Source organism: Arvicola amphibius, chromosome 2 (assembly GCF_903992535.2).
Source record: "Arvicola amphibius chromosome 2, mArvAmp1.2, whole genome shotgun sequence".
Taxonomy (NCBI): Eukaryota; Metazoa; Chordata; class Mammalia; order Rodentia; family Cricetidae; genus Arvicola; species Arvicola amphibius.
The window spans coordinates 44,269,588-44,413,766 of record NC_052048.2 but is presented as its reverse complement, the minus strand read 5'-3'; the positions used below and the strand labels follow the sequence as shown (position 1 = coordinate 44,413,766).

Below are 144,179 nucleotides of genomic sequence, written 5' to 3'. Positions count from 1 at the left end.
GGAGAAGCCCTTCTACCATTTCTCAGAAAATACTATTGGCATTTAAAAGTAGGATCACCAGGAAGAAGCCAATGTATATTTTTAGACTGCAAATGAATGAGTACAAAATCCAGTTCAATGAATTCAAGAGGTGATCAAAGGGATAAAGGAGGCTAGAGTAGGTAATAGCTTCTGTTTTTTCTTTAATAATGTCCTATAGGAATTTTAAAAGTGAAGATTCACAAGTCTCAATGTATTCTAGGGGGAAAAATAGATGGCTTGGTAGCTGTGTACTTCACATAAATGATTTGCATACTACCTCTGCTTACTCATCTAGAAAATGGGGATAATAATATGTTTTAAAACATGAGCTTGGTAAGGCCAGTACTCAATTAATAACATCTTTATCCAAGAACTACTACTTACCCCAGAAGTGATTAAGCATAACAAACCCAGGATTTTCTTGTTTGTTTTGTCACTGCTACTTCTGGAACTCATGGGTATGTATGTAGATGCTTGAAATAGAAAAAGAGAAAAAGAAAAAGAAAAAGAGGGCTATTTCTAGCCTTATGCTGATTTCTTTGCTTTTTGGCATTTTGTTTCTCTCTGGCCAACATCTCTCACTATTAGAAATTATATTAACAAAGAATAAAGTGCTGTCATCAATAATAAAAATAATCTGTTGTTAATAAAAATTAATGTCCATAATCCTGACAAAGCACATATCTTCTGCTCCTTACGCATCTCTGGTGGGTCCCCTGGCTGTGATGAACCTGTGAACTCTGCTCTGGACAATAGGATACAATTTGTCTTCTGCTTGGCATTTTTCACAACCATTGTTTGTTTGTTTTCTGTTTTGTTTTTACATATTTTCTTACCATCAGCACAATGGAAAATTCTGGTGGGTCAGTGCTGGTGTCTGTCTAGTTCATCACCCTGTATACAGACACCAGCCCAGGTAGGTCCCAGCCTCATCTTGTGATGGCCTTCTTGTCAGTACTCCTCTGACAAAAGGTAGAAAATTTGTGCCTGTTTATGTGTCTTCCAGTATCATTCATCTCATAAAGCACCAGTGTTCATCAATGGGGCTTTAACCCAAAGGATATTTTCTAATCCTTATCATTCCTCTAACATATCGCTTCTAAAATCGACAGTGGGGCTAAATATCCATTTGCTATTTTTATTAAATTTTTTATTTGTGTGACTTAATTATGCAAAATTATGCATGTGTTAAGGAATATTTATGAATGTATATAACAAATTGATGACATGCCATTTTCCTTCTTGCTGCTCTTTCCTCCTCTTCTTGGTCCACTTTTTCCTAAAGATCTTCCTTCCACCTTTCTATTTTCAAACCTATATTCTACATGTGAGAGAAAACACGAGGTGTTCCTTTCTGAGCTCTTTCCTTGATGCTTGGGCATGAGTTTTCCCAGCGACAGATGACACTGGAGTCAGAGCACCACTAAAGAACTTCACTATTCCAAACCACACCTACCTTGGGCTACGTTAAAAGATCCAATTGTTTTCCCACCTTCTTATATGTGCCAGCATCCAAGGGACATAAGATTATGTGGTCATTTTCCTAGCATGGTGCTTTGGGAAAGAGATTGAGGTACCTCCATGTAAATGGAAAATGTAAAATGAAATTTATCCTACATAGAATAGAAACGCAGATCTTCAGTTTGGGGTACATAATTATTCATTTACTAGATTTTAAAAGAAAGTACTTAGTTAATTGCATCCTCCTTACCAATATGTATTTCAGGTTCTCTTTAAAGAGGAAGGTTATGCTTTGTCTAGTAGTGCTGGGATGCAACATTGAACTTACACTACTCAACAATCTATGTTTTATGTGGATCCTGATTTTAATAACTCTGAATGCATGGCACAAAATGATAAAGGCCAGTTGAAGGGTATGCTGTGGATAGTGTACTTTAGGATTTTTGTCTTTATTTTCTATTAGAGTTATTGGTTGTGCATTCTAAATTCTACCTTTCAGTACTCTCATTATTGTATTCAGTCTTTGCAAATTTCAGGTGGCAGATACCTAAGGAAATTGCAGGCACACATGCACAATTTACATACGCACATGCAATTTACAATGTTGCCATAAGGTAATTAGCAATTGGTTACAGTTTGCTGCTAATGAGGTCAAAGTTACAGATTTACTGTTCCACTGAGTCTGTCTTTTGGCTCAGATCCATTGCTTCTGTTTCTCCCTGGACCCTGAACTGCTATTTCGCGAATGTTGTTTGCCACAGAAATGGGCTGTATCGGAGGACACAAGTGCTTTGTTGCCAACCTTCAGTCTACTAGTCAAGGCTCAGCATTTTCCTGACAAGTGGCACATGTGGCGTGCCCAATTTTGTCCACACAGGTTCATAGTAAAGGATGTAAGCCTACAGAACCATAGCACCTATCGTTCCCTAGAGGAGCAGCGCTCTGTTACAGTTGGCAACAAAACTGATGTGAAACCGAAAGAGACAAACCATATAAAAGAACGCGAATCTGTTTAATTTAGCCTTCTTCAACAGATACTGTCTCATTTGAAGGAAAACCAAATACTGACTTTGTAAATTAATTTTTCTAGCCATTTAACTAGTTCATTCTTTCATATAGCCTTAATTGTTATCTCTTGCATTAGAAAATAAGTCAATAGTGGAATTGCTGGGTCCTGGGGTAGGTTGATCCCGAATTTCCTGAGAAACCGCCACACTGCTTTCCAAAGTGGTTTCACAAGTTTGCATTCCCACCAGCAATGGATGAGTGTGCCCCTTACCCCACAACCTCTCCAGCAAAGGTTATTATTGGTGTTTTGGATTTTAGCCAATCTGACAGGTGTAAGATGATATCTCAAAGTTGTTTTGATTTGCATTTCCCTGATAGCTAGGGAGGTTGAGCATGACCTTAAGTGTCTTTTGGCCATTCGAACTTCTTCTGTTGAGAATTCTCTGTTCAGTTCAGCGCCCCATTTTTTAATTGGGTTAATTGGCATTTTACCGTCTAGTCTCTTGAGTTCCTTATATATTTTAGAGATCAGACCTTTGTCAGTTGCAGGGTTGGTGAAGATCTTTTCCCAGTCAGTAGGCTGCCTTTGTGTCTTTGTGACAATGTCCTTTGCTTTACAGAAGCTGCTCAACTTCAGGAGGTCCCATTTATTCAATGTTGCCCTTAATGTCTGTGCAGCTGGGGTTATGCGCAGGAAACGGTTCCCTGTGCCCATTTGTTGTAGAGTACTTCCCACTTTCTCCTCTATCAAGCTCAATGTGTTCAAATTAATATTGAGGTCTTTAATCCATTTGGACTTGAGTTTTGTGCATGGTGATAGATATGGATCTACTTTCATTCTTCTACAGGTTGACATCCAGTTATGCCAGCACCATTTGTTGAAGATGCCCTCTTTCTTCCATTGTGTACTTTTGGCTCCTTTATCAAAAATCAGGTGTTCATAGGTTTGTGGTTTAAGATCCGGGTCTTCTATACGATTCCATTGGTCAACTTCTCTGTTTTTATGCCTGTCTCTCTGAGTGTGGCCAACAGCGGGGGCTGACTGAGAAGCAAAGGACAATGGCTCTGGGCTCTGATTGTTCTTCATGGACGGGCTCTGTGGGAGCCTTCTCAGCTTGGTCGATCACCTTCCTGGACCTCGGGGGAGTTGGGAGGACCTTGGTCTTAGCATAGAGTGGGGAACCCTGATGGCTCCTTGGCCTTGAGAGAGAGGGAGGGGAGGTATGGAGGTATGGGTGGAGGGGAGGGGAGGGAAGGGGGAGAAGGAGGGGAGGGAAGGGGGAGGAGGAGGGGAGGGAGGGGGGAGGAGGAGGGAAGGAGATGGAAATTTTTAAATATAAAAAAAATAAACCATGAAAAAAAAAAAGAAAATAAGTCAAATGGCAAATGCAATGTGTTTTGGATATATGGAAAATGGATGCCCAGAATCCCTACAAAAAAACTATATATTCTCTTCTTTCATTTGCTTCAGTTCCTTGGATTTTTTTTTCTTTTTAAACAAACTTGTTAAGTTAGGACAGACTTTTGAAGCAAATGTTTATATAACACTTTAGGGACAAAGATACGCCTACTAGGGCTGCGGTTAGTTCTGAGTGCAGTAACGCTTGTGTCTCCCAGAAGTCCATAGGCTCCATCCCCAGTACGGATAGTGACAACAATGGAAACAATAATAATCAAGTACTAACTACAACTCAGGCATATTTTCATTTATTTCATAGACAGAAACTTAACATCTTTCATTTTGTAATTACTTTGAAATAGCTTGCTTCAAATACTCATTCCTCATTATTTTTTGCAGATTATGATAAATGATTTTATTCTAAAACTAATTCTCTAGTAAGGAGAAATATGCAATATTAATTAAAACAAAAGCATAGAAGTTTCATCATGTTTCATTGCCTACACTAGCCATGTTCCCTAGCGTCAGCAGCAAACACTGAATTAGTGAACACAGAAGTTGCTCCTAGGTGACTCACAGAGGCTGTTTCCTGCTGACCCCAGGTCTCAGTTTTATCATGTGATCAGGACATACAATAGTTATTTTTATGTGTTTCTATTAATGATACATTTTTAAAAGTAGATTTCTTTTCAGCAGCACAGTATTCATATGCACAGTACTTTAACTATCTGGGTCAGCTTGTCTAAAGCACAGCGCACATCGTGACCTTCTTGCTCTCAGGAGTACTAGTTAACACTCATTAGATTTCAGGTATTTTAAATAGTGCAGTCACCACGAAAAAGCATAAAAATTAGAAAAACTAAACAGCCTGCTCCAGGGCAAGTGTTTACAAAACAGAGCTGGAATGGGAGGCTGTCATAGCTCCCTTCATCTTCTGGAAATGTTTGTTACACCAGGTAAAGGTTTTGGTTCTGTGTTCTGGAATTGATTGTAAAATTTTTGTTTTAGAAAACCTGTTAATAATGAAGAGCAGCTCTCTCTGCATCTTAGGTTAGGAAAGGAAATTTTTTTCTGATGTCACTTAGGAAGCCAATGGATGACCTTGGTTTTGAATTTCCTTTCATATCTTGGCTTTCTCTTGCTTAATTGAGTGACAAATTCTAATTAGTCATGCCTGACTAGTATAATTTAAGAAAGTCATATCTTCATCTTTCTCTGCTTCTTACCTTTTGACCTACATTAGGCATTAGGTTAAAGACTGTCTCAAGGAAATAAGAGAACTTTTGTCTCATTTGGTGATTTAGGAAATTATAATGAACATGTGATGCCATGAAATTGATAATGGCTGTAAAAACATGTAAAATATTCTGATGATGCTTTCAATTATTGTCAGTAATATAATTGACATTATGAATGACACTATATAGACTAATGTATTAGTATAGAGTTTATTGTTACTAAATAAGTGTGTGTACTCATATGTGTGTATCTATGGAGGTATGTATATGAAAATATATGTATATATGTATTCATGTGTCTGTGTAGTTAAATATAAATAGTAAATAAGTAATTCTTTTAATTCAAGAAGAACACGAGGAAGACTTTGGTGAACACAAGAAGTTATTAATTTTATAATTATTAAATTAAAAGAATTTTGTGGGAACCTGGTCTGTTTGGATCCTCACCTTCCTAGACCTGGATGGATGGGGGAGGAACTTGGACTTCCTACAGGGCAGAGACCCCTGACTGCTCCTTGGACTGGAGAGGGAGAGGGAGGGCAGGTGGGGGGAGGGGAAGGGAAGTGGGAGGAGGGGAGGAGGTGAAAATTTGTAAAATTATATAATTTAATAAAAAAGAAAAATAAATAAAAGAATTTTGTATTTATCCCCAGGGAATAAATCTTGCATACACAAGATGATGTGACACACATCAGATATGTGTACTTTTATTACTATTACAAATATATTTTACCTATGTCCTATCCAATAACAAAAAATTGCGTAAATAAATTGCAAACATTCCATATGTGGATTTTAAATTTAATTTTATCATTTTTCCTCAGAGTAGATCAAGTATTTAGCAGTAGAAATAAAATTAATCCCCATAATTTTTTTCCTTTTTTTACTTGTTTTTTTTTTTTTTAAAGAAAACAAGCTTTTTTCATTATACATACCAATCCAAGTTCCCACTCCCTCCCCTACTCCCATTCTCTCCACATACCCTCCCACCCCATCCCCATCCACACCTCAGAGAGGGTAAGACACATTGCTTTGGAAAGGTTCAAGGCCCTCCCTACTATATATAGGCTGAGCAAGACATCATCCAAAGAGAACAGATTCCCAAAAAGCCAGTACAAGCAGTACCCCAGCTATGCAACTGTCAACCACATTCAGGGGGAGTAGTTTGGTCCTATGCTTGTTCCTTCCCAGTCCAGCTAGAGTTGGTGAGCTCCCATTAGCTCAGGTAGACTGTTTCAGTGTGTGTACCCATCATGGTCTTGAGCCCTTTGCTCACACTCTCATTCCTCCCACTCCTCAACTGGAATTTGGAAGCTCAGTTCAGTGCTCCAATGATGGTCTCTGCCTCTGTTTCCATCAGTTGCTAGATGAAGGTTCTATGGTGATATTTAAGATATTCATCAGTCTGACTAAAGGGCAAGTTAAGATCGGGAGCCCCTCTCCTAGATTGCTCCATCCCTGTAAATTTATACTTAGCTTCATGCTGAAAATATTGATGGGACCATTGACTTAAGCTTAAAATCAAATAATTAGTTTACTATGGGCAAACAAGTAATAAAATTCCTGAGTATTATTATTTACAGTTAGAGCCGCAGTGTTAACTCTACAAATACAATGCCATAAAGGTCACATTTTTCTCTCCCTCTTTAAATACAAATCTTAGCTGACCAGTACTTATATTGCCCCATGGAGAAGTGTTTGGGCTGTAGCTTTTCAAACCAATTGTTATAGATGTAATGAGGCTGAGGCTTGCACGAGTCTGACATTTTTGGAGCATTTTTTTTCTGCATTAGTTTTTTTTTTTTTTTTTTTCTTTTTCTTTTCATCTTGCTGACTTGGCTGATCCAGCAGTGTCACAGCTGGGAAACTGTCTCTTGCAGCTCATCCTATAAATGTAACCTTTGCCACTTTGGAAATGGCCTTTCCGAGACAGGACTTAAGTTCATCCTTGAATCCAAATGATCATTTTGGCCCCAGTGCTGAGCAAGAAGAAAGATAAGACAGAAATGATTCATCTAGCACTTTTCTAAGAGTTAGAAAATGTCTATTATTTCTGGCTCATGCTTTATTACATTTTCTGCCTGTGCACATGCTCTGGATATCTTAAAAGTGCACCTGACAAATCGACACTCCAGAAATGCTGACTCTGAGCTTTAAATCCTTTAAAAATATCCAAGTGGCAGATACATTGTTTCCATTAAAGACACTTCTGAGTCAGGACTGGCCTCCCTTATGTTGTTACTGCAAAGGAGGGACTGTTGCTTGAATGCCACTAGATTTTTGTAGGCACTTTGGGGGGGGGGGGGCAGTCTGGGTTGTCTGATTGTATTTAATCAAAAAGTTTTGCTTGGCTTTGCCATATATTTTTTGATGCTTTTTATTTGTGAAAATTGAGGGTTAGTTGCTGCAGGCATTCTTTAAATCTCTTTAAAAATAAATAATTCTCTTTTGACAAAGATTATTTTATCAGAAATCGTGATTATAAGGCGACAGTGGAAATTAGCATGTGACACGTTGTTGGAAAATGTGACTCACTACACTTACCCTGGGAGGGAAATGCTATTTGGAGGGAGAATTGTTGTTTTCCACGAGTTAAGTTTCAATAGTTATTGTCAATAATTTTTAATCAGCTTGACTCATTGGTTTGCAGTAAAATCCAATAAAAGTCTATTGATTTGTTGTTTGCTATATGCATAGATGTATTGGTATTTATGGTTAGTTAATGCCATAAATATTGTTTTATAAAATAATGAATGGTTTTATGCACATGTATAAAGTTTCAAGATGTTGTTACTAATAAAGAAAATAGACTTAGTGGGAAGATGAATAGCTTAATTCAAGGCTGTATAAATCTTTTCTGTTTTTCTGATTAAAAAAAACTAGTAAGCAGAAAAGAAACAAAAGTATACTGGAGTTTTTTCTCATTTTTTTTATTAAAAATTTCCATCTCCTCCCCTCCTCCTCCCCCTTCCCTCCCCTCCCTTCCACCCATACCCCCACTCCACCCCTCTCCAGGACAAAGAGCCATCAGGGTTCCCTTCACTATGTTAAGTCCAAGGTCCTCCCAGCTCCCCCTAAGTCCAGGAAAGTGAGCAACCAAACCGACAAGGCTCACAGTGAGCCCGTCCATGCTGTAGAGTTCATGTTCATTGCCGTTGTCCTTTACTCAGAAATCAAAGAGCCAGCTGTATAAATGCTAGTTTGTTTATATTCTGTCCAATCCCTCTTATATATCCGTCTCTTTCCCTGTTAGACAATCCACATTCAGATTCTGAGCCACTAGGACTTAAAGATACACATGTGTCCTTAATGGTGCTCCCTGTTGAAAGTAATTCCTTGTGATAGTGTTTCTACATTGGTTTGCTTGCACAGTGTCTAAGAGATAGGAGATTTTGTACAGTCTGTGAAAATGTTTCCAAAGAGGATGTGGTTTTCACTATACCATAGGGAAGAGGGAGGAAGTGTAATAAAATATGAAAAGGGAGAAATCCAGATGGTATAAGCATTCTCTTTTTCTCTTGTCTTGCTTCCATTGTGTCCTCTTTGCGATGGTGAATTGAGACTGCTGATATTCTGAATTAAAATAACTACACCCTACTTCAAGCTGGTTTCTAAGGTATTATTCCATGGATGTGAAAAATCTGGTATAAAACTATTTTACATTATTTCTTAGAAAGAATTGAGTACAATGAGTAACTGTATAGTATTTACATTGTGTTGGGGAGTATAACTAATATAGAGAGAGCTTGAGATAGAGGAAATAGAGTAGTTATATGCATATATTATTAAGACAGAGGAAACACAAATGTTATATGAATACATTATGTAAATTTAGATAAATGTCCTAGAACCAATTACAATAGATATATGAGGGATGGCTGTGTTTAATTATATGTGCTTTAAAAACTATTCTAATTACATTGTGACTACAATTCTAAAGTTACTCACAATAAGATTTCTCAGTTGTCTTTCTTTTTTGTAATTCACTTTTTTTACTGGTCGTGGAAGGTAGACATACACTAAATCATCTTTAAAATATAGTCATTCTTTCACTATCCATACAAGATTCATTTCAGGAATCCTTGGATACACAAAACTCTTATAAAATGGCAAAGCATTTACATGTAATCTATGCACATCATCTATAATTTTGGCAATCTCTAAGTTCCTTATAATATCTAAAACAATGAAAATTCTATGCAAGTAATGGATATTCTGTACTCAAAGAATAATCCAGATGCAAACTTTATATTGTTATTACATGGGCAATTTTCTTTTCCCTCCAATATGTTTTATCTTAGTTGAATTTTACACTAGCTTGGTTCTTATCGCTGTGCTAAGCAATAAGACCAAAAACAACCTAAAGAGGAAAGGGTTTGTTTTACTTTACATTTTACAGCCTTTCAAGAAGGAAAATCAGGACAGGACCTCAAAGTAGGAAATTGGACATAGAAATAGAAGCAAAGAGCATGGAAGAGTGCTGCCTCCTGGCTTGATTCACAGTTTGTTTTTTTAAAAAATACAATATAGCACCATCTTGCCAGAAGTAGCACTACTAATAGTGGCCTGTTCCCTTCTACATCAACAATTAATCAAACAATAGAGGAATTTCCACAATGGACTTTTCCTCTTCTTAGATGATCCGAATTTGTATCAAGTGTCATTTTTAGTTTCTTTTCTTATGTGTGGTGTTTTCCTGTGCGCATATTCTTGTATATGAATATGTGTGTGTGCATAGATGTTGTCATAAAGTGTTTTCTTTTGTTGTTCTCTACATTGTTTTCTTGAGATAGGATCCCTTACTGAATCTGTAACACCAGTTAAGCTAGACTGGCTGTCCCACAAGCCCAGGGATTCTCCTTATGTCTGTCTCCCCAGAGCTGGGCTATCAATATGCATCTTTGCATCTGGCATTTGCATGGTGCTGAGGATCAGAACTGAAGGCTCATGCTTGCATGGTAAGCAGTTTATCCTCCCCAGTCATAGCTTTCTCTGTCTAAATAACAAAAAAAATCAACGTGTTGGCAATAGTATCGTGTGGACAAAAATGAAACCGAAGTAGACAACATAACTAGTGACTTTGATGCCTTTTAAACCCAGGATGGTGCATGATTTTGACATGCAGACCTGGTCTACCATAATACAGCTTCCATGTCATTCATCAGGCAAACAACTTTATGCCTACATAGCATAGAATTACATGCCACTTTTTATTCTATCTTATTGATAAATGAATATTTATTTAATACATAAATTTTCAATATCCTGATTTCTTAGGTTCATTTAGATTATTCTTTAAAAATGTTTACTAAAATGAGGATATTTTGTAGAGATTAACCATTGATTATTACCCCCTTTTTCCCCACTCCCCATCCCTCTTCTTCCCTTTCCCCTTTCTTGTTGTGGCTATAAATATGTTTCTACCACTCGTGTCTGTTTAATAGGCATGCTTTGTCTTCTAATCCTTTAATTCCCTGTCTCCCTCACCCCATTTCAACACACTCCTCAAATCTGGCAAGGTTTAGGAAGGGAACTGATCTGGCAATTCTTGAAAAAGAAATGATGAAAGGGTGAAGGTCTATACAGAACTGTATTTCTTACATGAAAAATCACCATGCCACAAAAGCTAAGCATGGAGTTGGAGACAACACAGTATTTAACTATGAGAGTTTCTAGTGTTCCAAAAGGCATAGAAGGAGCAGCTGCTTAAACATTGCTTGCCCTTTGACTAATGGGTTTGACTAGGAAGACAAACAAGGATTAAAGTGTAATACTTAAACAAAAGCAAAATAACTACCACACAAAGCACATTAGAAAGTTACAAGTTGTGTTGAGAAAGAGGTGGTGGAGTCAAAAAAGATAAGGTTTTATTCTTTGCAAGTAATTCAAACAAATGTTTTTAACTGAGTTCCCCTAATGAATATATATACACACACACACGGGTGTGTGTGTGTGTGTGTGTGTGTGTGTGTGTGTGTGTATAATTGATATTTCCTCTGATCTTAGAGCTGAAGAGGTTTATGTGTACTTCAGTAAAATATAGTCAGGATAATATATTTTATAAATTTAGGTCGATGATTGTAAGTAAAGAAAAAACTTGGTCAATTTACTTAATAAAACTGGGACTTATCATTTCATATATTACAGTCGTGCCAACTGTGGGTGTTCCTAGCTTTAGAGATGCAGTTAGAATATGATGCTTCTCTCTCCTTCCCTTCCTCCCCCTTTCCCTCCCTCCCCCGCCCCATGCTTCTTTGCTTCTCTCTGTGTGTGCAGCAGCTGACTTTTCACTGGCTGCTCCATGGGGTTAGAGTCATGTTACTGGGAATTTCTGACTCAGGATTTCCTAATTCCCTGACCACAGAGGAAAACAGGCTTTGGAAATTCTCAAAGATCAACTGTGATTACCCGCGCGGTTAACAGGCTTGTCCACTGAACCCACACCATTTTCTGAAAGAGGTTAGACACAATGAATGCTCAACTTGGCTTATAAGCCCACATCTGGAATAAAGTAGGTGGAAAAAAGAAGGGGGAAGTCAGAGAGAGAAGGGAGAAAGGGAATGAAAGGAAAAGTACATAAAAGTAGCTATGTATGTACCTATGTATACAAATGAAACAACAAAGGGGAAGTATATATTCAAATTGGGGAATAGATAACTTGTAATCATGTTTTTAATGTTTAAATATATGACCATGTAATCATGTCAACAAGGTACATAGGGAAATAGGATGATATGTACAGGATGCCATGTGTAGAGGATATGTATAAGAATAGTGAGCAAGAAACGTGAGGGGCAGAGATGATATGGTGGATTCCTGTTATCCTGTGAGAATAACACAGATAAAAATCTAGCATGGATCCCTAGTCAAGGAGAGTGGGTCATGTATGAAAGGGAGAGGAGTGGACTGGCAATGCAGCTCAGAGGAGAGTGACGGTCTAGCATGCCCACATCCCCGTGTTTTATCTCCAACTGCGTGAGCACGTTCACACACACACACACACACACACACACACACACACGCATGCGCGCGCACGCACACACACACACATGCATGCACACACACACGCACGCACACGGAGAGACAAAAGCAGTAAGAGAAAAGATGATAGGAAATACAGATAAAATATAGGGGAAACCAAGGGGTTAGAAAGTGTTTCATTTAGCATGAGAGAAAATGGAAGTGCCACTATTGTTATCTTTGCATTCTCTCTTTCCAGGCAGTTAAAATAGATTAGAATTATTAGGAACCATCAGGTAAAATGAGAATCATGGGTAAAATGGTTGCTTGGCTTAAAATGGCTTCCAGTACAATCTGAGCAAACAGAATAACAATTCTCAAAGAACAGTGCTATTTTAATCAATGGGAGAAAGAACATATTATGTTTTCTAATCATACAGTGCTTCAAACACAGTGGACAGAACAAAGCCCTGTCGAATAATGAATGAACACTATGTACTACAGAAGTGATTCTCGCTCAAGCACTTCAAATACTATTTAGCTGCTACTTCTGCCTGGGTTTGCTTTGTATCCCATGGAGATGATCTGACCTTAAGCTTTTGTTAACTTCAAAGTGAGCTCAGTTTTTTTGCCTCATCTCTGCGGGACTGAAGAAACAGACTCTTGGTTAACAACAGGAAGCCAAATTGATTTTAATATTGTGAATTCTTTACTCTGATACAGGAATGCTATCTGGGCCATCTCAGTGGGCTAGTGATTACAGAACTGGATTAGACTGCAAAATGCTGACCAATTGCACAGGTCTGGTGTAGCTGTCAGGTCCAGGGCTAGAGTGAACAGACCATGTTTGGTGTCAGTTCTGACTATACTGATGTACTCCCAAGTGGAGCCCTGTTTCCAACTGAACTTCACAGTTAATATTCACTGTTCTCAGTGCTGTTCTCAGTAAAATGATAGTATGTCAGCATATGGATGCTTGTGTGTTAGTTTTCCATTACTATAACAGAATGCCTGAGATGATTAATGGATAAAATAACAGGCTTATGGTGGCTTGTGGTTTGGGGGATTCCAGCACAATACTGTAGGGAGCATACCTTCTGCTTTGCTCCTTTAATGGGCACTGGAACTTTGCTCTGAGGTCACTAAGGTTGATAATGAATGAGGCTATGGACTTGGAAGTCAACACAGGAGGATAAATTAACATAGCTTTGGTTCTTCTGAGTTGAAAGGACTTGACTGTTGAAGTTTTGTGGTTTTGTTTTTGTTTTTTTTTCTGATTAGTGTACCAGGTAGGATGACAGGAATTCATTTGATTTACTAGAAGGATTGAACAAAAGACATGGATTTGGGATTAGTTAGTTTAGTTTTTAAGTCTGGGTAGGAAGCTGTATTAAATAGCAAGGACTTTACAAGGACACAGGGCATGATGCTGTTCAAGATTCATTGTTACTCTGTTTAATATTTTTTCGCATGGATACTGTGTTTGTGCAGGGAAGCTAGCCCCTTCCATATTCTGTTTCATCTCAGAAGCATTCCAGACTTTAAATCTTCTTGATTTTGAAATATCATGTACACAGTGACATATACTCATTCTCAATACAAAATTCATGTGACTATCTTCTACTCATAGTTTGTAGGTAATTGTCTGGCTATTTTAATGTACTTACAGTTTATAAAACTTCACTTGAGGTCAGGTATGGAATTTTCCACTTGTGACATTATGTCAGTGTTGAAAGTCATTGAATTCTACAATATTTATGATTTTTCTGTAAGGGATACTCACCCTCTGTTTAGTTCATCCATTCATTAGGTGGTAAGTACATTGTGATGGGCAGACAAGTAACAAGTTCTTGCTCTCATAAGTGTGTGATGCAAGATGAAAGATGGGTTGTTATTAAGGCACTTACAATGTCAATTACCGGCAATTGCTCTCACAAGGCAAGTCCTTTTTTGTATACAGAAAGTGTCATGAAGTTAACGGACGGTCTAAGAGACCTGAAAAATAAGGACTTGTTATCCAGGCAAAAGGTCACAGATGTGGTGGGACAAAGCATATGGCAATACATTGCTTGGAATAGTTGGGAAATAAATGATGAGCAATTGGAGCTCCAAAGTATGGAATAGGGGAGTTGTAGATATGTCCTCTAACCTTCGCTAACACAGTAAATATACTGATCCATCTTCTTATGAAAAATGAGATGCTGTTGTACGTTCTTATTTTAAAACGATTATTTAACCAGATCTTTATCTAGATGGTAACAGCCGAGAAATGGAATGCTAAAGAATCAGTGAAAAATAGGATCCACCCCCTCCATGGAGGTCTGCATTGCAATAGACTTGACCTTCACCAAGCCCTCTCCTTAACAGTTTTGTCAGGCATTGCTGTAGATTGCAGATCCCATGTTGGGTACACTTAATGCTGCAATGGGTAGATAACACATCTGTGGAAAAAGAAGTAGATAGCTCTGGGCCCAATGAATAAAAAAAAATGAATGAAATGGAATAGAACAAAAACAAAAGCCTACCATTCTTTGCTGCTTAATGCAATTCACTGCCAAAGCCCGGCCCCCCAAGTGCAATACGGATTTGACTGAGTCAGCAGTTCCCATTTGAACAACATTAGGCCTTGTTGAATAAATGAACCTTCAGTGAAAGTGATTCTTGGTTGTTGAGGAAATGAAGTCTTCTTTACAACTATGTACATCTTTGCTGAAATTCAACATAGTCTGGTTGGAAGTAAGGAGAAATACAGAATTCTTGTTGTGAGAATCAGTCTTCTTCAACAGAAGGTGTTCTATTGTGGTACAGTTGCTGCTGTTGTGCAATATCTGTATGGAAATCACCTTCTAGTCTATAACTCTCCATTCACACAGAAGTTGCTCTTTAAGTGACTGAGAGTCTTTCTCTTGTCAATTACATCTTAATAAATTATACTGTCGTCTAACCTGGCCATGTATAAAGTTATTGCCTTTTTTTGGCTGTGTTAGCTTCATTGACTTTAAATTACATGACACACCATAATAATCAGGGAAACATCAGTTCTCTAGTACTATAATTTATTAGTGCTAATGGCATGTTAGTAGTAAAGAATGATAACTTGAATCTTCCATTCAAGGGGAAGATCCCAATTCCAGGGCTGAAATTATCTGGGTAAATATTATTTTAATTCACTGCAGGCCTCATCAAGAGGTTTCTGGAACACTGTCTAATCTCTGAGGACGTTCAGTGGCACTGGTATTCTGTTCCTAATCACAAACATAAAAGGGACATCCTCCAACAGTAAGGTTGAACAGCTGGATTTTTTTCACTTAATAAAAGACCACAGACATATGTCATTTACTATAAGACACACTATACATTACATATAGTATGTATACCATTTAAACAAATATTAATTTTTTTTTACTTCTTACACATGTCCTGTTAGAAATGAGGACAAATATGTGTAATCTTTCACATTCTTGTTTCATAACTTTCTATGACATTATTTTCTTTTATGATATTGTTTTTAATGTGAAATAAAACCAGATTAAAATGACATATGATAAAAAGCAATACTGTTACTATTAGAATCAAAGGCCAGTGATTATTGGACATACAGAATTATGTAAACTATATAGTTCTAGCCCAGAATGTTGTATGTGTTATCACTAAAATAAAAGGAGGGGTGAGTTTAAAATGGCACATGAGCTGATATTGCTTTCCTGTTCTTATTTCTTATTCATGGGAAGAGAACAGAAGATATAGAGTATTTGGGGATGTAGGTCATTCGCCCAGGATTCTGTATTAAATCTCTGAAAAAAGCTCAGGATCATCGATCAGGTTTTGCAGCTTTAATGTCATCAACTGAACAGAAGAAGAGCCAACAGAAATGATAAGATCTTTATAAATTTCTCATAACTCCCTTAAAATCATACTCTGTCCCACATGACTTAAATGGGACAGACTGCCTCTTACTATTTATAGAATGACACACCCAAAATTACTAAAAACCATATCTTAGCATTTGAACACAAAGTAGAGTATTTGAAACAAAAATTTACACCTTCTCTATGGATTTACATAAATAAATCTGATTTAAACACTTCTGACATGTAGTTATGCATGGCTATTATTTATTTAATGTGCCTTAAATCGATTTGATCAGAGTTGATTTACTTACCACGATTCTCCTGAAGGTTTTGAATTGACAAGAGGGATATAGTTATAGATTATGACTTTTAAATTTTAATTAACTTATGCTTATGGAGTATTTTGTGATAGATAGGTTGGTAAATGATTATGTGGCACAATCATCAACTGATTTAAGTCAGCCATCATCTCGAACATGTCTCATTTATTATCTCATTGCAAAGCAAACATTCATAATCTTCCTCTCTGGTTATTTTTATGGGTATAATACAAGACTGTTAATTGTGATCCCCCTTTGATATAACACTACACTAGGATTCACTGCACTCGAGCTGTCTCATTGTCCTACACAGAACAGCACCCATCCATACCCTCTCACTTCTCTTCTCTTTGATTAGCACCAGCTCGGTTTTACTTCAACAAGAGTACAATTGTGACAGGTCTGACAAAGTTGAAGATATTCTGAAGAAGCACTTGTCTCTCTCAGTCTGGCTATTAGATGAATGAAACAACTGAACCCAGAGAAACGGGAATTTCCCCAGGAAACTCATTCTGGAAGAAGGAAAAAACACCAGCCAGAGGGGGAACTTACCTCTTCTGGAAAGAGACTTGACACAGTTTTACCAATTTATCAGGTCACCTTAAAGGATGAGATGAAAGCTCAGAAAATGAGGGTTAAACAGCGAGCAAGATATTCTGGGATTGCTTAGATGTACATGTCCTTGGTCCTCTACTTAAACTTTGATTTCCCTTCAGGCACCCGAGTTGGGGGATTTACTGGACCTTTGTCCGGCTTTCCAATGCAACCACACTGAATAAACCTCCTTGGTCTGCTTTCCACATTTACTTTGAATCTTTTAATTGGCTTTATGAGGATGGGTGGCCAGATATAACTTGGGGAACAGATTTTGATCCATAAGTTTTATAATAAAACCATGCAAATTTTTTTCTGTGCCTGCTTTGTGATGGCATTTATAAAATTGTTTGCTGCTGAGTAGTGCCCCATTGTGAAAGCATACCACATTTTCTTTACCCATTTATCTGATGGTGATTTTAAGTTGGTTCCACATCTTGTCTCTTGTGAATAATACTATAGTGAGATTGACAGTACAAATGTATTTTCTTTTTCTTTATTTCTTTTTTTGGTCTCATGCAACTCAAGCTGACCTTTACCTTGTAGTCAGTACCTCTGGGTGGTCTTGAATTTCTGATCCTCCTGTGTCTACATTTTGAACACTTGTATGTGACACACACCTGGTTTGTGAGGTTCTGGTATCCAAAACCTAAGCTTTGTCCATGTTAGGCAAGAGCTCTACCAACTGAGCTGCATTCTGCTTCTGCAGGCATCATTTCCACCTATTGATTTCATAGCCTTTGAAAATTACTGGGGAGGCGAATTTCTTCGTTACTGGTTATAGCTGTATTTTTAATTTCTTGATACAAGTCCATACTGTTTCCTTTAGCAATTGTACTTATTTATGTTCCTAAAACAACATCTAAAAGTTTCTTTTCTCTCAATCCTTAACACATTTTTTTTTGTTTGCGTAACAGCTATTCTTGCTGGTATGAGAAAATATTTCATACATACTTCATGTGGCTCTGATTTCATCTTGCTGGTTTCAACATATAATTTTTTTCTCCATATACTTGGTAGCCATTTAACAAGTGACTTCTTGGTTATCTTTGCTACTTTTTAAATTCAATTTTGATTGTTGAATTGTTAAGCTAAAATTTATAGTGTAAGATAAGTTTAAAAGCTTTCCTTTTGGCTTGTGGCCTTCAGAGTTTTAAAACAGTAGATTGCTCTGGATAATTTTCCTTTGAAAAGGGTAAAAGTGTGAATTCAAAACAAAGATGACAGCAACAACATACTGGTTATAAAACAGCGTACATCTGGAAAAACAGAAGTTTGAAATGTCCAGCCACGTAATATTATTATAATGCTGATCCAAATCAACTAATATTGCATTGTGTTAATTAATGTTCTCTGGAAATTGATAATTGTTGTGACCCTCTTGGGTCATGCTCAATTACCTAGTTTGGAATTCTTGTGTTACAAATCTGTGAATGGACTTAGGTTAAGATTAATGACTGTGATGATTTGAATAAATATGATTCCCATAGGCTCATATATTTGAATGTTTGGTCTGCAGTTGGTGAAATTATTTGGGAAGGTTTGAGAGGGATTAGTAAATATGGGCCGTGTTGGGGGAGGTGCATCTTTTTGATGTTTCAAAAGTCCATATCATTTTCCATTCCCAATTAAAGATCTCTTTCTTTCTCTCTCCACCCCCACACACATGCACATGTACACGCACGCACACACACTTATATCTGATATTGTAGATCAGACTAAGTTCTCTGCTACTGCTCTCACTCTCTGAAATTCTAAACCCTAATAAATTCTTTTATCTCTAAGTTGCATTTCTCGTGGTGACACTTCACTGCAATAGAGAAGTAACTAGGGCAAGGGAATATAGCTTATACAGATTTGTAAGTTTTGTTTTTGATGCTGCTTCTTTCACAGAGATAGTTCAAAACCCATCATAATTTTTTCATGTGTGCATACTGACTTACCATGACATTTATTTTTCAAATTAAGTTCTTTTTTTCAGGAATTATCCTTTTCTATATCTTAGAGGAACACTGGTAATCTATCTTATCAACTGTCCACCCAATTTTGTGTGTGACGTCTTAAAGTTTTCCATGCAATGAAACTTGTATTAAATATCATATATGCATATGTGCCTATATGCCTGTATGCACATGTGCCTATATGCCTGTATGCACATCTGTATTTTGGGAGACACATGCCTATCCCACTACATCCTGTAGTGCAATGACCACCATCTGTTAAATATTGGGGGCATTGAGACAGAGCCTTGCAAACCACTTCCTTAGAGGTAGACCAGATGGCTGGAATCAAATACTTTCCAATAAGAATCAGAAGGCAAAAATTCACTGAAGGACTAAATACCACTAGAAGTAGAAATAAATTGTCTTCAGTCTGTATAGTCTCTTTCATGGTACTACATATATTAAACAATTTATTCCACTTTGAAACCCACTTCTACACTCATGATAACTAACATGCCTCCCAATACTTTTGAAAATAAATTAACTATCTAAACGAAATATGATCGCTGATTGTTCCACATTGATGAGAGATTCATAAAAGTTTTAACTTCTTTCACATTTCCTACCATCCCACTTATGAAGTAGATTAAAATGCATTACCAACCATCTAAGTATGACAACTATGTTCCAGTATTCAGAAGCAAATCTAAGAAAACTTAATACTCGAATTTCTTGGCACTTGTCAAAACCACTAAATTCTATGAATATAGTTGACCTTAACTAGATACTGATAAAATTAATGAGATTTATTGAAAGTTCTATTTCTGCCAGTCTTTATAAAACTATTTCTTTAAACCCAGCAGTATGCAGCTCAATGTTTTAAACATTTAAAACCGTATTTACTTTTACAGGTATTTTAGAATTTAATTTTGTTATCTTTGTGTGAATGCCAAAAAATGTTTAAAATTTAATTGATGTTCTATATGTGGATTGTATTTTTGTGTGATATGTATTAAATTTATTAATTTTTTCCTGAAAGATCTATAGAATGTCACACTATAGCAGTCACAATAATGATGGGTAGAATATGGCACCAGCCTCAGACAATGTTTGTTTTTTGTTATCTTTTATAAATGTGTGAAATAATTATATGTAAATATATCATTAATATCTTATTTAGTTAAATCATTTTTATCATTTTGTAGTGTTAAGAATTGATTCAGGAGCTTACATATAGGCCAGAATTCTCTGAGTTACATTTTCATCTAAATTTTAACTTTATGAATACAATGTAAACACTACAAATATTTGATTAACACAGAAAAAATGGAAAAACATTAAAACTGTTCATCACGTGAGTGTATTTTTCTAATCACTTTGCTATTACTATATTTAGTTACACAAATCATTGTACATAATTTATCATCTTTTTTTCAATTTTCAAATTTCTTGTTTGTGGTTGGCTTTCTATCATTTTTCAGACACAATAAAATATTATAGTATTCATCAATAATCAGAACACCTTTCATTTCATGTTACTCTATTATTTTTAATTCCTTTGCAAGATACTGAGCAAAGTTAAAAATAAGGGGAGAAGGAAAAATAAAATAGGGAAGAAGTAGAGAGGACTAGATAATGAGAAGATTAAAAAGTTCTAAGAGATGAAATTTTTGAATTGCCAGATGGGAATCAAGAGCTATGTGTTAAAAGGTGATGTGGTCTTCTGTGGGTTTTGTTTTTCAATTTTGGTATGATCCTGGATATAGAAGCCTGCGGGGGAGGTTATAAGGATCCTTTCTTTAATTTAAGAATCTCCTGAAGTTGACTTACATGGGATGTGTTAGAAATCTGGTGTAAATGTTGTGATTACTTTTTCCTATACATGGAGGAGGTTTTTTTGTTGTTGTTTCCAGTTTATTTATTTTTTATTAAAAATTGCCATCTCCTCCCCTCCTCCTCCCCCTTCCCTCCCCTCCCCTCCACCCTTACCCCCACTCCCTCCCTCTCCAGGCCAAAGAGCCATCAGGGTTCTCTACATTATGTTGAGTCCAAGATCCTCCCAACTCCCTCCAGGTCCAGGAAGGTGAGCAACCAAACTGACAAGGCTCACACAGAGCCCATCCATGTCGTAGAAACCAAGCCCATCGCCATTGTCCTTGGCTCCTCGGTCAGCCTCCACCATCAGCCACTTTCAGAGAGTCCGATTTGGTCGCATGTTCCATCAGTCCCATTCCAAATGGACTTGGTGGTCTCCCATTAGCATGGACGGGCTCACTGTGAGCCTTAACCTTCACCTGGCGATGGATGGAGATAGAGACAGAGCCCCACATTGGAGCACCGGACTGAGCTCCCAAAGTTCTGATGAGGAGCAGAAGGAGAGCGATCATGAGAAAGAAAGTCAGAACCATGAGGGATGCGTTCACCCACTGAGACGGCAGGACAGAACTAATGGAGGAGGTTTTAAAATAAATTTCACTTTAGAAAGTCTTAAATTCACAACAAAATTGAGCAAGATGTGTAAGGATTTCTTGGGCCCCACAAGCATCCCCTCTATTAATAGCCCTGCCAGTGATGCACGTGCTACAGATGAAGAACCCACACCACATCATAGTTCCCCAAATACAGACACATGGGGATGCGCGCTTGGTGACCCTGACTAATATACAATAGCTTGTGTGTACTTCACACAGAGTATTTCCTCTGCCCCTTATCTTTTTTCCTTTTTAGTTCCTAGTCTCTAGGAGTCAGTGATGTCTTGACTGTCTTCCAGGGTACCACAACCACACAATTTTAAGTGTGTAGTGCATTGACATCCCCCACTGGCGTTTTTCACTTAACAAAATGCACTCTAGGTTTTTCCATATTTTGATTTTTTTCATAGCTTGATCACTTATTTCTTTGTAGCACTGGTATTCTAAACACTGGGTTACCACAGTGTGTTTGTGTTTACCTGTTGCACTGGTTATTTTTTATCAATGTCACAGAAGCTGGAGTCGTCTAAGAAGAGGAAACTTAAACTGGGAAAAACACTGCTTCAATCAGATTGGTCTGTAGGCAGTTCTGTGGACATTTTCTCGGTTGATTATTGATGTGGGACATTCTACGGTGGATGATGCCATGTTTGGGCTGGTAGTCTGGGGTGATATGGAAAAGTGGCTTTTGTCTAGTTTCTGCCTTTTTTCCTGCCCTGATTTGCCTTAGTGAACAACTGTGATTAGGACTTGCAAGCTAAATAATCACTTTCCTCCACAAGTTCTTCTTGTTGTGGTATTTGTGACAGTAACATAAAAGAACCTAGAGCACCTACTGACTGACTGTCACGCCAGTTGCTTTCAAGCCTTGACAGGTTTTATGCATAGAGCTGCTGTAAACATGTGCATACAGGGCTTTGTGTGGGTTTGATGTTTGCAAACTCCTTTTGTGAATCTAAGTCTAGATTGTGTAGTCAGATTTGAGTTTTATAGGAATCCCCAAAGTCTTCCAAAATGCTGACTTCCTCAGTAGTGTAACACAGCACCATTATTTACTACATAGCTCTTTAACTGAGAAAATTAGAGCACCAGGGGGGACTCACTCTCACACGATCACATTGCAGGTGCTACACACTATAAACTTTTCAAAATCCTTGCTGCTTGCCAGGTAGATAATAGTAGGACTCTGTAGTCATAATGGACAGTAAAATGGTCCATACATAAAGCAAATATCACCTGGAGGAGAGATGCTGACTTGATTGTGATGCAGTAGGACAGGACAGAACTGGAGATCACCAAGAAAGTTTTGTAAAATGTACTCTGCTATGGGATGAAATCCATCCAGAATCTAATAGAGGTGAATCTAACAGAATTTTTTAGCTAGGACATATGAGAGTTACCTAAATTTATATGTATGAAAACATTTGCTACATATACACTGAAGTTCTATTCACTTTGTATACCTATTAAAATACTCTGTAGATGATTATTAATGCTGCATGAAATATTTTCTGAAAAACACTCAGGATAAAACTTTCACATTGGAAAGTAAAATAATTTTCCCCATCACTGTATGACTTTGGTTTTGGGTATTTTGTTTCTGAAACCCCATCAAATATAATGCAATTAGGCAGATTTACAGGATATTATTTGTTGAATGTATAGACTAACAAGGAGGGAAACTAGTATTTATTTTTATATTATATTCAGAGGTATGCCTATCACTGCCCAACCACAGTATTTTGCTACTTAAAGAAAAGATATTAATAAACCTCACATAATTATTAACTAAAACTGATATTTTTTTTCAATAAGATCAATTGGTGTGTTGTAGAACCTACATTTCTTTGATCCACTGTGTGAAAATATGCCACCTCTGGAGGAAGGATGGATTAACACTTCAAGCAATTCCTTTTTCTTGTCACTTTAGTGACATGAAACACAGTCTAAATGGAGATGGCTGTAATGTACAGTATTTCCTTTGTTTTCAGAGTGAAAAACCATTAGCAGTTATTTCAGGATTACTCTGTTTATGGCATGTGTAAATTGATTCATGATATGAGCCAAGTAGGTGATTGAACGAAAGGCTTTTAATTTTCCGTGTGTTTATCCTTCCTCACTTTCAAGGTGTTGAACAATTCCAGTCACACGCCAGGCTTATGGAAATTGCTGAACCTCCTACCCCAACTATGACCTGATTTCAAATCAGGGGAATCTTTTACTGCAGACTGACAATTGCATAAAAAAGGAATTTCATAAAGGCGCATTTGAGGTCAGAGGGGAGTGAAGGTGACTTCCCCTCCATCATGGAAGTGTCAAATGGTTTTGTCTAAAGCACCTTGCTGGATTTCAGCTCAGTGATTTTTAAGCCTTCTTCATGTGCAGGCAGTATTAGAATTCCAAGTTATAACAGTGGCTCATTCTAGTATACAAACCCATTGTGTTCTTTATTTGGACACCGATGTCACATTATGCCTGTTCCTGCTGGCTTTCTTAAAAATATGCTGTCGCATTTCAAGCATCCTGAATAGAAAAATATTTAATGATTTAGAGTATACAAAGTTATTTTCAGTCTCTGGAATTCATGGTGGCTGTGACAGCTTTGTGCTGTTCTTGGTGGAAAGGAATGTCACATTTTTTTTGGTTGTGTATATTCCACATCTGTGAAAGGACAAATAGAGTGTCACTGACATTTATTCTTTTTTCTCTAGCCCTTTTAGCAGTAGCTGCATATCTCCTTTTCAAAGGGTGATCATAATAGTTGCTTTTCTCCCTCCCGCTTTGGATATGCCTTATTCCTTTTTCTCTTTAGATATGTGACCTGAATAGGTCTGTGAATAATTGCAAGGTTGCAAATAAAGGATCACTGAGGAAAATGTGATGAGCTGCCTTTCTAAGGTTGCTGCTTATTCTTCTCCATGTTCAGATTCCTCTCCTCTTCACGATGAAGAAGAACTTCTTGTCCGTTAAATCCAGCATACAAATTTCAATAGGTTTTATTGTCTAAGTGGAAAATGAGTGTATTTACAATTCATGAGGAACATTAGAGAACCCTCAGGTCAAGGGTTCTTAGTAAGCAAGACACCATTATTGTAAAGTGAAGAAAAACAATGATTATTAGGGAATGGCGGTTATGCAGAATATATCAACTGCAGTCAGAGACTTTGAGCTAATTAAGAAATACTTTTCAATGTCCATTTTATAAGGATAAAATGCTTGCACATTTATGCTAAGTGAGAATTCTTTACTCTTTTATTCATCTTTGCCTGTTTATATTTTGTTATATTATTTAAAACAGTATCCAATAAAATAATTGGTGAATTAAAGAGCAAAATACAGAATGAAGATGAAAATGTATCCTGAGTGCATTCATAAAACTGTCAGGATTTAACTAATTAATATGAATTGGACTTAGATTTTCATTTACTCTGTGGCTTTCTGACATCTTAAACAAATGAAAAGTGCATTGACTTCGAGTATTTACTAGTTGCACAGAAGACACTGAATGTGTACCTTGATGTCCAAACAGATAAAAAAAAAGAAGATGGATTACATTCCAGTCACAGAAAGACTGTCTTTCTGGTTTGGGCATTTGTGGTTTTGTTTTGTTTTAAATAAATGTCCCTGGGCCTTCAGAATTACACACTTGTCTGCCTTCTATCTAAGAGTATTGATTTACTATTTACTATTACATTTTACTACTCCAATTACAGCTGAAATATTTTATGCTGATTTTGAATATGTGAGGAATGAATGAATCTTGGGAAATGACTATTATTATCTAAACTCAGAAGCAGTAAAAATGACTTTGTTACAGAAACATTAATACATACCTTAAGAGAAACAAAGTAATATATCCTTCATGGCTTTAGCACTTATCAATATTGTACCAATTCTTTTGTCCTTTCTGGATAACATATAATAGCTATTGCTATATGGCAACTCAGCCTAAAACCAATTGGTCTGTCTTCAAGAATAGTATGCTATTATTCCACAGCTTATTGATTTTGTGTGTGTGTGGGGGGGGGAGAATCTACTGCCCTCTGCTAGCCATAACTGATCATGTCAGGGCTGTTTCTCAACTATCTGTTCAGTTGCCCTGTGATTTTGACCTGGCGTTTCACGGATGGCTTTCCTTTTTCCTTTTCCTTTTTTTTTTTTTTGGCTAGGATTACAACAGGGATATGGAGTATCTGCATATCTGCAGTCTTTAAGCTGGGTAGCCCAGCCTTGTCCCCATGATACATACAGAAGGTTGTCAGAGGGAAGCTCTGCAAGGCTTCTTGAGGCCTAAACTCAGATATCATCCAGTGAGCCAGAGACCTGAAATGTCCCTACAGTAAGAAAGGGACACACCAGGATACCAAGATATACTGAGGGTGTATGAGCACAACAATACATAATGGAGGTGTTTGCAATCTATCACTTCCTTTACTTTTTTCTAGAATATTTTAATTCCTTGATGTCAGTATGCCACTAACATTTTGGAAAATATATTTTCATGTTTGAAGGTGGGAAATAAATGACTCTGTAAATCTAAGAAAAGCCTATAAACTAGTCATAATCTTAAATCAAGAGTAGTATTAATAGAAATTTATAGAAACTAATCCTATCCCCCACCAGGAGCACAGTGGCCACCACTACGAGCACTGTTAGGGTTGATTCTGTACTAATTATACATTGTCCCACCTGACCCTTCAGAACCTCCTTTATATTGTCTAGAAACTATTAAACTTACTGGCATGAAATGTATGAGAGAGGCCAAATGTGTTTTCCTGAGCAGCATACTAAAAGATAGCATATGCACAGTGATCACTTTATTTATTTATTTATTTATTTACTTACTTACTTATTTAGTAAAAATTTCCACCTCGTCCCCTCCTCCCATTTCCCTTGCACTTCCACCACCCCCTCCCCATCCCTCTCCAGTCCTAAGAGAAGTCAGGGTACCCTGCCCTGTGGGAAGTCCAAGGCCCTCCCCACTTCATCCAGGTCTAGGAAGGTATGCATCCAAACAGACTAGTACATGCAGTAGAATCAAAACCCAAGGCCATTATCATTGGCTTCTCAGTCAGCCCCCATTGTCAGCCACATTCAGAGAGTCCGATTTGATCACATGCTAGTTCAGTTGCAGGCCAGCTGGCCTTGGAGAATGCCCATTAATTAGATCAGTCCCACTGTCTTCATGGGTGGACGCACCCCTCACAGTCCTGACTTCCTTGCTCATCTTCTCCCTCCTTCTGTTCTTCATCTGGACCTTTGGAGGTCAGTCCAGTGCTCCAATGTGGGTCTCTGTCTCTATCTCCATCCATCGCCAGATGAAGGTTGTATGGTGGTATGCAAGATATTCATCAATGTGGCTATGGGACAAGGCCAGTTCAGGCTCCCTCTCCTCTGCTGCCCAAGGACCTAGCTGGGGACATCCCCTTGGACACCTTGGAACCCCTCTAGAGCCAAGTCTCTTGCCAACTCTAAAATGGCTCCCTTAATTATCTTCTTCTCTGCCCCCATATCTGCCTTTCCTCCATCTAAATCATCCCACTCCCCCAAGCTCTCCCCAATCCTCCCCTTCTCCCTTCTCTCTCCCCATCTCCCCTTCCCCCCACGCCACCCTCAACCCCATGTTCCAAACTTTTCCCTGGCAATCTAAGAATGGATAAAGAAGGTGTGGCACATATACACATTAGAGTTCTACTCAGCAGTAAAAAACAATGACATCTTAAATTTTGCATGCAAATGGATGGAAATATAAAACACTTTACTGAGTGAGATAACCCAGACCTAAAAAGATGAATATGGTATGTACTCACTCATTAGTGGATTCTAGCCATAAACAAAGGACATTGAGCCTATAGTTTGTAATCCTAGAGAAGCTAAATAATAAGGTGACCCCAAAAGAAAAGCATATATTTATCCTCCTGGAAATTGAAAGTAGAAAAGATTACCAGTGATCACTTTTCTATGATCTGGTTTGTTATCCAGGCTCTCACTAGCTCTCATTAGTCTGGCATTTTCTTAGGAGACAAAACAGAATCAGCAAAGGCTTAGCCTCTCCTCTTTTCTTTTCTAACGGCATAAGATCAATTCAAGTTAAGAGAGCAAATTGTTGCTAGATGTGTTGCCTTGGAATTACTGAATGTGTCAAAGGGAACTGTGGGTATAGCTCAGATGTAGCACACTAGTCTGGTATGTAAGAGACACTAGGTTTGGTCTGTAGCACTACACACAAACAAAAATGACCAGATGCATCTATGACATCTCCTTGTCATTGATACATTGAAAGTAACACTTTGGCAAGTCTGCTTGTCATTCTCTAAAATAATCCCTTTATACTAACCTGTGCTTAATTCCTACACAACTAGTTGTTCCAGACAAGCTTAGTCAATTGGAAGGATCAAATGTTTGATGTGACATATATGTGTCTGCTTTCTTATATTCTGTCATGTAACAGAAATGAATTTTTCTATTTCCAGTAATGTGCTAAACTAATACCAGAGCTTTATGAAATTTTGAGATTCATGAAAGTGAGTTGATTTGTCTTGCATTATATTCAATGTCATAAAACTAAGCTATTAAAAAATTGTCTCTTTGTAACTGTATCTCAGAATACCTCTGTATATCTTACATTTATCTTATGTGTCAGTTTTACCCTGTGCTCCAATAATTGGTTTTTATCTTTGAGCTCCGGCATGAGTCATTAAATTCAAATATTTTTTAAAAAGATAAATAGGATTATAATTTTATTGCTATTTTCTGTTTCAAAATAGAATTACTTAATGACATGCCCTTTATGTTTCTGACAATGAAATAAGGCTGACTTTCTTCCTCAGTCTGGGAGCTATTTGGGGCTTCTGACTTTAGAATTCAAATCTTGCTTAAAATGTTCTCAGATTCTCTAGTCATTGTTGGACAACCCAGTGTGTAGTGTGTAAGTCAGTCTAATAAATTGCCTCTGTAATTGTAAAAAAAAGGGGGGTCTCCCTGTAGCGAGGAGCTGCATTCCGGTGCCATTCTGTAGTGTGGAGCTGCGGGCCGGCCTGCTTTTCATCCTGCCCAGCTCCCGGCCACGGGCTAGCTTATGCCCCGAAATAACAACACACAAACTGTATTCTTTTAAATACTACCTGGCCCATTATTTTCAGCCTCTTACTCACATCTTGATTAACCCATATCTAATAATCTGTGTAGCAGCACAAAGTGGTGCCTTACCAGGTAGATTCTAGCGTACGTCCATCTTGGGCTGCAGCTTCATCGCATCTGGCATCTCTCTCTGAGGAGAGGCACGGCAGTCTGCCTAACTTAGGAGAGGTGTGGCATCTTACTGATCCTTCTACCTCACTTCCTCTTCCTGTTCTGTCTACTCCACCCACCTAAGGGGCGGTCTATCAAATGGGCCAGGCAGTTTCTTTATTAATTATCCAATGAAATCATCAGATAGATAGAAGACACACCTACATCATCTCCCATTTTACCTTTTAAGATTTTGTCATACCTGATGAGCATGTGAATTGCAGATAACTGGACGACAATTCCTATAGAAGATGAGAACAACCTATATCCTGGAATTTGATTTATATCTAAGCATGTAGTTTTATTGTGTCTCATTTCTGTTTGTTTTGTGATAGAGTCTATATAGCCTTGACTTGCCTGGTCCTTACTATGTATATCAAGTTGACCTATGATTCTCCATCCTCTGCCTTCAAAGTACAGGGATTGCTACTGTAACTCTCCCATGCCCTTTTATGGGATTGAACGTCTTGGTTGATCTTGAAGGCACATACCATTAAACTTCCACATCCGATGGATACTCCTGAGAAACAAGCTTTTATGAGCTACTCTACTGCAGCAATTAGAGACCATTTAATTCATTAGTCTAGGTCAGGAGAATCAATAAATGAGCCGGTTCTGATTTACTTGGCTGTCCTTAATTCTGGTTATGATGATATATTAGATACTAACCTGGAAATGTGGCCTCTTATCATCATGGTTTTAAAAGCTTTACTCCTTACAAACAGATGTCAATTTATTAAACACACATGTGAGATGCCATTGAAGCTATGAGTATTAAACATTAATGTAATAAAATGTTAAATAATATAAGAGTCCCTATAGGTAGTAATTCAAATGATTATTATCTATTGTTTAGGAGGGAGGGAAAAGGAAAATTCAAAGGGAAGATGTTAATATTTTATTTGCACATTCAGTTTTTGAAGTAGATGGAATGTCTTGCAGCCTTATGCTAATGTGTAGAACTCAGATGTTTTTCTGATTAAAGGCAATGGTTTTATTCATTTTTCTTTGTTGATTAGAATAAGTTATTTCAGAAAGTAAATGAGCTGTCAATCATCACAGTGATAGGTCTGAAAATAGATTCAATTATTTATATAAGTTGTCATAATTGTAAATATTTTTAAGCAAGCAAAGATAACTTTGGCTTTTAAATTCCCATTTTGCTGACAGACAATTAAGATCAGATAAAGTAAAATAATGCAAAAAATAAAATGTTTTCCCAATTAGTATATTCTGAGGGGTCTGTAGAAGGGCAACTTATCCTTCATGATCATTGTAGAATTTCTCAAAGTCAAAATACAAAAGGAATTGTTTTTTTTTTCAGTTTATTTATTTTTTATTAAAAATTGCCATCTCCTCCCCTCCTCCTCCCCCTTCCCTCCCCTCCCCTCCACCCACACCCCCACTCCCTCCCTCTTGAGGCCAAACAGCCATCAGGGTTCTCTACACTATGTTGAGTCCAAGGTCCTCCCAACTCCCCCCAGGTCCAGGAAGGTGAGCAACCGAACTGACAAGGCTCACACAGAGCCCGTCCATGTCGTAGAGACCAAGCCCATCGCCATTGTCCTTGGCTCCTCGGTCAGCCTCCACCATCAGCCACCCTCAGAGAGTCCGATTTGGTCGCATGTTCCATCAGTCCCATTCCAAGTGGACTTGGTGGTCTCCCATTAGTTCTGTCCTGCCGTCTCAGTGGGTGAACGCGTCCCTCATGGTTCTGACTTTCTTTCTCATGATCTCTCTCCATCCGCTCCTCATCAGAACTTTGGGAGCTCAGTCCGGTGCTCCAATGTGGGGCTCTGTCTCTATCTCCATCCATCGCCAGGTGAAGGTTAAGGCTCACAGTGAGCCCGTCCATGCTGTAGAGTTCACATTCATTGCCGTTGTCCTTGGTTTCTCAGTCCTCCTCCACCGTCAGCCACATTCAGAGAGCCCGGTTTGGTCCCCTGTTCCATCAGTTCCATTCCAACTGGACTTGGTGGTCTCCCATTAGATCTGTCCCACTGTCTCAATGGGTAAACGCACTCCTCACGGTCCTGACTTCCTTGCTCATGATCTCCCTCCTTTTGCTCCTCATTGGGACCTTGGGAGCTCAGTCCGGTGCTCCTATGTGGGGCTCTGTCATTTTCTCCATCCAATGCCAGGTGAAGGTTCTATGGTGATATGCAAGATATTCATGAGTATGGCAATAGGATCTGGACATTTCTGGCACCCTCTCCTCGGCTGGGCTGCCCAAGGACCTAGCTGGGGGCGTCTTCCTGGACACCTGGGAACCCCTCTAGAGTCAAGCCTCTGCCAACCCTAGAAGAGCTTGGGGGAATAGGATGGTTGGGATATAGGAAGGGTGGATATGGGAACAAGGAATTATATATCTTACTTAAAGGAATTGTTGTTAATAAATATTCCCCAAATCATAAAAAATAGCATTTGTTTTTTGTTTGTTTTGTACTTTAAGTGTGACCCACTCATATATGTATAGGGAAGACACATGTGACGCCTGGTGTTGTCAGTTTGACAGACTCTAGAATGCTCTAGGAGATAGGCCTATAGTTACACTTCTTGGGCACTATTTTGATTGTGTTAAAGTGAGGTGAGAAATCCCATCTATTGTGAGTGGCACCAACCCTTGGCTAGGATCTTAAACTACATATGTAGCAAAAGGGGAAAGAACAGTGACAAGCATTCATGTCATGTTCTGGGTTTAACAGCCATGTGACCAGGCTCTTCATTTGCTTGCTGCCTTGATTTCTCTATTTTGCTAGACTCTGCCATGAAATCTGAGCTAAAAAAAACCTTGCATCCCTTAGGTTGTCAGAGTACTTTTCTCTTATCAGTCGACAAAGAAACTGAGACCACAGTCTTTACTGCTCTCTTTCTTTCTTTTGGTTTTGCAGAGCTGGCGATTGAGTTCCAGGATCTATCTCTGAGCTAACTGGCTGCTAAGCTCCTAGAATCTCTTGAATTGCAATTAGAAGTGAAACTTAAAAGCTAACCAATTTGGAAGTAATTTAAATGTAGTGATTTATCTGATTCTGTAATGAACAAGTAAAGTAATTGATTTTTTTTAGGAATAAGAAAATTGTTTTTATGAAAAAAATCACATTCTGGAGTAAAATATTGTGTTACTGTCAGAGAAATATATTATGAATAATATAAAGATGCTACCCTAATATTTCAGGGAGAGAAATGAAGCAATAGTAGGATGGAGCATCAAAATTTTAATCATTATTTTATTTTCAAATGGGAATCCACTGATGACTTTTCTTCTGCCTGAAACAATGGCACATTTGTAAATTTTACTTAAAATATATTGTCTTTCTCTCTCTCTGTGTGCGTGTGTATGTGTGCAAGTGGATGTGCATAAGTGGATGTGCATATTTGTGTATGTCCATGAGTGACTGTGTATGTGTTCATACAGAGATACCCTGTCTCAAAAAGCAAAAGTAAGAAAAAGAAAAGAAAAGCAAAAAGAAAATGTACTTTACCAGGAGAGACCAAGATTTTTCTTTATGATCTTTAATATTGATATAAAGAATTGAGTGTGAATTTACTACTCTTTGAATAAGATTAATGAAATTATTATCATAGCTACCAATCATTGCAGCATGGGAAACAACTTTCATTATAAATCTTATTCTGATTTACAAACAGTACTCACTGGGATGGTTCATGGTTTACAACATATCATACATTACATAAATAGCTCTTGTTTCAAATATAAAGAAGAAGAGCTCGTGTTTTGCAGTATTGTTAGATAATAAGTTCATTGGCTTGTTAATTTGTTAATTAGGTAATACATTTGATTTTGCTGTCTTCACATTTTAAAGTAGATTAACTGATATCCCGACTTTTCCAGATTTTGAACGTTTTCCTTGGTTGGGATCGGGAAGTACTAGATCATTGAGTTTTTCAGTCGTTGTGTGTTGCCTCTTTTCTGAAGAGTGATGGAGATGCTGTTACACGGAAGAGGACTGATCCTGAGTCTATTTTTCCTCCTGTTAAAGTTGTCAAGAGCTGAAATACCACTCTCAGGTAAAAGCACTGTGTTCAATCCCTGCTATGGAATTTTTTTAATTGAATAGATGTTCAATTTAAAAAAAATTAAATTCTATTTTATTTTTTAACTGTTATTAATAGTCATGGCTATAAGTTTCAGGTTTGGGTTATGATATTTAGTTGCTCTCATAACTTTTCACCTTAGTTGTTTTGCTTTTTGTGTAACCTTGGTCTGTTATAAAAAATACAACTGACAGAAAAGTTATGGTTTGTCCTATGTGTGGGATAACCTGGAATATTATGAAAAACCTTTTCTTTTACATATTTAGTTTATATCTTATTTTAAGGAGAATTTTGATTTAGAAATTACTAACATCAAAGCTATAACAAAAAGAACTGAATAAGCCTCATTTTTTTAAAAAAAAACATTTTATTTGTTTTCAATTATTTATTTGTGTGTTCAGGTGTGGGTATGTGCAAGTGTGTGAGTGTGTCTTTGGAGGCCAGAGGAGGGCATCAGATCCTCCTAGAGCTGGGGAACTGGTCTGATACTGGACCTAGGAAATGAACTTGGGTCCTTTGCAAGAGCAGTGCAGCCTCTTAACTGCTAAGCCATTTCTCCAGCTCAGAAGCCTCATAATCTTCCCCCAAACTATTTGTACTTAAAAATGGAAATAATGATTTATGAAAATAACAAAAGGTCATATTAGAGTTCAAAATTGTATTACCTAATACTGCCTTCCAATTTAGTGTATTCTAGAGTGTGAATTATTTTAAGTCATCTATCAGTGAGCTTATGAATATATATTTATAATATCTTGGTAATTGCATGCAAGAGGTTGGTAGTCATCATCCATCATTTTCCACAAATTATATTATTAATAGTTTGAAAGTAATGCAACTGTAAGCACACTTTATGTAATGGTTTATAAAGGATGAGATGTGAACAATCGAGACTGTTTTTAGCTGTGAAAAGGCCTTGAAATGTGATTCAGATATGTTTATCATGCATTTCTCCCAGAGTCCCTTCCGTGTCTGCTGTATATACTGTAGAAGAGTACGAGTCCTTTGTTTATTAGAATCTCAACATTGAAAAATAGCGTTATGGGTCATGCGAATTCTAAAGAAATCATCTTTTCCTCAGATAATTTAATGAATATTTTTTAATGAATATTTTAAGAGTACTAGTAGTGAGGTAAAATTTCCTTTTGAAGTACTTAGACTCAGTGTGACTAAAAAGCAAGAAAACATTTGGGATGTATTGTAAAATCACCTCTGATGGCCACTCTGAATTGCTTTAAAGAAGCTGTTATACACCACACAATGTACTGGTAGTCCAATGATGTCTTGATTCCGCGGGTGAGAATCTACTCTCTTCTATTCTTAACAGGTGGTTGAGCCTCTGTTTCTGTATTCTCAACTGTTAAGGAAGTTTAATTCCCTGTTCTGCATGAATGTTTATATACATGTGTACATTTCTTCTAATAAGCTAAAATCTTGCAGCTTGTACAAGTTCATCAAAATTCATCAGTGACCAACTGAGAATTTAAACACCATCATAATTAGTAGATTCTCTCATTAAAAGAAATTATGTGGGTTTTCTGTTTTATTTTGTTGTTTTTGTTTTGGCCTGCAGGTGCATGCCAGGTGTCAAAACAGGTCTGAAGACAGCAATAAATACCGTGGGGCTAGAATTAGATGATGGTACAACACCTTATGTGTTCTTTGTACCAAACCTAGGTCCCTTGGACAGGTAGCAAGTGCTCTTAATGCTGAGCCATCTCTACAGCCTCATTAAATTTTCAGTTGAAAACAGCAAGGGTGCATGTGGTATTCTAGATTCAAATGTCTGACCTTATTCTCTAACAAACATATACATGCTCCCTGTTTTGTGCTTGTTGTTCCATGATGAAGAATGCAAAATTTTGTATTAGCTCACGTCACTTGTTATTAGTCTGGTAGTCTCTGTTACTTATTGTTCATGCTGTAATGTCCTCAGACAATTGTTATAAAATATTAATAGCATGTTTTCAGAGCAACTGAATATTGCCCATTTATTTTGGCACTCTAGAGTACTCACTAGCAAATGCAACCAAGGCAGGTATCCAATTTGAATGTCAACGAGTCTGGTGTCTCTGTAATTGGTCTAATTATAGAGGAAAGGATTTGTAATGTGGAATATATATTCATACAAACACCCAAAGGTTATTAGCTCCATTCCCTGAATAATTAGTTATTGCAAAGCCTTTACAACGTTAGCAAATTTAAGAAAGAATAATGTTGTAATAAACAAGTTGTTCTCAAGTTCTTAGGGGGTATCTTTGGGACTGCTGCTGTGCCTCCCTCTACCATTAGTAACTGCAATAGAATTTACACAGGATGAACTTACAAGGAGCTCAATATCCACTCTGCCTAAAGGGCATTAATCAGAAATGAGACAACTGTCAATGTAGAAGCGTTTAGCAAACACTAAAGTGGTGATCAGTATCCACTGGATGAAGCCTGAATTTGAGCTGGCGACAGTGTAGTTTACCACTTTTGTTAGGCAAAAAGAAAATAAGTGCAATCTTAAAATCGAGAAGAGCTTTCGGTTTTTAAGTCTAAACTGGCTGGTGATGCTTAAATGATGGTTTGTGAATGCTTCCGGATCTCGGAGATACATTTAGATGACTGTGAGATCCAAGTGTTTGGAAAATAATATCCCAGTGCGAGTTCCCACCCCCTTTCACCTTCATTGTCATCTGTACTGATTCTTTGAAATCTATAGTGGAAAAACTTCCCTTTCCCTATCACCAATAATGGCATGAGTTCTGAGCTGTCCAACATGCAAGGTGTATCTCATGGTTATACACTCATATTCATATACCCCCAAACCAGAAACATTTGTCTTAAGATTAAAAGTGTTAATTCCATAAAACAATATTAACTTTGTTAATTCTCTACCTCTAAAGAATACTGGGACACACTGTAAAATAGATATAAAATAATTCTGCTGCATTAAAGTGAAAGGATTTCCTGGTTTTTTAAAAAATTATATCATTGCTTCAATACACACTATTTTTACTTGAAAGTATGACTGACAGACTAATTATGGCTGGTCAGATGTTTGCAGGCAGATATTTTTCCCTCAAAGGAAGGAAATCATCCTGACACTTCAAGATAAACTGGTAATATAAATATGATAACTGTCAATGACCAACTATGAGTGTTCAATTAAAAATTAGACTTGTAGAAGCCTGAGGTCAAAAGCTTCCAAACATCAGTGACATTCCTGATTAGATCAGTGGCAATGCTGAGTTTAGTGACATTATTTGATTGCCTGTTAGAAAAAACACAAATATTCGTCAGATCTACATCACTCAGCAAACCCGTACTTTTTTTTTAAAGACTACTGTGTGCTGGTCCAAAAATCATACATAGGTCAAAAAGTCACTAAAATTGTACAACATAATAGAGTAAGAAGAAGCATATTGGTTAAGTTTTAGATTCACATTATAATAGATGTTTAAGAAGAAAACAATAACCAAAATCGTTTGACTGGAATTTATAATTTCCCATTCCTTTTATTTGAATGTTCATAGGAAGGTTGAATTTTTATGTTTTTAATCACATTGGCCTATTGCAACATAAAGAATGCAGAAGTAAACATGAGAGTCCTGCCATATCTTTAGAAATGACAGAAGTGCAGTCCTGTAAAATAATGAAACCCTTTTCCTGGTATCTAGTGATTTCCATATGATATTATTTATTGTAACCTATTATGCGATTAATTTTAAAATTTAAGTAAACACATGCAGTTTTAACTTTCTATGTAGTTAAAATTGTTACTCATAATCTGGTTAAACAGAGACCATTTGGGTACCTTGTAATTTTAAAGAGGGTGAAAAAGTAAAGGCCTGGCCCAGTGTCCTGGGGTTGAAGGTCCTATCTGTACCTTTCCTTTTGAATTGCTTGTCTGCAAATTACCTTTCTCAAAAACACACATGCCAGAGTCAGTTTTTGCTACCTATTGCTTTGTAATTCCTTATAAATTAAGAATATAAATTAACAATTGTCAGAATTAAACTAAAGAATGTCTCAATTTGAAAATGACTGAGTGTTTACTTAAAGTATAACATTATGTACATAATTATCTCTGGTTTATTTCAAAACTTAATCCAAGTGCTTGTCTTCAGCATCCATGAATTTTGTGTACTCTTATTTTGAATTGATTTTAGAATGGGGAATGACAATTCAAGTGAGGAAGAGAAATAAAGATAAATTCATGGATGGGTAATGTCAAATCCCAAGGAAGATTGTAGAAAAGTATTTATCAACAAAAATAGAAATCAAAGAAAGAAAAAAATCCTTTTGCAATAAGTATGGACTTTTGGCAGATCTTAATTAGCTATTAATCAATGATTTCAGACCATCAGTACCACACTAATCACACATTGCTTGTAAAATGATTTTGGCATTTATCCCCAGAGTCAGTTCCATTATATTTATATCTGAAAATTTATCATCTATTGATACTTCAATAATGGAAAACCCTATAATGCCCTGTACATCTATTGAAATACATATTAACTGGAAAGAGAGATGGAAAATAAACATGCCCTATATATACTAGAAGAAATATGAAAAAAGACACAAGATGACAATAGGGTGAAAGATGCTAAATTAGTTAATTATAATATCTATATAGAAGCAGTGAACATTACAGAAAAACTTTCCAAATGATAGCAATTTATAAAATCCAGTGCACATGCCTACATAAGTGGGATGCCAATAATTTTAAAAAAAGATATTAAAGTTATAACATGATGTTTTTCTTGTGTTTTAAAAATTGTCCCGTATTTCTGGCATTAATTGAAAGTTATATATGATGCAATATAAAATGATGGCAGGGGAATATTTTTCTTAGACATAAATATATGTTAAAAAGAAGTAAAATTCTTGGGATAGCCTTTTGCTTGGCATATTAATTACTGTTCTTATTACTGTGGTAAAGTATTTGTGAAAGTAAATTTAAAAGTACCTATGAGAGGACAGATTTGTTCTGGTTCATGGTTTGATGGGATGGACTCCATTGTGTCAGGGAAGGTGGTGAGAGGCAGATGTAGCTGGTCAATTTATACTCATAGTCAAGAAGAAAAAAAGGGGTGAATGGTGTTCAGGTGAATACCCCATTTTCTAATATCCCTATCTCCAGGCAATTGGATGGTGCTGTTCACATTTCATGATCAGGATGGCTCTCCCCTTCTCCTTTAAACCTTTTTGGAAACACCCAGATAGATGCAGTCCATCATGTGTTTCCTGAGCAGTTCTAAATACAGCCAAGTTGACACTGAAGATCATCCATCACACTGCTCATGTAGAAAGCACATGTTGTTCTGCTACTTAATCTTGTCCTGTTTTCCAAAACTTCATTCTTCAAGTATATTGTTTTGATATTCAGTTCAACAGGTACCAACAATCATAAAGCAGTCGCATGTACAAGTTGCCTTTCCTTTTGATGAGTATTTTCAAATTGAATGTGAAGCTAAAGGAAACCCAGAACCAAAGTAAGTGTATTAGAAAATAATTTAACAAAATGTTATATAAATATAACAATATAATAAAATTAAAATAAAGCGCTTTCACATATCTATGGTGTCATGGATCTCATAGATACGTGAAAACATTTTATTTTACCATACTATTTTATTTATAGAATGTCATATATGTGAAAGTATTTTATTTTATGTTGGTTTAATGTGACTATCAAAGTTAGAATACAAATCTACATATGGCTGAAACACCAGATTTCTAAGTAAATGGTAGTTAAGTCAACTGTTGTGAGATATTTTGATTGTATTTGACAATAAAGTTTGTTTTTGAATCAGAGGGCAGAGCTAGCCACTAGCCTATTAACCACTGATGTTTTGGAGGACTGAAGAAGTAGTAAGGCAGGGCTTAGAGAGATCATATTCCTTTTGGATGGAGGAAAGGAGAGGTAGGAAGGAAGTCACTTATGACTGCTCGTTGGCTTCGCTGATCTTTCAGGTTCTTACCCTGGTATTTGACTCCTTATTTTTTATCATTATGAATAATTAGATAAATGCATCAGTTATAAATTCAAATATGTTTATGTATGTCTCACAGGCATGTTTACTTAATATTCATACAACTATTCATGTGTGATTAGAACATAACTATTTTTTCCTCAAATTCAATTCTGGAATATTTTTCTAAAACTATAATGACTTTTCCCCTATAAATCTATTGTCATTATTTATAAAGAATTTCCCTATAGAAATAACGGGAAATAAATTTATCAAAGGATCGATCTATAGAGTTTCTTACGACTGTAGTACTTATAAGAAGAAAAGCATTGAAATGTGTTAAAAATTAAATAACCCGTGACAAAAATATGATATATCATCATAAAATCACTTTTAATATTATTTTAAAACTGACAGTTTTTAAGTGGAAAAATTATATATTTAAGACAGATTCAAATGTGTCAAACACTTAAAAATGCCAGATAAAGGGTATTAATGGAATTTGTATGTGAGTTTGTGTGTTTCTTCACATAAACATATATTCAGAGAAGCACATTCTATACTTGTCTTTACTTCATGTGCTATAATATATATATATAGAGAGAGAAATATTTTTAAATGCCTTCAATTTAAAAGAGAATAAAACTACCTTCACTCTCCTTTCTTGCTTTTCACTGTATTTTCCTTACTTATAAGATTTATTGGATTTGTCTTTATATACTGTTAAGATTTATTATATATATTTAAAACTCATAAATTCTCTTGGTTTTATCACTTGTACATTATTTATTAAAACTTTTTAGAAATAAGAAATGTCACCAATACTTAGGGTAAATTTTCATTATCTTCTAGATTTTCATGGACTAAGGATGACAAGCATTTTGATCTTTCTGATCCTCGGATAATTGTATCTAACAATTCAGGCACATTCAAGATCCCAAATGAGGGACACATCTCTCACTTTCAAGGGAAATACCGCTGTTTTGCATCTAATAGACTAGGAACTGCAGTATCAGAAGAAATAGAATTCATAGTTCCAGGTAAGTGTTTATGTAGAGATTTCATTGACTAGTCTAGTAAATTATTAATGGAAGTCATGCCATCTACAGAAATAAATCAGTATATATTAAACCAGCATATTTTTCATTTACTAGTAAAAATATCTTCACAGTATAATATTTAAAGTCAGATAGTGTCATAATTGTATGGCATTTCAGTAACCGTCTATCTATCCTGGGGAAAAAAAGGAGTTATTTTCTGTATATGATGATGATGATGATTAGCTAATATATGTTTGCTCAGTATTCAGTATCAGACAATCTCAAAGCTTCTATATCAACACAAAGGCACTCTGATATCAGTTTAGTGCAGTTCTGCCAGATTTCAGGACCCATATTCTTCATGCAGCCTTCTTGTGAATCTAGGATGATATATCTCATAAAACATGCAACCTCACATCTTCAATCAAAGAGTCTAAAACAAGAGCACAAAATGTTTACAGATCCTTAAATGCTTCTAGAATGTCTAGGAAATTCTTTCACCTACTACCAGATCACGAAAAGCTAGCTGCATAATCCCAGATAAACAAAATCATTTCCCTGTAATAGTGTAGAACCAGCCATAGGCGGTGTATACAAAAAGTAGAAATCATGACAAACTGTAAAGCTTTTCCAGTTAAGACTATCATTGTCTAAAATCATCACCAGTTTCTGGTGTCTGATTCATTGACATAACTCACCTATGTGCATGAAATGTCCGCATTTCCCCCCAATCTATGGTTTCTAACTTTATACAGCTCTAACCAAAATTTTAAATGGTTTCTAGGGTAAATTCTTACATGTAACAATATCAGTTAGCCTCTTTGACAATTTTTGTTGTAAAATTTTATAAAAATAAAGAACTCTGAGTCCAAGGTCCTCCCAACTCCCTCCAGGACCAGGAAGGTGAGCAACCAAACTGACAAGGCTCACACAGAGCCTGTCCATGTCGTAGAGACCAAGCCCATCGCCATTGTCCTTGGCTTCTCGGTCAGCCTCCACCATCAGCCACTTTCAGAGAGTCCGCAACATAGTGTAGAGAACCCTGATGGCTCTTTGGCCTGGAGAGGGAGGGAGTGGGGATATGGGTGGAGGGGAGGGGAGGGAAGGGGAAGGAGGGGGGGAGGAGATGGCAATTTTTAATAAAAAATAAATAAACTGGAAACAAAAAAAACCAATAAAGTATACAGACTGTTAAAAAAAATAAAGAACTCTGGAATGTTGTACACCTTTTTTAGAATGTGGAGCCATGCTAAAAAAATATACACAAATGTTAATGATGAATTATTTTCTTGAAAGTCAAGTAAGAGTGCTGTATATAAATTGTTGTTAACAACTTATAAAATTCTAAAGCACTATATAGTGAGCAGATTTAGACCCTTATATTATACACCTTCAAATTTATAATGAGACTGAAAATACAGATCAAATGAATGATTATCAGACCATGTGGTATGAAGAAAAAGTGAGAAAGAAAAGATATGGAAAAGAAGTAAAATAATACAGGAAAAAAATGCCAAAAGGTAATCTAAAAATACATCACAAACTGAAGATAAAAGTAAATTGAGTAGCCATGCAGAATAAATTATCTAGACCACAAAGATTCTGAATTTTTAAAACAATAAAAATGGAGGAATTATCATAGTTAAGATATTCAAATTAGCATAGATTAATGATAGTCAAAACTCACCTTACTTTCAAAAGTCTTTCTAGAAATTAAGTACTTAAGCATATATGGTATTAAAACAAGAGAGGAAATAATAATAGGCCTACAAAAAGTAACAGATAAATATGTCTTAATAACATCATTGAGTGGTAATTCAAGCAAAAAAGAGCATTACTAACGACATACAAGATTTAAGTTATAAGTATTAGCCAGAACTAATAAATGTGTATGGAGTATCATACCTAAACTGTGGAATGAATTATTTCATGAGTTTGGAGAAAATGGTACAATTGGTGGTCTGTTGAGCTGTAAAAAGAATATCATCATAATATAATTGAACTAGAAATCAATGACAAAGTTCAATAAAAGTCTTCTATTATGAAAAGTAATATATTCCTAACTCACAGGTCAAATAAGTAATATTAGGGAAAACAGTGAAAATTATGGTTTGAAAAAGTCTACATGAAAAGATATATTGCTACCGTGAAAACATTCTTTTTCTTTCTTTTTTAAAAAAAATTTATTTATTTATTAAAAATTGCCACCTCCTCACCTCCTCTCATTTCCCTCTCCCTCCCCCTCCCCCTCCCTGTCTGGTCCTAAAAGAAGTTAGGTTATCCTGCTCTGTGGGAAGACCAAGGCCCTCCCCCCTCCATCCAGGTCTAGGAAGGTATGCATCCAAACAGACTAGGTTCCCCAAAAACTAGTACAAAAACAGGATCAAAACTGAGTGCCATTATCATTGACTTCTCAGTCAGCCCCCATTGTCAGCCACATTCAGAGAGTCCGGTTTGATCACATGCTCATCCAGTTCCAGTCCAGATGGCCTTGGTGAGCTCCCATTAGATCAGTCACACCATCTCAATGGGTGGACGCACCCCTGGCGGTCCTGCCTTCCTTGCTCATGTTCTCTTTCCTTCTGCTCCTCATTTGGACCTTGGGAGCTCAGTCCAGTGCTCCAATGTGGGTCTCTGTCTCTATCTCCATCCCCAGATGGAGGTTCTATGGTGATATGCAAGATATTTATCAGTGTGGCCCTAGAGGGGTTCCCAGGTGTCCAAAGGATGTCCTCAGCGAGGTCCTAGGGCAGCAGTGGAGAGGGTGCCTGAACTGGCCTTCTCCCATAGCTGTGAAAACATTCTTTAGAGGAATATTCAATGTCTTTCAAACTTATATGAGAAGGAACAATCATGGACAATAATTATAGAGATTTATTATGTAACATAGGTTTAGAATGAAAATTAATGAGCTAACTTAGGGTAAATGAAGGTTGTAGTGTGAGTGTGTGTGTGTGTGTGTGTGTGTGTGTGTGTGTGAAACTAATTCCAATGGTGTACAATATTTACTAGGAGACACATATATCTTCAGTAAAGAGGAAAATGAGATACGAAGAAATGACTCAGTCAGTAAAGTGCTTTCCATGTAAGCATGAAAATCTCTGAGCCCAGAATGTTGCTCCTTGTATTTTGTATATTTTTCATTCATCTGGTCACATTCCATAAACAAATGGAAAATAAACAAGAATTCTGAGTAAAATTACTCTGTCAATTAAGGATGGATGGACAGCCATCCTGCTGCCATCCATCACAGTGGCTTGTGACTGTAATGTCAGTGTTATAGCAAGGACGGAACAGCAGACGGATCCCTGGAGCTCATGGGCCAGCCAGTCTAGTTCAGTGAGAGAGCCTCTCTCAAAATGGATGGTGGAGTTATATCAAGGAAGACACTAAATTATCTTTGGTACACACACACACACACACACACACACACACACACAGTACAAACATAAAATTTTTTACATGATATAGATAAACAGAGACTGAATAAACAATTTTTGTGGATCAGAAGACTCAATAGAAAATGTCCATCTATCTTTAATTGACACAGAGTAATTTTACTTAGAATTCTTGCTTATTTGCCATATGTTTAAGGAATGTGACCAGATGAATGAAAAATATACAGACTACAAGGAACAATTTGGAAAATTCTTAAGGTTTAAATGTAGTAAAGACTTTGCTTATCATGTATCAGGCCTAGAATAATCATAAATAATCAGGCTGGTGTGGTTTTGTGTGGGATTAAAAAAGCTGAATTGACCATATGCAGTTTGATAAACCCATAGACAAACCCCACTTACTAGACGAAAACAGAAGTTGAATTTCTCCTTCAATCGTCCCCTCACTCTTCTGTCATTCCTCATTCTCTTGTCCTTCTTTCTCATTCCTTTCCCCTCCCTCCCTTCTTCCTTTTTTCCATCCTTTCATCTTTCCCTCTCTCCCTTCTTACGGCCCTCCTTCTTCCCTCCCTCTGTTTTCCCCTCACCTTCCCTCCTTCTTACCCTCCTTCCTTCTTCCCTTTTTCCCTCTCTTCCACACTCCAGCATTAGCTGGTATGTAACACTTTCAAATGGACCGACAGGGCCCTACATCTGGCATTTTATCTCATTGTGTACCCCTACATTAGCATTGTATCTCATGAATCTTGCATTATTCTAAGTGTTCTGGGTGTGTTCATGGCTTATCCACTATCAGGAAAATCATCTTAATTTTTTTTTATAAAATGAAAAACAAACTTTAGAAATTTGGAGATGACATATATTATTATTTTAGAGAAGATCTTGTAACAGTCTACCCAGAGATCAATAGCTTTTGTTCAGTCTTGGATAATTGAAACTAGGGTTTCAAAGTTCCTGCATTTTTAAACAGAAAATGAAATGACCTGGTTTTGTGAAGGTAAGAATTCATTATTCTGGTCTTGACTGAGATCTCTGTCTCCAGCTCCATTCCTTTGATAAATTAATAGAGTGGGGTTTTCTCCTTCCCTCCTTTTCTTTTATTCATTTCTTTTCATCAATTTTAGCTTCAGCTCATAGTTCTGCATTATTGTTAAACACAGTAAATTTGCAAATAGAAAAGAGACAACAGTGTAACAGCCAAAGGGAAGGGCCACAAGTGACTCTCTTTAGTGTCCTCTCTCCTATTAGAGTTTTGTCTTAAGATATAAGTACAATGAAGGCATATATCAATCCTTTATCATAGGATGTAGTGTCGCAACCTCCTAAAAGATGAATTCACGTAGGTTACCCCACTTTTCTTACCCAGGTATCTGTGATTTTCCCCATACAACAAGAATTTGGAGGGTACCAGCATTTGTGTTTGATCTATACATTTATTTATTTGTACAAGCATAGCATGCACAGACAGAATCTAATTTCATTTGTAGTGGAATGTACTGTTGCAACAATTTGGGCCTCACATCACAGGGAAAGCTTATTCTAGAGTCAGTTCTGACTAACGACAGCCTGACTACAGAGATTCAGGATGCCCCAAATTCCACATTCCAGTCTGGCAAAAGTTGCTAACATATTTATAGTAATGAAACAAAGAAGGAATTTTAAGGCTATGTTGGTGGGCATATCAGGCATGTAGGTTACAGTGCAGTGTGAAAATCTCTGCTACAGGCAACAGATGCTGTCTGATGTCACTCATTGGCGATGGTCGGAAGAGTGCTGAGATCTTTTTGCATGTCACATAAGAATATTTATAATAATCACAAGGGGGTTAGAGGTAATAGAGGTGATCAGAATACCAAGGACACTAAAGATCATTTAGCTCTGGACTTGCAATATTCCCTTTCTCCAAAGTCACTGAAGTTCTATCAGGTAGCCTCACAGAATGTTCAGCATAAGTTTAAGTTTGTGGGGGGCATTCACTCTCTAATCTTGGTTTATGTCCCAATGGATGCAAAGAGCCTTAGAAAGAATATATTTAAAATTAAAATTTGCATATTCCCAAACACACACTAATTTTTTTTCTTGGCCCGGAGACTGCTCTGTCTGTGTTTTCATAAATCTATGTCTCTATTATAAATATTTTAGCTTAAATTAGGTTAGAAATATAGGTTGAAAGAGATTAAATGTATATAGTAAAAGACAAGATGTTAGGGTGGTCCTTAGCCTGAATTCAAGTGGTTGCTATGGAGACAAACAAAGCAATAGCTAGACCTACTGCAAGAGAGAAGTGGGACAGCTGCCTATAAGATACAACAATTAACAGGCTTTAAAAATATTTTCTCTTATTACCTAAGCCTTATCAGAGAAATTATGGTGATATGGGGATAATTCTTGTCAGAATATGACAGTGTTGCAGTTAAGAGTCTATGGATCAAAGATCAGGGCTTTAATGTCGGTAATTGCTCTCTTTCTTTGCTGCTGCAGAAGCAAGTAAAAAGGATGAGATTTCTTACAAATCGTTTCCACGCTGTCTTGAAAATATTTCATCATGTGACCTCCACTCCAGTGCTTCAGAGTTCATGAATAATACTTTTCCAAGCTTCCTCATTTAACAATGGATTTTCTCTTATGCTTTAAGGAATTATTTTATTTTCACAGTGCTGGAAACGTAGTGGTTCTAGTTTTAGTCTGTTTTTGTTATCAGGCTGTTATTTAATATAAAGAAAATTTTTATTCACGATGTTTAGTTTGCTATTTTTATATCATAGTTGAGCTTCGTAGGGAGAGGATGAGAGAAAGAGCCCAACAAACAGATTACATTAGTTATGCTTATCCTTTCACTAAATGGGATGGATATCTATGGCATAGACCTCAGTGACGTCAGCACATCATTATTAGGTTCCCTTCCTGTTCTAGCCATTTTCCTAGTTGTATTCATCAGATTTCTGCCACCACAGCACAATCTCTGAGAAAATCAGTTTACAATGAGACAAAAGTTAGTTTAGTTCACAATTATGCATTGTCCAGTCCATGATGGGATGACCTTATTGCTTTGGGCCAGATGACAGAAGCACAATGGGACAGGAGAATGTAAGGAAGCAAAGAGAAAGAGAAAGGACTGCAGTTCCATAATTCCCTTCAAGATCACCCTCCCTATAACATGATAACTTAAAATTAGGTCTCACATCTCTAAAGCTCTAGCATCTGCCAGTAGAAACCATGGAGACTTAGTTTGGAACACATGGGCAATTGGGGTTTTTACATGAGCCTTAACATTAGTGACTTTAGAGAGCACAGCAAACCAAATATGAATGGTCACATCCTGTGGCTGTGACTGGTGTGTGTGTGTGTGTGTGTGTGTGTGTGTGTGTGTGTGTGTGTAGAGAGAGAGAGATGGAAGCTCTTTTCTCTTCTTATGTGTGTTTTGCTTCCCAAGTTGTCCTTTGATTCTGAGTATAAACAGATTCATCGAAACCCAAACATATGGCTAACTTACATACCAGTGTACACTGGGCCTCAGTGTTGCAAATGACGCTAAATAAATGGTTAGAACTTCAAGTCTGAGTAGGGAACAGATTTATTAAATTTGAATATGGGTAAGATGTACGTCCTGTCAATCAGTGCCAGGGCTTTAGCTGGCATGTTATTTTATCATTGGTGTGCTAACAGTGAAGTACTAAACATGTGCCTTTAGTAGGAAATTTATGATACCAATAACAAAAGGATAGTTCAAGGATAGCTGTAATTCACATACCCTGCCAATGTCTCAAAAAAATCTGGCATAAGTCTGATTACTAAGAGGGAACCGCAATATGGTTGAATGTGTAGATTTTAAAGCTTCCCTGCCCAACTTACTATGGCACTATAATAGCCCACTGCCTCTGACAATACTCAGTTTGGAAAAGTTCTTGATTTTAGATATAAAGCAATTGCTTTTAAATATCTGGTACCTGGATACAACAAAATGTCAGACAATTTCCCCAAAGACTGAGAATGGGTTAGGGGAAAAAGAACTATATGATAAATATAGAAGAAATGAACAACAGTTTTCAAAATAAATTTTGTAGAGACTGGCAACACATGTGAAAACTGAGATTTAAAAAGCCTTGGATTTCCAGAAAATATGGTAATATGTTGTAAATCTTTGCTTAAGTTAAAAAAAAATTAGGACACATATTTTAAAAAAAAATCTCATCAGGCCAGGACTGCTGGTAGAAGTCATCCTCTAGCCATTGTCCCGCATCAGGAGCTGTGTGAATCCACAATGCCAAGTTCCTCGCTAAGGTGGACGAAAGCTCTATAATGTTCAGACAGAATACACTTTGAATATTCATATAGGTGTAAATATTCTATATGAACTTGGAGCATTGATGTTGACTGCCAGTCCTCTGATGTTCTGACTTCATTCTTCTCATACTTGGGAAACTGATTCCAGCATTAGGATGACATGATATTGAAACCCTCCTTTCCAATATCAGATGCATTATTTGAAATTGCATTTATTAGAGTGATCCCAAGGTGGGTAGCTCTCTTTGCAAATTAGAGTGGTCAAACTTGCTCTCTCCCATTTCCTTGTGTGAGTTATGATTTGTTTGTTTGTTTAGTATAGCTAAGGATCTGAATAGGGTATTTGCCAGTCATGTTCACTGCCTTTGCAATAAAGCCAGAGATAGGCAACATAAACCCAAGAGAAGAAATCGCAGTGTTTGGAAAAAGATGATATCATGCCTGTGAGAACTAAAATCTAAAATGAACAAATCTTGTGGTTTCCATTGTACCTCAGGGAAGAAAACATGCATGAGTGTTTATATGCCTTATTCAGAGCACAAGAAAAATTATTTTGGTTAATGATTTCACCATGCAGAAACATCTTTTAATGTTTTTTAATTTATTTTCCTCTCTCTCTCTTTCTCTGTGTCTCTCTATGTCTCTCTCTTTGTGTGTGTGTGTGTGTGTGTGTGTGTGTGTGTGTGTGTGTGTGTGTATGTGTGTGTGCATGTGTGTATCATGTAATGGTTGTATCAGAGCACATGCATGGGGGCCAGAGGACAACTTTAGAAATCAGTTTTCTCCTACCATATGGATTCCAGGGAATGAACTCAGATTTTCAGTCTTACCCAATGTGCCACTTTGTGTGTCCAGGAAGTATCTTAAAACGGTACAAAAGCTCATGCCAGGTTTTCCCCCTTTTGTTGAAAATAGATCTTTTTACCATGCAATATAGCCTGGATGAAGTTTCTCCAGGTCCTCCTCTACCTTCCGTCCATTGTGGATCTACTCCCTTTCTGCCTTTCGTTAGAAAAGAACAGACTTCTAAGAAATAACAACTAAACATTGCACAATAAAATATAATAAGATGAAGCAGAAACTATTATATTGAAATTTGACACAGGAACCCATCAGGAGGAAAGGGCTCCCTAGAGCAGGCACAAGAGTCAGAGATCTCCCCGTTCATAGTCCAGAGTCCCATAAAAATCCTAAACCTATGGCTAGAATATACATACAGAGTACTTGGTGCAGGCCCATGTAGGCCCTGTACTTCTTCTTCAGTCTCTATGAACTTATTTAGTTGATTCAGAGGACCTTCTTCTCCTGGTGTGTTCCATGCCCTCTGTCTTGTACACTCTTTACACCTCCACTTTCAAGGGATTCGGTGAGCTCTGAGAGGAGGGATTTGGAGGAAACCTCCAATTTAGACTCTCTCTGCGTAATGTCTGGCTGCTGGTCTCTGCGTCTGTTCCCATCTTCTGCCTAAGAGAAGCTCTCCAATGGTGGTAGGAAAAGGCCCTGTTCTATGAGTATAGCACAATATCATTAGGAATCATTTTATTGATTTTTTTGAAGATTGATAGTGTTTGATGTTACTGTAGAAGTCTAGGCTATCTAACCTCTGTTTCTTGGTTGCCCAAGCAGAATTGGATGTGAGTTCCTTCTCATGGAGTGGGCCTTAGGTCAAATCAGACATTGCTTGACTATTTCCACAGCTTCTGTACTACATTGGCCTAGCATATTTTGTAGGCAGGACAGATTGTACATCAAAGGTTTTGTGACTGGCTTGGTGTCCACATTTCTGGTAGCCTTCGGAGTACTTTCCCATACCAAAGAGACTAAAATATAGGGGTGAGGGCTTTATTTTGGGACCAGCTTGACTTTTCCACATTTAATGAACTGTGTGGGCGTTATCCTTGGCAATGGGGCAACATTGTCGGTTGGAAGAGAAAAGCCCTTTGTTTGAACAGCAGCCTGTGTTGTTTGGGGGTTTCCATGGAATTCCAGTGGTCAACAACTCAATTGAATGTACCTGGGCGCACCAATGGAAGCCTCGTCTAGAAATGGCCAATCGAGACTCTGTAACCTCCATTATTGGAAGTTCTCATTAGGCTCACCTACATAGATGCCAGGAAGTTTGCACTGCTCCAGATTTCCACACCACCTCCCTAATGCCCTACCCCCAATCCCTGTAGTCTCTCCCTGAACTCTCTCCTTCTACCCCACTTCCCCCTCAACCCGATTCCCCTCTCCAGTCTCCATCCACCCCCAGTCCACCTCTAAAATCCATTTTCTTTCCCCCTCCCTGGGAGATCCCTGCACTGCCCCCAGAGAACCTCCTCTTTGCTTAACCTCTCTTTGTCGATGGATTGAACCTCAGTTATCATTTGCTTAATGGCTAATAATCTTTTATAAATGATTACACACCACATTTTTTTCTGGGTTCCCTCATTAAGATGATTCTTTCTAGTTCTATCCATCTATCTGCAAATTTCATAATGTCATTTTTTAACAGCTGAGTAATACTCCATTGTGTAAGTGTATCACAGTTTCTTTATTCATTCGTCTGTTAAGGGACATCTCGGTTACTTCCCATTTCAGGCTATTATCATTGAAGCCATAATGAACATGGTTAAGCAAGTGTTCTTGTGGCAAAATGGAGTGTCCTTTGGGTATATTTCCAGGAGATGTATAACTGGATATTGAGGTAGATCGTATCCCAGTTTTCTGAAGATCTGCTATAATGATTTCCATAGTGTCTATTAAAAGTTGCACTTCCACCAACAATAGAGGAGTGCTCCTCTGGTTCCACATCCTTGTCACCATGAGCTGTTATGTATGTTATTGATCTTGGGCATTCTGTCAGGTATGAGATGGAATTTTTTCTTTTTTTATTGATTTTTTATTGAGCTCTATATTATTCTCTGCTCCCCTCCCTGCCTTTCCCCCTTCCTCCCTTCAACCCTCTCCCAAAGTCCCCATGCTCCCAATTTACTCAGGAGATCTTGTCTTTTTCTACTTCCCATGTAGATTAGATCTATGTAAGTCTCTCTTAGTGTTCTTATTGTTGTCTAAGTTCTCTGGGATTGTGGTTTGTAGGCTGGTTTTCTTTGCTTTATGTTTAAAAACCACCAATGAGTGAGTTTTTGTTTGCATTTCCTTGATGACTGAGAATGTTGAACAATTCTTTAAGAGTTTCTCAGCCATTTGAGATTCCTCTGTTGTAAATTCTCTATTTATATCTGTACTCCCATTTTAAAATTGGATTATTTGATTTCTGATATCCAGTTTTTTCAGTTCTTTATATATTTTTGATGTTACTCCTCTACTGGATGTGGAGTTGGTCAACATCTTTTCTTATTCTGTAGGCTGCTGTTTTGTCAGATTGACAATGTCATTTGCCTTGCAGAAGCTTTTCAGTTCAACGAGATCCCCTTTATTGTTTATGTGAGTGCCTGTGCTATCCATGTTCTACTGAGAAAGTTTTCTCCTGCTCCAATGAGTTCAAAATTCTTCCCCATTTTCTCTTCTCCTTGATTAGGTTCAGTGTATCTGATTTTATGTTGGTGTCTTTGATCTACTTGGACTTGAGTTTTGTAGAGGGTGATAAGTATGAAGCTATTAGCATTCTTCTACATGCAGATATTCAGCTTGACCAGCTCCATTTGCTGAAGATGTTTTCTTTTTTCCATTGTGTCTTTCTGACTTCTTTATAAAAATCTGTATGTCTATAGGTGTGTGAATTTATGTCGGCGGCATCAATCCAATTCCATTGTATGTATTTATGCCAACGCTAGTTGTCTTTTGTTTGATTTGATTTTTTAATTAACATAGTCATTTAATGCTGTGACTTTTCTTCTTAACTCACTTTCATTGCAACCCACAAGTTTGGGTGTGCAGTGTAATCATTTTCATTGAATTCTAGAAGTCTTTAATTTCTTTCTTTATTTCTGCCTTGACCCACTTTTCATTCCATAGAGATTTGTTCATTTTCAGTGAGTTTGTAAGGTTTCTGTTGCTTCTGCTGTTGATGATATCCAGCTTTAATCCAATGTGGTCTGATAGGATACAGGGACTTATTTTAGTTTTCTTGTATCTGTTCAGACTTGCTTTGAATCTAAGTATGTGGTCAACTTTGTACTAAGTTCCATGAGATGCAGAGGAAAAATATATTCTTTAATATTTGGGCAAAATATTTTGTAAATGTTACAATTTTTATAACACATTAGGTTTATTTCTCTGTTTAATTTTTTCTGGAGGACCTGACCATTGGTGAGTTTGGGGTATTGATGTCTCCCACTGTGAGTGTATGAGGGTGAATAAGTGATTTAAACTATAGTGGTATTTCTTTTACAAATTTGGGTGTTTTTGTATTTAGGACATAGATGTTAAGAATTGAAAGATCATTCTGGTGGATTTTTCTTTTGATGAGAATGTAATGTCTTCTCCTATCTCTTTCAATTCATTTTGTTTTAATGTTTATAATGTTAGACTTTGAAATGACTACACCAACTTGATTTTTAGTCCATTCACTAAGAATATTTTTCCAACCTGTACCCTGCAGTTATGTTTATCCTTGAAGTTGAGGTATATTTCTAGGATGTATCACGTTTTAACAACCATTCAATGCTTTTTTGTCTTTTCTTTTCAGTCCTTTTTTAAATTAATGAATTAATTCTTTAAACTCATTTTACATTCCAACCACAGTTCTCCTTCCCACTCCTACTCCTGCCCCCTTCTACCTCTCCCCATCCACTCCTCCCAACAGGTAGGGGCTTCCATGGGGAGTGAACAAAGTCTGGCACATTAATTGGGGCAGGACCAAGCCCATTCCCCCACATTAAGGTTGAGTATGGCACCCCACTAAGAGGGAATGGGCTCTAACAAGCTAGTTTATGCAACAGGGATAGATCCTGGTTCTACTGCCAGGTACCCTCAGAATTGAGATCATTGATACCAAGAGAGGGTGATGGTGGTGGTCGTGGTGATGTGTGTGTGTGTGTGTGTGTGTGTGTGTGTGTTTCCCTCCTTTTCATCTTGCTGGTGTGAGATATTATGTATTTCCTGTGTTGTCATAATGTGGTTAGCCTTTTAGATTGAAGTTTTGCTTTTAACATCTTCTTTTGGGCTAGATTTGTGAAAAGACTGTTTCAATTTAGCTACAGCATAGAATATCTTATTTTCTTCATTGATGTTGGTTTAAAGTTTTGCTGGGTTTGGTATTTCTGGGCAGACATCTGTAGTTTCTTAGAGACTGCCACATGTTTTTTCCAGGTTCTTCTGGCTTTTAGAGTTTCCATTGAGACGTCAGGTGAAATTCTAATAGGTCTGCCTTTATATGTTATTTGGTCTTTTCCCCTTGCAGCTTTTAGTCTTCTTTGTTCTGTATGTTTGGTGTTTTGATTACTATGTGCCAAAAGTTCTTTCCTTTCTTGTCCAAACTATTTGATGTTCTGTATGCTTCTTATACCTTTACAGACATGTCCTTCTTTAGGTTAGGGAAATTGCTTTTATGATTTTGTTGAAAATGTCTTCTGGACTTCTGAACTGGGATTCTTCATATCCTCTATTCCTAATATTCTTAGATTTGGTCTTTTCATGATGTCTCACATTTTCTGAATACTTTGTGTCAGGAGTTTTTTAGACTTAACATTTTCCTTGACTGATGTATCCATTTCTTCTGCTGTATCTTCAGAGCCAGAAGAGTATCTCTTCTGTCTCTTTTATGCTGTTGGTGAAGCTTTCCCCTGTAGCTCCTGTTCCAATTTCTAAATTTTTAATTTCCAGAATTCCCTTTATTTGTGTTTTCTTTATCAATTCTATTTTCATTTTCAGGTCTTGAACAGTTTTATTTATTTCTTTCAACTCTTTATTTCTGTTTTGTTGGGTTTTTTTAAGTGAATTATTCATTTCCTCCATTTTTTTCTCTGTGTTTCCCTGGCACTCTTTGAGGATTGATTTATTCATTTTTTCACATGGTTTGTGCTTTTCTGGATTTCTTTAAGGTAATTATTAATTTCCTCTTTAAGGACCTCTGAAACCACAAAACAATCCTACACCAGTTAAGAATTATGGATAATAAAAGTGGTTATTTATTTAAGGGAAAAACTTATAGATCACCGTCCCAAACAGTCCTCTCCTCACAAACACGAAACAGAGAGTCTAGCCCCAAGAAAGGGAGCCAGAAGCGAGAGAGAGAGAGAGAGAGAGAGAGAGAGAGAGAGAGAGAGAGAGAGCCCAGTTTGTGCTGCTTTTTAAAGTATAAGAGACCATTCCCCATTAGACTGGTATCTTAAAGGCTATTGGCTGAAGGAGTTCCTGCAGCAGACCTCTAATATCTTTATAAACTTAGTTTTAGGTTCCTTTTTCTTGTATTTCAGCTATATCGGCATATTTAGGACCTGCTGTGGTAGGATAGCTGAACTCTAGTAGAGACCTATTGTCCTGACTGTTACTGTATTTAATACTGGTATCTGCACATCTATATTTGGTATGATTATAGGTCTAGGTGGTGATTTCTGGATTTGTCTTTGTTGAGTTATTTTGTTTCTTGGTTTCTGTTTCCTCCTTTGATTTTCAGGGAGTGTGATGGCTGTGTGTTACCTGTTTTTCTGGCCTGCTCAGGTGGTGTTTCTGCAGGGAGTGTCTGCTAATGTTGGAGGCTGGGACACTGAGACAAATTTGGGGAAGGAAGGTTGGAGGAGAAGGTCTTTGTGATTTCTTAGGAATGGGTTCAGAGAGGAAAAGAAGACCTAATCAGATTGCCTGCTAAAGAGTTTGGAATGAAGCTCAGATGTGGGTTGAATCTCAGGAGTGGTAGAAGAATTATGTGTCTGCCTTCTGCACTTACTTATTGCTTTAGATGGGGTGGCTCTTGGATTAGCAGGGCATACCTGGTGGGTTTCAGGTCTGGAAACAAGCTAGGAGTTGAGGGGTGGAGGAAAAAATTGTAAAGGGGAAGATCGGTGGATAACTTGGGAGATGAGAGTGGGCAAGGGTGCCAAAGGTGCTCTGCAGTGTATCTGGTTCTGGTAGAGCTGGGGGTGAGACTGGGGAATTAGAATTGGAGGAATAGAAAGAGAGAAGGTCTTGTGTCAGAGCAGGGGGCAGCCTCATCTTGCTTTATTCATGAGAACAAGGAAATGGGATGCTGAATTTCTTAGTTGCTCATTTTTTTATGACAAGAGGAATGTTATTGGGGATTAATAACAGAAAATATTGTTACATTAAAAATGAATGTCTCATGTCTCATGGTGATCAATTTATCAGGTGTTCCAAAATTCCCCAAAGAAAAAATTGAACCCATGGATGTGGAAGAAGGGGATTCCATTGTCTTACCCTGTAACCCTCCCAAAGGCCTCCCACCTTTGCACATCTATTGGATGAATATTGGTAAGTAGTGCTCTGTTCCATCAATCTGGGTCACTTTAGTTCCATGCACTGCATAAGTAATCATATGTAACAAAACCAATGAAAGAAATCATTCATATAGATTCAAATAGATTTCAAAATTAGATACAGTTGAAATTCTACCCTTTCTCCTGAGTATAAACTGGAATGTATATGTGAAGGCACAAGAAAATCATTGCATTCCTTCATTTACAGTATTTGAAAGGGGTGGGGGGTATTCATAGAATAGGACAGTCCTGTGACAAACATTCCTTCCAAAGTCCTTATCTTTGGAACACAGGTAAGGTCAGAGTTGAAGTGACTTGGGGTAGTTGCTTGTTAGTATGACAAGTTCATACTAAGTTAACTAAGTTAGTTAACTTAGTTCTACCTGATAAAATCAATGACCTACAAGACATTCAGTATCAGCCCGTGTATTCAGTCTTTCAAAATGCTTTGGTGGTTACTGAAGCCTGCCTCTTCTTACAAAGACTGTTATGTCCTATGCTTTCTAATGGCCTTCTGAGTGTTGACGTTACTTAGGAAAATCATATTTGTACAGCAGCCAGAGGAGAGTCAGTGAAGCTACACTTGGCTGCAGGCAAGATTTGTAGCCTTCACTCACCCTAGAAGTAAACAGCTTCACCCCAGTGCAGAGGGATTGGTGGCTGCAGCATCACTTTTCAGAGAAATGCCATCAAAAATAAAAGTAATAATTGATTGTTATTAGAACTGGACAGTTTTCAGAAACGCAGAGCAAAGTTAGAGATCAATTGGTAATGAAAGATGGAACACCCAGACTGCTGGTGAATCTGTGAGATTCTTGACCTTCCAAAGATTTCATTGTTGCCTATTTTATCTGTTTGCGCGTTCACTGCTCTTTTATTAAGACCAGACTGCAGAAAAATAGGAAGAACAGACAAGGAACATCACAACCGCATATAAATCATATGAAAGAAAATAGAAATGTAAAAGTCTAATACACATTGTGAGGAGGGGCAGCCCATTTCAGTGACAAGGTTTTATTTATTTTTTTTTCCTTACAGAATTGGAACACATTGAACAAGATGAAAGAGTATACATGAGCCAAAAGGGAGATCTGTATTTTGCAAATGTGGAAGAAAAAGACAGTCGAAATGATTACTGTTGCTTTGCCGCATTTCCAAAATTAAGGACGATTGTACAAAAAATGCCAATGAAACTAACTGTGAACAGTTGTAAGTCTGAATAATTTATTCTTCCTTTACTTGTGCTAAATGCAAATATGTGCATGATTTCATTCTTCTCTCCGAAGACATTTAAAGCCGGTTCTGTATTTTCCGTCATTGTTTCGTTAAACTCCAGAGACTTCACACAGATGATCGGGACATCTGCAGCTGCAAATCCACAGTAGCTCTGTCTCTGGCAGCCAGAAAATCAAATCTCCATTCACAGTACAAATGAGTTTCATTTAATGTCTGCAGGATCTACTCGTTTTCAGTGAGCATAAAGCACATCTCAGGCATGGACTCACTGTGACCTTGGATAAATCAGCAGGCTGAAAATGAAGGAGACAAAAATGAGTCTAAAGAAAGTCACCATTTATATTTCTTATCACATCAAGCTTTTTCTTTGTCCTTCTCAAATTGACAAAGTTATCTGAATTGATTTTCTGTTTCCTACTTGAATCTGCAAATGCATGTCCGAGTTCCCAAAAGGGAAGAAGTAATTAGTGAGAGATGAAGTGGTAAGATTTAAAGGCAAAGAATAATCCCAGCAGCTTCCTGGCTGAGTAATTGTCTCTGGAGGAGCAGAAGGTTGGCATGACCACTTCATTGTCTAATTTGGTCCAAGATTATTATTCCATTATCTTATCTATATAAGATATGTGGGGTCTTCTCTGTGATGCTTTTCAGTAGTCTGAAGTCTCTGTGGTAGAATTAACACTTGTCTCTTCACAACTTCAAGTTTAAGGTCCATAAATACACATACATATATATATGCATATATGTGTATATGTACATATATAATGTATATATGTGTGTATTTCCATAGACAGTATGCAAATGGGCATGGCTGTACTTCATTTCATAATTTTCCCTAAAAAAATGCATGACTTTGACTTTTCATACTTTATTGATGTCAGCATCGACCATTATGTTTGTATTAGTTTCTTCCATTTTTTTTATTTCAGTAAAGCATGCTAATGATTCAAGTTCATCCACAGAAATTAGTTCCAAGGGTAAGTCATTCATATGACGCCTTTGTGCTTTTATTTTTGCCTTTAGTTACTCATTGTCATTTCAGTTTGAATGTTTTTATTTACTCTAAAAGTTTTCTAGAAGCAATGCTAATATTTCTATTAAGTAACTCTTTAGTATAGAAAGTTCTGTAGTCCACTGTGTTTTAGAATTTAGCAAAGTGATATATGTGTGTGTGTGTGTGTGTGTGTATGTTTATGTGTGTGTAGTTATACATGTGTGTGTTATCTTTATAAGTAACTTATAATTACATATTATTAACATATAAATTTGAAACTGTAGTTTTAGGTATAGATATAATGTGTATATATATTTATGTGTGCATAAATATGTATATAAAATGGTGTATAACTTTGGATCTTTTAGGAGCTCACAAAAGGCAAGGGAAGTTGATAACTTTACAAAAGGGAATAAAAATAAATGGTTAATATCAAGAAAAGAAGAGAAATACTGGATTTAGAAAAGTTAAATGAATTAATTTTACTTGCAAGACTTATTAGAGAAGTTGGTAAACAAACCGCTACATACTCTAACTCTGTGAAAGAATGCAGTTTTCAACATATTTCCAATTCTCTTGAATTGTATCTAAGATGCTTGAGTTATAACCTGAATTATATAGTCGACATGTTTTCTTCATTACAACTACATACATGAATGAAATAAATACCTCTACATAATGTAGGCTACAGTATATTAGATTTCTAATATACTGGTGATGTTATCAGAAGTGGATAAGGCTCCTCTTGGGGTGCCATTTCAGGAGTGCTGACTCATCCCCAACATCATTTTTTCTTTGGGATTTGTAATCTGAATATGTATCTTCAAGCACATAAAAGGATATTGCATATAGTATAAATTCAAAAATCGTTTCTAATATATAAATCCATCCAAGAAAATTCAAAGCAGACTGCACATGGCTCATTATATCTTGTGATAGAAGGTCAGTATTTATTGTCTTTCCACAAAAGATAAAGGCACATTGGCAATGAATATGAAAAATAATTTATGTTCACATTTGGAAGAGATATCAAAATGTAATGTAAATGAAGTATCCTAATTTACCTTTATATTTTAAAATTACTAAGAAAAAAAGAAATGAAACTTTCCAAACTTTACTTAGTGGGTAGACTTACTATGATTTATTTCTTAAAACACTATGTATCCTTGAGGATCTGAGACTTGAACAAATTTTCTGAAGAGCTAAATAAATTTCAATGATGCTTGGTGTCTACTCAAGTCAAGTTTCCTCAGTGTGGATTCTCAATGAAATACTTTAGGAAGCTGTGTTTTTTTTTTTTTTAGAAGCAATCCTAGTACTTAGAATAAGAAATTAAATAGACATACATAATCATAAAAATAGCAAGGTATGATCAGACTATAAAATACAAAATCAGACTATAATTAGCTTGAGGGTGTCTTCAAGAAAATGTCTTGAATAAGTATTCAATTTCTAAACAGAAACATGTAGTATACATTGTGAAAATTTTAAAATTTGGTAAAGAAATTGAGAGACACATGCTTACTTGGATACTTTTTAAATGAGAGAATCTATTTAAGAAGAAGCACACCAATATGTATATGTAAAACAATGTGAAGTCATGCTTAAGAACAAACAAGAACCATAGAATTTTACTACATTTATTATAGAGAGAATTGACTCTTCATTTTTTTCTCTTCCAGCAAATTCAATCAAACAAAGGAAACCCAAACTTCTGTTGCCTCCTGCTCAGAGTGGCAGTTCATCCACAATGATTGTCCTCAAAGGGGATACCCTGTTGCTTGAGTGTTTTGCAGAAGGCCTGTGAGTACCCTGACCTCTGCCAGCCCTCTTTCATATAGTGCTTTAAAGACTGCAAAACAAAGACGTTTGCTGCATGCCTGTTCTTAAGTTACTACTTTAAAAAATATAAACCCTCTTCCTGTTTCTCTGGGGAAACAAATTTTTGCTTCCTTATACAAACTTCAGGCTACAACTGAAATTGACTTATAAGTACCTTTTTTTATAATGGGATGCAAGGATCAAAAAAACTGTTTGTGAAGTAGATGCTCTATTGCTGTCCTTAGAGTATGTGTATTAGTAGTCACCCCATCTGCCCTTAGGCCCTTAAGCCCTGTATTTTCTGTCATCTCTATTCTCTTGCCAGACTCTGATTTACAGGGGCTAGCTCCACTGTTACAGTACTTGGGGAGGGGTCACAACCTGTGCTCTAAGCCAGGTCCAGCTACTCATCTTCAATAAGCCCATTATAAGAGTTAAAGTTATAGAGGAAAACAGAAAAGATTTCTTCAATGTGCCCATATTTCGAAGAAAGAAAACGGGATCTGAAGACCCCTCCTGGGTCTGTCTTCCGATCCTGAAGTGATACTCAAGTTTAAATGGAGGTCTAAGGATGTGCACAGTGAAGAAATCCCAGCACGGTGTGGTCCCCAGAGCACTGACTCATCAGTCATTGTCTGAACTTCAGTCTCATCCTGTAATGTGATACAGCAAGTTGTTAGAACTGTGAGTCTTCCAAGAGAGAGAAGTTCTTCCTCTGGCTAGCCTCTTTTCCTTCTCCCAGCATGAGATTCCAGGAGAAATTCACATTTCTTTGAGGTCCATTGATTCATTTATTTGAATGTCTTATTAGAATCTCTTTCATTTCCGCCAGCCCATTATACTACTCTCTTTTTTTTTAATTTTCAAAGTCCTCTATTTTTATTTCCTCTTTTGTGTTTTGTGCAAAAGCAGGTTCAGATCACTAAAGTTAGGGGAATAGCACATCAAAAACTGGTTGACTTCCTCATATTTCCAAGATCAGAGCCCTGTATCAGGTCTTCCACCAAAGTCCTAAGGGTTGACATGTTGTCATTTCCTAAAATTGTTGCCTAAGCTGAGCGACTGTTGTACATTTATGTGATTGGTGCCATGGTCATACAAGTTTGCCTGTTTCTACAAGTATTCCCACTGATTTAAAAGTCTCCCATTATGAATGCTGTATTCCATTATGAATTCCATTATGAATTCATCTTTCAGTTGATTAATTCGAAATTCAAATCATTTTTCAAGTAATGAAAGTCTCCTTAATCAGCTAGGATTTGAGATATATTAAATTGTGTTACATTAATTAGCTATTGAAAGTAAAAGTAAAAAATAAAATCCACCTTTGTTCATAATTCAGTGTAAAGTCTGAATGACTTGTTTCAAGTTAGATTGTGAAGCAAAAGGAACTATTTTAATTATTGTACAACTTCTACAGACTTTGCACATTTTTTTCTTTCCTGCTAGGTTACTTACAAGCCTTAAGTCCCCAGTGTTGACTGATAAATTATTTCAATATGTTGTCATATGACCTCTATGGAAAAAGTTTGGTGTCTGTGTGGTTTTTTAAGATGTATTTTAATTTTATTTGCATGAGTATTTTGACTGCAAGTATGCCTGTGCACTACATGTGCCCAGTGCCCAGAGAGACAAGAAAAGACAGTAGTGTTTCAGAGGTGGTGGACCTCTACATGGATGCTGGGAATTCAAGCCAGGTCATCTGCCAGGACATGATTGCTCCTACCTGCTAAGCCTCTCTCTGGCCCTGCTCTGTGAGAAGGTCAAAGCCTTCCCATCTGCTGTAACTTGTGGCTAACCACTTGGTGCCAGCATGTATTTGGTGTGGTAGAAATCAAATGCTTTCAGGCTTTGTCACTGTTCAGGCTGACTCAGAGTCGGACAAAGCTTTAGAGACTCATACCCCTCATCTCCCGCCAAGCTATCATTTACTTCCTGAGGTATTTGGCATCTGTTCAGTTCATCCTCCACTCACAGAAACGTTACTGCTGAGTGCCCTGTAGAGACTGGAGTGTTGGAAATGCACACAGGAAAAGAACATGGATATTTTAAGAGCTGTTTGCCTTTGCAAAATAAAGATCAGTCATAGGAAGGGAATCTTCCCCTCTTCACTGGTAGGAGTTGGGCTATTTATTCTGTTTGATCTTCTGAATAAAGATAATACTATCAAAAAGTTTTTGAAGGATGTCATATATATCTCAAGGAAGTTTAACATCACATGCATTTGAGAGTAACAAAGGTACAAATCTCTATCCATTTTGGCACATGCATCACACACACATTATATCAAATATTGATATTATATCAATGTCAGGGAAGCTTTCAGAGACATACACATTTTGCAAAGCTTAGAGTTTATGGATCCTTGGAGTTGGGGAAGAGTTAAATGATATTTTGACTCTTATTAGGAGAAGAAGGTGTTCACAGCTTAGTGTCAGTGGGGAGAACTTGCTGCTTTAATAATTCACATTCACATTGTGTGAAATAAAAGCAGACTCCTCATGAATTTAAAACACATATGATATCTGTGTCTGCTACATGTTTAATCAAGAATCAGAAGAAAAGTTACCTACATAAGAACTGGCATAAACATTTGAAGTTATGAAATAATGTATGGTAATGTGCCAAAAAAGTATCAAACAACACTTTTCTATCAACCTATCCTTGTTCCGATTCTGTTAGCAAATGCTCTTTAAAAATAAAGCAAGTCAACAAAAAATCCAGAGTGGTCAAGAAGAAAACAGGAATTCTTCTAGCTGTATAAGCCATGCCTACTTGTGATATCATATTGCTCTGATTTAAAAATCATTTAATTTGATTGTATGAAGTGAAAAGTGTTAGACAGGTGATTGTTTTCAAGAACACAAGTAAAGGAAGAATTTGAGGAAAGTGAGATCCTGCATTGCTAAAACATAGACTCATGAAAATCTGTTTGGGAGGAACTGTGGTCTAGGGCAGTCTGTCATTTGGCAGACTGCCATTTTGACAGATGGTATAAAAAGCAAGCAGGTAGGAAACTTGGACTCCAAGTACTGCTTGGTGGCATGATCTCTAGAATTCAACAGCTAATCAATAGACTCCCACATGTATCTATCTGTCTGCAATGACTATTTCCTGAGGAAAATTCCATGTGCTCTGTACGTGGTCAAAAAGTGAGTTGTTGTTTCAAGTCTGTGCAGTTAATTCCTTTGGCCTTGAAAGAAAATACCAGATGTTTGTAGAAAGAACGCCATCTTTACCTCCAATGTAGTGTTCCTAATAACTGAGTTATTTTATCCATTTTCTTTGTGAACAAGTAATTTAAAATAACTGAAACAATTTGAAACAATAATTATTGCGGCTAGAGATATAGTTAAGTAGTTAAGATCACTGGCTATTCTTACCGATGACCTGATTTAATTCCCAGGATTCACATGGTCATTCACAATCATCTGTAGCTCCAGGTCTAGTGGATTCAATGCCTTCTTCTGGCTCCCATGATCACTGGATGTGTATGCAGTGCACATACATACATGCAAACAAAACAGAAGTATAAAATTACAATAAATAAATCTTGTAAATTATTATTTAGTTGGTATCCACAAGCATATGTTAAGAAGGATGAATTTGCTGGGTGGTGGTGGCACACGCCTTTAATCCCAGCACTTGGGAGGCAGAGGCAGGCGGATCTCTGTGAGTTCGAGACCAGCCTGGTCTATAAGAGCTAGTTCCATTCTGAGACCAAGGTCCTCCCAACTCCCCCCAGGTCCAGGAAGGTGATCGACCAAGCTGAGAAGGCTCCCGCAGAGCCCGTCCATGAAGAACAATCAGAGCCCAGAGCCATTGTCCTTTGCTTCTCAGTCAGCCCCCGCTGTTGGCCACACTCAGAGAGACGGGTTTGGTCGCATGATCCATCAGTCCCATTCCAACTGGAGTTGGTGATCTCCCATTAGTTCTGTCCCACCGTTTCCATGAGTGAACGCACCCCTCTCGTTCCTGACTTTCTCCCTCATGTTCTCGCTCCTTCTGCTCCTCATCGGGACCTTGGGAGCTCAGTCCAGTGCTCCAATGTGGGGCTCAGTCATCTTCCCCATCTGTCGCCAGCTGGAGGTTCCCTCACGGTCCTGACTTTCTTTCTCATGTTCTCTCTCCTTCTGCTCCTCATCAGGACCTTAGCATAGAGTGGGGAACCCTGATGGCTCCTTGGCCTTGAGAGGGAGGGAGGGGAGGTAGAGGTGGAGGGGAGGGGAGGGAAGGGGGAGAAGGAGGGGAGAGAAGGGGGAGAAGGAGGGGAGGGAGGGGGGAGGAGGAGGGAAGGAGATGGAAATTTTTAAATATAAAAAAAAAAAAAAAGAAAAAAAAAAAAAAAGAGCTAGTTCCAGGACAGGCTCTAGAAACTACAGGGAAACCCTGTCTCGAAAAACCAAAAAAAAAAAAAAAAAAAAAAAAAGAAGAAGAAGGATGAATTCCTTTGAAAAGCAGAAAGCAAATAGAAACAACTAAGAAAAATGTAAGCTTTGAATCTGATAAATGTTAATGACTTAGCTTCTTGGAGCTTCTCTTTGATGCTGGTAGAATGAAAGCAATAAATAAGCTCACCCTTAGAGAGTTCTCAGAGGAGTAATTAGTAACCAGGAATAGGTAAATAGCAGAATTAGGTGTTTTCCAATCTTGTAAGAGGAGAAAACAAAGTTGTACCTACTTATAGTTGGTTATCAGGGACATTTTAAAGTCAAGGTGTCATAGAATGTCACTTTTCCATCCTTCATATTTAGAAGAGATTATTCCACAAACCGCTTGGCTTGGCCTGTGCTCCTGTTTCCCTTCATTGTCAGAGAGAGAAAGGTGTTGGCATGTGACAAGGTTACCCCTGTCTTTTGTTTGGCTTGTGTTTGTTTTGATCTACTGTGCCCATCTCCCGAATGCTTCTGAATTAGGGAGATTCCGAGTTCTTGTCTCCTTCCCTCTGTTCCCCTTGGAGCAGGAAAGCAAGGTCTGCGCTGTTCTCTCCAAGCTGCCAAGAATGAAAGAACTGCTCCTCCATCCAGCCCACGCATTTGGCTCCACTCCCAACCACTTTAGCCAAAATGGGCTTCGTTAGGATTCAAGGGGAAATTGTGGTTTTCCTTTGCTGACTGCTGGAGACTACTGTGCCATGTTGTTGAGAGTCACACAGGGAAGGGGAATCTCTTCATGCCTGACCATAGGGAGAATGCCACACTTGAGAAGTGTCTTCAGTTATTTATCTCACATCCGGCTTCAGGGATTCAGCACTCAGGTGGACAAGATTGCTAGGTAGTCGTCCACTAAGGGAGCTTCTGATGAAACATGCCTGTTCAACCCCCTGCTTCCCATGGTGGTGCGTCCTCTGGTGAAGCTGATAAGACACAGTGACTACGTCACATATTTACTTATCTATGCATTCATCCTACTTCTTGCAGACCAACCCCACAGGTCGAGTGGAGCAAACTGGATAGCGAATTACCAAAGGGAAGAGAAACAAAAGAAAATTATGGGAAGACTTTGAAGATAGAAAACATCTCCTACCACGACAAAGGAAATTATCGCTGTATAGCTAACAACTTCTTGGGGAAAGCCAGCCATGATTTCCATATCATAGTACAAGGTATGTTCTCCATTAAGATTTAAATTTCTGCCTCGAAGAGATGAATAAGTGTACACAATTCACAGACCTTTCCCTCAACAGTTTATAGGTTAAAATTGATCGTTAGTTTATGGTTTTAGTTGTAGTGTGGGCACTGAGTAACACTATACTTAATTAATCAGGCTTATAATTTATCTCCACAAACCATATAGAAGGCACAAATGTCAAGTAGAGAGCTAATGTTAGGGGCTGAACATACATTGCTTCCAGGGTCTGTTTAAACGGTCATTAAATCTACCCTCTTGTAAGATTTTATTGCATAGAATGATTTTTATTATAATGTGCACATGACGCTCATAAATGAGGTCATGATCATGAAGTCAAACATTATAGTAAGGACCCTGCAAGGAGGTTTGGACTGCTTCCTTATCTTGTCACTCAGCCCCCTTGCCCATGATCACTGGGCTCCATTTCTCTATTCCTCAGGTTCTTTGTCAAAGAAATGGTGGCTGTAGATGAATTGTCTTTGTGTTATCCTTATTTCAGCGTTTCGCACTGTGTACCCTGGTATTCAGTATATCACTTACCGAGAAATATAAAAGACCATTCAGTGCAAATATTAATGGTTTATCAAATGGTTTTCATCTTCTGCCCATAAATAACTGAACTGTTTATTGAATAATTGAGATTTTCTGTTATTTGTTGTAATTAAGAATAAGTAAGGGATGATGACATCATTCTCATGAAGTAGCAGCCATAGAAATTAGAAATCCAGGCCTGCCTGTGGTGCAAGAGCAGAGGCTGCATGATCCTGCTGTGATTTGATTAACACTGACTGCTTCCAGCGGGTGGGGGTCACACCTAGGGTTTCCCTCTGTGGTTTCCTGAACTGTATTGATCAGAGGGATGGAGTAGTCGTGACATTGTAATTTTGTACTTATTTAGTGCTGTGTTGGCTTAAGTAGGGAAAAAAAATCATCTCTGCCAGGCTATCCGTTCGTGAACTGAAGCTGCCAGGTTTCCATTAATGTTCTGCTAAAGTTCACCCTTTAAAGCTTCATTTTAAAGTTCAAGGAGCATGTCACTAATGGTCTTTTGCCCCTACTTGCTGGAAAAGAAAAGAGACTAAGCAAAAATTTCACTCACAAACAAATGTTACAGTCATTGACTGAGTCATGCATCTGTTTGGACTAACACAATTTGCCAACACCTTCTATACTGTTTTCTTGGTTAAGGTGAGAAGAGAAAAATAAAAAATAAAAATAATTTTAAAAGGAATTTATTCATTTATTTTTGGTACAACAAAGCAAATCTGTATAGGAGAGAACTTAGAGTTAAAATTAACATCAACATCTATCCACAATAATAGATTTCTCTCACAACAAATTATTCAGAAAGATACTCCGCAAAAGAATGAAAGACACGCCTATAAATTTAGAGTTTTTGACACTGTATATAATGTGACACTGTATATAATGTGGTGTTATCTTGTAATGAGGATATTCCCTAGCCCCTAGTCCTTCCATGGCGCTCCTCTCTCCCTCCCTCTCTCTCTCTCTCTCTCTCTCTCTCTCTCTCTCTCTCTCTCTCTCTCTCTCTCTCTCTCTCTAACCAGACACACATAATTATTAGCTTTTTCTACTCTGAGCTGCTGACTGTTAGAAATCCTTCCAGATGGCTGCTGCGTTGCTACGGTAGCTGAATATTTTAACAATCTGGCCTCAGTTTTCTTGACTATTAAGACCAAAGCTTTCAAAAGAATTGCAAATGTTGCAAAAAATATTATACACGCAAAATTAATTATACAACTTAAAAAGTTGACAGTTGAATATATATATATATATATATATATATATATATATATATATATATATGGTTCTTGAACAAATTATCTTCACTATTTTCAAAACAGGTATTAGTGATGTAAAAACTGTTTTTATGAAGAATATTGAATCATTATGCTTTTGTGTGAAAATACTAAATGTGCACTCAGACACCTGTTTCAGATTCTTCTTTCACCTGCATGGGAACAGTGGACTGTCTTCAAGAAAAATGTTCTAGAAGTATTTTCTGCCCTAAAGCAAGAAAACAGTAACTATAATGTACACGAATCATCAAGGGAGACGAGTTCACCTTTATTACATTTTCTTTAGTCTCTTTTTTCTGCCTCTGTCTTTTCATTCTTTTATTTAGAAACCCGAATTAAATCAGGACTGTTTCTGGGGGAAAATCAGTACTACCATATACTTTGAGAATCAAGCTCATTTTGACAATCTCTTGTGTGACTATCAGAAGCATAGTTTTCGATTTTCTTCCCGAGTCTGAAACTCAAATTCTGTGAGCTTGTACTTTAAACTACAGCAGTCTAAATATGTAACCAGATTGCAAGTCAAATGCCTTCTTTTGCATGAGAAAAACAGCTGTGATGTCCTAATTAGATGTCACCATATTTTCTGGGAACCTTCAGTATGGATTATTGCATATGCAGCAGCAAAAGCTATAGTAAGAGCTAGTGAAAGGGCCCAGTGGGTAAAGGGGATTGCAGCACACCTGAATTTGTTTCAGGAATCAACACAGAAATGAAAGGCGGGAACTGACTCTATACAGCTGTCCGCCATAGGTACACTATGGTATGGACACACACTCAAACACAATGATAATAAAGAGAAGGATACATAAGAATGGCACATGAAACAAAATTTCAGACATCGGAATATTAGTCACACTTATAAAAGAAAATTGCTCATCTACCAGTTTTATGTTGCCCACTATGGAATCATTTGAGACTGCTGAATTTTAGAAATAAAACATGAATCATTTTTGCACATCTGTTCAATATTTAATTCTATCCAAAGTGCCCTGCAGTGTCTATGAACTGAAACTCAGTCCAGTCATTTATACCATAAACAATAGCTTATTTTAAATTAACAATTTTCTTTCATAAGAAGTGGGTGGAGTGCTTACCTAATGTACACAAAGCCCTTGGTTCAATCCCAAGCACACATAAATTGGGGCTGGTGGTGCACCCCTGTCTTCCCAGCACTTGGGATGCAGAGGCAAGAGAATCAACAGTTAAAGGTCATCCTTAGCAAGCAGAGGCTTACCTGGTATACACAAGACATTGTCGTAGGAAAATCAAGAATATAAACATTAACTAGACAATTGTGATTAAAACCGTTTTACTAAGAAAATGTCTACTATGTAACTTGTTTCACAGATATCGTTTCCTGTTTTGTTTGTATGTTTCGTCTCTCCTGTAATTGCCTTGACTAGATCTAACCCATCCCACGGGTGTGTGATTTGAGTTTTGGTAAAGTTCTGCTGGTCCTCTGGCCTTGCATCTCAGTCACCCTGAGTTTCTAATCAAGCTACAGGCTGACAATAATGTCTTTTGTGAACCATACGTAGTAGTTAAATAATATGTTAATCAAATCTATGTCATGGGAGAATGAGTGAATGACCAGACAGCAAGAATTATTTTCATTCTAATGCGCTTTAGTTTTTTTTTTCTTGTCTTTTCCATGGAAGTCTTTAGATATTTATCAAGTTCTACTTAAAAGTTCACCCTACACATATTTTCTTAGTGAGACATTGTGCCAAATCAGGAAGAAACAAAACAATAAGCTTCAGCCCTGGCTCTGCAGAGGTCACTGGTCTGAGGACACTCAGTGCTGACTTCAGTATTGAACTACTGAATATCCCACTAGTGAAGTCAACAGTGAGAGTCTTTGCCTAGGCTGGATGTCAAGCAGTCATAGATACGTTTTAAGTCTCAAATTTCATGCCGATGTTTACATCTGTTTGAAACAGTAGCTTAAGGGAAAAAAAGGGAGAGAAACTTCTACAGAAATGTGGAAGTGTTTTTAAATGCTATTAAAAGGGCCAAGTTAGCCGGGCGGTGGTGGTGCACGCCTTTAATCCCAGCACTCGGGAGGCAGAGGCAAGTGGATCTCTGAGTTCGAGGCCAGCCTGGTCTACAAGAGCTAGTTCCAGGACAGGCTCTAGAAACTACAGGGAAACCCAGTCTCGAAAAAACCAAAAAAAAAAAAAAAAAAAAAAAAACCAAAAAAAAAAAAAAAAAAAAAAAAAAGGGCCAGGTTAATGTATAGTAATGATTCCAACCAACTACCAAATGTTTGAAACCTCCTGAGCAAGTTGATAGATATGGGGTTGGGAGGATGTTGGTAATGCAAAGACTCCTCTGGACCACGGGACTGACCTCTCTTCCTAGTTATATATGTAGGATAGCAGTGGATAAGAACCTGCCTCCATAGCTTTGCCTCTCTCTCCTTTCCCCAGAGGCTTTGTTCTGAGATCTACAACATGGCAGGAACAGGAAATGATTCTTTCACTGATGACCCTGAAAAAAAATTAGATAAATTCTCCAAGGCTCAGATTATTTCCATAAGGTCAAAGGTTAGATGAGGTGATACCTCATCTCTTTATTTGATCCTATCAGTAATATATGTTTACACACTCACAAAGGTTAATGAAATTCTTGGGATGAGGCTAGTGATTAGAAAAAATGATTTTTATTATACAGTGGGAATGGAAGAATATTTTCATTATTTTTATTTGTACACACTTGGAAAGGAAGAGTCATTGTTTCTACTATGAACACAATGACTTGCACATTCCTCAGGCTCTGCCTGTAACTTGCACATGTTGAATTTCATTATGGTTATATAAAAAGAGCAAGAAAAAACATTTAAAAGGAAAGGGCCTAGAAAGATGTCTCAGTGGTCAGGAATGCATGATGCCCTTCCAGAGAAGCTAAGTTTGGTTTCCAACATGCGTGTTGAACTGACATTCACCAATGTCCATACACCCCACAGACAAATAAAAATCTTAAAAATAGTAATAATGTCACCAAGGCACTCTTCCATTCAGAAAGTGACCCACAGTTCTAATTTAGTCCATTGTACTTTATGCTAAATAACTCAATATTTGTAGATAAATCTGTTAAAAACAGATGTTTAACATGGAAATTAACACTTGAGCCCACATCCTGTGAGGAGATTCTAAAGGCATGTTCTTTGCTTACATTCTTTGTATGCGTGTTTTCTTTTTTAGGAATTTGGGGCTCCCCCCACCCCCCGTGAAATCCCCTTTCCTTCCTTTACTAAAACAATTTGAAAGGTATTTTCTTTCTATACATGTGCATATCTTTAAACAGTTTCCTTTTCGAATCAAGGCAGAAATCCACAGTACTTGGGGAAAAATGACCAAGCTAGAGTCGATGGGAATTACTGCCTCAAAGTTTGATTAAGACACTTCTGAGAATAATCATCAACCATGCACCTAGGTCTGGAGCAATGGCTCAGTGTTTAAGTGCACGAGCTTCATTTTCAGTGGCCCCAGATTTAGGTCTCAGCATCAACATGGTAGCTGACAACTTTCTGTAATTTCAACCAAGGGGTTTGATACCTTCTTCTCCTCTATGGGCACCAGGTATCCAAGAAAGTGGTACATAGCCACACATGCAGGCAAACACCAATAAATAATAATAATAATAATAATAATAATAATAATAATAATCCATGAATACTTCAAGTCTTGTATTGCCTGTTGGCATGGGGCTATTCTGAAAGTGACAACACATGACAGTAATGTTTGAACTGAAGACACTTGTCTTGCTTTGTTCTGATACTCCAATCTGATTTACACCTCTGAAGGTTTATGTATCAAAAGATAGAGATCATTTAGTTCTGTTTTTCCTGCTTTGTTTCAAAAGAAAAACAGGCAAATGTTCCTATCAGGTTCCATCCCTGCTCCTTTGCAAGGAGAACATCTCTACCAAATTATGTTTTCCAAGTTGATAAGTTATGGAAACTGGTATAGATAAAATATGTAAATACTTGTGTCAATAATAAAGGAACAAGGGTTTTTTTTGAAAATTTTACTGTTATTTAAAAAGCTCTCCACGTGTATTTCTTTCATATCACTATTTTCAGCTACCTTGTTGCAGCTTGAGTCCTAAGCCAGTCCTAAATGAGTTACCAGCTGCTTAGTCCTTCTGCCTGTTTTATTTTTAGTATGTTGATTTATTTACATGTTCAGAATGTAATGTAAGTACACACACACACACACACACACACACACACACACACACACACACACACACACACCTTAATACACCCACCTTGCTTTGCAGAACCAAACCAAAAGAGCTGCTGTGGACTACTTTGTGGTGTCTGCCCTCTGCTGGTGTATGGTGGAAATGCAGGCCTGTTACAAAGGTTGGATCTTTTGCTATGGAGACACTTTCTGAAAATCTCTTTGTTTTGTGTTCAGAGCCTCCACGTTGGAAAAAGAAACCTCAGAGTGCAGTGTACAGCACAGGAAGCAGTGGTATCTTGTTGTGTGAAGCGGAAGGAGAACCTCAACCCACCATCAAATGGAGAGTCAATGGCTTCCCAATTGAAAGTGAGTTAAAAACAAAGTAAAAAAATAAAGACCCGAGAGTGACAGTGTGGGGAAGACAGCAATTGGATGGGACGGTATATCATCAGACAGTTCGGTGATGTATGAAGTATACAAGAAGGGTGTGTATTAGCATAATACATTGCCCAAAAAAATCAAAATCAACAAGTTCTTCTTTATGAGCAATGTGATGGATGGGAACCAACACAGTGAAAGAGGCATGGAGAGTGTTTATGAACACACTAACATAATTTTATATATATATATGTATATATGTATATATATATGTATACATATATGTGTATATGTATACATATATATGTGTGTGTACATACATATATGTGTGTGTATATATACATATATATGCATATATTTGTATATGTATATATATGTATATATATATATATATATATATATATATATATATATATATATATATAACCTGGTGACTGAATTAGAAAAAGTCCTTACACAAACCAACACTTGCTCCTGACCATGAGAAAGAATGACAGAGTAACCTAGTGGATGAAAGCATAAGTTGGAAGTTAAAACCTCTTGCATTCATGCAACATCCCCATCCTGGGCTCTGCCCCTGCCACATACAGCCTTTGGTCACACATTGCCTCCATGCTGTGGTCAGGAAATATGTGAAACCTGAAACTCTACATGACCCAACGGCTCCCGAACTACTGATGACAACTCTAGAACAGTCCTTTGAGTCTGGTCCACAATCAGGGGGCCATGAAAAGATGGGAGTGGACCAGGGTTAAGGGTTTCCTCTCCTCACTACATCACTCTCGAAGCCCCTAAGCTTTTAATTTGTACCCTGTGCTGAGGCTATTGTGAAGGTATTTGTTCAGGCAGGATGTCATAACCTATGTTATGTGTTATGTTCTGGTTAAGTAGCTCCATGGAGAAAAAGAATATTAAGAGCAGGTATATGGTTTCCCTTATTCCTTTGCCCTGGTTCTCCATTTTAGGCTGGCTTCCTTATGGTTCACAAACCTAAGTCCTTTCTGGGCTATGACTCATTCCGGTCCTAGGGCCTTGAGCTGATCAATGAATTCTCTAAGCTTAGGTTTCGTAAGCTGCAGAATGGAAGCAATAGTAGTGTTTGAAGGAGATAAATTAGTCAGCTACCTACAGTCGTGATATATCTGCAGAGGTCACTGATGGTTTATGAACTCTGGAGCCACACTGCCTGTGTTTGCATGGCCATCCTAACGTTTACTAGCTGTGTGACAAGAATGTGACTTACCCTCTCGAAACCTGTTTCTTCACAAGCAAAACAGAGATACAAATAGCTGTGGCCTATGGATTCGTTACATGGCCCAAAGAAAACACCATCCAAAGATCTGGCACAAAACAGCAACCCTGGGAAGTAGATAAAGGAGGATGAGAAAGTCAGTCCCTGCTGCTTGCCTCCCTCATGCTGAAAAGCCTTAAGGGTGGGACCAAGGCAGCCAACTTGTGAAACCTCCAGATTAGGGCTGCTTTCTGTCCTGGTTGGAGAAGTTTCTGTTTGTAGTAGAGTGTTAATATACAGACCTATAACTGGAAAAAGTGGTGAGAATAATTGGCTGCACAAATAGTAAAAACCCAGAGACAGAAATTGGGATTCAACACGAAAACCAGAAAAGCAAGGCAGCCACGCTACTAGTCTTACCTCTACCAAGGCTGAACGACCACCAACTATGCAGACTAAGCCTCCCTCTCCTCTCATTTTATATTCTCTCTAGTGCTGGGATTAGAGGCATGTGACTCCCTAGGACTGGGATTAAAGGTGTGAGCCACCACCACCTAAATTTGTTTCTGCATTGATCTTGTGTAACCCAGCATAGCCTAGAACTCACAGAGGTCGATCTAATTCTGTCTCCCAACTCCTAGGATTAAAAGTGTGTGTCCCCATTACCTGATCTCTGGTGGCTTTAGCTTTGACTGTGGTCTTCAGGCAAGATTTATTTATCATAATACAAATAATATACCACTATAGCTGTGAGCCCTCAGCCCTAAATGAGATACCTATATTTCCCTCTGCGGTCTGTGGAATATCACAGAAGAGCAAGCTGAAGCAATGTAAGAGCTGCAGAATGGGAAGAGGGCTATGACATGCTGTTTTCTGGACATGAAGCGGCCATTGCAGCCATGAACTCACGGCCCATATTACTAGCTATAGGAGATCAGTCAGTCAAAATTCCATCATGGGAGAGTGTTTGGAGTTTATGAGGCATCACCTCTAGCTGAGGAGTTGTTGGCATTTGATGGATGCTGAAAGAGAGGAGACATTTTTCTTTTGGTGTATGGCTGCCGGGAGCTTGCTTATGCTTTAGTGGATAGCCCCACCCATGTACATACAGACAGCACTAATCTGATTCAGTGGGTTATAAAAAGATAAAAGAAGACATAAGGTTGAAAGGGGTCATATTGTTGATAAATTTGTACATAGGAAATAACTAGGAGCTGACGGGAGTATAAAGTTCAAATGCAAGGTAGCTTTATGGGTATAAAAGTATATACTTTGAGAGATGAGGAAGGTAAGGAAGCCAGCTGTCCTCAGCAGTGAGTGCTTTGGAGTGGAGAGGTGAGTAAATGAAAGGACTCTCGAGGCATGTGTGTCTGGAAAAGGAGAAGGAAACAGTCCAGAGTGGCCTAAGTTTGGGGCATGAGGAAGGAACTTGGTGAAATCATTCAGCAGATGAAGGCATCAGAGCATAGGAAATGACAAGGCCAGACTAGGGTCTTGGGATTCTATCGATGACAGGTGGGCAATCACAGAGATTTGAGTGGAAGAGTTTGAGTGAGGAGTGTTATGTTTGATTTGTTTGTGAAGGACCAGAGTCTGAGCTGAGGTTCCCTCCACATGCCACACAAGTAATTTACAACTGAGCTATATCCCAGCTCTTGTAAATTTTGTGTAAAAGGACTTTTCTGGTCTCTGGATGAAGCCTTTACCTCTATGACTGCAAAAAAATGAAAGACACAGAGGCCTCAGGCTAGACCTTTTTCATAGTGGTTAGGTAGTGGGTATTTCTGAAGTAGAGCCAATGCATTTGTTAGAGGATGAAAGGAGAATAATTATATTCACAGGTTATTCATATTCATATTCATAGGAAGTACTGACAGCAGTGGTGGGGCAAAGTGTGTCGTTGCCACAGCTCTTGAGCATAGCTTTCTTCCATTAATGCAATAGGATCACTGCATGATGACAGTGTGTCGTTGCCACAGCTCTTGAGCATAGCTTTCTTCCATTAATGCAATAGGATCACTGCATGATGACAGTTGGGCTGATAGAGGGATTGGAAATATCTTTGGACTTATACCTTCAGAAACTCATATTCCTTATGAGTTTTATTTCAGAATTAATTCAAGTGAATTCAGTGGTTATAACCCTTCCCACAGAGATGGCATCCAGTATTCCTGAGAGAACCTTGGAAAAACAGATCCCTTCGTTTTTCTCTTTTCAGAGGCAATGACCAAGGCTCACTAGAAACAACACAAGTAAACTCATGGCTAAAGCTGAACTGAGACAAGTGAATTTGAATAGAGTGTTCTCCAACCTTATTGTCTTATTCTCATTGCTCTTATGGAAGAGATTAATCTAGAAAGAATTCAGGGATTGTATCAGGACTAGTATATTTTAGTAGATACCATTAAATGTTATGTGTTCTTTAGACATTAGAACAGTTACCTTTTGACAGTGTGTGGTACGCTGTGAAGTTTCCATATACAATCTCAGGAGAGCTGAGCAAGGGTTATTTCTTATTTCATCTAAACATGAAGATTTGGTCTTAATTCTTCCTTTCCAGTGCTGTGTTGATTCAAATCTGCCCTTGGGGCCCGTGATATAAGGGGGAACACAGGGGTGACAAGATTAACTCTGCCAGCCTATATAATAGCAGAGGAATAAAGGAAGAGATCAGAAATTAATCTCTCATGGTGTCCTTTACGATTTCTGTCATGCAGAAGCTAGAAAGGCTATATATCTCACTGATCCTGAAGAAGTAGCAGATAAATTATTTCAGTGGTTTATGTTAGCTTTCTGATGTTGCTGCAACAAATTTCCAGAAGTTTATTCACCTGAACAAATACAACTTTCCTGTTGTATAATTCTGAAAGTTGGGAGATCTGTACAAGACTCTCTGCAAGGAAATCAAAGTATCTCTCCTAATTCCCTTCTTCCTCTTTACCCCATCTCAGTGTTTCTATATCCATATCCTTTCCAGTTATTACAGGCTGCCTGCATTCTTCACGTACAGCTCTCTTTCTCAATCTTCATAGTTGACATTATTGTGACCATGGACATTTTCTCATGGTGACGCCTTTCTGTTTTTATAACCAGACAAGGGTTTCTGCTTTTCAATAAGCAATGTAGTTACATGGGACCCACCAGAATAACAGGATAACTGCTCTATATCAAAGTTGTCAGCCTTATTCACATCTGGGTGTGTTTTTTTTTGTTTGTTTGTTTTGTTTTGTTTTCTAGTTGAAGCACATAGTTATAGTTCTGTGAGTAAAAATCAGGACCTATATTTCTGTCTACTAACTGGAAACTTTTATGGAAAAAAATGTCATCCTTTCCACCTATTTCATATATTCCCACAAGTATTTACTCACAGGCTTCATTATGCCTTCTCTTTAGGTGTTAGTAATATATTTATATATCTGCACAGATATAAAGAACGCAGCTGACCAAAGGAATGCATGTATTATGGTTCTAGTGAGGAAAAAGAATATATTAAAAAGTCTCCCAATATGTAGTAGATTTTGTTTCCCACACCATGAAGTTTAACATAATTGTTGCTTTGTATGATGGAAATACAAGAAAGAAAATATCTATTGATGTCATTTAAGCTAAAAAATTTTTTCAACTGTTGTCCTTCACTCAATAATTCTTGCACAAATGTTCTTCTTCCTGTCTGTTGTGACAAAGCAAGAGTTTATTTAGAGCTAAAACTATTGACAAAGCTATATGATACTCATTTTCTCAGAAAGTGATGTTTCCTAGCCTTATAAATGCTGACATATCAGGTAACGAGCAGAGACAACTTCATAATGCATGTGCTATTCCACGTGGGATATTTTGGCTCTTAATAAGTGCACAAGAACATTAGGTGTGCTAATTTTCAACAGATAATTGCATTTTGGATCAATAGTAGTATGTTTTAATGTGTTTGTAAAATTTATTAAACTATAATTGCATTATTTCCTTCTAATTTTTTGTTGGACCTTTCCTTTGAAACTCACATCTGTTTCAGTCACTATTGTTCTTTGGTCATTAGTGTTACATAGAAACACACACACTCATGTGTGAGCACACACATACACACAAGAAAAAACATAGAAATACAAGATATTGAATCTATTCAGTGCTTTCTGCATCAACATGTTTCCAGGACTGACCTCTGATACAGTTATCTAATTATTCCTTATTAATAAAATATCAGGAGTCAGATATTGGGGTAAGAACCTGAATAATCAGAGAAAGGACAGAGTAGTGACCAGTGACCTCCTATGTCTTCTGTTTCTCCATTCAAATAGCCTAAGATCCTCTCTAAGCCCCGCCTTACTACTGTCTCTCTATCTGTCCTCAGTCCTCCAAAACCTCTATGGGAATTTTGGTCTGCTAGTGGCTAGCACCACCCTCTGATTCAAAGCAAGCTTTATTGTTATAATGCAACCAAAATATCACACAACATTTCTCCTTTTTTGATAAATAAAAAGGCAAGGCTTTAACTCTAACATTAAAACTATATAAAAAAAGAACAACTATCAGGTAAGAATTATATTCACAATGTCCACTTGCATTTGGAAAATTCTGAGAAAATACTCCATTATCTAGCCTCTCTTGGTGAGTCAAAAGTTTTGTACCTAATTTTCTTTTTATCCTAACTTATATTACCAGCTCAAAACTATCTTTTTATTTCTCTCAACTTTAGACACTTTACACTTCTTTTCTGAGTTTCTTTGCTGAATTTGGTAACAAAGAACATTATAACTGTGATTATCTAGTCTTCAACTTCATCGGAAACCTGAGAAGGATAAAATATTGCCTGAGTAAACAAACGTATAGTGCAGCGCACACAACTTCCAAAACTAAGAAATGAAAGAAACAGCTGACTGCCTGGACAGCCACCCCAAGTTCCTCTGTAATGTTGGAGCATCCATCTTCGGCCTATAGACCTAAAATATCTGACAGACTTTTCCATAAAGCAGAAATTTTGAATGACTGTTCTGTCTTGTCTTGGCAAATTTCAGATGTCGCTTTTTTTTTTCTTTTCTTCTCCTTTGGTCCTGCTTGGACAACATAGTGTCAGCAGTTGAGACAAGAGCAATTTCTTGCCCAGTGGCTAACCTTTGCCACAAAGAAAGTAGACTCCATATGGAGTTTCTTTGATGCCCATTATCTTCTCTAAAATAGATTGGTGCTACCAGGAGCATACATGTCTCATTGTCATAAAAAGCCTTGTGTTATTAAAACATCTTAAATGCCATATTCTGTAGATCTCTGAATAATTTGAAGACCACCTGTCTATATCTCTATTTGACCTGGAAAATATACCTAGCGTGACTGCAACTTTGACCATAATAGGTGACTAACTACCAACCTGTATTTCTTTATTATCCTAAAATAGTTTGTAATAATAATTTTTAAGGGCTAGAAACTTACATAACATTGTTAAATGAGCTGCATAGGTACAATACCTTAAAAATGAGTATGTACAGAATGTTCTAACAAAAATAAACTTGAATTTGTATGAATATACAAAAATATCTTAAATAAAAATAGAAACATATATACAGTATAACAAAATTAACCTTAAATTTGCATCAATATGCAAAAATCTATACCAATGTAAAATATTTAAGAATGCTAGTTGTTCTTTATTAGTTTAAAAGTAGATTCAATAAACTACTATTTTATCTATCATTTCTATTCCCCTCTTTTTGTCTTTTCAGGATGAGATCCCTAAAACTTATCTCTTTTGTTCAGTTCTTTTCCTGATCATTACCAATAACAACTTGTAACCAACCCTCCTAATCGATGACAAATATCCATAACCCACCGAATGACCAAAACTCATCCACCCTGCCTCTTGAGAATGTGGACATCTTGTTCTCTAGATTGCTTCCTGTTATCTGGGGGATGGTAAAATCTCTACAGGACCCAGAGAAAATTGAGATAATGGTCAAGTCTTGGAAGAGCTAGTTGTATCATTTGTTGCCAGTCTCTGTGTAATAGGAAAGGTTGGACTTATCTGAAGTCTTGCTGGAGTAGTGTATGGAGGAAGACCATCTCAACTAACTGCTTTGAAGTTGTCCTGAGCAGTTTAGTCCAAAGCTGCCTTTGGGTAATGTTTGTAAACTTAGTGGCATTACTAAAATTCAGGTAGAGTCATTGTTGTAGGGTCCCGCCATCCTTTTGGAGACTTTAAAAGTTGCTGTTTAGAGTGGCCATGGTTTACTACAGAAAGACATTTCAAATGTATTTGCAGCACATCTCCGAGATCTTAAAAAACCAAAATTTGTTAAGTATATCCAGAATACAGAAACTTAATTCCTAGTTACCTGATTCAGACTCAAGTTCAAAATCATGTATAAAAAGCTAGATTAAGCCTTTTTCTAGAATTAGTACTATATATAATCATTAATTTCACAATGAAAAATTTAAATACATACATTATGTTAATCTTATAAACTTTGTTAGAATATTTATACCTTAAAAATTTAAAGAGTCAAAATAAAACCAAAGGATTATGAGATTAGTAGCAATAGAATAGTCCTGTAATTTTGGTTTTTCTTCTATTCTATATCACATGGATCTTCTGACATGAGACAAAAAATTTGGATTTTCCTTTAGCAAACATATTTGTGTTTAGAGGCATAGAGAGCCACACTTAAATTCCAAAGGTCCCTTTAAATTTTAATTGAACTTGAATTTTTTTTTCACTTTTTAAAAATTTATTTTTTTCCTCATTTTTTTAATTAAAGATTTCCATCTCCTTCCCTCCTCCTCCTCCTTCCCTCCCCTCCCTTCCACCCATACCCCCACTCCACCCCTCTCCAAGACAAAGAGCCATCAGGGTTCCCTTCACTATGTTAAGTCCAAGGTCCTCCCAGCTTCCCCTAAGTCCAGGAAGGTGAGCAACCAAACTGACAAGGCTCACAGTGAGCCCGTCCATGCTGTAGAGTTCACGTTCATTGCCATTGTCCTTGGTTTCTCAGTCCTCCTCCACCGTTGGCCACATTCAGAGAGTCCGGTTTGGTCCCCTGTTCCATCAGTCCCATTCCAACTGGACTTGGTGGTCTCCCATTAGATCTGTCCCACCGTCTCAATGGGTAAACGCACTCCTCAGGGTCCTGACTTCCTTGCTCATGATCTCCCTCCTTTTGCTCCTCAACGGGACCTTGGTAGCTCAGTCCGGTGCTCCTATGTGGGGCTCTGTCATTTTCTCCATCCAATGCCAGGTGAAGGTTCTATGGTGATATGCAAGATATTCATGAGTATGGCAATAGGATCTGGACATTTCTGGCACCCTCTCCTCAGCTGCCCAAGGACCTAGCTGGGGGCATCTTCCTGGACACCTGGGAACCCCTCTAGAGTCAAGTCTCTGCCAACCCTAGAATGGCTCCCTTAACTAAGATATATAATTCCTTGTTCCCATATCCACCCTTCCTATATCCCAACCATCCTATTCCCCCAAGCTCTTCCCATCCTCCACTTCACACTTTTCTCGCCCCATCCTCCCCCCCTCATCAACCCACCCCTATGTTCCCATTTTTTGTCCAGCAATCTTGTCTACTTCCAGTATCCAGGAGGATAACTATATGTTTTTCTTTGGGTTCACCTTCTTATATAGCTTCTCTAGGATTTTTTACGAATTATAGGCTCGATGTCCTTTATTTATGGCTAGAACCCAATTATGAGTGAGTACATCCCATGTTCATCTTTTGGGGCCTGGGTTACCTCACTCAGGATGGTGTTTTCTATTTCCCTCCATTTGCATGCAGAATTCAAGATGTCATTGTTTTTTACCGCTGAGTAGTACTCTAATATGTATATATTCCACACTTTCTTCATCCATTCTTCCACTGAAGGGCATCTAGATTGTTTCCAGGTTCTGGCTATTACAAATAATGCTGCTATAAACATAGTTGAACAGATGCTTTTGTAATATGATTGGGCATCTCTTGGGTAAATTCCCAAGAGTGGGATTGCTGGGTCCTGGGGTAGGTGGATCCCAAATTTCCTGAGAAACCTCCACACTGCTTTCCAAAGCGGTTGCACAAGTTTGCATTCCCACCAGCAATGGATGAGTGTACCCCTTACTCCACATCCTCTCCAGCAAAGGCTATCATTGGTGTTTTTGATTTTAGCCATTCTGACAGGTGTAAGATGGTATCTCAACGTTGTTTTGATTTGCATTTCCCTGATTGCTAAGGAGGTTGAGCATGCCCTTAAGTGTCTTTTGGCCATTCGAACTTCTTCTGTTGAGAATTCTCTGTTCAGTTCAGTGCCCCATTTTTTAATTGGGTTCATTAGCATTTTAAAGTCTAGTCTCTTGAGTTCCTTATATATTTTGGAGTTCAGACCTTTGTCTGTTGCGGGGTTGGTGAAGATCTTTTCCCAGTCAGTAGGCTGCCTTTTTGTCTTAGTGACAGTGTCCTTTGCTTTACAAAAGCTGCTCAGCTTCAGAAGGTCCCATTTATTCAATGTTGCCCTTAATGTCTGTGCTGCTGGGGCTATACGTAGGAAGCGGTTTCCTGTGCCCAAATGTTGTAGAGTACTTCCCACTTTCTCCTCTAACAGGTTCAGTGTGTTCAGATTGATATTGAGGTCTTTAATCCATTTGGACTTGAGTTTTGTGCATGGTGATAGACATGGATCTACGGATCTACTTTCATTCTTCTACAGGTTGACATCCAGTTATGCCAGCATCATTTGTTGAAGATGCTTTCTTTCTTCCATTGTGTGCTTTTAGCTCCTTTATCAAAAATCAGGTGTTCATAGGTTTGTGGGTTAAGATCTGGGTCTTCTATTCGATTCCATTGGTCGACTTCTCTATTTTTATGCCAATACCAAGCTGTTTTCAATACTGTAGCTCTGTAATAGAGTTTGAAGTCAGGGATGGTAATGCCTCCAGAAGTTCCTTTATTGTATAAGATTGTTTTGGCTATCCTGGGTTTCTTGTTCTTCCATATAAAGTTGATTATTGTCCTCTCAAGATCTGTGAAGAATTTTGATGGGATCTTTAAGGGGATTGCATTAAATCTATAGATTGCCTTTGGTAGTATTGCCATTTTTACTATGTTGATCCTCCCAATCCAAGAGCAAGGGAGATCCTTCCATTTTCTGATATCCTCTTCAATTTCTTTCTTCAAAGACTTAAAGTTCTTGTCAAATAGGTCTTTCACTTCCTTGGTTAGAGTTACCCCAAGATATTTTATGCTATTTGTGGCTATTGTGAAAGGTGAAGCTTCTCTGATTTCTTTCTCTGCTTCCTTATCCTTTGTATATAGGAGGGCGACTGATTTTTTGGAGTTGATCTTGTAACCTGTCACGATACTAAAGGAGTTTATCAGCTGTAGGAGTTCTTTGGTGGAGTTTTTCGGGTCGCTTATGTACACTATCATATCATCTGCAAATAACGAAAGTTTAACTTCTTCCTTTCCAATTCGAATCCCCTTGATCCCCTTGTTTTGTCTTATTGCTATTGCTAGAACTTCAAGCACTATATTGAAGAGATAAGGAGAAAGTGGACAGCCTTGTCGCGTTCCTGAATTTAGTGGGATGGCCTTGAGTTTCTCACCATTTAATTTGATGTTAGCTGTCGGCTTGCTGTAAATAGCCTTTATTATATTTAGGAATGACCCCTGTGTCCCTAATCTCTAAAAGACCTTTTGCCTTATATGTCTGTAGACAACAGCAGAAACAAACATTTGGGGAGATTTATGAAATTTTATCCTGTTGGAATGTGTTATACCATTAGGCCAATTGATTGCTTTTCTTGGGAAACTTCTCTGGATGATTTATCTTTTTCTTCAGATGTCTCATTTGTTCAGTGGTTTTCAGATTTCTTAGTTGTAGACAAAAGCAAAACCTCTTCATCAACATAAGCCGTATCCTGGTTTCCATTCTGAGTTCAGTACATCTTTAATAATATACAGACTGATTCAATTCAGCAGTCTTTTTTTCTATTACCCAATATCTCTCCACAGCTGTCATTCTTTCATTAACAATTAGAAAGTCCAAAGATAACACAATAACATACTGGATCCAGATTCTCTGTGTATTTTCCATCATTATGTGGCTTATTTTTTTCTTATTTTTTTCTTACTCCTCTTTATTATTTTAAAACTATTTTTAATCTATTACTGTATATACTTTTTCTCCTTTCTCTCCTAAGCATATGTATATTTTTAAACATATTATAACCTGCTTAGAGCTTTATTTTGTCTGGATCTGTCTTTACTGCGCATCTGTATTTTTTTTTTGATCACATGAGATGATTCTTAAATTGTTATGTCAGCTGCCAGGATCACTCAGCTTGGTGAATGGAACCACTCATGCTGGTTGATGGCGTGTTCCTCCCCACTTGGTTCCCTGAGAACTTAGCTTCATGGTGGAGGGACTGGAGGGAGACAGGTATACTTCCCAAGCTCTCAGAAGTTGTTAGGTTCTTGATGTTACTGAATAATATGCTACCCTCTGCTCATAAACCCCATGTTAGTGTTATGTAACATGGACCCTTAAAAAAAGTTGTGCCATATTTGCAGCCAGCACCAAGCCAGAAAGCTACCTACTAAAGGAGCCACCTCTCTGTTTGATGTTAGCACCAAGTTTACCTAAGAAAAGACAGTAAGATAGTTACCAAGAAGGTACATTTCACAGTTTGTGTGCATTTAATCCCCCCCAAATGTTTTTAGAGTTTTCTTAGATTTTATGTGGATCTATGTTGGCAAAAGTTGGGGTGCCAGTTATTTAATTAATTTATGTAATTATTCTTTGTCAATAAAAAAACCAGGAATCAGATATTGGTGTTAGAACCTGAATGATCACAGAAGCACCAGAGAAGCCACCAGTGACCTCCTATCTCTTCTGTTCCTCCATCACAAAGAGCTGAGATCTTCTTTAAGATCTGCCTTACTACTTCTTGTCTCTCAATGTATCCCCAGTCCTCCAAAACTTTTATGGATAATTTTGGTCCACTAGTGGCTAGCTCCAGCTCCACCGTCTGGTTCAAATCAAGCTTTATTATCAGAATGCAATAAAAATATCACACAATAGACCTCTATTCACAAATAGATAGAAGTGGAAAAGTCTGAAATGTACTTCAACTTAAATGGTGATGCAAATATGGTGCGTATATATCTAGGAATACTATTCAGCTGTAAAGAAAACTAAACATGAAATTTCAGAGTAAATAGATGCAACTAGGAAATATAATATTATAGTAGCCCAGACACAGAAAATAAACTCCACATGCTCTTTCTCATCTCTGGTTCCAAAATTATCAGATGTGAATAAATACCCTGGAGTGACTTCAGAAACCAGAGAGTAAAAAGGAGATCATTATAGAAAGTGGGGTAAATTGTATTGCTAAAAAGTTGTAGACAAGACAGCTACATCAAAAAGAAGATGAGGAGGAGTAGGGAGTTTATCATGAAAGAAGGAAGGAAGGAAGGAAGGAAGGAAGGAAGGAAGGAAGGAAGGAAGGAAGGAAGGGATTAAAGCTTGGTAGTTACATATTTGTAATAAATAAGTGATAATATAAAACACATGAAATAAAGGCATAAACTCAAAACTAGTAGAAAGGGGAAAACAGGAACCAGGAAAGATGCTGTCAAGAGAAAAAAACAGGGCCAGTTAGAATCTATTTGTTGCTGTGTACTTGGGCAACATCTAGATGCAGATGCTGAAGTGTGAGTCTACTCACAGTAGGACTCAGATGTCAAACAGATCACCTCCAATCTTATGATCAGGGATGCAAAGAGGCAATGAACTGTAGGCAACATGGGTTCTCATCATATTTATTTGAAAGCATAATTTGAAAAGGAGTTGCAGATGCAAAGGGTCTGAAAAGGTACCCATGTTGATTTGAACAAAATGTAAAGACTTGACTTCAGTGAGCTATTTTTCACCCTAAACTGGTCTTAAAATATAGATACTGTGTGACGCATTTAATAAATCATTCATAAATATTTTATATTCTGTTCTTTATCATACTGCCAGTCTCTCTTCTCTTTTAGATCATCCATTTCCTGGTGACGTTATGTTCCCCAGGGAAATCAGTTTTACAAATCTACAACCAAATCATACTGCTGTCTATCAGTGTGAAGCTTCAAATATCCATGGAACCATCCTTGCCAGTGCCAATATTGATGTTGTAGGTGAGCATACCTGCATCTTGACTTCACTTACTGTTTGCTGAAGGAAAATGCTCACTTATAGTCATAAATACCAGCTTTTTATGGGTGTGACTGTACATGTCTGTGTTCATGTGGTGGCCAGAAGACAACCTCAGGTAACATTACTAAGGTACACTCTATCTTTATTTTTGGGACAGTGTCCCTCATAAATCTGGAACTTATGAAGTAGCCTTGGATTGCTTCCAGTGAGCATCAGGGATCCCCCTGTTTTTTTAATTCTCATTGGCAGGATTACACTCTAGTGCCCTTTTCTTTTTCTATTGATCTTTTAAACATAGATTTGGGGGGGGGGGGATAAATTGATGTTTGTGCATGAAATTCTTTACTTACTGAGCTATCTCTCCAGTCTGAAGTCCAAATGAATTTTTGACATATAAATCATGGGGAAGAAAAACAATGTATGGTTCATGTTCTGTGTAGGCATTGGATATTGTACCTGAATTATGCTTTCAGAATATGCTGGTTTTGTATAATATTCAAATTCAGGAATTTGTACTGAACTGTGCAGCCATCTTCTATTCTTATAAATATGTCAAGGATATAGAAAATGTTCTTTGTACCTAATTTTTGCAGAAAGGTTTAAAACCTTATCTTTACTTCCGATTAGATGTTGTCCCACTGATTCAAACTAAGAATGAAGAAAATTACGCTACGGTGATTGGGTACAGTGCCTTTTTAAATTGCGAGTATTTTGCTTCACCCAAGGCCACAGTGATCTGGTAAGATGACTTGCTGTTCTATTAACAAAATGGGTGTGGGGGATTGTTGAGCTACTATTTTGCAGTCTGCACTGTGTTCCTGTTGCTTCAGAGAGCCAATGCCTCTGAGAAATAAAGAAAGAAATTTAATTACTCATCCCTCCTGAAGCATTGACTAGAATCCTGGGATTTTTTTTCATGAAGAAATATACAGAGCCATTTGTGTTCATAAAGCACACAAAGAATTAAAATGATTGCTAAGACAATTTTAAAGATTGATTTGTTTTTCTATGATGGGTCTAACTAAAGATTGTTATGACTTCTGGGCTGTCTGATTAGCTTAACCTGCAGTCAATTGCAAACCCAATTAAGACTTTGCTAACATTCATTTTGATTTTAATAATGCTATTGTTGTTTAAGTCTAAACATATCACCCTAATCTTCTCCCATCTTAGCTGCTTTACTGATAAAGTTGGTTACTTTACTGTGAAATTATTGTGCTATTCCCATACAGGGCCTGAAGTAGGAAGAAAGTAGTGAGGTCGGGCAAGGCAAAAGCAGAGTCATAACTTATCTGATTCAATTGTGAGCTTTTGTCCATTTTATGGCTTTGGTTTTTGACTTCTAAAAATATTTGATGAAAATATTATTTATCTTGATTTCTGAAATGCTTTAAACTTTGCATCTGAGGCAAGTCCCGTGCACGTCTCAGCCTAGCCCTCACTTTGAAAAACCTGTGCCAGTAGCCCATTTGTCCTCTACAATTGAGAGCACAAGCAATCACTTACTGTGAAATGCACAGGGTTAATCAGGCTGTGACAAGAAGTGCTTGGAGAATGGATGGATGTGGGAGAAAATGAGCCGGAGGTTGATAGGGTAAGTGTAATACATGTCCACAGGAGAGGCAAGACTTCCTGGCTTATAATATTTCTGAATGACCAATGTTCTCCTAGGAGAGCCGGAGGTTGGGAAGGTTTATTATCTGTTTCAATTATTGGCTTCCCTATTTGCTAGCCCAGAGCAATCATTAACTAAAGGCTTTACCATAAATAAGCCAGGAAATATTTATTAAGCTTTGAGGACACATGCAAAGCAGTGCTAGAAGATATGAGACAAATAGAAGCAACTGGAAAAGTAGGGGATTGGATTCTCTTCAGCTCTAGTCTGTTGGTCAGCTCTGATATACACCACGGACAGTTCGAAGAGATAAATCAGTTTCTATAAGTACATTTCATAAGGTCTACCAAGCACCCGAAGAAGGCGTAAGCCTGGATGATATCAAGGAACAGTATCTGAAGAATACAAAATTGTGTCTCAATCAAAAATCACTCATTTCTGCATCTCCACAGGGAAGTGGCCGATGAAACACATCCCCTTGAAGGTAGTCGGTACCATACCCATGAAAATGGCACTCTGGAGATCTACAGAACCACTGAGGAAGATGCAGGATCCTACTCTTGTTGGGTAGAAAACGCAATAGGAAAAGCCGTCATCACAGCCAATTTGGATATTAGAAGTACTGTTATTTTGCTTTTATATTCATGAATTCCCACATGGATTCTCTTTGTTTTCTCAAACAAAACAGTGCTATTTAAACTTGAGCACCTATAAAAGTTCCTTTGATTATATCTCAAAAGCAATCTATTGCATTTCATCTGAAAGACTACTGATAGTATAGCAGGGTGAGATGTTCATGGATTTAGGCCATCTTAGCAGGTAGCTGTGTGTTGTTAGTGGTATATTTTCAGATCTATGTTTTATTCCAGAAGTGAACTAGAGGTATTACCAAGCATTAGCTTTTCTTTTCTTTCTTTATTTTTTTTTTTCATAGAAGTTTGATCTTTACAAAAAAGCGGTTTGACAACTTTGGGCAGGCTTTTTTGTTCTCTTTAAACCACCGAACTAGAAACATTCTTGTCAACCAGGCTTCCCTCTTCAGTGAAGTCCTAGGAAGATGCCAATAGACTCAGGCTTCACTGTTATTTTTATTTTTCATATTTTTTTTAATCTCAGAGATCCATAGTTTTGATAGTAACAATTGCTTTTGTCCTAAGTTGTTATGATCCCTGACTCATTCAGTAAGATCCCCACAAGTCAATATTAAATGTTTGGAGTGTCCTCCCTCCTAAGCTCTGAGAGTTTCTTAGTAAGAAGACAAGTGCAGCATCCTTTTGTCTAGTCCTCCATATTTCTGTGGATACATTTATGCCAGGGCTTCACCATTTCAGCTCATCTTTCTGATTTAATAATAAGTATGTGCATATAAAATCAACTAACTTTCCAATTCTCCTTATAACATGATTATATATCTGGATGCTACAGAATGAGAACGTACATTATTTTCAACTTCCAGAGACATTTTTTAGCTCACAGTTTTGTTATTTACTCAGCAAAGAGTGGTAAGAAAGCGTGCTAACATTAATTGGTTCATGCACCTAAACTTTCTCATGTTTAATGTTAGAAAATTGCAGTGGGACACAGCATAACAGTTTTGGTTGGCGAGGTTGTCGACACTGTACACGAATAGAGTGTGCTGTGCTCTGTAGTCCTAACGGCCACCTTTGTTTGACTGACAACCACGCAGATGCCACAAAGCTCAAAGTTTTCCCGAAGAACCCTCGCATCCCGAAATCACACGCACTTGAACTACACTGTGAAAGCCAATGCGACGCCCATTTGAAACACAGCTTGAGGCTGTCCTGGAGTAAAGATGGGGAGCCTTTTGAAATTAATGGCACAGAAGATGGCAGGTAAGTCCACTGCTGTGAATGAAGACCGGGTTGTGGGTGAGTTGCAGATTTCACATGTGAAAAAATGTCCCCAAATTATTCACACTACACTAAAGTATAAAAACTCAAATGTTTCATTCTTCAAATCAGTATTCAGAAGATCTTAAAGTATTTATTGTTTGTTTTATGTCCTTCTTGCTTCTGTTCTGTACCTTTTATAAAATGTGGTTTCTCCTCTCAGAGCTGGATACAGAAGCCAGGTGTGAGATGCAGTTTACGTGCATAGGTTTGGGAGCTTCTGGGAGCACTGGGAAGACAGGGAGAGCAAGATGTCAAGGGTGTTGCTTTGGGGGGGGGGGTTTATGCTCATGCATGGGCAGCACATCTCTGATCCAGGTATCTGAAAACTTTTGCCTCCTCCCCAAACACCTTGCCCACTTGCTGCCACAGGAGACCCAGCTGTTGCTATCCCATTGTCTGCCCGAGCCACTGTCACACTGCATTCTAAAAAGGCAGTCACTATCCGTTCCCTTCTCCCTGCCAGTCTCACACGAGTTTTTACCCATAAAATCCCAATTATATCTAGTAGTCATCTCGTTATGACATGTTGCCAATATTATCTGGCCCTTCTATCAGTAGGAGTACCTTGCAGAACCCTTGGCAGATATCAAAATCCATGTGGTCAAGTGCATTCTATAGAAGGATATTCTATCAATCTCATACCTTTACTTAAGATATAAGTTACATTTACAGTATTTTAAGTAGTCAATACAGTGTGAATACTCAGCAAACAGTCATTATACAGTGTGATTTAGAGAATAATGTCACGAACAATTGTAGCTGTTCAATACACATATGTTTAATAGCTTTTGTCCATCCCTAATCAGTTGAAGCTGTGAATTTAGAACTTATATATACAAAGGCTGAAGGTGCATTTCTGAGTATTCTGAACAGGAGAAATACAGAAGATAGAACAAAGAGGAAAGCTTGAATGACTGATGAGAATCACTTAAGGGCAACCAAAAGATAAGGGGATCAATAGAATCCACTAGAATTAAAAGAGTCAGAAAGTCTGCTTTGTCTGTTAAATCACACAAAGGTCAGTTACGTTTCTGCTTTATTGTCACTGAGTGAGAGCTAGGAATTTATCATTTTGAAGTCAAATCTCATCTGAAGTTACACAGTAACTCCAAAGGTCTGGAGATAACCCAGGTTTTCTTTTGATGAGATCTCAGTGGAGTCTTGGTTAAAAGAATGAACTCAAACTCAGTGTTGTTCAAATCCCAATGCTGACTTACTGGATTGCTGCCCTCACACTGTCTGCTTGATGTCTTTCTACCTCCAGTTTTTATAACATAACTCGATGAAAAGGAAGAAAAAGCTGGAGTGTAAGACTATTGTGAATTCAGATTTGATGGTCTCAGGAAATAGAAGGAACAGCTCATTGTTCACTATTCCATTTTGGACCATTCATTCATCATTTCTCTAGCCGGTTCCTTTCGTGACTGTTATTGCATTGGTTTCATTGTTTTAGTATCTCCATATGCATACACATGCCATATCTCTACGCAAAGATACCAATTTCAGCTGTGACCACTGACAAATCGCATCATACGAGTTGATGTGAGAACGAGGGGAGCTACCTCCAGTCCAGTTAGCCCCATTATAGTTCAGTTTTGTTTCCTCGTCTTCAAAGTTTTCAGTATATTAATTTAGTACTAAATTTTTGAAGTATGTAAAACGGTCACCTTTTCCACAAAAAAAGCCATTGCTTACATTTTTCCCACTAATACCTATTACTGTGAATGTACTTTAAATTTAATGGTACATTTTGTAAAAAGAAAAATGAGGATTAATGTTGATAATATGTCTCTAAGTATAGAGAAAAACATAAAATTGACAAAGGACTGATTTTTGTGTGACAAACTATTGCAAACTGGCAAAATACAAAGAAATGGGTTTTAAAAATAGCCTTGAAGTGATTTGCAGAAAGAAGTACAGGACTGCCACCTAGTGTTCAAATGCATTAAATGCTTCAATTATTACAAGTTGGAAATTAACTATTGGAGGACTGGGAAACATCAAAAGGGGAGAGGGGAGTGAGAAAAATATATAGCTCAATTAAAAATAATAAAGTATAAAAACATTTTTAAAAGATACTATCAGACTCCATGATCCTGGTTTTGTGGAACTGGGTAGAGTTCTAAAATCTTTTTTCCAGAAGCATCCTGTTTGGTTCTGTATAAGGTTTACTGGTTATAGCATAACAATTATGTAATTATCAACAGTCACCAGGTAGAGGCAGGTGAATCTCTATGAGTTCCAGGCTAGCCTGGTTAGCGAAAAATTTCCAGGCCAGCCTGGGAGTCAGGGAACTTACACAGAGAAATCCTTTCTTCAAAAACTAAAAACCAAAATCCCAAACCCCTAAAATTTCCTAGCTCTCTTAGTATAATATAAAATTTGACCAGCCCAAACTTCTGTCACAACCCATAGGTCACAGATGGTTGATTATATAATTTATAAAAATACGATCCCATTTAATACTGTGTAGTCGTGTGTATATTGTGAGACTGTATTCCAGGTTGTCATCTGCGACCTTCTCTGGTAACATTTGCATGGTAGAACTGGTCTATTCGCTCTGTCTCGAATCATTTTCCATGCAGGAACTTGCATCATGGGTTGTGAAAGGAATGTGTTTCTGCTGTTGGACATGTTCTTACCCGCATCATGTACTTTTTGCTGTCCCCCATCCCAACAGAATATTGATTGATGGAGCTAATCTGACCATATCCAACATCTCGGCAGAAGATCAGGGTATTTATTCCTGTTCTGCTCAAACTGCTCTTGATAGCGTTTCTGAGAAAACTCATGTAACCGTCCTTGGTAAGTGAAAGCAGAGAGAATATCTGCCCCGTGCTTCCTAGGAGTGCTTAACGTCCTTTGTTTCTAGGTGTTAAAGCGAATGATTACTTGGGCCTCTCCTCTTAAAGTGAAATCTGATTTTTTGTTTGTTTGAAGTGCAACTTTGCTTTTAAATTATTTCTGCTTTTCTCACATAAAAGAAATTAATTAATGCCTAATTATTTTTCCCTATGTGGGAACTCTGCCAGTAGCAGCAGGAGATACGCCATGCTGGCAGTGAAAAGAAAAACCAGGGTCTTGATCCCCCCATTACCACGGTTCAGAGACATGGGGCTGAGAACAGAAGAGAGCTCTATGAAGAGCCAGGAGTGGATGCTCGGTGTTTACACTCTACACCAGAACCTTAGGGTGAACTCCCAGCGCCCCAGGAATCTGAACGCAGACATCAAATATTCTATAAACGAACATATTTGAATGTTTTAAGTACTAATTGGAAAACAGTGTGCACACTCCACTGGCGCAATCAATGTCATTAACCCTGAAACTACTAGCGTTTATAGCCCTCAGACCATCTGCTGGCTTCTTTCCAAATGCCTTTCTCTATTAACTCACCACCAGCTCTTAATCCTGTAAACATGCCCTGGAAAGACAGCCCCAGCAAACCATTTAAGATGTAGCTTTCACTCCAGGTATAGCATCCTGAGACGTGTGGAGGGCATTCATACCCTTTCTCCTTGCCCTCTATGTAGGCTTCCTGAATCTCACTGCCTATGTCATAGTTACTCCAGGAAGATTTTTCCTATGCAATTCCTTCTGAAAGGATCCTCCCACCATTAGAATTTCAAGTCCACCTCAAAAACAGGCTCTGCATACTCTGTCCACATGCATTTAAGGAGGAGTTCCTGCTAACGCCTATTGACATTTCCTAATGTAATAAGCTAAATATTACCCGAGACCCCACCATCTACAGGTAGCTTAACAGTTTCCCACCATGGAAAGTGAGTTAGCTGGTGTTGGATTCCTTTATATAAAGCCAGTAGCTACTAAGCTAAGTCCAATTAAATACAAGCTACATTGGAGCAGGTCTAGAGTTGGCTCCTTGGGTGAGATGCTTAGCTCTAGGTAAGTGAGCTTCTTCGGGACTCTGCAAGTGAAAATATTTAATATTCTTTTAGCTATTCTAGCAGCATTTAAAAGTTATAGAAGCTGAACATCTGGTAAGCAATGCCGCATCTCAGGCAGCATGAATACAGAACATCTGGACATGTGAGCTTTCCTCCTCAGAATTTTGAGTGATGACAGCATCAAACGGTTGGCTTTCTGCTGTTGGCAGCCACCTTCTGGATTTTATTGCAATTTTTAAAATCCACCCTTATGATTACTCTTCCATTTTCTAGTACTGTGAAATTTTGGTAATTTTAAATATACAGTGGCTATGATCAAACATGCTCTTTATTTACATGGTAATCGCCTAACATTTTAGTAATATTTGAAAAATTTTAGATAAGATGGGGTTATTTTTTTTTAAACTGCTTCCTTGGTTTTAAAGTATAATTTTTAAGTTTTAATATCTGATTAAAACATACCAATAATTAACCATAAAATGATTCTGGACATGTGTATAGCTTCTAAAATATTTTATCCTAGAAAACAATATTTTAAAAGCCTAGACATAAACAAGTTTTCCTAGAAGTTGTTTCCAGAAGTTTTAGCATAAAAATATTTTAAGAGGAGCTGGAGAGATGGGTCAGCAGAAGAGCGCTGGTCAGCTCTGAGTTCAGTTCCCAGCACCCACATGGTGGCTCACAACCACCTGGAATGAGATCTGGCGCCCTCTTCTGGCCTGCAGGCATACATGCAGTCAGAACACTATACATAATAAATAAATAAATAAATCTTTTTAAAAAATATATTTTAAGAAGCAGTTTTCAAAGCTTTTGTTCCTCGGGTTCCATGTGATGTTAGAAGAAGTCAGATTTTCATCTCAAATGAAACATGGTAATTGGGATGGGCAAGGAAACCTCAGAATATATTGGATTCTTAGCAAATCCCAAAGAGGAAAGAAAATTCTCTAAGCTTGCAAATATAGAACACTATTGAAGAAATACATTTTGCGGGGAAGGAAGACTGGGAAGAACCTATGGTTTTGTGCACTTCTGGCAAGCAGTCTGCTCATGAAGTCCTAGCCTGGAGAAATACTTTTATATTTAAGTCCCTGAACTTTGAATAGAGTTATATGCCAAACTTTAAAAGTAAAAATGTTCCATTCTGAACTATAAATAATGCTTTTTGTCAATGTTCACTTAACAAGAACTTGTCAAGTAATATAGGCCAGCATGGATAATAGTCTCACTGTCTCCTCTAAGCGGAAGCATATGTTCTCCTTGAATACTAAGAATATTAGAGCAAATTTTGACAGTAAAGTTTATTTATGGTAAGAATTCCCTGTTTTACATGGGCACACACACAATATATATATCGTAACACTTAAATATTTGTAACTGCTCTTGATTTACCAGTTTTGTTACATTTGCCAGTGCCCAATATGTATCTGGCATCTGTGCTGGCATCTCTAGATTCATCTCCTCTCCCTCTCTTTCCCTGGAAATCCCACATATCCTCTCCTCCCTAGCTATTTGCCTTTCATCTCTTTATTAAACTAATCAAATGCACCTTGGCAAATAGACATCTTCACAGTGTACAATATGATTAGCCCACAACAGGTAGTTTCTCAATATTCTTATTGTTACTTTTATGCATCACTGATAAAAGTTAAATATTTTCAAGGCTCAGCTTCTCTTTGAATCAGTTCCCAAGAGAGGCAAATACTCTCACCAAATAAAATAACATCAATAAGAGGCCTGCTGTTTTCTGGGGGAGGTGGAAGAGAACCTGGAGGAGTGCAGGGAAGGGAAGCTGTGGTCAGAATGTGTTGTATAAGAGAAGAATAAGTTTCAAAAGGTGAGAATGTGCTTTGTGATCGTCAAAGAATCTTTGGTGTGTAAAAAGATTATTGCTACCCTCAGCGTGGTGCATCCTCAAGGTGGAGACTTGAAAGATACACTGGAAGCTTTGACTACTAATTCCTCTCAGGGAATTGAACTTGGCTGATGGTCGATGATCTCGCAATCTCTTGAAAAAGGTGGAACCATCTTTGCTCTGGCACCCGCAGTGTGCACTGTCACATGACAGCTATCTTTTGTTATTGATTAGGTGTTCCAGATCCTCCAGGAAACCTTCTCTTGTCAGAAAGACAGAACAGGAGTGTCCGGCTGTCCTGGGAAGCTGGAGATGACCACAACAGCAATATCACTGGTAGGAAGCATGATATAACCTTCATCTTTACCCACCTGTGTCAAATGCATATCATAGACATTTCAATTACCATGGGAGATTATCCTTTTAAAAATAGATTCATGTATTTGTGTGTGTGTGTGTGTGTGTGTGTGTGTGTGTGTGTGTTCCTCTTCCTATATGTTAGTGTACCTGTGAAGATCAGAAGAGGACTAGTTCAACCTTGAGTGTTGTTTCTTAAGCACTGGATCGCTCCCTTTTGGTTTGTTTGATTATTTTGAGACAGAATCTCACATTGGCCCATGACTTATCAAGCAGACTATCTTAGGGTCTAGGAATAGTAGTGATTCTCTTGTTTCCACCTTTCCCTTATTGAATACGAGGGCACACAACCAGGTTTGTGAGTGTGAGTGTGTGTGTGTGTGTGTGTGTGTGTGTGTGTGTGTGTTCTGGGAAATGAACACGGGGCTTCAAGCTTTCAAGAAAAAAAACTTTACTGCTCTGTCAGTCTCAAAATCATTTTTCTTTTTTAAGCTCTTAATGTTGCAAATAAATCTTCATAGACCATCAACAAATTCAGTATGTTTTAATGGTTTGTCCACATTCTTACCTCAGAGTACATTATAGAATTTGAAGGGAACAGAGAGGAACCTGGGAAGTGGCAGGAGCTAACTAGAGTCCAAGGAGAAGAAACAGAGGCTGTGTTATCTTTGGCTCCATATGTAAGATATCAGTTCAGGGTCACAGCTGTGAATGAAGTGGGGAGAAGTCACCCCAGCCAGCCATCGGACCATCATGAAACTCCACCAGCAGGTATGGATGGCCCCTTTGTGTAATATTTTATACTGACAGACAACAACCACAATAAAAAACAAAACAAAAAAATCTTTTACATTGACCAAATCTTTGGTTTTGAACACATTTTTTAAAAAAAGATCAAGTATGTAATGTAGGATTTTAGATTCCTCCAAATAATCTGAAAAGTTCTATAAAATAGCAATGTAGAATATTAGAAGTGATTCTTTTAACTTTTAGACTTATCTAATTGTTTGATAGTGAACAGAAGATTATTACTCTGAATAGCTTTTGATAGTATTTAGTTTCTGAATAGCTAAATATCATGTTTGAAGTAGATTTTATTATGTAAATTCTAAATGGAAGTTCAGTGTGTAAAGGAAGCCATGGATTCAGTTTCCAAAAAAACACTTTTAGCTCATAGGAAATCTTTTAATATTTTAAAACTATGTGCTAGTGTTTTGTTTAATGCATTTAGCCTTTTTGTGTTTCCATGTTTGTCTAAATCATCAGTATAATTTTGGAAATAACCAACAGAGACAGTGCAAGCAATTTATACTACAGAATTAGCATCAGGCAGTATCATTGCCATAAAATGGTGTTTGCTTTTTCTGGAGTAAAGTAAGCATGCTGGGTTACAATCTACTTTCTGACAAGGAAAAAGCAAAGTGAATTAAAACTGAATCTGGTGCTTGTATGATTTTAGTTTATACCGGACTCTGCTAAAATTCTTGTTAGGATGTTTCTAATAAAATGCCTCAGCCTGAATGTATTTCATTTCATGAAAGTTTCTTGTTAATGTTGATACATGAATTTCAATTTCACTCTGCTAGAGGCATATGTTCACAACATCCACATCTCTCAATAATTCTGACAGAAAAGTGCAGTTTGAAATTGAAAACATGTATATTAAAGCAGGCTTAGAATTTCAATTGGCAGGTTTAAATTTAAGATATATGTAATAAATTATGTACTGTTCACAGAATAGCAATTATAGAACACCGAGAACGCTGTTTTACTCCTTTTAATAAAATGTATTGTCTTCTTAGAAACGAGATTTACTGAAATTAATAAATATAAAATGTTTAATTATTTGGTTTTTGAGGGGTTAGGTATGATGTTTAATCAGCTGGTTACTATACAATGTAAAAATGTTTTTAATGTTTGTGATTTCTCAGCTCCAGATAAGAATCCACAGAACATCAGGGTTCAAGCGTCCCAACCCAAGGAGATGATTATAAAATGGGAGGTGTGTATTCCCTACAATGTTAATGTGCTTTCTCTTGATTATTTATTCATTTTAAGTAGGTTTGCTAACTATAAGGACATAACAGGATTTTTTAAGAGCAACACAATAATTGGAGAATAAAGAACTAAATTTTGATTTGTTGTCAATGCGTTAAGATTACAGTGATTAGAACTGGTTATAAAATAGAGATGTAATTCACTTGTAAAGTGCTTGCCTAGAAAGAATGAGACCTTGGACTTAAATCAAAACTAAAATAACAAACAAAAGGAATTAGTATGAAATGAGGATTAATTTTGGAAAATGATTTAATGATAGATAAAGAAAATGATCTAGATGAACTTTGTTAGGGAAAACTTCAAATTTCTAGTACTTTCTTTGAAGTATTTTAGATATTTTCACAATTAAACTATAGTAAAAACCTCTCACCATATGGTCTAATAAATATTACACAAATATCCTCCCAAAAGAGGAGCCATAGGTCTTATAAGCATTAACTCAGATTCTGATTAGAGCCTCATCTTTCTCTGCTTTAGACACAGACACTGAGGGCCTTCCAAAGTTCTCACACTAAAACTATTAGAAATGTATTTAGGAAATGCTGCTAAATCAAATCACTCTTTGACTTTGGCAAAACAATTTTTATCTGCTGAGATAACTTTCATGATAGTATTATTTCATTATGTAACTCACAAGTTTATTCTGGAACCAGGAGTCATGTTGTAGATGTATCAGCTGGGCCTGGGTACCCCACAGACACTTGTTTTCTGTGGTTTGGCTGATTGTCATTGACTATTATTTCAAAGAGAAATTTCTTTGATGAAGGGTGAGAGCTACACTTATCTGCGGGTGTATGGATAGATATTAGGAATGCAGTTAGGAATTATGCTTAAGTAGTAAATTGGTGGTAGTAAGTTCTCCACTAAAACCCTTGACATCACAACTCCAAGAGGTTGGCTATATTTCCAGTACCAGGGATGGTTTCTCTCTTGCTTAGGACTCACCTATAGACACATAACTACAGGCAACTAAGGGATGTTGTGTGTAAGAAACAGTCTTCCCCATGGATTAAAAATCCCTAAGCAATTGTCCTTGGCTTCTCAGTCAGCCTCCACCGTCGGCCACATTCAGAGAGTCCGGTTTGGTCTCATGTTCCATCAGTCCCATTCCAACTGGAGTTGGTGATCTCCTGTTAGATCTGTCCCACCGTCTCCATGGGTGAACGCACCCCTCACGGTCCTGAGTTTCTTTCTCATGTTCTCCCTCCTTCTGCTCCTCATCAGGACCTTGGAATGGCGCTGGGCTTTGATTCTTCTGCATGGACGGGCTCTGTGGGAGCCTTCTCAGCTTGGTTGATCACCTTCCTGGACCTGGGGGGAGTTGGGAGGACCTTGGTCTTAACATAGAGTAGGAAACCCCGATGGCTCCTTGGCCTGGAGAGGGAGGGAAGGGGGTATGGGTAGAGGGGAGGGGAGGGAAGGGAGAGGAGGAGGGGAGGAGTTGGAAATTTTTAAATATAAAAAAAATATTAAAAAAATCCCTAAGCGATTATTTCATACTTAATGTTCAGCCCTAAAATATATACATACTAGTAAAACTAAACAAATCAATCAGATTGTATTTACATATTATTTAGGTTTGTGTGTGTGTGTGTGTGTGTATAACAATAGTAAATAAAGAAAAACAAACTACAATGTTGAGCGGGAGTAAGGCAGGAGTCCTTAGGAGAGGTATGAGAGAAGAAAGGGAAAATGATATCATTCTATTTTACTTAAAAATTGATAATATTAAAGTGTAGATTTAAATCATCTAAAATGATTTAAAAAATAGCTGTTTCTTGATAGTTTCTGTTCATTGTTCCTAAGCATATTTAAATTAATTTTAAAATTTGTTTCAATAACATAACTAACTTCAAATAAAATGGGTAAATAACACCTAAACAACAAACAAGTGAATAATTTACCCAGATAGTAAGCTGAACTAGGGTAGTAGGAAGTTCTTCAACAGCTAACTTAAATGGGCATAGCCAAGGTATTCAACTCCCAAGTGCTAAAGGTTTTATTGCATGAATTGAAAGTTTCACTTACACTTAAAATGAAACTATGGAAAATGAAGGGAACATCATGGAAAACATTGTGTAGAAACTTTGCTGCATTCTCAGAAGTTGGCATAAGGGTGAATTTTAACTATTCTTTCTTATCACACAAATATACATATTTATGGCACAGTGCAAACATACATGGTGTTGCCATTTCTATAGTCTACAACATAAACATATTCAAATTAACATGTGGTCTATGCTAAGTACACACAATTTCTGTCTTGATAACAAGAGCAGAAGCTTTACAAGCCCTTCAATGACTTTTGTAGATTCTTGTGTCCCTAACTTAATAGCGTCTTTCTAGAGACCCCTTCACTGTGGTCAGGGCTAGAAGAGAAAGGGAAGGCTAGTGGTCTCTTTACCTGATTCATCTTTGCTCTTCTGAGAGTGAACTTGCCTTAAGTTATTTGAGAATTACTAAAGTTTTGTTGACTATTGCCTCAAAGCAAAATTCAAAAAGTCCTTCAGAAGCTCAGGGACCAAAGATTTGGCAAAATAACTAAGCAAATATTCTTAACACTGGCACAGTTTATTTTATAATTTGTCAGAGCACATTATTAAATTTATGTTTTTCCAAATTGAATAATGTTAATTTTACATATTCATTGTCAATAAGGATTGAGAAAATATAATTCTTGATTGTAGTCTGGAACTCAAAGTTTGTATCAGAGACTAAAGAGTTGGCTTGGTGGTTAAGAGCACATACTGTCTTATAGAAGACTGAGGTTTTTTCTGAGTACCCATGATAGATGCCCCACAACCTTCTGTAACCTTATCTCCAGGTGTTCCAATGCCTGGATTGGAGTTCACGGGCACCTCCACTCACTTACACATATCCACCCACAGACATACTACATATAAATAATTAAAAGTAAAAATAAATCCTCAAAAATTCTCATACAGCACTCAGGAGGCAGAGGCAGGCAGATCTCAGTGAGTTTGAGGTCAGTGCTGAAATTAAAGGCATTTGCTACCAGCTTAAGAGTTATTTGTGTGTGTGTGTGTGTGTGTGTGTGTGTGTGTGTGTATGTGTCTATCTGTCTGTCTTTATTTTTTCTCCTAGTTAGTTTAAATAATTACTTTGGAATATGGAATAAATGTAAAATTAAAATGATTTGTTGATAGAACATTCTGCTTTTAATGTGATTTCAACCGATGTTTCTAATAAGTACTTTAGCCAGTTGTATTGAATGAAGAAGAAGAATAAATGGTACAAGAACATTTTATATGACATTTAATCACCCACATACACAAAATTACTCTTAATATAAATTAACTTCTAATCTAGGATGAAAATTCATTTAAGTGAATATTTTATATAAATTACTGAATCATTTAAATAAAGTAACCATTTGTAAAATTAAATTGGTGATTTAAACCACATTATTTTTCTTTAAAGTTTTCCTTAATTAAAAACTAAAGTGGAAATAATCAATTTCTAATTTGAGAAAACCAGAAACTCTTCCAAAAAACCTTTTTATATGGCAAAAATAAAGTGAGTGAAATAGCCATTTTGTGTCAAGGAGCTGAGAAAGTAATCACTAAAAAGAGGAAGTACTGCTTCTGGGTCCTTTCTATAAACATGTCCATTTTCCAAAATTAAAGATACTTCCATCCCCCTCTTTTAATGGAAGCTGGAACAGAATCTTGTGGAGGAAAGTATTCTGCCTGAGGAGCCATGGCTCATGAGTTCATGACCACATCGTTTCTGTTTCTTTGATAGAAAAAAATATAGAATATAGCAGAAGCTTGAAAAAACCTAAAACACTGTTTTCAATTTATTTGATATATGAACATTTAGGTTTCACCATATGTGTGAAATTCGGGCTCCTAAGGTGTCCCATGTCTTTGAGTGGTAGAAGACTTATGTGTAAGATTAAATAAATAAAAAGATGAAAGTGCTTCTAACTCCGAGGAGCACAGTTAAGATCTCTAATTTGTTTTTCAGTTAGTCATACATTCCTTAAAATGAGTCACTCCCGCCTTTCTGTTAACATATCTGTAAGTCCATCGAGTGTGTCTTTCTATTTTAGCCTTTGAAATCCATGGAGCAGAATGGGCCAGGACTAGAGTATAGAGTGAGTTGGAAGCCCCAGGGAGCACCAGAGGAATGGGAAGAAGAAACAGTTACAAACCACACACTCCGTGTGATGACACCTACCATCTATGCTCCTTATGATGTCCAAGTTCAAGCCATCAATCAATTCGGCTCTGGACCTGAGCCTCAGCCAGTGACACTCTATTCAGGGGAAGACTGTAAGTGGGTCATCCTTAAATCCTAAACACCTCAAGAAAAATTTCAAGTTAACCACATCTGTGTCAGCATTTCCGAGTACCTATTGCTTGCAAAGACAACATACCATAGTAGAAGGCCGCTTGTTCGTTCCCGGCTGCTCAGACTTGAAATAACCACACAGAAACTATATTATTTACAAACTGTTTGGCCAATACCTTAAGCATATTTTGAACTTGCTCTTATATACTAAACTAACCCATCTCTATTAATCTGTATATCGCCACGTGACTGTGGCTTACCGGGTAAAGTTTGGTCCAGCATCTGTCTCTTGCAGGGCTACATGGCTGCTTCCTGAATCTGCCTACTCTCTCTCTCTCTCTCTCTCTCTCTCTCTCTCTCTCTCTCTCTCCCTATCTATCTATCTATCTATCTATCTATCTATCTATCTATCTATCTATCTATCTATCTATCTATATACATACACGCACAGATAGATATCAATATATATATGCATGTATGTATATGTGTATATGTATATATATGTATATATGTATGTGTATATATACGTATATGTATATTTACAACATACTACCTGTGAAACAGAAAAATAAATACGTGCATGCCTCAAAGTTAGGGTTGATCTTGAAGAGAGTTAGTTGATCAAGGTAGGGTTAAAGAAATACACAGCTTGTTGATAGAGTTTTGACCCAGCATGCCCAAAGCTCTGCATTTGAAGCCCTGGTATGATGGCAAATGCCTTTAATTCCAGTACTTAGAAGGTAAAGATTGAAGGATCAGATGTTTAAGGTCATCCTTGGCTACATAATACACTAGAAGCCAGTCTAGGCAACATGAGACACAGTATCAAAAGAATAATAAAGTTCTGAAAACAAAGACAAAAACCAAACCATAACAACAAAATAAGTATTTTGGAAGTTTCAGCCTTATTCAAGAACCTGTTAAAGTTCTTTATATTTTGAAAATTAAAGACTTGGAACCATCACAAGCCATAGGCCTCTGTGAAGGAACATAATGATCATGAGGTTCCCAAGATTTCCTTAGATTAACCCTTTCTTGCCAAGGATGTCTTAACAACAGCCTGATACAATTGTCTGGGCCTCCTTTGCATGCCTGGAGTCTGGCAAACACAGATGAGATACACACCCAGATTTGAATATGAAATTTTAACCATATGAATAATTCTAAAGTAGCTGTCACAAAGTCATATTATTAAATACTAATAACATAATAACTGCTATAATTATACTTCCAGAAAAAGAAAAGACTGCACTGGCCAACTTTCCATATTAGTAGATATTCTCATTTTCTTCTAGTATCTGGAGTTATGTTTTGAATCAAAAAGGAAAGGTCAAAAATGATAATAAACTCTTCTCCTACCAGTCTTCAGATTATTGCACTCAAATAAAAAGACACAAAGAACACCATTAATGAACAATTTTTCTTACTGGCTCCTTTTTAGTAATCTTGGTTCATAAGAACAGAATCACAATGCTGGTCTCATAACAATATACTACAGTTCATATGAGGTGTTCCAGGTAGAGTTTCTAAGTATATGAAGCATGGTACATACTCAATTCATGTTGATTGTTATCTTTATTTTGCTGAGATAAACACCATGTACAAAATAAATGTGAGTAGAAAAGAGTTTATTTAGGCTTATAACACTGAGGCCAACACTCCATCACTGAAGGAACTCAAAGAATTCAAGATAAGAGCCTGGACACAGGAACAGATATAGTAGAGGCCATGGAGGAATGCTGTCTGATTTCCTCAATCTGAATAATTACACAACTCAGGACAGCAAGCATTGGGGAGATAGCATCCACAGCGGGCCAGGCCTTCTCAGATCAGCCAATGAATCAATAAATTGCCCCACAGATTTGCTTAAAGACAATATAATGGAAAAAATTTCTCAGTTTGAAGTTGCTTGTTCACTGATGACCCTGGCCTGTGTTAAGTTGACCAAATAAGGAAACAACCCAGAATCTGACCAAGACAACTGTTGTTTTAGTATCAAACTAATTCTTAAATAACTTCATCATGTTACTGGGGCTGATTTTTCTTCTTATTCGGAGAACATGCCAGTGAACATAGCTTTAAATTTCCATTTGCATTTTCTCTCATTACTGCCATTATTTCTCAATAGGATAGATAAAGTAACTTTTGTGGGCTCAGGAAGTCCTCTGTACCAAGAGACTGCTGGGATTGTTTGAAACCAATAGCACAGAAGTGCATTCTCAGGGTAAATGTTATGAAGATCATTTTTGGAAGGAGATTTTATGAATTGTGTGTAAGTCATTGGATGCTAATCAGTTTTAATGTTTACAGATCCTAGTACAGCTCCAGTGATCCATGGTGTTGATGTTATGAATAGCACATTAGTTAAAGTGACCTGGTCATCAATTCCAAAGGAAACAGTACACGGGCTTCTGAGAGGCTACCAGGTTGGTATCAGGTTGATATTTTTAAGTAATTTTTTCATTTCTTTTTCACTTCCTAAATGATACTGCTGAATTTGTTTCTTTCCTGAGATTTTTAACTGATTTGAAGAGGGCAACTGAGTATCTTTTACTACGGCTGCCATGTTAAAGGGTTTGCATCTTCTTTGCAGATAAATTGGTGGAAAACCAAAAGTCTGTTGGATGGAAGGACACACCCCAAAGAAGTGAACATCCTAAGATTCTCAGGACAGCGAAACTCTGGAATGGTTCCTTCCCTAGATGCCTTTAGTGAATATCACTTAACAGTCTTAGCTTATAATTCCAAAGGAGCTGGTCCAGAGAGCGAGCCCTATATATTTCAGACCCCAGAAGGAGGTGAGAGAATAAATATGAAAGGAGCCATATATGCAAATTATCCAGTGTTTCTGTTAAACATTCCCTTCATTATTGATAGTTAACATGTAGCTCAGAAGGGTTAATATCTTGGCTTCTATAAATGTGTAATCTCAAGGTGGGGGTTGTTCGTTTTTCTAGAAATTCATTAGTTTATGAATTCCCATTTATGATCTTGTGTTTTCTAGTACCTGAACAGCCAAGTTTTCTCAAAGTCATCAAAGTTGATAGAGACACTGCCACTTTATCCTGGGGACTTCCTAAGAAACTAAATGGAAATTTAACTGGTTACCTTTTACAATACCAGATAAGTAAGTACAGAATTGAATTAAATTTAATCTACCGAAGATTCAATTTTTGTTTAAGGAACTGGGTTGCTACACAGTGAGCAGTATTCCCTATAGTGCAAGGAACAGTAAAATAAAGGTAAGCTGCAACCTCTGTGTGTTTTAGTAAGAAACCTTTGTTTTGTTGGAACATGGCTATGTTCACCAATTTACATATTACCTATAGCCATTTTCTCACAAGAATGGTGAATGTGAGTTAGGGCAACAGAGATTACACTTTCTCATAGTATTAAGTATTCACATTTTATATTTACGAAAGGTCTGTGGACTTCTATTTTGTAACTAAAACAGTGGTTACTAAGGAAAGTGTATGTACCATCTATCTGTGAGTAGCTTTGAGAATTATGAAACATGCCAGGGGGCAGAGTTAGTAAATAATGTAATGGAGATTCAAAGTACATTCATAGCACCATAATAAGACTGACTCTTCCAAGGAAGTTGAATGATTCCATTCTCATGCCTAAATATATTTGTCTGGGTAGACTCCCCCCCCCCCCCCATTGATAGGTTGCTAGTCAGGCAGTTCATGATGACAGACTCAAAAAAATCTATGCATACTTCTGTGTCACTAGATTGAAAACAGTTAAACTCATTTAGAACATTTTAAAGTCATAACATCTCCTACCTGAAACAGTCATCAAATATAAGCATGATTTCATACTGAAGAGTGGAACTTTAATCATATCTCAATGATAAGACTTAACAGCCATAAGTTGTTAAGTAGCCCACACACTGGACTCTAAGCCATTCCATCTATCCTCTTTATAGAAACCAACCTAATTGTGGCCCTGGTGGATTACTCTGCTGTCTCTTAAGTTTTAACATGTGGGTCACATATGAGCTTTAGGTCCCATTGATTGCTGCTGTGCACTGCACACCCGTTTAAGTAAATATGGATGAAATCCAAAAGAAGTGGTTTTTACCACTTGTTTGCTTTGTAGTAAGTGCTTTCCTGTGCTGTTCCATGCAGCCTTTGCAGAGTATGCTGTAATGTATATCAGTACTCTTTTATGGATGAAGGAATCGACACACATAGTCCACTCTTATTTGAAGGTCATACCACAATGTTAAGTGCTGTATTAGGATGAGTACTCAAGTCTGTCAATGTCTAAATTTTGAGTTCTTAAGTTACACTCTTCCAAGGACCAATTTTTAAGACTGTGGACAGGACTGAAATATTTTAAAAGTTTTAAATTTTTATTTTGTCCTATCTTTGAATTTGGTTAAATTTAAACATTTTGTATGATCTGTCTGTAAGATTTAAATTTGATTTAAAAACTACTTCTTATAACAAAGCAGTTGAAATATTAATAATTATAATAGTCATTGTACTTCTTAAAATTCACTAATATTTATTTATTTCATTATTAATAATAAACGCAAGGTAGATTTTATATGGTGTGATTTTCCCTTGTTCTTATCCAGTCTAATTAATTGCTGTTTGTATATTCCAGAGTAAAATATACTTTCCTTCATTCTTGCATTGATTTTAGTAATTATTTTAATTGACTCTGTAGTGTTTTATGATGATAAAGAGACTAATATCTTTCCAGCTCTACAGTGTTTAGAATACTGCTTGGTTTCTTGATGTCACTGCATTAAATAAAACAAGGAAGGTATTTTATGTAAATAAAACATTCTCTTTTTATGAGTGCAGAGAGGATTTTTTTGTAGCCTTTTTCTTACCATTGGTGTCTTCAGGCCTTAAACATAACTCTACATAATTTCACCTGTTTTGCATTTAGCATAGTGTTCAGGGCACAGTAGGTATTTAAATGCACTTAATTCATTTATCAGTTCAGTGGACCATTAATTCTCTCTATGCTGAGCTGAAAGAGCTCCCAACTTCCAGTAAGTTAACTGCAAGGTTTGGATTTGTGAGGGCACAAATATGATGCACATTCAGTAAGCAGCACACTCTATTTTTTAAATTTGCTTTTATTCTCTTGCCAGTTCAGACATGTTTATAATGAAATTTAATCCCTCTCATTCCTTATTATCCTGTTATACCTTTCCCTTTCCTACTGAATCTCTACTTCCCAAAATGTCTCCTTCCTGCTCCTATGTCTTTTTATATGTATGATCTACTGTATTTAATTAGAGTTGCTTGCCTGAGCATGAACAGGAGGTTATTTATGGAGAAAGGGCAACTTATCTGTGATTTTTTCCATTGAATTAAGTGACATCCCTTCTCCCAGTCACCACTGACTGTCAATATCCCCTCAGGGTAAAGTGGGACCTCATGAGTTATTTCCTCTTCCCTGCTGAGATATTGAGGGGCACACCCTTGACCTGGTAGTTCCAGTGAGTTCATCTTTTCAAAAGATACTATTTCAGAGTAGTCTGTGAAGTGTACCTAAGAAAAAAAGTTGATTACCCCATTATATAATCATTATTGCAGCAATGGGCATGTCTCACCAGATAGATCAGAACTATAGTTTGCAGGGTTCACAACTTGGTAAAAATGCTGATGAATTTTCTCTGCAAGCATCTGGTGTAGTCTTCTATTAGTTGATGTAATAATAATAATAATAATTTTCTGTATCTGCAAAGAGTTGATAGTAATGAATAACGATGGAAAATTTTTCAATGAATAGAAACGAAAGGACAATTCACCATAACTTCAATTGTGAAGAACTTTGAAGAACTAATTTTTATGCTTATTTCTTCAGTAAACAACACCTACGAGATTGGAGAATTAAATGAAATCAATGTTACTACACCATCTAAATCTAGCTGGCATCTCTCAAACCTCAATGCAACAACCAAATACAAGTTCTACTTGAAGGCATGCACCTCAAAAGGCTGTGGGAAGCCAATAAGTGAGGAAAGTGCCACGCTGGGAGAAGGGAGTAAGTACATGATGGTTTTGCATGCGGTGTTTTCACGCAACTGCACTAAAGTGCAGGCACCCGGTCTCTACCCAAACCTAGCTGATCCTCTATGCACCACTCATACAGATAAAGAATTTACTGATCCTCTTTATAAGACTCACATTTGTTTAATTTATGGGTTTCTGAAAAACAACTAAATCATAACTTAGTGTATACAAGGTCAGAAACATACTTCTAATTAATTAAAATAAGTGAACATAGGCTCATAAAATTTCTCACAAGGTTAGGAAAAGGATATTCTTCTTTGAGGAATATTTCTTCCTAAATATTGTCTTTGACTTTGGTAGATATTTAATAGAAACGAATCTAATATATACCACTTTTATTACTTGACTCATAGTAAATTAATTCATATGTCAAATTTGATTTTACTTTCTGGTAGTTCAAGCTAAGTAACAATTGAAAATGACTTATCAGTCTTTGATCTTACATGTGGCACAGTTATAATTAAATTGTGTTTCTATCTCTCCCTTAGATTGTAACAGTATCCCTTAAAATTTTTTTCTCCAAGAACATTTTAGGATTTTTCTTGCCCATTTATATATAATATCATTAGTGCATCATGATTGAAAAAGATTAAGTAGTAAAGTAAAATATATTCAGGAACTGATGTTCATATCAACAAGTTAAGAAAGGCAGAATCATGGGGTTCAGAGTGGTCAGGCATAGGGCTCAAGGGGAAAGAAAGGAGCTGATGAAAGCAGACAAGAAGGGAAACAAAATCATTTATTCACAAAGAGTTTATGGCAAATGTATTTCTATTCTGCGTGGTTTTCTGAACTGTAGATTAGGAACACTATGAAATCAATGGGAGAAATGCATGGAATAGGAGAGCAGTGAGGAAGAAAACCAAATTGTGCAACATTTACTGTGACACAATTATGATTCACTTAAATGTGTGCATCACAACCATTCACTGTACTCCTGCTAAGCATAGCTGCACTCTGAACTTTACTACAGGATTCTTCCTGTAACCGTTTCCATCTTTGGGTCTGAGTTTTCTCCTCTATACTTTAGTTGCTTTTATAGAAAGAATGTTTTCAAATAGCATCTCTCCCAAACCCATGAGTTCAGGACAAATCAAACACTGGATGAAATTAATCTAGGAAAAATGCTGGACTTCGAAATAATGACAATCGCTCTAGTCACTAAAGAAGATTCTATCTCAAGGTTACAAACTGGCATCAAATGCTCAATTCACAGCAGTCCAAAGACTAGTTAGTGATCTAAGTACCCAGTTTCCATTTTGTTCAGACAAGATATCAAACCACAGAGATGGTTGCTGTTTTGATAGAAGTGACAACTTAAAAATCAGGAGAAATATTAGTCCCATTCTTGACAATAAGGAGCATGAAAAAAATCCAAAGGATTGCCTTAGTCTTGCTCCACATTCTTCCGTATATATTGGGAAACTGGGCATTTTTGCATTCATACTTAACAAACTTTCTTGGAGAATGGAAATGTTGCTGGGTGGTTTCATAACTGATGTCCTATCTATGCTAATGTGCTTCAATGTGTAAAGGAAGATTGCTTCACTATCCCGTGTTAGTTATTAAAAACTGTGCGATACTAAGGTGTTTTTGTTCTTTTCCAGGCATCTCCATTTTCAGTATTCCAGCTACTGCCCTTTCCCCTGTTGACACTGCTTTCTCTTCTGTAGTCCTATATTGCCATGTAGTAAATTATAGTAGCATTTCCACTGAACTTCAACATAATGTTTGAATATTATACAGTTCTACAGAGGAGATATACTTCAGCTTCCCCAAAACTCTTAAACAGATAACAGTTAAAATTAGAATCTCTTGCTGCCAATATTTTTTCTCCCTCCAAAGAGGGAACAGAAGTTAAGATTCTGGCATTGAAAGCAAGCTGTTTTCTTGCTCTCTCTCTCCAGTTTGAGGGTGGCTCTCTAATGAAAGAGGGGAAAAGCATAGACTTAGAATATGCTTTTGTGTCCTTAGAGGTTTGAATAAATCACTTTGCATTTCTGTTTTCCAAAAGCTTGCACTAAACGATATACTAATATTTCTGGTTTTTAAAGTAAGAATTCATTTCATTCTATTGCAGTAATCCATTCTAAAAGCTCTGCTCTTCTGTGTAACTGGCTTTATTTCTGTCACGGCACCATTTCCAATGAACTATATTCTTTATTCAGTGTCATATAATCAAGTTTAGTCTGTGATGAAAAGTTACAACCAAGTGCTTTTGTGTCCTATGCCCACTTAACAAAGAGTCTCATCATCCATCCTCATTCTCACCAGGGATCATATTTCATCTCATGTGTAAATTGTTGGCATTTGCCAATTGACATTTTCTACGTTGAGTTGATTCCTAGAAAAATATGAATTTAATAACAAAAGTATTTTATATGTTTGATTGCAAGATCAGAAATTAATGCATATTAATTAAGCTGGACTCATTTTCATCTGTTTCTCTGAGGTTCAATGATTAACTTATTGACATATTATTGAAAATTTCTCTTGGAAAATTATTCATTTTCTCATACATGTACTAAATCTCAGTGAAACCATTTCATTTAAATGTACCTATAAACCTGCACTTAATCTAGCTGAAGCCTCTAATTTAAAAAAAAATACTTTCTATGTGAATGTGTTGTGATACCATCTTACCAGAACATACTGAGATCATGGCAACACTGTGTTTATGCGTTTAATAAAAACACAGTTAAAATCTTAATTCTACTTGTAATCATATGAAAATATGATATATTCATCTTTTCACTGGCTGTAAAAATTCAGCTAATACAAAAATACCATAAAATCTGAAGGATTTTTTTGAGTCTGTGTTTGGTTTTGAGCCATTCCCACGAAGGCAGATTTATAGTACCATTTCATCAGCAAATGGCCATGAACTGACTTCATTGCATTTATTCATTTTCAACATTTTAAGAGAAAAATCTTGAAATGTTAGTTTCTGAGTCCACTGATGATTCAAGAACCATTAAAGATAAAAACACCAAAATGATTTTTTTCATCTCGAAAAATGATATATATTCTTTTACATTTCTCTCCTGCTTTTCAGTGATTGAAATCATATGATTTAACTGTGTACCTTTCTTAGGTAAAGGTATCAGGAAGATAACAGAAGGAGTAAATCTTACCCAAAAGATTCACCCTGTAGAGGTACTTGTGCCGGGAGCGGAACATATTGTTCACCTCATGACTAAGAACTGGGGTGATAACGATAGCATTTTTCAAGATGTAATTGAGACAAGAGGGAGAGGTGAGAAATGAGACTGTGTGGGCTATCATCTTAGACAATTCACTATGTCCTGTGGATTAATTTTACATCTATATTATATTAGAAAGTATTCCGTGCACTAAATATAAAGGTCATAATTTCAATTTGTATTGGCATACAGAGTATTTCAAAGTTAGCAAAAGAAATTATGTCACAATGATCCCATGTTTCCCTTACTGGGTTTGCCAGAGTAGTCACCTGAATGTGTATGATGCTAATTAATACCTGTCAATAACAGAAACTAAAGAAAATCAGAACCAAACCAGAACTCAGGTGCCATGGTGATCTGCTTGTAACCCAGGCAGTTTGTGCTATGGCTTGCTTGCTGCTGCTTCTGCATTTAACTTCACTATCTTTTCTGATTCTCATCTTCAGAGCTAAATGCAACCCTACAGAGCCTCTTCCCTAAGAAGGAAGGAATGATTTCCTAGTGTCTCCCAACAAAATACCTTCAGATTACTTTATTTCCTTTGGTATCAAAGGAAAGATTACTTATTATTTTAAAATGATATCTGATTGTTCCCTAATGTTACATAATATCAAGGACTGATTCTAGAGCTAGGTCAACATTGTACCTTCTCTCTATACAATAGAATATGCTGGCTTATACGATGACATCTCCACTCAAGGCTGGTTTATTGGACTGATGTGTGCAATCGCTCTTCTCACACTGATACTATTAACTATTTGCTTTGTGAAGAGGAACAAAGGTGGAAAGTACTCAGGTAAATCCATGGCTTAACATGATTTTCAACTTTGAATAGGTTATACTGGGAATCGGTCTAGGGGAACTATTTTATAAAAATTATGTGGATAAAGTTTATAGTGTATTAGCTATGAAATACACTAAAGGAAAATATTTTGATTAAACAACCAAAGGAAATATGCATAGTCTCTAATGCTAGCTTTTAGTAGTTGTTTGAGAGAATGTTTCACTCTTAAAGTTGACTGGCCTGGAATTCACTAGGTAGACTAGGGTGACTTTGAACTCATAGAGATCCATGTGTGCCTTTGCCTTCTAACTGCTGAGATAAAGGTCTTTGTCACTATGCCTGGCTGTTTTAGTATTTAATAGAGACTGTATGGGTTAGGGTGATATAGTTCAGTGGTTTAAAGTACTTACTTGAGGTTTTGAGTTTGGTTCCCAGCAACCATATTGAGCAGTTCACAGAAGCCCGTAATTCCAGCTTCAGGAGTCTTATACCTCTGGTCTCTTCAAGCACCTGCACTCACACACACACACACACACACACACACACACACACACACACACAAATCAAATTAAGTTAATCTTTTCTAACATAATATTTTTATTGATTATTTGGGAATTTCACCTCATGCACTCCTAGAGCACAGTCACTTCCTAATCCTCCCATGTCTGCTCCCTAACCCTTAGGACTTCCACCAACAACAAAAAAAAAGAAGCCCAATTTTTGTTGCCCATATACTCACTGAAGCATGGTTGAACGCCCAGTTGCCCATCATATAAAGAAAACTGGGACCTTCCCCATCCACATCCCTGCCAGAAGCCATCAGCTGTGGAGAACTACACCTCAGCATCCTTATCACTATTTTCTTTTGTGGTGATGTCAATGGCTGCATGCTCATGGTTGCGGGAGAGGGACAGCGAAGGCTTCTGTATCAACCCCTTTCCACACACCAGCTCCCAAGATGAAATGAAACTTAAAGATAAAAACATTAAAATCGGTTCTTAAGGATCATAATTCTTATAAACTTATGTTTTCTGTTCATAGATATAGCAGACACTAAGAAGGTGTATTATTAAATCACACATATGTTTTAATACCCTAAAAGGAGCTCATTTGTTTGTGGCATGCCTCTACTTCTTTCTCTACACTTGGCTCTGGTGTTCTGTGTGGTTCTGGTAGAACTCCTCCACTACCCAGCTTTGTTTGAGATCACCATTGCATTGCAGAGGGTGCATTTCCTATTACTGTATTGGGTAATTTTTATTGAGTACACTACTTTTTGAAATGTTAATGATATATTGAATAAAAATAAAATCATTCTAGTTGTTAACTTATTTTTTATATAAATTACAATCAACTTGCTTTTTTTAAGTATACATTTCTGCTGTTTTTGTTTTCTGTTCATTGTGCTTTTACAAAGGGAGAAAGATAAAGCTGCATCTCTTGGCTTATGGTATTCAGATCTATAAGCTGTTCTTTATTGATTCCTGGTTCATCAAGCAAATATTTACTGAGGATCTGTCATACACATAAAACCATGACGAACATGACATACATTTTCCTAAAATAGCGTGTCTAATTGGCACAGCTGTCCATTTCAATTTTTCTCTGAAATCTAGCTTGTATCAATTATGTTCACAATGACTAATGGATATTCCAGGTCATTCATTAGACACTTTGAAGAGAGACAACTTTTTAATTATCTTTTTAAAAATAATGCTTATGAAATATGAACCTATATGTGTTCTGAAGCCCTCCCTCAATTCGGGCCCTTTGAAAACAATAGCAACAACTTTTCATATTGGAGGACAGCTAAGGGTATGCAGGGGAGAATAGCATCTTAAAGGAAACTTGTTTAAGTTTTTAAAGGTAAAAGCATCAAGAACCACTCTCATGTCCCAGTGTTTCAAATGAAACTAAATTACTTTTAGTATGGAGAAGTGTGCACATTTTCCAGTGTGGTTATGCATGTGGAGTCCAGAGCTTGACATCCATTATCTTGCTCAATCATCTCCACCTTATTTTTTTAAACACAGGGTTTCTCACTAACCTGAAGCTTACAAATTTAGCTAGCCTTATTTAGTCAGCAAGTCTCAGAAATCTTCCTGTACCCACATCCCCATAGACAGAACTAAAGCTGATTGCCATTAAGTCTGACTTTTTCTTGTGGGTACTTGAATAACACAGGTCGTTAAACCTGTTTGACAGGCATTTTATATAAGCTAAACTGTCCCTACAGTCCCTTAAACAATTATATATTTATAATGCTTTTGTAGGCCTGATTGTTTTTGTTATTAAGGTAGTTTTTATTAAAATATCGATGCAGAACATCCTAATGATTGATTTTTTTTTTGAGGGGGCATTAAACTGGTTTTATGACTTAGGTCATTAAGAGCCTTTTAAATCTTCAAATAGTTTGGAGAAAAAAATGAATTTTATGTTCATGGACACAGTGATCTAAGCTTGATTCTCTCCATAGGACAAGTTCCCTTTAGATATAGTGTAGAAGGAGCGGTGGGCTATGTCCCGCCACCTGGCTAGCTTTACCCAAAATAATTACACAGAAACTGTATTCTTTTAAACACTGCCTGACCCATTAGTTTCAGCCTCTTACTCACATCTTGACTAACCCATATCTAATAATCCGTTTAGCAACACGAGTGGTGTCTTACCAGGAAAGATTCAGCATGTCTGACCTGGCAGCTGGCTTCATTGCATCTGTCTCCCTGAGGAGAGGCACAGTGGTCTGCCCCAGAGAGGAGAGGCAGGGCAATTGTCTGAGCCATCTACCTCACTTCCTTCTTCCTGTTCTGTCTACTCCACCCACCTATTTTCTAACCTATTAGGCCAAGCAGTTTTCTTTATTAATTAACCAATGAAATCAACAGATTGATAGAAGACCCGCCTCCATCATTATAGGAAAATAACATGAAAGTCTGCCAGGTGCTTAATAGAACCCAGAAAATCTTTTCTGTTTTCGGATTAAAGAAAAAGTAACTCATACATTTACCTATTACTCAAAAAGCTAGTAACACTGGCATAAAAAATGGGGCAATGTGTTTTTACAACCCACCTTTCAACAGCCAAGCTGACAGGTCTTTGCAACAGATTTGATCTTAATCTACTTTCAATTTTTGTTTCAGTAAAAGAGAAGGAAGATTTACACCCAGATCCAGAAGTTCAATCAGCAAAAGATGAGACTTTTGGTGAATACAGGTAAATGTAACTTTGTATTTCATGGTCAGTTGAAAGACTTCCATCAGGTTTGTCAAGTGGAGAAAGTTATTTGTTTTTAACTCAAGTAATGGAACTATATTACACTGACTTTATATAACAGGAATTTTTCCAAAGGTTTCCTTACCCCACCTCTGTCCCCACTCCTTCCTTCCTCCCTTCCTCCCTCCCTTCCTTCCTCTCTCCCTCCCTCCCTCCCCCCTCCCTTACTTCCTTCCTTTTTTGCTCTTTCTTCCTTCCTTTATCTTTCTTCTTTCTTTTTCCCTTTTTATCTTCTCTTATCTACTTTTGTAATAACTGAATTATTATGTACAGAGGTGGAGGTGTGTTAAGAACCACAGTCTGGATAGCAACAAGCATCAAGATTGCTTGGTTGAAGCTCTGTGCACAACACATGTCACATGTAATGTTCACATAAACAAGTAAACGAAACATCGTAGAGACACTCTGAGTGTTGCCTTATGGACATGATTACTTTAAGTTTGCATTCATGGACACAGATTTCAACTTTTCTCTGTGCAGTTATAAAATACAGAGGTTCCAAACCCAACTCAATACATGAACCTAGACTTTATAAAACCTTGCCATATTCAAATAATATTATCAATCAATTAGAATGAAAGACTAAAAGGTTAACAATTATTTCTGCAAGGCAACGAGGGTGGCAAAAGAACTAAGAGGCAAATTAGTACTTAAAGCATAGAGTCACTGATACCCGTTTGAGGATTATTACTCAATATATGAGTTCAATCAGGTAGGGACAACACAGCAAGAAGTGTAGTACAAAAGCCACACTTGAGAAGGGACTGTAACTCCCAATTCTCCTGTTACACACCTCTGCCTCACTCTGTGCCCATTATATTTCTTAGCTTTCTTTCTTGAATTATCACCATTCCTTAGTCAGATCATCTCTACTATCTCTATTGTAGCAAGAAAATTACTACCAATTTTGAACTGATGTTATTATATATGATTCAAGAATATCTACCAAATAAGAAACCTAGATTTCTCTCACTGACTCAGCTCTGAATCTGTATGCATGACCAGAGATGTGGGATACTCGTCTCTACTCTCTCTATTGCAGCAAAAAAATTACTATAGTGTTTGGACTTATATTGATGTTAATATAAATGATTCAAGAATCTCTACCAAGAAAGAAATCTAGCTGGCTCTCACTGGCTCAGCTCGGCATCTGTCTGCATGGCCACAGATGTGGGGTACTTTGAGTAGCTGACCTGGTGTAACTAACACAGATCTGAGCATCACTATGCCTCTGCTGGTCTCTATGCACATCACTTTTCTTTCTGCTGATTGGGTGCCTTCTTTTTAAGCTTTTATGTTTCTTGTCAAGAAGATCAGAGGAGAGAAAGACAAGGATGGTTGTAAGGAAAAAAAAGAAAGAAAGAAGAGAGAAGGTGTAAGGAAAGGAAGGAAAAAACAGGAGAGTAAAAAGAAAAAGAATGTTAGCTTGGGAAAGTTGTGGTCAGCGCTGTTGTACTGATTGGAATATTCTTCCTGATTATGTCTGAAATGTAAAACTTAGGATGATAATTGAGTATTATCTCAATGCCCATGCGAAACGAAGCCAAGTATGTACTTCTGGCTTATTGTCTTCAGGAGACAGGCTTTTGACAAGAACTGTGGTCTCACCTGAAGTTTTGGCTGACAGTAGATCTGCTTCCTTAAGTGTGTGTTGCCAGAGCTTGGTTACATCCAGACCTAGGGGTTAAGAACTTCAGATTTTGGCAAACCAGAGTCATCCTCAGTTCCATGACATGTGGACTTATCTCCAGGATACTTAGTAATATCTAGCTTTAGGCGAGGCAGAAACACCAGAGCGAGACCCAAATTGCAATTCATTGTATGTTGATGCCCTAATCTTAGAAATTACATCTCAGTGCTCGAGCATATTCTATTTATTGTGCTGGGGTGAGCCAGTATGTTCAGCACACATTTAAAGGGAAGACTTTACACAATTGCTCACATTCCTTTTGAACAGGGATCACTGAAGTCTCAGGACAACTGTTCACAAACATTTTTATGAAGGGAAACAAAACAAAACAAACCCCTGAATCTATTCCTTGTCCATAAGCTTATTTGTCTACACTCTGCAGCTTCTATAAAAGGATTGGTCAATTCATTTCCCTCCATCGTTTAGAGTTACAGCCTTTCAAACAGTCAGTATGTTTTTTGGCATTTTATTCAAAAACTTAATATTCATCAGGAGTTTTTGTATCTTTAATGTTTCAGGAATTTTCTTATATACTTTGCCCTTGGATATATGTTTATGTTACTCATTATCTGGCCCCAAAGCCAATGCTACATTTAAAAAAAATTTTTTTTAGAACCTCAGTGTCCTCATTCTGAAGCCTGTTACCATACCACACAGATACCTTGATTTATGCTCATGTCAAACACAGGTACCCAAACGTTCCTTTCCCAATAATGTGTCAAACACAGATGGTTCTTGTCATCTAGTCACTTAGGAACTGGTACTTAAAACCTTTAAATTTTAAATCAGATATATAGAGAAAGGGCATAATTTCATAGATTTTTGTGACTTTAGGCTTGCTTCTTGTAATAAGTAAAACACACATCAAATATCATATTGATATTATTCATAATGATTTACATTTTCTTTTAGAATTTATTATTTGACAATTCCATATGTATATATAGTACTTTGTTCACACTTACCCATTATCTTATCTTACCTTCTTCTCTTTTGAGCTCAAGTCCTTAGTCTTCCTAACAAGTGCTTCTCCTACTTTGCTGTGCTCTCTCTTTCTCTCCCTCTGTGTTAAATAGATAGACAGACAGACAAGACAGGCAGACAGATAGGTAGGTAGGTAGATAGATAGGTAGGTGGGTAGATAGGGCTGTGACCTAATTTAATCAGGGTACTTTTAACAATTTTAATTGAAAATTTTAGAAGAAACTCAATTTGGTTGGTTATACTAAACAAAAGAGAAGGATACAGGAGTTTATATGACCAAAATAAAAGATAAAAGATCAAAACACAAGGCCAAGAGCAACAAGAGTACATAAAGCAAGGAAAGCAACATTTGCCTTCTGCCTTAGACCACTGAATTGCAATTGCTAATGGCATAACAAGGTGACATAAACAGCAGAATATTTCTCACCGTCCTGGGACTGGACAGTGAGATCCAAGTCAGGACAGGATGAATGTGTGCTGAGTTAACCATCTCACTTATGGATGCCCGTTTCTCTTGTTCTGCCCTGGAAACTGCAAAGCTGCTTTCTGGAGGCCCTTTCACTAGGGCAAATCCCTTTCATGAGGACTGTTCTGTGACTGCTGATCTCCAGTGACCCCACACACCGTTGTCATCATACTTGGGTAAAGCAGTTTAGCATGTGAATTCAGGGAGCACACAGGTACCCACATCATAGCTTCAATATGAATCAGCATGTTGCATCTTCATGTCCCAAAGCAGCTCCTCAATTAAAAGGGAAGCAGAAGTATGAAAAAAAAAAAAAAAAAAGCAGAAAAGTGTTCCTCAGTCACTCAGAATAAAGAAAATTAGTTACGGCTTTTTAAAATACTTGCTTACTGATGTGTCATGTCAGCTGCATTTCCCTGTCATTTGTGTTAATATGAACAAGTTGAAACGTATCGAACTTGTTAGCACTTGTGAAAGAGTCTTGCTCTATGTGCCTGTGAATCTGAGCTCCCGGGGAATGGCTCTCTTTTGTTTTCTAGTGACAGCGATGAAAAGCCTCTCAAAGGAAGCCTTCGGTCCTTGAATAGGAACATGCAGCCCACAGAGAGTGCTGACAGCTTAGTGGAATATGGAGAGGGAGACCACTCCATATTCAATGAAGATGGATCTTTTATTGGCGCCTACACCGGGGCTAAGGAGAAAGGGTCTGTTGAAAGCAATGGAAGCTCTACGGCCACGTTCCCACTCCGGGCATAGGCACAGCACATGCACCACGGCTGGCTAGCACAGTCCTCCCCAGTCTCTTCTGGGGAGCAAAATCTTTTACAGAGGAGTGGAAACACGTGACATTCTGCAATTTTGCTGAGAAAAATAACACTGCCTTCAAAAAGAAAAAAAAAAATCAGATGCCAAACACTTCAGGCCTGTGTTTCATTTTTGGTTTCGGTTTTGGGTGCTCAAAATGCAGAACACAAAACAAATCCTGTACTTAGATCCACTTTGACTGAATCCAAAGTTCCTGTTTTACATATTCCACGTCTGCCTGGTTCTCCTGTTCAGTGTGTGTGCATTAATGTTGCTAACTGTGTGGGTTTCTCTGGATGCACAGTTGTATTTAGTTTTTAAGATCTGTTTTAGTGACTTTGATTCACTACAGGTTAAAAGATTGTAAGCAAGTAAGCTGGTTATTTAAAATGTAAAAAGGAATATGAATGTCTTATTAAACACTTCATGGAATCTATACAGTCTGAAGTTATTATTTAAAATTCAGTAGTAAAAGTCTTAGATGATGATGCAACTCGTATTTATTGAGCTCCTATTTGCCCAGAGGCTACCATTTTTATGCAGAGTTACAATGTTTTCAATTTCTGAATGATTATCTTTAATTTCTGTCAGTGTGGTAACTCTGCACCCTTCTATCTATCTATCTATCTATCTATCTATCTATCTATCTATCTATATTTCGTCCTTCCTTCCTTTCTTTCTTCCTTCCTTCCTTCCTTCCTTCCTTCCTTCCTTCCTTCCTTTCTTTTGCTCTTTCTCTCTCTCTCTTTCTTTCTTTCTCTTTCTTTTTTTCTTCTTTCTTTCTTTCATTCTTTCTTTCTTCTTTCCTTCCTTTCTTCCTTTCTTTTTGATTTTTTAACTTGAACTAACTGGAGCTGCAGAAGGTCAGAGGTTATTTTAAAAAGAGAAAGAAGATCTTGATGATTGTATTTTGTATCTTCATTTGTATGTGCACAGCTTTCAGCCTTTATGTTTATAGACTGGTTCCCTTGGATATGTTTTATGAATGCCTTGTACATATTATATTAATATTTACACATAGTGTTTTATTTTGAAGTGAGAAAGAGAACATTAATAAGCATGATTGTACAGCTAAAGTGTATATAGTAGGATGCTGTTTTCATCCTTCAGGGGCTAACCCGGGGTTCCAGATTCAAAATTACATGAAGAATTGGATTCTAATATTTCTCTCCTTCACATGCTCTCAAAATAAAATAGCATATAGCGATGGAGGGAAATGCATTCATATTGTTCAAAATAAGTTTTGGAGTGGATTCCTGCCCCAGTGTCCAACAAATAAAATTATTTACAGTAGAAAAGCTTACGTACCTGTTAGCTTATATCATATTGTAAATGTATCTGTGGTGGTATCATTATTTTTAATGTTTCATTTTGTCAAAGTTAGTATAGAGTCAGGGAATTTAGTTTCCTGCACGTGGGCTACCACTCCATCTAAAATGGTACAAAAGTTTTAGAGTGTTTTAGAAATATCTTGAAGAACTCTGCGCACATTAAGTAAATAATGGATGTTAACACTCTCGTGTAATGGAAACTTTTAACCTCACCGTGAAATTATTAGCTATGTTGTGATACCAGTTCAGAGATTTAACTTTACGTTGTGTAATTACTGGCATATCCTTACTGTTTAGTCTTCATGTTTAATTGCTATGATGCACTATGTTGCTTTGGGGTTAAAATCATGGATAGGAAAAATGACCAATGCAGTAATGTACATTAAACATACTTTTTTAACCTCGCGTCTCTTCTAGAATGCATAGGCAGGAAAAACCTGTTTTCTCAAAATCATGGATCTCAATGTTTGGCTACTCTCCTGGAAATGGCAAAAGAAAGGGGGCAGATATCTTTAGGCTCTGGCCTGTATGGGTGTGTAAGGATCTACACATCCACTGTACGAACTGATCCCCAGCACCATGTGATGACTAAGGCACAGATTGCTGGAGGAGCCACTGTCGTGTGCCATTTTAGTGGGAGGGACTGTGGAACTAAGCTTCACAGAAAATAAAAGATGTGACCGACAGTTAATTATGCTGTTATTCTGCCTCCTTCTCCTTGTCATCAGTCAAAATGTAGTTTGGAAAGGGTCATAATATCCAACAATGTAGAACTGTTTCATTAAAAATTTAATAATCTTTAAGTCTAATGTTGACACAAATACTTACATTTTTGTTCCAAATGACTGTTGAAGAAAATGAGATTGTGCTATAGCCCCATTTGCTAGCCTCTGTGAACTTCTAAATACTATTTGGCTTCATTCTGTTGTACATCTTCAGTAGAGCAAGACGAGATCCTTGGAGTCCTTTGATTTTAATTGTAGAATTGGATTATTCAGTGTGCTCAAATGAAAACACATCCAGTAGGTTAAAGTGGATTTAATTCTTTTTCTCTCTTAAACAATGAGTGGCAGACTCTGTGATGTGCAATGCTGATTACCATTGGGCAATAATTATTTGGGAAATGCCCCCCTGAGGATTAAGGCAGCTGCTAATATGTACAACTTTGTTCTTAACTGGTTTTGCAGTAACTTTCTGTAGTCTACTGACAGTATGATTTTAATGTAAGTGATTGTATATAACCTCCAGGATTGTGGATGGGGATAAGTTCAGAAAGAGCTGTTTGAGGGTCAGGGAAATCTGTGTTCTCTTCCAGGTTCCAGCACTGACTATTCATAGAAACCTTAGGCACATTGCTGAACTGCTTTACTTCAAACTGTGCTACAAAGTGCTAATGTTCGCTGTCACAGGGTGTTCTTTTGTACTAAGAAAATTCACGAATGATAAAATTCTAAGATGCCTTTTAACTTCATAACCCAACCTGTAATCAAATTAAGTATCAAAAACTCACCCACACATACACCAACTCAATTTCCCCCCTCTAAGCACATAAATATATTTTTATAAAAAACAGATCTACAGAAAATAAACTAAACCTTACTGTTAAGTGTGGAGTACGATTTGCACATGCCAATGAAAATTAATAATCAGAAGAAAACTAAGCAGGGTCTTTGCTATACAAAAAAAAAGTGTTTTCCACTCATTCTGCATGCGTATTTGTAAGATGTGAAATCAGTAGATTTATTCTCTTGGTATAAAGGCATCTGATATTTTAGATGTATCCATGTTTATAGAAAACTGTAGAGCACAATAGACTTAATGCTATTTTCTACTCATGGAAGAGATAGAGGACAATAAGGAGAGATGTTGGTTGCTTTTCTAAGTATTTCAAACATATTCGCCAATCGAAACCCTAAATATGTTTACATGCCACGAAGGCGTAATTCTCGTACCAACTTTAAATTGGCTGTAGTAGGACTGGTTTGTGGTCTGTGGTAGTAGCTGTACCCTCGTGTTCCTATAGCGAGATAAGCAGGACTGAGCCAAAGCTACTTTGATTTGTCTTCAACTGGCTGCATCGTCAAAGAGACAAAAAGTACAGAGGGCAGGCTCACCTGGTTAGCTTTTCTGTTCTTACATAGATTAACATTCACAGTAGATCTTTACTCGCGTGTGTTTGTGTTGTAGATGGTGTTTGTATTATGCTTACGGATATGTGTGGTTCAAAACTATTTTCATTACACATGAAATTCAGCTTTCAAATAAAAGTTTGACTTCGTGTACTCTAAAGATGTCTGTGTCCCTTTCTATCGAATAAAAGGCAGAATTTACATTTCAAGCTTAAACTTGGTTCTTACTAATTCTGAAACCATCAGTGAGGCATAAATTAGTTAAGTTTGAAGAAGAAGAAGAAGAAGTGAAATATTTTATTTGTATCACTGTGTTTACAGAAAGACTTCTTGATGTCATCAAGGGCTAGAAAATACACCAACTTCACAGTTACAATGAATGCAAATTAACATGTATATATTTTCAGTTGGCTTATTTTTCAGGAAAAAATGTAGCAATGTGTCATTATAATAACATATGATATCCTATATATTCAAAGTGGATAAAAGTTAAAATTGACATATTCTTTTAAAGACGGGATGCCCAACTTGCTGAGTATTTTGATATTTAAAATATTTTGCCTTATATTTGTACCTTATACAACTTACCACAGTTTACCTAAAAATCTCCTTTTTACATTGTATACTAGAGGACAAGGAAGTTGGTAAGTCAGTTAATATTACACAGTCATCCAGGCCAAGAAATCACTCCTAGAGCCATTTGAGTCCCAGACCTCTAGTTTTTATACTGGTCTGTGTTTTTATTTTCTCACTGCTTTACAATCTCTTAGAAATGCTTAACGAAGGTGCATTGAACTTACTGTGGCCTGCTGAGCATAGAGACAAATGACTTGGTTTTAAAATATTTTGAGAAGACTTAGAAGAGAGGGGGAAAGCAATGTTTTATTGTGTCAAATAAGTGAGTGTGGGTATCCTAAAACATAGTAGGCATTCAGAAAAATCAGTGGTTTGCAAGAGAGTTGGGAATAGCAGGTTCCACTGATACTGCTTAGGACCTGAAAAAGGACCTGAAGCTCCTCCCAGGATGGACATCCTCAAGAGCTGTCTAGAATGCTTTAAGTTGGTATTTGTGTTGCGCTATTAGAAACAAAAATCTACAATGGGGCCTCTTCCTCCTTTTGCTTTTCTCATTTGCTTTCTTGTAAAATATCACACAGAGATTTTTAAACCATATGTTGTTGGACTCACAGGTTGGTTCACAGTGTCCCACTTATGGACAGCCCTTATGGAAAAGTCGGCTTTAAATCAGATGGGTACCACTTCTTAATGTCACTCAATGTGTTGTGTTGCTGAGCAATTGGTGCTATAAACATGTGTGCATCCTCCTTACAAGACATACATAAGCTGAGAAATCTAAATATGTTTCCTGAAAGAAACATTTAAATACTAAATAATGTACTGTACAGCAAATAAATATATAGCTACTTTTTGGAGAGAGGATAGTGTTTATTTGCTTTCCTATGAATAACAGAATGTAAAATTTAAAGTTTGCCATAGTGAATATATATATATATATTTATATTATATATATATATATCATGAATTCTGTAGAAATCAATAATTTCATCAAAAATATTTTGAAAATGCTGATACAAAATAATGAAACTGATGTATTTTATACATTACTAACTGCTGAGAGAGTATGGTATCCAAACATATGGGAGCCAAGGTTTCTTTTGCAGATTCATTCAAAGGCTTTTCTCATTGTATTATCTGCCTAAAATCTCTTGTCCATCAGAGAGTTTGATTGCCATGTGCAGACAGATGACTTCACCTTACTTTTAGCTTAGTGCTCTTTTAAAATATGCCATTTTTATACATGACTTTTCCCATAAGAAGTAAATTTCACATACAGAAGGAAGGCTTCACTTTCTCTTCCAAACCCGAGAGTGGTGACAATGGTCAGTGTCCATTCATCAAGCTGAAAATGCCAACACACACCCCAGGCTCTGCTGCTGTTTCTGCCAGGAGTCTCCTGGGTCCCCCTTCTCTACATCCTGAGCACCTTAGCTGGACCCCTTCTTGCTAATTCTTTTTATCTGCTCCTGTTCCCCTTCTCTCCACCATCCTCAGAAGCAGATTTCTGTTTAATGATATTTTTATGTTTTACTTATATATGTGTCTGTGTGAGTGTATAGTGCATGTGTGCAGGTACCCACCGATGTCATATGAAGGTGTCTGATCCCATGGAGCTGGAGTTAAAGGCACTTATGAGCCATAGATATGAATGCTGGGAACCAAACTCAACTATTCCCGAAGAGCTAAAAGTGCTCTTAGCCATTGAGGCATCTCTCCAGCTCAGAAGGTGATTATAAAGATAGGTACAAATCAGCTTGCCATGTTCCTTTACTATGAACATGGGAAAACAGAATGGGTAACTATTTTGTTATTTAAAAATAAAATAAATTTAAAATGTTTCATTAACTTCCAAGTCTGTACATAATTCTTAGGTTCCTTCTTTTCCTTCCTTTCTTTCTTCATTCCGGTTCTGCGAATTGTATCAACCACTACCATTGCTTTCCCACTTTGGAATCTCTAGGCCCCTATAATCTTGTGCCAGTCTCTACTAAAGTACGGAACTGTGCAAAGACTGCTGTGCACAGTGCTTAGGACTTACCTTGCCTGGGACCTTTCCTCGAAATGATGAACTAAGATGCAATGAGGCTGCCATGATACTCAGCCCAAAATTATTAAGAAGTTAATACCTAATAGGCCATCCATTTGCCTACTGTAGAAAGGGACATTGTAGATCAAGTCCTTCAACATTATCTCCTACCTTGATTTCTTGACCCTTCCCTCTTTTGGCATGATTTCGAGGGAAATAGCAATTCCAATGGTGATGACTCAGTCATAACCTTCGTTGGGATCTGTATCTTTCCCCTAATGTGGGCTGCATAGGCTTACACTCAGTAGTAAATAAGCATTTCGGGAAGGGGTAGCTGCATGTTCTGCCATTAGAAACCCAGGCTAAACCTTTTGTCCTTTATCAGTTCTTGATGGCCACCAAATTCGTTTTTATCTAAAGACTTTGAAATTTCTCCTTTTCCCTCAACAGGTTCAATCATCTGTTTAAGCTGAATATAATTTCTTTATGGAAGCCTTCTGAGACTTTCAAAACTAGGTCAAATCTTATTTTAGGACATGCACACCTCTCTTATTTATTATTAATAATTTTGTGGTTTTAATTTACCTTTTTTGATATTTGAATACTATCTTTTCCTTCTGTAAGTTTAGAAACTCCACAAATTCAGGGGATTCATTCTCCTTTTCATTGGAAATACCACCCAAATAGTGCAATGCTTCTTATCTGATGGATAGGCATTCAATGTCTGCTACGCAGGAGTCTGAAGAAGCAGAGGCAATATTTGCAAACTATGAACTACCTTGAGATAATTTCAAATATTTACATGGAAGCAAGCTGTGTGTAATCCTAGCTGCTTTGATCCTGGTTGTTCTAAAGTAATGTAAATATTTCCATCGCTCATCCAGGAGCTCAAACCAGGCAACTCAAGGATCATGAATGGACAAGTCAGAAGATGGAAAGGAGTACTCTGGGAGGCTAGCCTCTGGACATGGCATGGCTTTTACACACATGGCCCATAGCACCTAGGGTTACCTTCACAAAACAGTCAGTTTCAGCAAAGAAGGAGGGGGAACTCCCAAGGTCCCAACCATAGCTGAGAAACTGTTGGGGGTTTAGGGCTTCTGGTGTGTAGATGGAGCGGCGAGGCTGTGTCCCACCACCTGGCTAGCTTTACCCAAAATAATTACATGGAAACTGTATTCTTTTAAACACTGCCTGGTCCATTAGTTTCAGCCTCTTATTAGTTAATTCTCACATCTTGCTTTAACCCATATTTAGTAATGTGTGTAGCACCACGAGGTGGTCACTTACCAGGAGAGATCTTAACCTGCATCTGTCTTGGAGAGGAGAAGCATGGTGACTGACTATGGCGACTGCCTGAAGCGTCTGCCTTCTCTCTCCCAGCATCCTGTTCTGTCTACTCCACCCACCTATGTTTTGACCTATTGAGCCAAGCAGTTTCTTTATTAATTAACCAATGAAAGTCCTCCATCACTGGTGAAAATTGAGTCAGCTTTGTTTTTCTTATTTTTTAAATATTTTTAAAAAATTAATTCTTTGAGAACTTCACATCATGTACCCCAATCCTACTCATTCCAAGTCTGTCCTCCTCCACTGTAGTCTCCTCAAAAGAAAAAAAAAAGTCAATGATTTTTTTTAAAAAAAAATAAGAGGTACAAGGGAATAACTGCCGAGTGAGTGAGCCAGAGCCAGGGACTGTGAGGGTCCTGATGTGAATGTGGGACCTTCAAGGGAGTAGACCTAAGCCAGGACCCCTATGGGTCTGGGCCTGACTCTAGGACCTCAGGGGATCTAGGCCTGAGCCAGGACCTCTAACCAGTCTAGGCATGAATCTGGGACCTCCAAGGGAGTAGGCAGGAACCAGAAATCTCTGCGGGTCCAGGCATGAGTCTATTCCTTTCTGACCTTCCTCAATTCTCTTGAGTTCTGTGAGTCTTGAGGACAGACCACTTAGAACACCTTGAAGCTTCTGTACTTGGAAGACATGAGAAAATCTTGCCACCTTGTGGAGACATGTGGTATTTCTCCCTGAACTTCTGGGCTATCAAAAATAAAAGAGGCAAAAGGGCTTTCTCAACCACGGAGCATGTAGTGTCAAACATTTACAAACACTAGGCCATGCACAATGACCCTTTTGGATGGGTGCAATGCTTTATTTTACTACATCGTAATACACAGTCATTTCAGAGGCACAAGAGCAACTTGCTGTGGGTACCAGCTGGTAAGAAGATCAGAAGTCTGAAGCGGCCATTTCCATTCCAGAGAGGGTAAAGACTCCATTGGGAAAGGTGATAAAGTTACCCCCTTCCACCTCGGGGAATACTCAACAGTTGTGGCATGCCCTGCAAAAGGGGCAAGCCCCATTTTTTTCACGCTGCACAGCCCCAGAGCCCCAGTGTGTCCTCTGCTGGACAGTAGGACCAGAGGGTTCTTTGATTACAAGCAGATGCCAGGCTGAGTGTGTCTGTGTGGTTGTTTTGGACAGCTGGGAACTGTCAGCTCCTTATGCAACGGTGGGCTAGAGCCCACCACAGGAGCCAGGGCCTATTTACAGCGCTTCCGGGTTAGCAAGAGGTGGAACTAGAAATCCAAGCAGTCACTGTGAGGGCTGTCTGCTGTGCATTGGGCGCTGAGGATGGATACTCACTGCGTAGCTCAGGGACCCTCAGGCAAATGGCACTCAAGGTGGGCCAGTGTGGACAGAAGCATGACAAAGGCAGAGGTGTCCTGGTATTTCTATCTTAATGACTTTGGACCTATAATAACCACTGTGTGGGCCTCAATGGAAGGAGGCAGACAGCTGTCTGGCAATGCTCTGGGAAGAGCGAGCAGTGACATGCTCAGGACACCCTAGCTAATGAACGGAGGTGTCACTCCTGCACCCCCAGAAGAGGTCAGCAGGCATGCACGAAGGGCAACATGGACCCTAGTGCACCTGCCTTACAACTATGTATTTGGACCAGAGTCGGGGGAGAAACAGTGGGTGTCACAGGAAGACGGCAGCAGAACAAAGATACGAAGTACAAGGACCATCACCATGATGCCCTCGGTCCTCTTTCTGCGTCAGAGCACACCCTCTTCACCTCACAGACAAGACATCAGCCACCTCTCTCCAGTGTTTTAGCTTCTCCTCCTCTTCCCAGCTCTAACGTTCTCTTTCTGGGGATATCAGTACCCAACAACTCTCTCTCAAGCCCCTGCAGAAGCCTTCTGATGACTGGTAATGCTAGTCACGCCCTGCTTGCTGTGTCTGAGGGCTTATGTTTGTGTTAGGCAAGGCTGGGGAAGGCACCGTGGCAGGACACGGACTTAACTGTCATAGAAATCTATGTGAGCTCCAGACTGGAAGGTGTCCTTTTGCAGCAAGCTCAGCAGTTTCTGGGCTGATGTCCCACAATCCACCAGCTTCCCACTGGATTTCAGCTTCTGCAGTCCGTTCCTTATCTCTGGGTACTTGGAGGATTCTCGAGCCAACTGCTGCATGTCTGTGTCCAGGGGACCTAGAGGACAGAAAGTACAAGAGAAGGACAGAGGTTGTAGATCCCACTGTGTGGAGGGTAGAGTCGAGTCCGGTCTGGCCTGAGGTTCCATTACACTGCCTTTTACATTTTTTTTTTGTTGTTTTTTCAGTTATGTTCTCTATACGGATTTCTCTCTTGAAATTCAGGCTCCTTTTGCCTTAGCCTCTCCAGTACTGGGATTATAGGTGAGGGCCACCATGAGGGCTCACATTACCACTGAGTTTTGGACTCAAAGCTACAGTCTATTAAGCATGGTTTAAAATCAAGATCATCCTCTCTGGTACATGTAACACATCTTCCCATCTTTCCTACTCGTATCCATACATACATGGACCCTGCAGGTTCTCTACTCCTCCTACATCCAACTAGGGACCATGTGAGACTTCCAGAATGGTCTCAAGCAGGTCGATGCCATAACTTTGTTTTTCTCCTTTCTTTAACACCTCCTTTAGCTCTCTGATAAATTCAGCTGGCTGCACTTCGCTGGCTCACATGGCTCCTCAAATTCCCGGATGGGGGCTCAGGTGGTAAAGTTCTTACTGTGCAAGCATTGGGACCTGAGTTCAGATCCCCAGCGAAAAGCCCAGTATAGGTGATTAGAGAGAGAAATGGCTCCCTGTTAAGAGCAGTTGCTGATCTCACAGATAACCAGGATCTGAATCTCAGTACCAACCATTTGTGACTTCAGTTGCAGGAGATATGATGCCCTCTTCTGGCCTCTGCAGGCACTGCATGTGATGAACAGATACACTTCAGGCAAAAACACCCTTAAACACTCCCCCTCCCCCACTCTCTGTTGCTCTCTCTCAGGACCTGCCTCTCTCTAACAACTTTTCTCATCTTTCCTTGCATTTCTGGAGAATGTCTCCCACCTGTTAACAAACAGCCCTCAAGGAACTGTGCAGCCTACCACGTTTTTAATGGTGGTCAGAGACAGAAAAATCACGGAACCCAGGAATGTCCTCTAGCGTGCCCTGCCCACAGTTTCTTGTGAGCTGGCCTCTAACTTGCCACCTAGCCAGTGCTGACCTTGAACCCCTGTTCCCACCTCTCAAGCAGTCTACCATGCCCAGTTTCACCCCCTTGAGCACCCCGGCGACAGGATTGCTATCTTTCCAAACAGACCTTTCTGTCTTTGGAACCCTGCTAGAACATTCTTCTGGAGCCTGAAGTGATAACTGGAGTGCTTCTGTCTGTCTTCAGGCTCTGGGAGATTCCTAAAGCTCTCAGTTCATCCACGATGTCTGACTTAGCTCTGGGCCCACCTGGAATCAGCTCCCACCCCGACCCCGCAGCTGTGATCATGACTGAATGAGTCTCGGCTGAGCTTAGAGCAGAACAAGCAATGTCACGTATGTGTGTGGAGGGCAAAGACTAGGTAAGATGAGGAGACCCAGCAAAGACTAAGAAGTTAGAAGCGAGTTTGGATCCTGGTCCTGCCTCACTCCAGCATTAGACAGACCGTGCTGTCTCCATGCCTCCAGGTTCCTGACCTAGTCCAAAGGGGTACAGACAACTGCCTCTCACTCTTGAGTTCTCACACAGTCCACCACATATTGCTACCTTCTAATCACAGAAATTACAAGCCTAGAAGAAAAGCCCCAGCCCTGTGGCATCTTAAGAAGCTGGTCAGACAAGACAAGGCGTCAGAGGACCACAGACCCTGGAATTTCATGAGAACAGGGGGCCCTATCTTATTCATCCCAGGCCCTCTTTCCCACCTCATTGAGTGTTCCAACTTTGTTCAGTGGCTGCTCAATCCTCAACAACGCCTGCCTGCTTGTCTTTGTGCATTTATTGCAGCCGGCCTCCATGAAGCCTTGCTAGGTGTTGGGGATACATGGAGAAAAAATATGTGGCCCTCGAAAAAGCAGACAGCTAAACATCTAAAGGTAATGCAGTCTTTTGTTTCTTAACTTTAATTTATTTATGTTTATGTGTATGGGTGTTCTGTTCCACCAGCTGGCCAGGCAACTCCTAACGCTGAGTACCTCTGCCCCTGACTACTCCAACTTCTTGGAGCCTGTATTTTCCTTGCAAGATGAGGAGTCATGACTGAGGGGTACAATATAGTCTTTGAATTCTTTCATAAGAATACAGACCAGGCTCTCCACCTTGCCCACACCCCAGAAAGGTACCAGTCAGGTCGGGAGGCATCAAGGGCAGTACCACCCACCTACCTGGAGCATAGCTTAGCACCCTCACGCCAGGTTCCTCAGCTGCTAGGACCTGGTACAACATGTCTCGGGCAGCCTTCCCGGCACAGTACAGCGCCCAGCCCTTATACGGCTGCAGGGCACACAGAGACGAGATGTTAACCACGGTCTTGCTGAGGCCAGGGCTATCCGGGAAGGCATTCAGGGTGCCCGAGGTCAAGCAGAGCATGGAGGTCAGGTTCAGAGTCCAGTAAGTGTTCACCTCAGCTAGGTCGGTCATGTTCAGGAAGCCTTTGGAAACATCTCCAAGAGTGCCTGAGAAAACAGGACGAAATAAATGACACAGCAGCGGGGGCTTTGTTCTCAGTCTTTCACAGTCTCTCCTCATCTATTTTACCCACCTACCCCAGCTCTGCAGACACCCCTAAGGCAAGCTAAGAATACACCTGTCTGAGTGCTCTTCAGAAAAGCAGAGGATCTGTTTAGAGACCTGATGTCTCGACTCACGCTCCCACCAGGAGGCACTGCTCCAGGCGTTCGAGAAAGTTCTACAGGAACTTTAAACAACCAGGCTGTCTCTGCCTGGACTCTGGACTTTCAGGGACTACCCAAATGGCGAGAGCCCGCAGCTCCAGCCTGGTCCGCGGTATCACCTGCATTGTTGATGAGCAGCAGGCGCTGCAGCCCCTCGGGCCTAGGGAGCTCGCGCACCGCGCACAACAGCTGCTGCACGCCGGCCTCGGTGCAGAGGTCGGCGGCTGCCCGCACCACTCGCAGGCCTGGATGCTGTGTGCCCAGCTCCTCCTCCAGCGGCCGCAGCGCCGAGTCACTCCGTGCGCTCAGGAGCAGCACCGAACCGGGCGACAGCAGCCGGGCCAGCAGGGGGGCCAGGGCGCGGCCGAAGCCCCGGGAAGCCCCAGTCAGAACGCAAACGGTGCGGCCTAGCAAGCCTCCCTCCATGCCTGGAGCTCAGCAGCGCGCGCAGCTACTAAACCGGAGGAAGACTTGGTCACCACCCACCTGTGTCTGGGTGAAGAGACCAACCAATAGCCAGGGAGGCGTGGCCTGGTATGACTCCCAGTCCCCTTTCTAGCACGCCTGGTTGCCTCTTGAGCCACTCCCACAAGCTCAGCCCCTTTCGGGAACCGCGCGGTCCAGAATTGGCTTCCTCGACCAGGGTTGATTTGTCTTCATCCTTACAGGGCATACCAGGAAAAGACCAGTCACAGCAGTAGATGAAGTCCTTCCTTACCTGTGTAGAGTCTGGATCCCCTTGCACCCTGGGTGACAGCAGCTTCCTTTGGAAGAGTCTAACAGCACCCCCAGAAGAAAATGAAGAGGACACTGGAAGATAAAGGCTGAGTGAGAATGGCAACAATTTCATAAACAAGATAATGACCCCTCAAGTTACCGTAATAACACACCTTGATTCCTTGGGACCTGAGGACAGCAACCTTAGCCTATAAACCCATGTCATGTACCCATTAAACCACTTTATAATCTCAAATGATAAAGAAGAATTCCCTAGGATGGCATAGTGGTACACACTTGCAGACCCAGCACTTGGGGAATGTTGGAGCGTAAGGAGTGTGAGAAATAGATTGTAACCCTCCATTCTCAGTAAGAGTTGAACTAGAGTTGGTTGGAGTGACAGACACGTTTAGAATGCACTACGCCCCTCTTCCCTGGCTAGTGCTAGCCCCTCTTTGTTTCAGAAAGCTACCAGTGGTTTGCTTGGTCACTTAGCCAGATCAGAATAGGGAAGTCAGCAATCAGAAGGGGCCAGTCTCAAGTCCCAAATTATATATTGGATGAGGATTTTGTCTAGGCCAATGAGATGGGAGAACTAGGGGGTTGCAAGTCCTATATGCCTATAGGAGAGAGAACAGTAATGTCTCTCGATAGGATTTTAAAAACCACTGTCTTGCAGCAAATCAGTACCTTGGCCATTTATGCCTTTCCTCTATGCCAGAGTGCCTTTCTGCAGAATTGTATATTTAAAACCACTGAGTTTTCACTAGTATCTTGAGTTTGTTATTATCTTATTTCCAAAGGGGTTGAAGGATATTTCAGACTACATAGTGAATTCAAGGGCTGGACTATATATGACCCTGTCTCCAAACAAAACACAATACAGACAAAGATGGGGTGGGGTGGGGGGATAGCCCAGACAGTGAAGTGCTTGCCTTGCTGAGTTTGAACCCCAGAACCCACACTGAAAACACTAGGTGTGGCTGGATGATGGTGGTGCTTGCCTTTAAGCTTTCGGAAGGCAGAGGCAAGTGGATCTCTGAGTTCAAGGCCAGCTTGGTCTACAGAGAGAGTTCCAGGACAGCCAGAGCCACACAGAGAAACTATATATAGTTTCTTCATATATACATGAAGAAAGAGGGAGTTTCTGTCTTGAAAAAACATTCTAAAAAAAGCTATGTGTGGTGGTGTGTTCTTGTAATGCCAGCACTATGGAATGAGTGCAGATCCCTGGCTCCCCGGCCAGCCTAGCCTTCTTGGTAAGCTGTTCCACGCCAGTGAAAGAATCTGCCTTTTGGGGAGGGGAGGGAAGGGGGAGGAGGAGGGGAGGAGATGGAAATTTTTAAATAATAAAAAAATAAACCATGAAAAAAATGTTTTAAAAGGTGGACACACATAGAGAACTACACAGTGTTCTCTGGCCTACACAACCCCCCACCCCCTCATCCCTACACCCATGAACAGGCACATGTGTTAACACAGAGATAAAGAAAAATAGAAAAAGAAAAGTTCCTCATATGAAAGTAAGCATATGGAGACCTGCTTATATCTCTTTAAAAATCTCTTTCAAACATTCTATTTATTATTTATTTATTATTTTTATGTGTATGAGCATTTTGTCTGCTTGTATATGTGTGGATCACACCTGTTAAATGCACAGGGAGCCAAAAGAGGATGTTGGGTTCCCCTGAAACTGGAGATACAGACAGTTGTGAGCTGCCTTGTGGGTGCTGAGAATTGAACCATGGTCCTCTGGAGGAGCAGCAAGGTGCTATACCAGGCTTTCTTTTGCCAACCAGTTCTCAAATCATGACACAGAGACATCTTATTAGTTATGAATGTTTGGCCTTATCTTAGGCTCGTTTCTGGCTAGCTCTTATAACTTTACCTGTTTCTCTTCATCTGTGTTTTGCCTCAGGGTGTTTTACCTGTCTTGCCTCTGTGTCGTCTACTCTGCCTCGCTGACTGCAGCTGCCTGCCTTCTGGTCCCGGATGTGTCCCTCTCTTTCTCCCTAGTTCTCTTCTTCACTCATTCCCCAGCCTAGAGTCCTCATTCTATTTATTCTCTCTGCCTGCCGGTCCTGCCTCTCCTTTTCCTGCCTAGCTGTTGGTCATCCAGCTTTTTGTTAGACCAATCAGGTAGGTGCCTTAGGCAGGCAAGGTGAAACAGCAACACATGTTTAAACAATTAAATGCAACAAAAAACAAATGTAACACACCTTTACACAGTTAAAATAACATTCCAGAGCAAAGTGCTCTTAACCGCTGAGCTGACTCTCTAGCCCCCTTTATAGTTTGTGAACAATGTAACAGAAGGACAGTGCTTAGTGAGGCTTCTTGTAATTCTAGCACTCAGGAAACTGAGACTGGAGAATCAGATTCATGGCCAGCCCCAGCTACATATTAAATTCCAGGTCAGCCTGAGCTACATTAGCCTTCCCTCACAAATAAGCCCCACACAGTTGCATGCAGGGCTGTTAAAGTCTAACCCTACAGGATGCAGTGTTTCTTAGCATTTCTTTTTGGAGTTGGAGAGACAGCTCAGCGGTGAAGAGCACCGATCACTCTTCCAGAGGACTTAAGTTTGGTTCCTAGCACCCACATGGTCGCTATAACTCTAGTTCCATGGGATTCCATGCCCTCTTCTGACCTCCACACACATAGGCATACACACAGGCAAGCATTCATTCACATAAAATACATAAAATTTTAAAAATAAATAGAATTTATTTTCATTATTTAAAAACTAGACTTATTTTTATGTATATGAGTGTTCTGCCTGTGAGTATGCATGTGTATGTCACATGTGTGTATATATGTGCACCACATGTATATGTATGTATATATGTGTAGCACATGTGTGTATGTGTACCACGTGTGCAGTATATTTGTGCGCCACATGTATGTGTGTGTACCATATGTGTGTGTATGTATGTATGTATGTATGTATGTGTGTATGTATGTGTACAATATTTGCCTGGCATCCAAGGAGGTCAAAAGAGAGCTCTGATCCCCAGAACTGAAGTTATATAGTGGTGAGCTGCCCTGTGGGCACTGATAACTGAACTTGGGTCCTCTGGAAGAGCAGCAAATGCTCTTAACTGATGAGCCACCTCTCCAGGCCCTTTAAGGAATGTGAAAATATCTCCACATGGTTCTCACACACAAACAAGCCCAAGAGCTGCTGGGATAGCAACTGGCAGCATAAAGCTTAAAGGCTCTGAAGACAATAGTGGAGAATTGACAAAATGTCAGATCCCTGTGTTGGTTGGTTTTGTCAACTGAACACCAGGTAGAGTCATCTGAGACAAGGAAACCTGAAGGAGGAATTGTTTCCATCAGATTGGCCTGTGAGAAAGTGTCTGGAGCAATTTCTTGATTGACAGAGGAGAGTGCAACCAACTGTGGCTGGGGCCACTTCTGGGCAGACAGTTCTGGGTTCTACAAAAAAGCAGGTTAAAGAAGCTATAGAGATGACTCAATGGTTAAGAGCACTGACTTTCACAGAAGTCCTGAGTTCAATTCCCAGTGCCCACATGGTGGCTTACAACCATCTATAATGGGGTTGGATTTCCTCTGCTATTGTGCAAAGATACATGCAGATGGAGTGCTAGTATACATAAAATACGTTTAAAAATCCGTAAAAGGAAAGAAAGAAGGAAGGAAGGAAAGGAAGAAAAAGAAAGCAGGCTGAATAAGCCAAGGAAAGCAAACCAGAAAGGAACATTTCTCTAAGAACCTCTCCTTCAGTTCCTGCTTCCAGGTTCCCTGAGTTCGTGACTTGCTTCTGTCTTAGTCAGTGTTCTATTGCTGTGAAGAGTCACCATGACCACAGGAACTCTTATAATGGAAAACCTTAAATTAGGACTAATCGACACAGTTCAGAGGTTTAGTACATTATTGTCATGTCAGGAAGCATGGTACTGGAGAGGTAGTTGTGAGCTCTACATCTGGATTAGCAGGAAGCAGGAAGAAAGAGGCATGGGGCCTGTCTTGAGCATTTGAAAACTCAAAACTCGGCCTGAGAAAGCAAGCTCCACAGGAGCAGGAGCTGATCCAATCCTGGGACATTGGGCGACCAGGATTGAGCCAGTGACCTGGTCCAGAGCAGACCTTAGACAGCAAACTCCATAGGAAAAGGTACAGGGGAGTAACCACTAAGCGAGTGAGCCAGAGACCGCTGAGCGTCTGGACGTGATTCTGGGAACTTCAAGGGAGTAGACCTAAGCCAGGACTTCTGTGGGACTGGGCATGAGTCTAGGAACTCCGAGAGAGTAGGCAGGAACCAGAGATCTCTGCAGGTCCAGGCATGAGTCTGGGACCTCAGAGGGAGTAAGCCTGAGCCAGGTCCTCTGCAGCTCTGCCACGTGGCGATAATGGAGATGGGTTAAATTAGTATGTAAGTGTTAGCCATTAAGAAGCTAGACCTAATGGGCTAAGCAGTAATTTAAATAATACAGTTTCTGTGTAATTATTTCGGCTCTAAACTAGCCGGGCAGCTGGAAACCAACAAGAGGCAGTGGCTTACGGGCAAATTTTGGCATGTCTGACTCTGTCAGTTTCTTGGCTTACCTCTGACTCCACCCTTCTTTCTCCCAGCATTCAGCCTAGCTTTCCCTGCCTACCTAAGTTCCGCCTTGCTATAGATCCAAAGCAGTTTCTTTATTCATTCATGGTAATCACAGCACACAGAGAGGACTCTCACATCAAAGATTGGGTCCTTCTGTTGTTTGTACAACTCACCAAAGTTCATTTCTTCTGGTCGTTGGCAATCTTACTGTCTAAAACTTTACTTTCAAACGTTGTGCTAAGTGGAGTATTGCCACTTATTTCTGTGTTTTAAAGTGACTTTTCATGAGAGTTTTCTGGTTATCAGTCAGGCCCTATAATAAGATCATCATAATATCAGTTCTGATAGCAATTACTGCTGTAGTACATTGTTTTTATGCGGCTTTCTTATTCTTCTTTTCACTACAGACTAAATTCCCTAAAAGCAACATTTTGTGTTCTTGGATCACTGTTGTTCAGTTGGCCCCATCTTTCCAGATGCCAACTGTACAGCTTAGTTATGCAAACAAGAAAAAAAAACCACAGTAAATCATAATAAGGAAAAAACATCTAAACATCTTCGTTTTACTTTTTCTGCAGTTAGAGTTATCATGTCTCAACTAAAAAACACTGTGCAACTCATAAACACACAAAACTACACCCATGGTAAGCAGGGCTGGGTAGAGTGGAAGGCTAACTCTTCATTTGTTTTCTTTATTAGTTTGCCTTTTTCAAAAAATGAATTTAAAAGGTGGGAGAGATGGTTCAGCAGTTAAGAGCATTGGCTGCTCTTCCAGAATACCATGGTTCTAGTCCCAGAACCCACAAAGGCAGCTCACAATCCTCTGTAACTGTAGTTTCAGGGGATCTGATGCTTCCTTCTGGACTCAGAGGGCAGAAGGCACACACATGAAATAAAGACATGCATGCAAGTAAAAACACTCATACACATAAAAAATGAAGATTACATTAAATAATTTAAATTTAGCAGAATCATTTTATTGTTCATGCCAATAAATTTATCTCATAGCATTTATTTTGTCTTTTTAAAAGCCTTTGTGGAAAGTAAGTTGAACATTTTCAAAGATGATTAAGTTAGTCATTAGAGTTACAGAAATCAGTACCCTGCCAATGACTACCAAGTATCAATTAGTTTCATATGACGAGGTTACTTAAAGTACATGCTACACAGTTGGGCCGTTATTGTAGATTCAGGACTGTAATATGAGATGTGATTTTATGGGTAGAGTGTTCATGGTATAAAACATTTTTGTGTAAGATACGGAAGTTGATCAATTTAAATGAAATTTAGAATTACAATTTATGCCCTTGTTGGTTTTTTTTTTTTTCAGTAGAAATCTCAAACTATTTTGAGTATTTTAATAAAGGATGCAGTTAAAAGATTGAGCCACTAGATGGAAGTGTCTCAAAGCTTAAAAAGTGCCTCTTGAAAGTATGATATGGGCCCTTTCTCTCTCTCTCCTCTACCTTCCTTCACTTTATGTTGTGTATATCACCATCACTGGTTGCTGTTTTCTTTACATGTACTAGGATTGTTTACTCTTCTTTCACTTCTAAACCATTGTCTCACTGTAATTATAACAGACATTATTTAGTTTACATGGAGAATTTTAAGGCCATTTCTAATCTTGAAGGGTGTTTTATAAATGTTAGCAAAGTGTGATAAAATTGCATTTTCATACTATCAAAGATACATACAGTCACAGTTTACTTTTCTTAATTCCCATAGAAATAAATAGAAGTGATTCTGAATTGTTTAAACAAATTAACATGTATTAGTTTCTTTTTGTTTATTTGTTTGTTTGTTTTTTTGTTTTTTTCTAGACAGGATTTCTCTATGTAACAGTCTTAACTGTACTGGAACTAGCTCTTGTGACCAGGCTGGCCTTGAACTCACAGAGATCCCCCTGCCTCTGCCTCCTGAGTGCTGGGATTAAAGGCGTGTGCCACCACTACCCAGCCAGTATTAGTTTCTTTTTAATACACATAAATGACAAAGACAAAATAATAACACTGTTTCAATGTATAGAGGCATACATAAAATAATAGTATCATGTTATGATTCAGATCTTTTTAAAAAATATTTCACATGTTGCAAGTATAGGTGTTTTGCCTGCATGTATGTCTGTACCACATTTGTTCCCCTCATTCATAGAGGCCAGAAGATGGCACTGGGATCTATGGAACTGAAGTTATATGTTGTTATAAGTTGTTATATAGGTGCTGGGAACTGAATCCTCACACTCTGTAAGAACAGGTGCTCTTAACCACTGAATCATCAGTCCATCCCCCATTGTTTGGATCTTAAGTGTCTCTCATATATTAAAACTTTGATTGTAGTCCCGTAGTGTCACTGGGGAAGGGTGAGAAGAGAGTAAGTTACAAGGAAAGTGCCTTTAAAGAGATCAGGGGTCCACTTCTGTTCTTTCTTCTGACCCCTGCCAGCTACAGTGGCTTGGCTCCACTGCAACCTCCATCAGGTTCTATCTTCCCACAGACCCAACAGCAAGGATTCTGGTTGCCATGGACTGAAGTTTCTGAAATGGTGAATTAACAGAAAGCTCCTTTTCCTTTTGGTTTATCTCTGATATTTCCCTCTGCTCTGGAAAGATGATCAAAGGCTTACCAACAGCACACGCCTCCTATATGAATAAAGGAAAAATTCAGATATGTCAATACCTTGGGAATTTTTATAAAGCTACAAACTGGGCATATTTATGGTCGTTTTGGTAATTCCCTACTGAAGAACAAGGCATTAAAATAAGCTTTGTGTCTTGTCAAGAATCGTAACTAGGTGAAATCTGAATTGAAATGTGTGCTGGCTAATTTTAGGTCAACTTTAGAATGATTAGGCAGAAGGAATTTCAGTTGAGAATATACTCCATCAGATTGGTCTATGGGCAAGCCTGTGGATCTTTTTATTTTTCATTGATGATTCATGTATGAGAGCCCAGGTCATTGTGGGTACTTTCATAACTGGCAAGGTGGTTCTGGGAGCTATGTACAAGTGGGCTGAACAAGTCATAGGAAACAAGGCAGTAAGCAGTACTCTTCCATGGTCCCTACGCAATATCCTGCTTTGAGTTCCTGGTTCAGGAGTTCCTTCTGTTTGGCCTAGTCGATAGGGCAGAACTTAGATAAGAAAAAAAAAAAAAACAGAATTGAATGCTGGAAGGAAGAAGGGCAGAATGAGAGAAGCCATGGATCCTCTGCCTGAGTCGGACACCAATTAGAGCCTCTGGTAAGCCACTGCCACATGGCGATACACAGATTAATGGAGATGGGTTAGACTAATATGTAAGAGTTAGCCAATAAGAAGTTAGAGTTAAAGGCCAAGCAGTGTTTTAATTAATACAGTTTTGGTGTGGTTATTTTGGGTGTAAGCTAGCCAGGCAGCTGGGATGAACAAGCAGGCCCTCCTCCAACAATTGGCAACAAGTTCCTGCCCAGACTTCCCTGAATAATGCAATATGATGTCTCACTATAACCTGAAATCAATGCTTTCTTTCCCACATTGCTTTCCATCATGGTGTTTTATCACAGCACTAGTAACCCTATAACTAAGAGAAATCAGTAACAGTTTTATAGGACATTGCTGTGACAGACCTGACAATGTTGTGTTGTGGTTTATCATGGTTGGCTTTTAACAAGTCAGAATGAACTGAGTAGGTAAACTAACCTAAAGATCTGTTCCAATTCCCTTTGATTGATGTGGGTAAGGCCCACTCCAACTTAGGGTACCAGCCCCAATAAGAAAGAAGTTTATTCTGCCCTTTGCTCCTTGACCTTCCCTCTGACTGCTGGAGTTGCATGCCCCATTATTGATCTGACAGTAGAATCAATGTTTTAAAGCTTCCATCATGCAGTGGGGACCAGTGGCTCTCCAGGAACTCCCTGGGCTCCTGGCACCAGATCAGGATTACTAGGACACTGCCTTGTGGACTGAGCAACTAGGAGTCATCACCCCCTAATGAGAGACAGCTGTTCTGGGTTCCTCAAATTGCTGAGTCATCCAGCCTCCGGGACTGAGTAACTACCAAATTCATAACATCTCAGGTATCATGTGGCCAGTGTTACTATTATAAAACTCACTAAATAAATTCTGATGAGTGTATGGGGGGGGGGCAGGGTGTAGTCACCTTTTTGGTTGTGTTCCTCCAGAGAAGCCTGAGTAAAACAGTGCTACAGATAAAGCATTGCCTTTTTTTTTCTTTCTCATGGTTTATTTTTTTTTATATTTAAAAATTTCCATCTGCTTCCCTCCTCCTCCCCCTCCCTCCGCTCCTCCTCCCCCTTCCCTCCCCTTCCCTCCACCCATACCTCCCCTCCCTCCCTCTCAAGGCCAAGGAGCCATCAGGGTTCCCCACTCTATGCTAAGTCCAAGGTCCTCCCAACTCCCCCCAGGTCCAGGAAGGTGATCGACCAAGCTGAGAAGGCTCCCACAGAGCCCGTCCATGCAGAAGAATCAGAGCCCAGCGCCAATGTCCTTTGCTTGTCAGTCAGCCCCCGCTGTTGGCCACATTCAGAGAGACGGGTTTGGTCGCATGATCCATCAGTCCCATTCCAACTGGAGTTGGTGATCTCCCTTTAGTTCTGTCCCACCCTCTCCATGAGTGAACGCACCCCTCACGTTCCTGACTTTCTCCCTCATGTTCTCGCTCCTTCTGCTCCTCATCAGGACCTTGGGAGCTCAGTCCAGTGCTCCAATGTGGGGCTCAGTCACCTTCCCCATCTGTCGCCAGCTGGAGGTTCCCTCACGGTCCTGACTTTCTTTCTCATGTTCTCCCTCCTTCTGCTCCTCATCAGGACCTTGGGAGCTCAGTCCGGTGCTCCAATGTGGGGCTCTGTCATTTTCTTCATCTATCGTCAGGTGGAGGTTCTATGGTGATATGCAAGAAATTCATCAGTATGGCTATAGGAACTGGCCTTTTCAGGCTCCCTCTCCTCAGCTGCCCAAGGAACTAACTGGGGGCGTCTCCCTGGAAACCTGGGAACCCCTCTAGGGTCAAGTCTCTTGACAACCCTCAGGTGGCTCCCTAAATTAAGATATATGCTTCCCTGCTCCCATATCCACCCTTCCTATATCCCGAGCATCCCATTCCTCCGAGCTCCCCCCATTCTCCCCTTCACAATTTTCTCTCCCCATCTTCCCTTGGCCGCATCTTGCCCAACCCTCAAGTTCCCAATTTTGCCTGGCGATCGTGTCTACTTCCAATATCCAGGAGGATTACTATATCTTTTTTTGGGAGTTCACCTTCTTATTATCTTCTCAAGGATCCCAAATTTATAGGCTCAATGTCCTTTAATTATGGCTAGAAACTGATTATGAGTGAGTACATCCCATGTTCATCTTTTTGGGTCTGGGTTACCTCACTCAGAATAGTGTTTTCTATTTCCATCCATTTGCCTGCAAAATTCAAGATGTCATTGTTTTTTACCGCTGAGTAGTATTCTAGCATGTATATATTCCACAGTTTCTTCATCCATTCTTCCACTGAAGGGCATCTAGGTTGTTTCCAGGATCTGGCTATTACAAATAATGCTGCTATGAACATAGATGAGCATATGCTTTTGTTGTATGATTGGGCCTCTCTTGGGTAGATTCCCAATAGTGGAATTGCTGGGTCCTGGGGTAGGTTGATCCCTAATTTCCTGAGAAACCGCCACACTGCTTTCTTGAAAGTGAGTGGCGCTGTCACTTCTGCACCTCGATGTGGAATATTTCTATGCCCATGCTTCTGCACATTGTAGCATTCTGAAACAGCAACAGGCAATCTTATCGTAACCTGCAATCTTATTAAGATGCATTATGAGTCCCAGCCCCCGTGAAGAACCAAGGAACAGCACCAGAAGTTGCTTTCTTGTTGTTGGTTTTGTTTTATTTGGTTGAGACAGGGTTTCTCTGTGTAACCGAGACCAGGCTGGCCTGGAACTCACGGGAATCGGTTGCCTCTGCCACTGGAGTGCTGGGATAAAAATCATGTGCCACAACACGGACGCCTGGCTGAGAAGGTTCATTCATAAGCTCCCATTTGCTGCTGCCCACCAGGAAAATACACCCGAGGACTCAATGACCTGAAAAAATGCATCTGTGTATAACAACTAGCACTGAGGAAATTCAAGAAGATTAAAAGTCTTAAGTGCAGTGGTCTTTTATTGATTCTTTGATAATTCTGTTTTGAAAAAATGCCAACTTGACCATCAGAATTGAAAACATGATGATTTTATAATTTCCTAATTTCTGGGGTAAACTTCCTACCATTGTAAAATACAAGTGTTCATTTGTCCTTCCTGAAACAAGGCCCTATGCTTACTTGTGTTCCATTAGCATTTTAGGGACCCTCCCCCCACACAACCCCAGATCACAAACGCAAAGCAGACTCCACAGTGATGGAAAATACCAATATTTGCTAGATATTTATTTTTGTTTCTTTTTTTTTGCTCCCAAAAATGCTAGGCAAGAAAAATTTGATTTATGGTATTAGCTGTTTGCTTTAAAATTTGCCAATGCAGAGGAGGTAACCTTGAGGTGTCTGAATCTGAGGAGGTGTGAAAAGGTCTTGAAATCACCGGCATCTACTTTTACTGAAAGCAGAGGAAGCTGACTTTGGCTCATGGTTCCCTCTAAAGCTCAGCAGAGAGTCCCTATGCACGGGAATAAACAACATAGAACTTCCCTAAATCCTCCAATACCCTGCCTTGGTCTCCAAGTCACTGCTGTCTGCTATTGCCTATCTCCCCTGCAGCTTTTAAAGTGCATGCCCACAGCGGATTACTGTAAATCCCTTATAAATTATTTCCACCTCCAGGATCTTCGCCCTCTTTTGCCTGTGAATTCAGGAAGTGTGGAGCTATGGGGACACCTAGTGTACATTATGAGAAGAGCAACCAGTTTTTGTAAGGCTGAACTCTGTACACCATAGTGCAGTTGTCGAGACAAAAGCGCTGCCATTAATATTTTCTCCTGAAAACAAGATTCACTTGAAGGGAAGAATTCTTTCTTACTCTTCAGAGTTTGCCATTCGAATACTTTACAGTCTTGTTTGTAGATGTGGTAAGTTCAAACCCGAGACATGCAAACACAATGGAAATAACAGCAATGGACAGTACACAATTAGGTCCTTCAGAACTGGAAAGTATTTTTTTAATCCTGCTAGTATTTAGAATTGGCAAGGCGATTGGTCACCTGCTTGCTCCTATCTCCTCCTTGGAATACAAATTGAAAGAACCAATGAAAGCCACTTGGCCATAGGAATCCTAGTGCATAAGAACTCTCAAGATAAACTCAGGAAGACATTTAAAACTATGCACTTTACACTTTTTCTATAAATTAAAGTGTAAGAAGGAATGCACCAGACAATGGTGTCATTTTGCATAGTTATTTTAAAGGAAGTTGTGTTGTGAAGGTGGCATTTCTATAGTGATAAACTGTCAGAAAAAAAAAAGGACCATGGACTTTAGTTAGTCTGAGAATCAATACTGTGACATTATGTATAAGCCTTGCATTCGTGTGCATATGTGTATTTTGGGGAGAAAGTACATAATGGCCTTCATGAAATTCTCAAAGGGGTTCCTTTAAACACTGCTACATCAAATAGCTAAGGATTGAGGGTTTATTGAAGCCCATTTTACTCACCATACAAAGAACGGCCTTCTCTATTCAATTCTGCAAACTAAGAAGCAGAGGTCTAAAACAATTTAGGTTCCTAGGGCACTATGCTGTCTTGTCACTCTATCATAACTGCAAACCCTAGAGTATCTCTCTACTGTTTGGAAACATAAAAGCTCATTTTCTTGCATGTGTGCTATTATATTTATTACTATTAAGGAATAAGAATCCTTGATAGAACAACATGATAAGGATTTTAATGCCATTGTTATTTTATTTTCTAGAATGAATCAGCAAAAGGGACTTGGACATGGCCGTATTGCCTGTACATACTGGTGAAAGCAAAAACGCATTTTCTGATTTATTCTTAGATATTTGTTGACAGCTTAATGATAAACTCTTTGTTCACAAGTGGGGTTCCCACTTGTTTCTTGGCTGTTTCTTCCTTTAATTAAGTCTTCTTGGATGAGGCTGAATAAAGAGCAAGAGCACCTTATCAGTGACTGCATCCCCCCAAAAGTGGTACCCCTGATAGCAACCATTAATGACCAATAGTTCCTTAGGAAGTGGTGGAGTCTCAGGAGAACCTTCCTCATCCATGATGGGATATGGAAGGGGTCACTCTTGTGCAGATATGTGTAGGGATGAGGCGAGCAGGCCTGCTTTTCAACCTGCTCAGCTCCCACATGGCTAGCTTATGCCCAAAATAATTACACAGAAGCTGTATTCATTTAAACACTGTCTGGCCCATTAGCTCCAGCCTCTTACTGGCTAACTCTCACATCTTGATTAACCCATTTCTAGTAAGCTGTGTAACGCCACGAGGTGGTGGCTTACCAGGAAGATTCTAACCTATGTCCATCTTGGGCTGGAGCTTCATGACAAATTCTTCACTGCCTTCTTCCTCCCAGCATTTTGTTCTGTTTACTCCACCCACCTAAGGGCTGGCCTATCAAAAGGCCAAGGCAGTTTCTTTATTAACCAATGAAATCAACACAAAACAGAAGACCCTCCTACATCAATTTCCCTTTTTCTGTTTAAACAAAAAGGAAGGCTTTAACATTAGCGTAGTAAAATTACATATAACAAAACAGTTATCAAGCAAGAATTACAGTTACATATTTAGATCTATTTTATCTTTTACCATAACAAAGGAAAACTATAACTAACCATTCTTCAACTCCATCAAAGACTCCAGAAGGATATAATATTACCTAAGTTAACAAGAAATAAGCAATTTCCAAACTCTAGAAATGACAGAGACACCAGGCTGCCTGGACAGTCAACCAAAGTTCCTCTGTACTGTTGGGTATCTACCTTCAGCCTACAGGCCCATAGTTTCCAGCAGACATTTCCATGAAGCAGGAAATTCCCAAAACAGTTCAGTCACTTTCTTTTGTATCCTGCAGAATGTCTTGCAGACTCTTTCATGAATCAGGAACCCCAAAAGACCATCTCACCTTTAGGCAAGTTCAGCAGTCCTCTTTCTGTGGGTTCTTTGTGTCCAGTTTATGCAACAATCTAGGCAAGAGCAGTTTCTTGCCCAAATGGCTAACCAACTCGATAAGGAGCCTCTTCAATGCTCATCTTCCTCT

General features: G+C 38.3%; 2 protein-coding genes across 4 annotated transcripts; one reads left to right on the top strand and one right to left on the bottom strand.

The window, feature by feature from the left end:
* Nucleotides 1-32,493: 32,493 nt before the first annotated feature.
* Chl1 (cell adhesion molecule L1 like) lies at nucleotides 32,494-117,365 on the top strand. Of its 3 annotated transcripts, XM_038319833.1 has the most exons (26): nucleotides 32,494-32,585; nucleotides 37,990-38,095; nucleotides 39,428-39,615; nucleotides 54,549-54,671; nucleotides 55,715-55,885; nucleotides 56,842-56,889; nucleotides 58,589-58,709; nucleotides 64,148-64,332; nucleotides 70,606-70,737; nucleotides 83,983-84,123; nucleotides 84,770-84,881; nucleotides 86,210-86,376; nucleotides 87,445-87,610; nucleotides 90,351-90,475; nucleotides 93,668-93,769; nucleotides 94,364-94,561; nucleotides 95,722-95,792; nucleotides 99,924-100,146; nucleotides 102,476-102,591; nucleotides 102,759-102,963; nucleotides 103,170-103,292; nucleotides 106,001-106,180; nucleotides 109,304-109,465; nucleotides 110,077-110,208; nucleotides 113,337-113,409; nucleotides 117,149-117,365. In XM_038319833.1, the coding sequence occupies exons 1-26, from the start codon at nucleotides 32,498-32,500 to the stop codon at nucleotides 117,363-117,365; spliced, it is 3,675 nt and encodes a 1,224-aa protein (XP_038175761.1). In that variant the 5' UTR covers nucleotides 32,494-32,497. The 3 variants fall into 3 exon arrangements, with proteins under 3 accessions (XP_038175761.1, XP_038175762.1, XP_038175763.1); XM_038319834.1 differs by lacking the exon at nucleotides 56,842-56,889; XM_038319835.1 differs by lacking the exon at nucleotides 109,304-109,465.
* An 8,245-nt stretch (nucleotides 117,366-125,610) lies between these two features.
* LOC119808275 (sepiapterin reductase-like) lies at nucleotides 125,611-130,165 on the bottom strand. The gene is made up of 3 exons (XM_038320706.2): nucleotides 129,809-130,165; nucleotides 129,180-129,470; nucleotides 125,611-126,978 (listed from the first exon to the last, which is right to left on the bottom strand). The coding sequence occupies exons 1-3, from the start codon at nucleotides 130,113-130,115 to the stop codon at nucleotides 126,788-126,790; spliced, it is 789 nt and encodes a 262-aa protein (XP_038176634.1). The 5' UTR covers nucleotides 130,116-130,165; the 3' UTR covers nucleotides 125,611-126,787.
* Nucleotides 130,166-144,179: the final 14,014 nt, after the last annotated feature.

Excerpts from the sequence above, each read along its gene's own strand:
- Chl1 (XM_038319833.1), top strand. The coding sequence starts at position 32,498 with ATGGAGATGCTGTTACACGGAAGAGGACTGATCCTGAGTCTATTTTTC. Across the intron at positions 86,377-87,444 it reads AGCCAATTTGGATATTAGAA|ATGCCACAAAGCTCAAAGTT; the intron begins GTACTGTTATTT and ends ACAACCACGCAG. Across the intron at positions 102,964-103,169 it reads ATTTCAGACCCCAGAAGGAG|TACCTGAACAGCCAAGTTTT; the intron begins GTGAGAGAATAA and ends TGTGTTTTCTAG.
- LOC119808275 (XM_038320706.2), bottom strand. The coding sequence starts at position 130,115 with ATGGAGGGAGGCTTGCTAGGCCGCACCGTTTGCGTTCTGACTGGGGCT. Across the intron at positions 129,471-129,808 it reads GCTGCTCATCAACAATGCAG|GCACTCTTGGAGATGTTTCC; the intron begins GTGATACCGCGG and ends CTGTTTTCTCAG. Across the intron at positions 126,979-129,179 it reads GGTGCTAAGCTATGCTCCAG|GTCCCCTGGACACAGACATG; the intron begins GTAGGTGGGTGG and ends TCTGTCCTCTAG.